Source organism: Typopeltis vanoorti, chromosome 19 (assembly GCF_054136105.1).
Source record: "Typopeltis vanoorti isolate ZY-2024b chromosome 19, IOZ_Tvanoo_1.0, whole genome shotgun sequence".
Lineage (NCBI taxonomy): Eukaryota > Metazoa > Arthropoda > Arachnida > Uropygi > Thelyphonidae > Typopeltis > Typopeltis vanoorti.
In genome coordinates, this window is record NC_143567.1 from 30,498,058 (window position 1) to 30,617,402 (window position 119,345).

The window sequence follows — 119,345 nt, forward strand, 5'->3', positions numbered from 1 at the left end:
CCAGAGTATTCCACTCCAGAAAGAATCATCCATGAAATATATTCCTCATCAGGAATCTGATAAGTGTTACTAACCAGAACGAAAAACAAAAACATATATACAGTAGAATCCTCTTATTGTGATCGCGAATAATATTATCGATCGGCTAATGTTATCAAAATCAGTCGGTCCCAAAATACGCCATTTAAAATGAATTAAAAATAATCCGTCTATTATCATCAAAGTTCCGGTTATTGTTATCAAATGCTCGAATGTTAAGCCTTTTGCTTCTCAGAATTCTAAGAAATATAGTTTAATCAGGAGAAAATTTGACAAAGAGCATTTGTCGAAATCTGACGTTTTTGTTAATCTTCCTTTAATCTTATTCTTCCGTAAATCTTATATCTTCCAGGGAAATGCAGGTGGATAATCTTAATTTTTTTTAATCTTAACCTTCCGTAAATCTTAACTCTTCCAGACAATGCAAGGGAAGGGGGGGGGGTTATATATATAGTCTGTGATTTTTCGAGTTCATTTTCGTGCTCTCTCTTTCAGTAAGTGAATTTGACTTTAAGTGCCCATTAAAACAGCCCTTAATATTATGGGAGAAGCAAATAAAAAATGTAAAGATTCATCTTTTCGAGAAACACAAAGAATTTTGGACTGCTATGATAAGTTGCCTAAAATGAATCAGCGTAGTGGGGCTATACATTTAAAAATTTCACAACCACTCCTGTGTAAGATCTTAAAAAACAGATCAAACATTGAAACTTCAACTTGTAATGCTGAATCAAAATAAAGCTTACAGCATTAAACATACTTTTTAGCTTTCAGTTATTCAGCTACTCGGAAGCCTACGGATTTGGTTCTGGATCTCATTCTCCAACGCTCACTTCATCTTAAAGAAACAAAAGTGGCCATTTTCTGAATAACAGTCTGCTGCTGAGTAAATCATCCTAATTTTTCACAAAATGCCATAACTTTATGACAGCCTATGCTGATGATATTTCCATTAAGAGAAGGATTTCTCCAACATTGAAGCTGTTGTTATGGTGGTGAACGAAGGCATTGGGTCTGTGTATTGTCTGTAAATTGCACTTTCTTATGCCTGTTTACCTCGTTGAATGAAAAACATCCAATCTCATTTCAAACTGTCTAACGCACCTTCGCGAAAAAAAAAAAAGGTTCTTTACTTTCTCCTGTAATTTGAGTTTTAACTTTCTGTTTCAACTAAGATGTCATGTAAAGGATAAATATTTAATTGTTTATGTTCTTTAAAAGTTGCTCATCCTTCATCTTCAGCCTTTCTATTTTCTTAATGGAGAAATTGAAAAATTATCAAAAAAGAAGTTTTGCCTTTAGAAAACTCTGATTGGAAGAGGGGGGATTGAGAAGAAAGATTATCTCATAGTTTTAAAAAGTTGGCGAAACCAAGTTCCTCATCAGATCGAGTAAGAGGCTGAATGAAAGTTCGGAATGAAAACTACATGCAATAATATTTCAGAATTGTTATATTTAGGGTGTATTGGATTATGGCAGCTTAGTGCTATGTATGTAAACATTTCCACAAACCTACACAGACCAGTGTTTGGGATTATCATAAAAATAAAAAATCACAATATCTTCTTGTATAGTGAGCAGCAGAAACACTGTCCAATAGCCTATTCGATGATTTAACCTATTGGTGAAATAAATGAATCCCACTAAGAGAATTTACACTGTCACTCCTGAATTCCAAATGTTTCTTAATGTATTTAAGTTGTAAATTAATTTGAACGCCAGCGTGAGTCCAACCTACCTATGGGATGGAGGTAGTAACTTGAAAAACGTCAGAGTGTAGTCTTAAGAACAGGGTTTCCAGATTGTCCAATCCTTAGTCTAGCTATCGTTCTGATATATGAAAAGTTTACTTTTCATATGTGGGAGTCTCAAAGAACTTAGATAAAAAAAATAATAATATAAAACAAACAATCTTTAAATTTAAATATATTAGGCATCCTCGTATTCTCATATCCTCACTCAAAATCTGTGTAGCTCAGTGGAAGTGGTGCTTGCATCCATTGCACTAGGGCGCCTGAATATCGACTAATAGTTCAAATCCAGTTACCGACTGGAGAAACTTTTTCTAATCCTTTCTTCGTCAGGTTCCCGAGTTAGTTGATCTCTGGCACAGGCAACAGGGGTTTTTCTCCCTGAAACTCATGTTTTTTCCCCGTAAACTCAAGAAAATTTACTCTAGGACCCACATTATTTCATACTGTAACACATTCTGTTGGGGTTAGGTACCAAGAGATGGCTGCACTTGTTTGCTGGTATCTTCATCAGTAGCCGCCTATAATTAGTGATAGCCATGGGCCAGCTATCTCTGACTGGCTACCAGTGGAGATTAAACTGCCCACTACTCTTCAAACGCTAGATAGAGTAAAAGGCCTCGCCTACCTACCCTATAAGGGGAATAAAAGGCGTTAGCTAATTTTTTTCGAAAAAGAAAAGTGAAATTAAAATAATGATAAAATATAAAGTAATTCCATTCCATTACATGCCCTCCATTTATCTCCTCGCAAGCCATCCTTTCATGCATATTCTCAGAATGTTATTATTTTATTTTATTATTTCGTGACATCTCCAAGGAGTCCATAGACTCATCGAGGGTGGGCACCAGCTCTACAAATCTCAGTCTCCACCACTTAACTCACCAACTACACCAACCGACCGCTACTACCATCACCTCCACTAGTATTTTTTTGTCTGTAAATTGCGTGTGTTGTGAAGGGTGATTTGTCTGTATGAAGATTGGAAAACCCGAGTTTCCGGAAAAAAAAAAATGCTACCTCCCTATGAATTAGGTTACCCCACATTCAATTAAAGAAGAAAAAACATATAAAGATTCCTCCCGTCACTACGAAATGAAGCTTATTAGCTCTTTATATTTAAGTAACTTAATGGTTGCACCTGTTTGGAAACTCGTATAGCACAGTATATAAGTTCTTTTCGCTATACTCTTTGTTTGGTATTAATTGGTCTAGCTACTCACTGATGAAGCCTCAAAAAAGGCTGAAACCGATCTGGGTAGTGACCTTCCACCATAATGTAATAACAGCATACATTTCCTAGGAAATGTGTTTTTACATTATAGGAAATACATAAGAATAGCGCTCAGAACTTCACCACCTTTGCTACGAGTTGTCCGGTATTGTACTACGTACTAGGGTCACTTGCATTAGCTCACGCTAGTGGTCGCCGATACTTTATAGTTTACTATATTCGGCAAGAAACTCTCTGATTCCAATCTTTGAGTTTCTATTCGGTTTTAAAACAATGTGGGATTTAATATCCCCTTAATTTAAATAATGTTTATATCGCCGAAATGAAGCTTATTAGCTCTTTATATTTAAGGAACTTTGTCCTTTTACAATCTAATGGTGCAACGTACCGTGGTTGCGTTATGGAGGCGCTTAAGTTAATTAGGATAATTTAGACACTTATTTAATTAGAATTTGATTGTAATTTTGTTATTAATTTAAGGTTTTCTTAAAGTTATATAATGATTTATATGACCGCACATTCCTATTATTATCGTTTTTTTAAATTAATTAATTGAATTTTATTTATTAATTTATTTTTGTCACTACAGTGATTTGGAGCAGAAAATGCGGATTTTTAAGATTATGTATTAAATCCAAGGTATAACTGATAATTGCTATAGTTACCTCGTTTGATTTTGCGTGTTGCATTTACTTTCTCACGTGCTTTGCAATCAGTTACTTGCTAAGGGCGCCTTGTAAGCCGGGAACCTGTTCAGTGTTTACGTTGAGGAAATCATATAAAATTAGCGAGAGAATACTCTATTGCAGCATTATAAATTTTCTCATAAAAAGTACAATTTGATTATTCTTAAGTAATTAATTAAAACGGTTAGAAAATGGCAGTTATCAGAGCTTTATATTTTATATATATGCGCTTCATGATGAAGGTGTTTGATTTTTGTACTGGTATGGTACTAAGTTGTTGGTATGGAGAATCAAAGGCGGTTTCTCCAGTTAATGATCCTCTTCTCTTAGTATCTGCTGAGCAGTTGGCTGCAAAAATTAGAAAAGGACAGGTAGGAGCTTATTTTAACAACTTTTAATTGTATGTGAATTGCATTACTAGTTTACACAATAATGAAACTTGCTATTCTCCGTAATTAAAATTAGTTAAAATTTTAAAATTAGTTAAAATTATACACACCTCTGCGATGACCTCCCAGGACTCATCGCGGAGAACCCAGTTCACATACAGGCCCACCACACCACACCACACCACATCACATCACTAATATGCTTCATATGGCAACTCCATGTGAAGGGAGCTTGTGCAGTAGTGTTGTATTAAAAGTTAGAAAACTTGTGTGAATATATGGTCCTATCCTACCATGTCAAGTGTCTTCATGCACGAGAATAGGGAGTGTTATGGATCTTTATATATGGAGACCTTCATAGTTTTGAACCATGTATATCGCTTTCTTTTGCTTTCCCACTAATAAATCTTTTTGAAGACTTTCATGACGTAAAAATTATCACTAAAAACACGCATACTAACCAGAGTGATAAGTTTTAATACGCAAATATTTCATCCCAAGTATCTTGGGACATCCTCAGTACAGTAATTCAAACAATACTAGAATAACATACAGTTAGGGTGCATGATTACTGAGGATGTCCCAAAATACTTGGGATGAAATATTTACATATTAAAACTTATCACTGTGGTTAGTATGTGTTAGTAGTGTCCAACTTCATTTCTCATCATTTAGAGCCAGGAAATCTTCAGTTCTCTTCTATATGTCCATATCTCAAAAGTGTCAATACTGCTATCTTTTTTTTTTTTTTATTGTCCATGTTTCTGTTGCATAGAAGTAGACAGAATAAAGCATATAATCATTCTTAATCTATTTTTTTCTTTTTTATTTCTCTTGATGCAAGTATGGTTATCATTCTGTTAAAGGCTGATTTTATTTGTTGTTCTTGTAATCTGTGTTTTGTATTTTCCATCCTTTGTAATTGAATACCCTTAAATAAGTGTGACATTTGGCTTGTTCTATAATTTCGTTTTCTGCTTTGATTTTTAACTTTGGGATATATTTTTTCTCTGTTTATTATCATAACTTTAGTTTTTTTGGAATTTAATGTAAGGCCAATATTTTTTCCTCTTTATATTTGTTTGCTCTATTAATTTGCAGGTCCCTCCCTCAGCAATCAAACAGTATATCATTTGCGTAATAAAAATTATATTTCTTCTTCATATTTCTCCTCCTTCCATGCTCTCAAAAATTTCTTTACTATAGAAATTGAACAGAAGTTGAGAAAGAAGCATGCAACCATCTATGAAAAGTTTGCAACATTTCCTTTTGTTTTTATGTTTGCAGTTTAGTTCTAATATATGGGATATTAGTCTTATGTTATTGATGCCTTTACTTTTCTTTACTAATGCTACCATTGATTTTTTATAGTGAACACTATCAAATGCTTCATTATAATATCTAAAACAAAGATTTTTTCATATCCAAATTTCTTTCTGGTATCATTTTTATATTGAAGATGCCCTCTCTTGCTCCTCTGTTTCTCATAAATCCACTTTGGATGTTCTTTATTTCATTTGCTATATATATATATATATATATATATATATATATATATTTTTTTTTTTTTTTCAGTATAATTGATGATAGCAATTTTATTACGTGGTTCATTAGGCTTAATGTTAAGTAATCTTTATAGTTAGCTGTCCCAGCCCTTTTCAGGATGTTTATAAAGATAGAATTCCTGAGTTCATCATGAACAGATTCACTTTCATATACAGGGTGTTCGGGATAAATTTGACAGTTTCGTAAGGAAAAAGAAAATCTTCTTTGTATCTATTAAATTTAATGAATTGACAAAAAAACATTACAGGCAGAGTTAATTACAATACTATCAACAAGATTTACTCAAAATAACCACCATTAGCATCGATCACAGCTTCAATTCTGCTTCGGAACCTCGAACAAGCTGATGCTACAGTCTCCCTGGGAAGGGCCGCAAAAACTGTTTTAATTTTATCCATTAACTGGGCTTTTGTATTACTGGAAGTGTGATTGGTGTCTTTTTCAACTGTGCCCCATACAAAATAATCCATGGGGTTAAGGTCTGGGGAGTTTGGAGGCCAAACATTTGGACTGGTGAAGTCGTAGAAATTTTCAGACAACCATTTTTGACTTTTCCCAGAGGTGTGGCAAGGGGCCGAATCCTGCTGCCATACATACGGCCTACCATTGGCTACCCTTGTTATCCAGGGCTTGACTACAGTTAGCAACTCCACGAACAAAGCCCGAATTCCAATGCCAGGGTTCTTCAACACCTGTTCCTGCAGATTTGCGAGGAATTCTGCTGTACGAACGCAATCAGATCGTCTTCTAGGGATCTTTCTTCTTGCTACATCCTCGTAGTCACCATTGCAAGTCTCTAGTTCATGCCTGATTGTTTTTACTGTATTCAGGGAGCATTGGGCAGCAGTCGTGATATCCTTATTTTGATGGCGGGCACGAATCATCATGATACAAGTTATTCTCTTCCATGATTCAGGTGGGTTCCAGCTATCCATCCTTTCTGACATCTTGTATATGAATGAAGAACGGTCCAAACTTTTAAATGAAGAGAAGTGTGTGTTAATACATGTAACTTACGGAAAAATATAATTAATTATAAATATGTCAAATTTATCCCGAACACCCTGTATATATTGTTAAATAATTTCCTTAACTTTTCTATTCCACTTTCTTCATAGGCTTTTGGCCTATGAAGCATACTTGCTTCATAGGCTATGAATGTCATCTTGACCTGGTTTCCAGTCTTCATTTGCTTTATAGTTTTTAATATTTCTTCTTTTAGTATTAGAGGACCATCTGTGAGATTTTTAAACTTTGGTATTACTTTTCTCTCCCTTCCTCTCTTCAGGTATGAAAGCATTTGAAATGTACTGAACCCACCGATTCTTCATTTCTTCAGTTTCAAATAACATTTCACCATCATTGTCTTGATTGAAAAGTTCTCTAGATTTGATTTTTTTTTTTTTTTTTTTTTGTACCTTTCAAGTTTGTTGTTTTATTTTTAGGTTTTCTATTTCCTTACACTTGTTATTAAGCCATGTTTCTTTAGTCTCTCAGCATGCTTTCCTTATTGAATATTGTTTAAAGATTTTATATTTTGGTTTCTTTTTTTGCTTGTCTTTTGTTGGCAAACTTATTATACTTTCATTCATTCGTTCATGGTTTTCTTCTATTTTGAGTCTCTTTTGGGAATACAGTCATAGTCAGCATTTTTAACAATTTCCTTGAAAATTTTCCTATTCTTTTTTCATCTTCAGTTTATCCATTTCATGTTTAAATGAAACTTTCTAATGTGTTCAAAACAATATTTGAGTTTTGTTGCATATTTAGTTTTAATTGAGTCATTCTTTGTAATTGAAATCCAGACAAGGTTCTTTATTTCTGCAGTTAGTCTTCTTTAGTCTTAATTTTGAAATAGTTGGAATGTGGTCTGAGTATATATCTGCTTCTGGATATGTTTTTGTTTGAATTATTTCAAAATCTTTTTTCTAATGATTTGATAATCAGTTTGGTTTCTGATTTTACTATCTGGGCTTGTCCAGGTATATAATCATCTTTTTGGTTGTTGGAAGAGGGTATTTGTTATTTTCAGATTATTAATTTGCTTACAAAACTCAGTTAACCTTACACTTCTGTCATTCATATTACCAAGTCTTCCTGTGGTCCAACTTTTTGCATTTACGTCTCCCATAATGGTTGTGGTGCAATCTCTCGCTGTTTGTTTTATAAACATTTGTACCTCCTCATAGAACTCTTTATCACAGTGGCTGTCAGTAGGAGCTTATACCTGAAGGATACCATTGGCAAAAGGGTTTCCTTCAATTTTGATTAATATAATTTTCGCACTTACAGGCTACTGTCCAAAAATACTTTTGGAAATTCCTTTTTTTCATCATGAGTCCAGCACCTCTTTTGGCTGTTTACTTCCTGCATAGATATAGTTACCTCTTCATCTTGTTTTGCTAACTCACATTAATCTCTATGTTCATATTTGTACTGTACAAAGGCTTAATAAAGGAGCAGCTTGCAACGTGATTTATGACTCCCCAGGACTCATCACAGAGATCACCTCCACATCTGCACTATTCCCACCATACTAGAGGATAAACATAGGTCAGTTGAGCATATATATATATATATATATATGCACGCATGCACACAGAGAGAGAGAGAGAAAGAGAGAGAGTGCCAGCAATATCAGCTCATATAAAGATTTCCTCACGATGAGAAGCAAACAGTTCTTTTCCATTCAAAGGACACAATGTTATATGGTTTTCTTCCACCTGTGCTATGTAGATACTTATTTCTAACGGTTATATGTGATATTATGTTCCTGTCCAGGTGTCTTCTCTCTCCAGAAGATCAAGTATCATGTGTCTCCTCCATGTCCTATTCTGCACCTCTCTGCTGCATTCTTCATATGAGAGATAGGTCCAGGTATATTTTTCATCCACTCCAGTCTTTGTCTTCTTCTCCTTCTCTTTCCCTCAACAGCTCCTTTGAGAAATGTCCATTGCAGGCAGTTATGGCTAAGAATATGTCCAAAATAGCTGACTTTTCTCTTTTTTAATTTCTTTTATCAGGCTTGTTTTCGCCTACCATTTGCACCTGTTCTAATTTATTTTTGGTATTTCTTTTTCTCTTGAAATTATCACGATTTTTGTCTTTTTAAAGTTGAAACTGAGGCCATACAGTTTGCTGCACTTGAGGATTGCATCTATAAAAATCTTGAGGTCATATTTGTTTCCAGCTAGAAGAATTGGAGAAGACAACACACAGCCTTGTCTCACACCTTTCTGAACTGGGAATTCTTCTGCGTCTGCATTTATTCTCAAAGATGCAGTCTGTTCCCAGTAAAGATTAGTTATTAGTCTGCCTTTTCTTTCCATGCCTATTTTTGAAAGTATTTTAATTAATTGCTCATGTTGAACATTGTCGAATGCCTTTTTGTAATCTATGAAGCAGAAGTACCTTGAAGCCACTTTGTGTATCATTTATTTCTGTGTTTATTTTTCTTTTATTTCTTTCAAGAATATAAGAGGACTTTTGATACTTGACTGATGAGGCTAATTGTACTGAACTCTTCACATCTTGTAGCTTTTGTTTTTTGGGGGGAGAATTGGAACAAAAATTGAGTGATTAATATCTAATATATGTGATATATGTTAGCAGTGGCGGCCGGGGAAATTTTAAGTGAGGGTGCTGCCTATACAAAATTTAAAAAAAAAATTATTTTTTATTTAATTATTTTTATTTAATTTTATATTTTATTTAATTATTAACTGAGAAGAGACCTCCACATAGCCTATAAAGGAATGTGGAGAACCGACCAGGGCTTCTGACCTAATGTTCAATCCTCACCTTCTCGTGGTGCACCCTGTTAGGTATCTACCCGAATACTGAACGAACGAGGATGGGCTGGCAATTTGGGATTTAGCCGACCAAATTGTCTTCTTTTTGGCTTAAACCACAATCTTAAATGATGGTACAACATGAATGAATTTCATGCTGGCTAGGGCATTGCCCGTTTAAACAAGACCCCCCTCCCCATTGTTTTCACCAGGGTGAACAGCGAAAAGTCAGCTACTGGAACAAATCCTAAAACACACCCCAACTAAATATCACCAGAATTGAAGATCGGTACTGTCAACACAAGAAGCCTGAATGGCAAAGAAATGGAGCTAGCTAAGGAATTAGATAAGTACCAGATCAACATAATAGGGGTGACTGAAACAAAAAAGACAAAAACTGGTGAGATCTTTCTGAGCAATAAATACAAAATGTTATATTCAGGCAATGACAATCAACGAAAAGAAGGGGTAGCCATAGTATTCAGCTCAAAATACGAGGCTAATCTTGAATGGCAGGCAATTTCAAGTAGAGTGAAGTGGGCAAATATCAGAATGGGGACTCTGGACAACGAGACTTATTTTTTCCTATGGTCCCACAGACGGTTCTCCTAAGGTAGAAGCGGAGGAATTTTTTGAGGCTTTAGAAAAAGCAACTGACACAATGAAAAATGAAACATTGGTCCTTGCTGGGGATCTAAATAGCGGAGTAGGAAATGACTGTCAGATATACAAAAATATTTTGGGAAAATTTGGAAAAAAGAGCAAACCTAATAATAATGGCAAATACTTGTTGGATTTCTGCTCAGGACGTGGACTGGTTATTACTACCACCACTTTCCAACATAAAAATGTGCACAAATTCACATGGAGAGAAGAGGCAATGAATAAGAAAAGTCTCATTGACTATATTATTGTTGATTGTGATGTTTTCTCTCTGGTGCAGGACACTAGAGTGTACAGAGGATTTGAAATTGGAATTAATCACCATTTAGTGTTGAGCAGGATAAAATTGAATTTCATATTGAAAAGAAGAACATGTAAGAAAGTTTTAAAGCAAATAAAAGTTGAGAAGCTCTCAGATGCGAACTGTAGACTAAAATACACAAAGCTTATTGAAGAAAAAATGAAAGAGTTTGAGAACAGGAACAACCCTTGGAGATTCAGTGGCAAGCTCTGAAGAAAACATTGATTCTGCCTGAGAGGCATGTGGTCAGGTTGTCTGCAAGGAAAGAAAAATCAGAACTCCCTGGTGGACACAGGAAGTTAAAGAGGCAGTGAAGGAAAAGAAGAAAGCATATCAAAAGTTCCTGGCAAATAAGTCAGCTTGTGCTCTTAGAGAATACAGAGACAAATGTAAGAAAGCTAAATACTGTGTAAAACTAGCTAAACAAAAGTCATGGGAAGACTTTGGTAAGAACATAGAAAATAAATATCAAGAAGGTGGCAAGATATTCTGGAGGTTGTTGAAGATGCTCAAAAATGGAGGAAAGAGTGCTGTAAAAGGAATTAGAGATGATAAAGTGATATGAAAACTGGAGAAAAAGATATCCTTGAAGTATGGAGTAATTACTTCGAAAAATTGCTAAATGAAACTAGCAGTGATGACAGCACAGTGATAAAAAACACTGACCAGGCATGCAATCAGGAATACATATCCATGCCTAAAGTAGAAAAAGCCATCAAAGGCTTGAAATGTGGAAAGGCAGCAGGAGTAGATGATATTTGATCAGAAATGCTGAAGCATGGTGGTATTAAAGTCTTACAGTGGCTGCACTGCATAGTTCTGAGGTCTTGGACAGAAGGACGAATTCCAGATGATTGGAGTAGAGCTCTCATAGTACCCATATATAAAAAGGGAAATAAAACTGAATGTGAGAATTACAGAGGTATTTCTGAGTGTTCCTGGTAAGATTAATGCCAGTATACTTCAGAAACTGTTGAGAAGGATTGTGGAAGAGAAGCTTGGTGAAGAACAAGCTGGATTCAGGCCAAATTGAGGCTGTAATGATCAGATATTCACTTTACTACAAATAACTGAAACGTCATGGGAATATAACAAAGATCTCTGTTTGAGTTTTGTAGATCTGGAAAAGGCATATGATAAGGTGCTAAGAGAGAAGGTATTGAATACGCTACAGTTATATGGTGTCAATGGGTCATTATATCAAGCAATACTTAGTCTTTATTTGAGATGTAAGTCAGCAGTTAGAATTGAAGGAAGTACAGGGAGATGGTTTAATGTTAAATCTGGTGTCAGACAAGGATGTACATTTTCATTATCTATATGGATTACATTATGAAGGAAAGTAGTATTAAACCTGATATCAAAATTAGAGATGTTAATGTCAGCTCCTTGCTTTATGCAGATGATGTTATACTTCTAAATAAATCCGCTACAAGTCTGCAAGATTCCCTGACTAAATTGAATAACTGTTGTGATAGATATGGTATGAAGGTCAGCAATAACAAGACAAAGATAATGAAAATAGGCAGAATCGTTGAACATGTCAACTGCTTTGTGAACGGAGAACCTGTACAACAAGTAAAGCATTTCAGCTACTTAGGCACGATTTTTTAGTGAAGATGGTAAATTAAATATGGAAATAGACAACAGAATCAATAAAGCTGGTATAGTAGGAAGTCAATTGAATAAATTCATATGGAATAAGAGAGAAATTAGTCGGAACACTAAATTAGCTATATACAAGACAGTGCTCAAACCAGTTTTAACTTATGGATCTGAGAGCTGGGTCAGAAGTAAAACACTTGACCAAAGACTAGAGACTGCAGATATGAGACTCCTGGGAAATATTAGGGGCGTGAACAGATGGCATCAATGGCAATATCATATTAAAAATGAGGATATTAGGAAAGAACTTGACATTGTCAGTATCCAGGAATGCGTTAGCAGAGCTAATCTCAGGTGGTATGGTCACTTAACAGAATGGGCGAGGAAAGATTAGCCAAACAAGTGTTCTCTGCCATGTTGGCAGGAAAAAGACCCAGAGGAAGACCAAGATATAGTGGATTGATACACTAAAAAGTGCCTTAGAAGATTGATATATAAATATAAGATCTGACAATGTTGTAGCTTTGACAGGTAACAGATTGATTTGGCAGAATATTGTAGGTAGGAAGTTAGTAATGATGTGAATTTTTCATGTAGTACTATCATATCCTGTACACCCACTTGAGGGTAAATGTCAGGAATTTGATGATGATAATTATTTTTTTTCTAATTAGTAACCAATTTATTAATAAATAAATTTGTAGGTTTATTTATTAATAAATTGGTTACTGATTGGTAAAAAAATAATTTTTTTATTTTGTATAGGTAGCATCCCCCACTTAAAATTTCACTGGCTGCCACTGTATGTTAGTCAATCTCCAAATTTCTATGAAATGACTAGTTTCTTTATCTATAAAAATTTTACCCTCTGAATTATTTTTATTACAATGTCAAAAATTTGATCTGTAGAGCCCTGTGAAGTACAGAGTATAGTAGACAGATCTCCTTAATAAAATAGGAAATAAAATTTGAAATTTGAAGTATATTAAAACAGGTATTGAATGAAAATCAGAATACAATTTACTGAATTTTTTACCTGTGAAGTGGGATATTTATTAAAATTACTTATTTTATGATTTCGAAGTCATCAAAGTTATATTGCAGCGTGTATTTAAAGCCTTGAGACTGCAATTCCTTTGACTGCAATTCCTTTGAATATTGAGAGAGCCAATCTTGTTTATTTTATGTATCTTTTACTGACTACTACATTATATATAAATAGCAAGAGATCATCATCATCAGTCCTTCATGAAGTCCTAAAATTCATTGTAGGAGATCCTATCTATTACAGGTACATCATACCATGCCTTGAACTCATCCACTGTTTCTTCATTCAAGCTATTCTAGTGGCAACCCACCCCATGTTCTACTCTCCAAGCAAGAACCTCCCATGATGAGTCTTTTGACTCCATGGAGGCCTGAATAATAATAATATAATAAATGAAGCCTTGGAGATTCACTGGCAAATCCTGATGAAAACATTGATTGATTCAGCCAGAGAGGAATGTGGTGAGATTGTAAGTATAGAAAAATCAGAACCCCATGGTGGACTCAGGAAGTTAAAGAGGCAGTCAAGGAAAAGAAGAAAGTGTATTGAAAGTTCTTATGAAATCATTTAGCTTGTGCTCTTAATACAGAGTAAAATGTAAGAAAGTGAAGCACCGTGTAAAACTAGCTAAACAAAAATCATGGGAATACTATGGTAAGAACATAGAAAATAAGTATCAGGAAGGTGGCAAAATATTCTGAAGGCTATTGAATAAGCTTAGAATTGAAGGTATGAGTACTGTAAACAAATCAGAGATGATAAAGGTGACATGAAAACTGAAGATAAAAATATCTAGATGTCTGGAGTAATTACTTTGAAAAATTGCTAAATGAAACAAGCAGAATCAGCATGGTGGTAGAAACTCCAAACAGGAAAGTTTTCATATCCCATACTTGAAGTAGAAAAAGTCATCAAAAACCTGAAATGTGGAAAGGCATCTGGAGTAGTTGAAATTGACCAGAAATGCTCAAATATAGAGGTATCAAAGTTTTACAGTGACTGCACTGCATAATTCAGAAGGCCTGGTCAGAGGGTCGAATTCCAGATGATTGGAGCTCTCATAGTACACTTATGTAAAAACGGAACTAGCATTGTATGTGAGAATTATTGACTGTCTTGATAAGATTTATGCAAGTATACTTGAAAAATGGCTAAGAAAAATTATGGAAGAGAAATTTTATGAAGAACAAGTTAAATTCAGGCCTAATAGAGGTTGTCAGGATCAGATCTTCACTTTAAGACAAATTGTTGAGAAATCTTGGGAATATAACAAGGATTTGCTGATCTAGAAAAGTCATATGACAAGATTCCAAGAGGAAAGCTCTTCAAAAAACTCCAGTTATATGGTGTAAATGGGACATTATATTGAACAATACATAATTTCTATTTAAGCTGTAAGTCAGCAGTTAGAATTAAAGGCGGTACAGGCAGATGGTTTGATGTTAAATCAGCTGTGTGACAAAGGTGCACATTATCGCGATTGTTATTCAGTATCTATATGGATCACATTATATGTTAATCTTAACTCTTTACTTTATGCAGATGATGTTATACTGCTGAATAAATGCAGTAGAAGTATGCAAGATTCCCTGACTAAATTGAATAACTGTTGTAATAAATTTGGTATGAAAATCAGCAATGACAAAGACAATGAAAATAAACATTGAAAACATCGCACTGTATTCCAAATGAACTTATAGAACAAGTAAAACATTTCAACTATTTAGGTACACTTTTTTTTAGCAAAGATGGCAAATTAAATGTGGAAATAGACAACAGGAAGTCAGCAGAATAAAACATTAAATTAGCTGTATACAAGACCGTGTCCAAACAAATTTGAACTTACGGATCTGAGAGCCTAGTTAGAAATAAAACACTGATCAAAGACTGAAGACTACATATATGAGAGATCTCAGAATGATTAGGAATGTGAAATTCCCATTGGTGTACCATAGGACATCAATGGGAATATATTAAAAATGAGGATATTAGGAAATCACTTGACATTATTAGCATTCAGGACTGTGTTAACAGTGCTTACCTCAGGTAGAATGGTCATCTAGACAGGATGGGAGAGGAAAGAATAGCAAAATAACTGTTCTTTGCCAGGTTGGCAGGAAAAAAACCAGATGTAGGTTGACTGATCCAGTGAAAAGCACCTTAGAAGACAGAAATGTAAGATCTGATAATTCTGGAGTCTTGACAGATAACAGGCTAATTTTAAGGAAAATTGTCAATTGGAAGTTAGCAATGATATAACTTTTTCATATGTTACTATCATAATATGAACAGCTACTGCAGAGGATATAGTTGAGATATTTAATGAGCAGTTCATAATGGTCTTTTATTATTGTGCATGTGACATCATGGAGAGAGTTTGAGAGCAGTGGATGATGAGGTCCTCCTCATCATCTGCTGATTGTAAGCAAGATGTATATGGGGAATTGAGCAAACTTGATGTTAAGAAGGCTGTGGGACTTGATAATATATCACCATGTATTTTGAAGGAATGTGCCACGGAGTTGACATCTGCCTTGATATATTTATTTAGTATAAATCTTACATTAGGTCAAGTTCGAAAGGAGTGGAAGGAAGGCAAGATTGTGCTGCTTCACAAGGGAGATGACAGAAACTCACGCATCAAATCATAAGCCTATGTGTCAGTTATTTTGGTTAAGGTATTGGAGAAGCTGGTGGGAACTAGGATCCAGAATTGGGTTGACAACAATGATATTACCTTTGATGGACAGCATGGATTTTCTAAAGGGAGGTAATGTTTTAGTGAACTACTTATTACAATAAGGTGATGGCTTCATTGGACAAAATAGATGGATACATAGTAGTATGCTTAGATTTTGCAAAGGCCTTTGATAGATTACCACATGATAAATTGATAATCAAACTAGAGCAGATGGGATTGAATATTAAATTAGTGCATTGGATGAGACTGGCTATCTGATAGGTATGGATGAGCAATATCCCAGAAGAGGAAAGTCACTAGTAGTGTGTTTCATGGGTCTGTTTTAGAGCCACTGCTGTTTAACCTGTATATGTTAATGATATTAGGGAAGATTTGAGGAGGAGAGCAGATGTTGTCACCTTACAAGAAGACTTGAACAGATTGAGTGAATGGACACAGGAGTAGGGATGCCAGTTCGGTGTTGCAAAATGTAAGGTTTAAAATTTGGGAAACAAAGATGGAATGTAAAATTTACACTCGGCAGCAATATATTGTTGTAGGTGAAGGAAATAAGAAATCTTAGAGTGATGGTGAATGTTGTTATGTGCATCCAATCATTTTCGACGCTTGGTGATCTTGTGAACAAAGGCTCTCCATCCTACTTGGCCTCTTATCCTTTCTTTCAGTAATTGTAAGTTCAAGTTGGTAAGTTCTTTTATGTTGTCCACCCAACTCGTGTGTGGTCTTCCTCTTCTCATTCCCTCAATCTTCCCCAACATAACTGCCTTTTCCAATGATTCATCAGCTCGCATAATATGTCCAAAGTACCAGGTGATTATAAAATAATGTCAAGTATTCAGAGCCCTCTAGCGAGTATTGTATTGGATGAAACACGCCAATATTCGGTAGATGTACACAGGGGAACATTGGGATTCGATTTAACAAAAAAAAAAGTACCAAAAGTCACCAACAGGGGAAATTTTGGCACTGTTTACCGAGTAAAATGCATTAATTTGCATTATCGCGTTCTTGTGAGCGATCATGCAATAAAAGGAAAGCCTGTGAGATTTCTTATAATTCGTAGACGAACTGCTTTTTGATGCCTCTTACCTTACATGAGCGTGCTTTGTTAGTCAAACTCTATTATCAGCGGAACAATAATGCCAGTGCTTGTCCTCGTGATTTTCGGCATATGAAAAATTTACGAAAAGGACCGATTAGCGTAACAAACTTACGAAAAAACTGATTCGGCGATTTGAAACTACTGGAATTCTAGCAGTGCAGGTAGGCAGGGGACGCAAACCAATCAATCACCAACAAGTTGAACAAGTTGCAACTGCTATTGTGGAACAGGAGATGACGAATGTGCAGGGTACCAGCAGTGCATGAGAGAATATCCTGGCAAACGATATCGCATACACAATGTTGTGGAAAATCCTACATCAGATGTTGAAGTTTTACCCCTATAAAATCAGTCATGTTCAAGAATTGCGACCTGGTGATGTGACCACACAAATCGACTTATCTTTGAGATTCTTAGTGCGCATGGAAGTGGATGATGCATGGCCGTGGCAGATTTTATGGAGTGACGAAGCGCACTTTTATTTGAACAGCGATATTAACACACGCAACTGTCGCATTTGGCCTGTAACTAATTCGCACATGTGCGCAGATGCCTATCCACTTGCCCAAAGTCACAGTGTGGTGCGGATTTACGGCATCTTTTATCATCGGTCCATACTTTTACGAGGAAAATCGCCAAAATGGACCAGTGACCTGTTCCGTCAATGCTAACAGGTATGCCAATATGCTACAGAACTTTGTGGTTCCACAACTGCAGCAAAGAGGATGTCTCGATTCGACCATCTTTATGCAGGATGGTGCACGACCCCACATCGGACTTCAGGTACAGCATGTTTTGCAACAACATTTCTCTGACAGAAGAATCATTAGTCATGCATTTCCCATGCCATGGCCACTAAGTTCACCTGATCTCAATCCTTGTGACTTTTGGCTGTGGGGATTTCTTAAAAGCATTGTGTATCAAGGACATGTACCCGATATTCTAACTTTGAAAGATCGAATAATGTTACACGTGAGACAAATCAATTCCGATATGTTGCGAGCCACTGTGGAAAATGTCATGCACCGTATGCAGTTCCTGGAACATCAGTATGGTGGTCATATTGAACCTCATTTGTAATTAACAATTACAAATGAGGTTCAATATGTCTTGTTTTAGCAATCTACTCAACATTTTATGATAAGGCAACAAATGTATTGGATAAGAGAGTTTCATATACAGTGATATTCTTAGACATTGCAAAAGCATGCGACAGATTATCACATAAGAAGTTTTTTTGCATGGAGAGTTGTGAATGATTGGAATGCCTTGCCTGAGAGTGTGGTGTCTACAGAAAATTTGAATGTGTTTAAGGCAGGGTGTGATGAGCTGTGTATAACAAAGGGACCTCCTAGATGAGTCTTTGATTCCATGGAGTCTTAGGATAATAATAATAATATCCTGTATACCCCCCCCCCCCCCAAGGGTATATATCAGGAATTTCATGATAATAAAAAAGAGTAGGGCCCAAGAAAAGAACTTGGAGGATGCCACTGTTCATCTTCGTTTTCTGAGACACTGCTCCATCATGCATAATGTGCTGATATTGTTTATAAAAGTAATCTTCAATCCATCTAACCATCTGTTATCTAATCCCATCATTTGCAGCTTATACATCAACTTCTTATGTGATAATCTGTCGCATGCTTTTGCAATGTCTAAGAATATCACTGTATATGAAACTCTCTTATCCAATACATTTGTTGCCTTATCATAAAATGTTGAGTAGATTGCTAAAACAAGACATACCCTTCACATACTCATGCTGACTATCATAGAGAATCTTATGCCCATAAACCCTGTATTGTATTCCTAACCAATTTTTCCAACACTTTGACCACAATTGCAGATAGAAACCTGCCTATAATTGGAAATTTCTATCCTAGAACCATGGTTGTGGAGAGGTGTTATTTTGCCTCTTTCCACTCTCTACCACTTCACTACTGCAAAACTTTCATTAAATAACCAAGTCAAGGGCATAGCTAACTCTTCTGTACATTCTTTAAAAATATGTGATGATATGTCATCCATTCCCACAGCCTTATTAAGATCTAACCCAATCAATACTTGATACACCTCTGATTCTTTCAGCTTTAATTTTCCTAATCCTTCCTCCCTTCTACATGTTGCACAGCATCATTCACCCCAATATGACATACACTGATGAATTGCTCATTAAATAATTCCACTATATCATTTGCTATGGTTACTCTGCTACCATAACTATCCACCAAGTGTCAACCTGCTATAATTATTTTTCCTCTTTCTTGCTATATAACAAAAAAATTCTCTTGGATTTTCTTTGACCTGACTGGCCAATCTCCTCTAATATATTTTGCTTTTGCTTTTTTAACCATGCTTGTCATTTTTTTAGCCTGCAGTTTATATTCTTCATGCATCTGTTTATTACAAACTGTCTTGTACCTCCTCTATTACAACTTATTTTGTGACATTGCTTGCATGATTTCACTGTTCATCCATCTCACTCCCACTCTGTTTATTTGTTAACTCTTGATATGCAATTGTGCATTGCTTGTGTTACATATTGCCTTAATTTCCCATATGCTGTCAGCAATCTTTTCTGCACAATTTATGAGCCCAATATATTGATATGGAACTTCTCACAATCACCTATTTTATAGTTCCACACATAGACTTTCTTGATCACTTTTTCTTGTTTGACTACCTTCACGACCAACACCTCATGATCACTCTCACCAAAAGGTGGCAGTGTTAATATCTCATTCACAACCACATCCTAGTGAGGATATCACCAAATTCCAACACCGATAAACCTCATGTTGTTTCCATCACATGCAGTTTTAGATAGTTATCCTGCAAAAACTCAACAAATTCACTCCATGTTCCCATACACTAACTCCTCCTTCTAGTGCACATTCAAAATCTCCCATTAGGATCACCTTCCTTTTACATGACCAGCTAATTTTTCTAACATTTCACAATCAGTGCTCTCCATATTCCCTGGTATATAACAACATCCTATTAGATATACTATTCTATTGATCTTGATCTCAATATCACACCAAATAGCTTCAAAATCTTCACACATATTACTGTTATCCTCTACCACTCTTGAAGGACACAATTTTTCTGGTATCATTAACAGTACTCCCCTCCTCTCTTCACTTTCCTATCCTTTTGGAAAATTCTATAGCCTACTATTTCTAGTCATGACAGTATATCATCCTCAGTCAATGACATTTCACTTGTACCAATTATCTTTGGGCATACTAACTCAATTAATGCTACAAATTCAGCCCCTTTATTTCTGATACTCTGTGCATTAGTAGTATACATCATCACTCTACTCTCTCTGCTACTGTACCTCTCTCTTCTTTCTGACCATCCCCATTTCCCTGATCCTAACTTACTTTCATTCATAGACTTTTCATCCACACCTGTGACTTTTTTTTCCCCCTCAGAACTCTTTTCAAGATATCATTGCTCTGCAAATTTGGTGACTAAAGCTGCAGTAGTTTAAATGGAGCTGGATTGTGACCTTACAGGAAAACACTGTCTTTATTTCTGTTTGTCAGTGTTTCCTCATTGTTATATCCTTTTTATTGTGCTCTCTAAATTTTGGCATCTTGTTTACCATCATCCCTAGGTACTGTATTTTCTCCATCATTCCTAGGTACTGTATCTCCTCCATTTTCTTCTGTACGTTCCCATTAATTTAATGGGAATGTAATGCAACATTTCAATTTGTTTTCCAAATTGTACAACATCCTTCACAATGGATTGAAAACCTCATCTCAATTTTTTTCTCTTTTCTAGAGCATTCATTTCAAGTAATATTGCTATGCAACATTTTCAGCTTCTAATATCAACTGTAAGTATCTGGGAAAAAATTCCTACAGTGTGAATTTTTGTTGGTGGCATGCTTTGAAGCTATAGTTATTTGGCTATTCCAGTCTCCCATGAAGTGAAGAGATCAGTATATGTCTCAGATTGAGACATAGGTAAGTGATAACAAATACTGCAAGAGTTGAGTGTATTTGGCTGCAATTTAATAATTTTGTATTCAGTCCACTCATATCCATAACAAATATTCTTGTTCACCCTACTCATACATAGTCTGATTTCCTACAAAACTCCTATCATGTGGATATCAAATTCTATGAGTATCAGAATACTTAATCAGTGTTCATGAAGCAGATTAAATATTATTATCATTATTGCAGTAACCTCTGTGAAGTCAGCAGACTCATTGTGGGAGCCCTTAATTCATTTATAGTTCAACCACAGATGAGAGAACCCTCGACACTTCTGTGAATGACAGAAGAAGGTGAATCCATTTTGATAATGAATAATCAACCCATTTTGTGGGATGAGTGTTTATTATTGCACATCGGAAAATTAGCTTTTCTTTTATGAACATTCTAGTTTTTAAAGTGGTAACTATTTTGCTTGTATAACAGTTGGAAAATTTTACACATAGAGCACATGATTTCGCATCTTGGTTATGAATTCTTATATCCCATATTCTTTTTTTCCCTTCAACATGAATTGACTCTTCTCGGCACTCTGCCAGCTACTGTTCTCTCAAATGTGGGCAGACTATACTCTGGCAATGCATTCCACTCACCTATCCCTCTTCATGTAAAACTACTCCTCATACTCTTCTTCACCACACCTTTACACAACATTCAGGGATGGCCTCTCATTCTTCCCCTCTCACCCTCCATTCTTTTTATAATACTTTCTGTATTAATCTGGTAAAAGCCCGTCACCATCTTGATTGTCTTTATCATATCACCTCTTTTGCACCTATCTGCCAAACTTTGCAAATTACTCTGCATAACAACATTCCAGAGTCCTGATATTCATCTCTGGAGTCTCTCTAGTGTTCCACATCAGAAGGGAAACTGGGTGATCAAATTTGGAACTACCACTACTTATCTCTCCTTGTCACTGTACTTTTTATTACAGTAGCAATATGATGTGCAGTCTTTGCAACACCTGCAGTGTTTCCTTGAAATGTTAGTCTGCTGTCAACCATAAAACAAAGATCCCAAATCTCATCCACTTCCTGGAGCACAGTACAGTATAGTACACAGTCTTATATCTCTACACCCCAGAGTGCAGCATCTTGCATTTATTAATATTAAAACTATAATCCCCTACTCATTTGCTAAGCTAAAAGTCTATTCAAATCATCTTATAGAAAATTAACATCCATAATACTTTAAATTAAAGATCCCAAGAAATTATATACTTGGTTTAATCCTTTATCCAAGTGTAAGCAAACAAAGTTTGCTCCTGAAGTATTTTCAAGACTGGGGAAACTTGTGGTAAAGGTGGTATGACTTCATATCACTTACCTTAGTATCCCATAATGCAAAGCACATCTCCTTGTGGACATGTATAATGCTATGCATTATGGGAAGGGGGGGGGGTCACTACCCAGACCGGTTTCCCTGTTTAAGTGTGCAGGTTACCTCTCCAAAAACTCATGTGATCACTCTGATCACCCAACAGTGAGTGACCATTTAACTCAGCGGTGGCTCTGTTCAGTGACAGCTTCCCCTACCACCAAGCAAAACCGCTCATATTCCAGGAAAAACATCAACCAAGGAAGCCCTAATACAGGCCACCCCAAATGATCCAAATCCCTGAATGCTCAAAAGCTCCCTAAGGCAAAAACCTTAAGGGAGCAAAATCTCTGTTCCCCTGGAATCAAACCACCATGTCCCCAGCAGGATTTGAATCCACACTTATAGAAAATTAACATCCATAATACTTTAAATTAAAGATACCAAGAAATTATATACTTGGTTTAATTCTTTATCCAAGTGTAAGCAAACAAAGTTTGCTCCTGAAGTATTTTCAAGACTGGGGAAACTTGTGGTAAAGACAGCACTCTAGAGACCAAATATGGAAGTTTTTCAAGCCATTTCAAGAGTTCTGCTAAACAGAGTAATGGTCTCACATGGGGATAATGAAATTCATCTCCCAAATAAAGACAATCACAAACCCCCATGTCCCCAGCAGGATTTAAATCCACAGCCTATTGGTTAGAGAGTGGATATGCTTATCTCTCAGCCAACCAGGCCAGCGAGTTATCTATTTGTTCCTATAATGGAATGTTCAAATATTTTACTCTTTAGTTAGCTATCTCTTTCACTCTTTTCATCATTTGTTTTCATAGAGCATATTTCATTTCATTTCAGTGACTGATTAAAATCTAAATGAGATGGTTTCTTTCTTATTGATTTATCTCTTTTATTGTATTATCTTGTGAAGTATTCAGAATTTTGATCTTCTAGCTAAAGAGCAAAGACCTAGTTGAAGCTTATATTGCTAGAATTAAGGAAGTTCAGCCAGTTATAAATGCTGTAGTTGATGAAAGATTTAATGATGCCATTGAAGAAGCAAAGAAAGTTGATGAATTAGTCTTATCCCATGTGAAAACCGAAGATGAATTGGCAAGAGAAAAACCATTCCTTGGGTTGCCTTTTACTTGTAAAGAATCTGTATCTGTTAAAGGTAAAGTATCTTGCATACTCAGTTTTAATGCTTACACATGTAAATAAAATACAGTAGAGTCTTTTTTTCATATTTGTCTAGACCCAGGATGTTTTCAGTAAATGATAATTCAGTATAATCAGTGTGACTTCCCAATCATTACTGGATATAATTATAACCCAAATTTTTAAAACACTTATTATTCAGCAATTTAAATTATTTTTGAATACATATGGGTGAAATGTTGAGGGAATGTAAATTACAGAATATGGTGGATAGGTGGAAATGGGGTGTTATTGATAGATACATTTAAGTTAGTGAAGGGATTTTACTAGATTAATACAGAAAGTATTAAATACAGGTGTCCCTTGCTTAACGCAGGATTTGATTAACACGGCGAAATTAATTGCGGCAATCCCTTGATATGCGCTGCAAGAGTTTTGATTAATGTGCCTTTAACCCTGCGGAGCTCACAGCTGATCTGACAGATACATGCAAAATGTTGAATATAAATATTCTTACACAATTCAGTGTATAGCTTGGAGGTCATGAGTAGCTGTGCATTCATATGCTACGAGTGATATTCCGCACTGTTTTTTGTTGTCGGTTTGGTTTAACAGATGTTATGTAAAGGTTTCTGATATTTGACAATAAATCGTATCTGAGAGATACCGCACCCTCTAATGTCAGTATAGTATGGTTTAGTTTTTTTTTTTTTATTCTTTGTTCAATAATTTCTAGATTGTAACTGAAAATAAATAAACCATCATGTATTACTGAAATAGAGAGCCAAAGGCTTATTTATCATACATGTCCTCTAGGAGATGTGCTTTACATTGTGGAAAATACTAAGGAAAGTGATCTGGAGCTTACTCCACCTTTACTACGAGTTGCCCATAAGGTTGCTTATGCTTGCATCCACCGAAACTTTTAGTTTCTATATGTTCAGCACAAAACTCTTGTAGTTTTTATATTCGGCTATGAAATAATGTTGGATTCAATATTTACCATCATGTCCTCTTACATTATGGAAAATACTAAGACAAGTGATCTGGAGCTTACTCCACCTTTACTACGAGTTGCCCTTAAGGTTGCTTTATGCTTGCATCTGCCGAAACTTTTAGTTTCTAATATTTAGCATGAAACTCTTGTAGTTTCTATGTTTGGCTATGAAATAATGTTGGATTCAATATTAACTTAATTTGTACCATCATGTATTATATTTGCAGTGTTTTTTCTTTATGTTTCATTGCTTGTTTGCCAAGGTCTGGAGAGTCATTTTGCTTGTTATTGTAGGATTTATGCCGATAAGAAAAAAACTAAAACTGTGCAAACTGTGATAACTTCTTTTGATAAAAAAATTGCAGTAAATAATGTAGGTACAAGTATTTATTAAACATTTACTTTGCATTCATTTTTTATCTTTCCTAAAAGATACCAAATAAAACGAATTATTAATACAGTAATCGATCATGGACGAATTGTAATTTTTATCATTGATTATTAGATTTGATTAACGCGATTTTGATATACATGGTAACATCGAGGGATTAATTAACCGCGTTAATTGAGAGATACCTGTATATAGTTGAGAGGAGGACAATCAAGCTATCCCTGAAAGTCATGTAAAAGTGTCGAGTCATTTGTTCAAATTTGTCTAGACCCAAGATGTTTTGAGTAAATGATGATTCAGTATAGTCAGTGTGATTTCCCAGTCACACTGAATATAATTATAATCCAAATTGTTGGTTATAATAGGAGTGAGGAGTACATTTTTTATGTGCCATATGGAGGAGCAACAGGCAAGTGAAATTATTATTGTGATGATAATTCAGGCCTCCATGGAATCACAAGACTCATCAGGAGGCCCACCCCAGAAAACACAAAATCTGTCATACCACTCTTTGACTGTTCACGCTCTCACCACTCTATTAGGCAATGCATTCCATGGTTCAACCATCCTCCACGTAAAGAGACCACTCCTTACCCTCTTGCTCACAACTTCCTTTCATAACTTCCAGGGATGGCTCCCTTGAAATGCATTACAGGAATGTGTTGTGAATACTAGCCACATGAATTAGTTTAATTTTAAGCATGATAGATTGTTGCTTGAGTCTCTTGATTTCATGGAGGTTTGTTATAATATTATAAATTCAAAAATCACAAAGACACTTTGATATCAGATCACTTGGGGGACAGGGGGAGGATATTAGACAGAATTAGTATCGATCAGATGCAGTGATTCAAACTGTGCACGAATGAGTGCGTGCGTGCATGCATGTATGTTATAGGTAACTGCTAACACTATAACTTACTGCTTTCTTGGCAAGTTCTACAAGTGCAGTTTGGTTTATTTTATAAGGATGGCAATATTTGCCCTTCACTGGAGATCTAGGATGTGAGGAACCTTTATGAGTGCTTTTCAGTTTAAGGTGAGTCACAGTGTTATATAGAGGTGACAGAATTTTTTTTCTTGAAACTTTTCCATGTGGAGCAGTAGAGAAGGACATCTGTTTGATGATCCTTTTCATTAGATATCTTTTATTCTATTCTTTTTTTTCTATATTCTTTACTCCACTTCTCTTGAGTCTTTTTTTTACTTTCCTCTTCTTCAGGCTACTATCACTTGCTTTCATTGCTAGCAATACAACCTGTGGACATGCAAGTGAAGGATCCTGATGCTTGCACTATTTTTGGCCCTCTACTTTAGCAAGATGAGCAGGTTTAGATTGCTCACCCCCAAATGAGCTGGTTGGGTTTGTGAGCAATGGTCAGTGACATCGCAGTAAGTATCCTGCCTAGTGGTCCAAAGATATAGGCTTGTTGTGGTGTCAGTATGCATCCCATTTCCATGTACACTGATTGCTTTCCAGATAGGGAGCATTCATGTGTGCCTCTATGGTGGGTAGGGTGCTGTTGCTGAATTCTTTCTTTGAGCATGAATTCTTCATCTTCAAAAGAAAAAACATCAGATTGTCTTCTTGAACGTTCCACAGCTCTATAACAAGCTGTTCAAGAAACTACTGAAAACTGCTCTGTACCTATGTCAGTTAAGTACTGTATGACTAGATGACATCCCTTTTGAAATAATTTAACATTTATCACTCTTCTGTGGATCAGCTACTATATCTCTACAGCAGAATTTTTTGTGAAGATGAATTTCCATATACCTGGCCAAGGACAATTTTTATTGCCTTTCAACAGTGAGTTAAAGATCCAGGAATCCCAACCAGTTATTATACAGTGGACTTTACTAACTGTTTGTGTAAGATCTTGGGAAAAAAAAAAAAAAAAGGTTAATTCTCATCTTTTGTGGTTTCTGGAGTGCAGCAACTTTTGCATGAAGACTTTAAAGACCAAATGTGATCTACGAGGTTTATCCAAGAAATTCTTGAACTTTTTAAATAAAAATTTTCCTGTGTAACTTGAGGATTTTGGATGCAGTTGTTTTTCCAACAGCGACTTATGGATGTGAGACTTGGAACTTAAAGGTCAAATAAGAAATGGATATCTGCTTTTGAGATGTGGTGTTACAGAAGGCTATTGAAGATATCATATACTGAAAGGCATACAAATGAATGGGTGTTAGAAAAGATCAGTAGAACTTTAAGGCTCTTTTAAGGATATTGACAGTAGAAAATTAAAATATTTAGAACACATAGAAAGGATGGAGGGGTGCTTAAGGGTCAAAGCTGTATAACTGAGAGGAGACCTCCACATAGCCTTTAAAGGAATGCGGAGAACCGACCAGGACTTTTGACCCAATGTCCAATCCTCACCTTCTCATGGTGCACTCTGTTGGGTATCTACCTAGATACTGAACAAAAGAGGATGAGCTGGCAATTTGGGATTTAGCTGACCAAATTGTAATTCTTATTGGCTTAAACCAAATTACAAAATGATGGTACAACATGACAAAATTTCATGCCGGCTGGGTGATGCCCCAGCCGGCATGAAACAAGGCCCCCGTTGTTTTCACCAGGGAACCAGGTGAACAGCGACATGTCAGCTACTGGAACAAATCTGAAAAAACACCCCAACTCAACATCACCAGAGTTAAAGATCGGTACTATCAACATAGGAAGCCTGAATGGCAAAGAAATGGAGCTGGCTGAGGAATTAGATAAGTACCAGATCAACATAATAGGGGTGACTGAAACAAAAAAGACAAAAACTGGTGAGATCTTTCTGAGCAATAAATACATAATGTTATATTCAGGCAATAACAATCAAGGAAAAGAAGGAGTAGCCATAGTATTTAACACAAAATACGAGGCTAATCTTCTTGAATGACAGCAGTCTCAAGTAGAGTGATGTGGGCAAATATCAGAATCGTGAATTGTACAATCAGACTTATTTGTGCCTATGGTCCCACATAAGGTTCTACTAAGGTAGAAGTGGAGGATTTTTTTGAGGATTTAGAGAAAGCATCTGACACAATGAAAAAGGAAAAGTTGGTCCTTGTTGGGGATCTAAATAGCAGAGTAGGAAATGAATTGTCAGACATACAAAAATATATTGGGAAAATTTGGAGAAAAGAGCAAATCTAATAATAATGGCAAATATTTCTTGGATTTCTGCTCATGACATGGACTGGTTGTTACTAACATCATGTTCCAACATAAAAATGTACACAAATTCACATGGAGAGAAGAGGCAAGAAGTAAGAAAAGTCTCATTGACTATGTTATTGTTGATAGTGATGTTTTCTCCCTTGTGCAGGACATCAGAGTGTACAGAGGATTTGAAATTGGAAGTGATCACTATTTAGTGTTGAGCCGGATAAGATTGAATTTCATATTGAAAAGAATAACATGTAAGAAAGTTTTAAAGCGAATAAAAGTTGAGCATCTCTCAGATGTGAACTGTAGACTAAAATACACAAAGATTATTGATGAAAAAATGAAAGAGTTTCAGAACAGGAACCAGACTTTAGAGATTCAGTGCAAGCCTTGAAGAAAACCTTGATTGATTCAGCCAGAGAGTCATGTGGTGAGGTTGTCTGCAAGGATACAAAAATCAGAACTCCATGGTGGACACAGGAAGTTATAGAGGCAGTGAAGGAAAAGAAGAAAGCATATCAAAAGTTCCTGGCAAATAAGTCAGCTTGTGCTCTTAGAGAATACAGAGACAAATGTAAGAAAGCTAAACACTGTGTAAAACTAGCTAAACAAAAGTCATGGGAGGACTTTCGCAAGAACATAGAAAATAAATATCAAGAAGGTGGCAAAATATTTTGGAGGTTGTTGAAGAAGCTTAGAAATCGAGGAAAGAGTACTGTAAAAGGAGTTAGAGATGATAAAGGTGATGAAAACGGGAGATAAAGATATCCTTGAAGTATGGAGTAATTAATTTGAAAATTTGCTAAATGAAACAAGCAGTGATAGCACAGTGATAAAAACGCTGACCAGGCATACAGTCAGGAATACATATCTATACTTGAAGTAGAAAAGCCATCAAAGGCTTGAAATGTGGAAAGGCAGCAGGAGTAGATGATATTCGACCAGAAATGCTGGAATATAGTGGTATAAAAGTCTTGCAGTGGCTGCACTGCACTGCATAGTTCAGAAGGCCTGGACAGAGGGACGAATTCCCGATGATTGGAGTAGAGCTCTCATAATACCCATATATAGAAAGAGAAATAAAACTGAATGTGAGAATTACAGAGGTATTTCCCTACTAAGTGTTCCTGGTAAGATATATGCAAGTATACTTGAGAAAAGGGTGAGAAGAATTGTGAAAGAAAAGCTTGGTGAAGACAAAGCTGGATTCAGGCCAGATAGAGGCTGTCAGGATCAGATCTTCACTTTACGACAAATAGTGGAGAAATCATCGGAATATAACAAAGATCTCTATTTGAGTTTTGTAGATCTGGAAAAGGCATGTGATATGGTGCCAAGAGAGAAGCTATTCAATATGCTACAGTTGTATGGTGTCAGTGGGGCATTATATCAAGCAATACTTAGTCTTTATTTGGGTTGTAAGTCAGCAGTTAGAATTGAAGAAAGTACAGTATGGTTTAATGTTAAATCTGGTGTGAGACAAGGATGTACATTATCCCCTCTGTTATTCATTATCTATATTGATCACATTATGAAGGAAAGTGGTATTAAACATGATATCAAAATTGGAGATGTTAATGTCAGCTCTTTGCTTTATGCGGAAGATGTTATACTTATCAATAAATCTGCTACGAGTCTGCAACATTCCTTGACTGAATTGAATAACTGTTGTAATAGATATGGTATGAAGGTCAGCAATAAAAAGACAAAGACAATGAAAATAGGCAGAATAATCATTGAAATATCAGCTGCATTGTGAATGGAGAACCTGTGGAACAAGTAAAACATTTCAACTACTTTGGCATGATTTTTAGTGAAGATGGTAAATTAAATATGGAAATAGACAACAGAATCAATAAAGCTGGTATAGTAGGAAGTCAACTGAATAAATTCATATGGAATAAGAGAGAATTTAGTCGGAACACTAAATTTGCTGTATACAAGACAGTGTTCAAACCAGTTTTAACTTATGGATCTGAGAGCTGGGTCAAAAGTAAAACACTTGACCAAAGACTAGAGACCACAGATATGAGAATCCTGAGAAAAATTAGAGGCATGAACAGATGGCATCAATGGCAATATCATATTAAAAACGAGGATATTAGGAAAGAACTTGACATTGTCAGTATCCAGGAATGCGTTAGCAGTGCTAATCTCATGTGGTATGGACATTTAAACAGAATGTGTGAGGAAAGATTGGCAAAACAAGTGTTCTCTGCCAGTTTGGCAGGAAAACGACCCAGAGGAAGCCCGAGATATAGATGGATTGATACGGTACAAAGTGCCTTAGAAGACAGAAATATAAGATCTGATAATATTGGAGTCTTGACAAGTAACAGACTGATCTGGAGGAAAATTGTAGATAGTAAGTTAGTAATGATGTAAATTTTTCATGTAGCACTATCATATCCTGTACACCCCTTTAGGGTACATGGCAGGAATTTGATGATGATGATGTGAAAGGATGGAAGGAGGACTTCTCAGAACAGTAATTGAAGGTAAAGTTCCTGGAAAAAGAGGCAGGGGTAGACCATCAATGAGATGGATGGATGGTTGGCATGTGTGGAGTGACTGATCTTCATAGAGTTGAGGCTGCTAGAAAAGCAAACAACAGGACTACATGGCGAGGCCTGGTGTTGAACATCACGAGCATCGGAGTGACCATACGGCATCTGTAGTTGTCCAGTGAACAGAGTAGTAGTGTGTAACTTAGAAGCTATATGGCCTTGTCACTGTCAAAGTACTTTCCTGCACTTTGTATACACCACTGCCAACATTTCTAGAATGCTTCTTTTGGAATACTGCGTGGTTCTGCTAGCAATCTTTTTTCTTTATCGAGTCAGTCAACTCAAAACATCGACCTTTCAACGTTTCAATTTAGGAGAGTAGTAGTGTGTAACTTAGAAGCTATATGGCCTTGTCACTGTCAAAGTACTTTCCTGCACTTTGTATACACCACTGCCAACATTTCTAGAATGCTTCTTTTGGAATACTGCGTGGTTCTGCTAGCAATCTTTTTTCTTTATCGAGTCAGTCAACTCAAAACATTGACCTTTCAACGTTTCAATTTAGGAAATAAAAAAAAATGTCTGCTGGTGCAAAGTCAGGCTGTGAAACATCCATTGTTTGATATTTCGCCAAAAATTGATGGATTAGTAATGGTGTGTGTGCATATTATCATGATGAAATATCCATCGATTTTTCCCTCCAAACAGCTTTTTTTCTGATAACCTCAAAAAGACATTGCATTAGCTCAAGATAATACTCCTTGTTCACTGTCTTGCCTTGTGGAAGAAACAGAATAAAAAAAACTGTCATCATCACTTTGACGTTTAACCTTGCTTGTCTCACTTTTTTTGGGTCGTGGTGACCCTTTTGACACCCACAGTGACAATTGAGCTTTTTTTTGACATCATAGCCATAAACCTGTCTCATTCCAGGTAATGATGTTTTTTAAAACATTTTCATTCTCATATGCTTGACTGAAAAGCTCTTGGCTCACATCAACTCAAATTTGTTTTTGATCATTAGTGAAAAGGCGAGGCAACAAATTTGACTGTAATGCAATGCATGTCTAAATTTCGCATAAGAATCCATGATAGACAGTTTTTGAAATGTTTACTTTTTCACCTACCTCACGAACATTTAAGTGGGAGTTAGAATGAATGACCACATGAACTTTTGCAACATTTTTGTCAATTTTCGATGTTGATGGCTTTCCTTAAGTGGGATCATCATCGACTGAAGTTCAGCCGAAACGTTTCTACCATTTTGGACATTTGAGTCCAGCCTAAAGCTTCATTCCCAAATGCTGTTTTTAGCATTTCAGATGTCTCCATGTAAGATTTTTCCAGTTTGATGCAAAACTTCATCATTGATAATGAAAATCGCTAATTCTAAACACAGCAAAAAATCACTAGATGCACCAAACACATGTTGACATGAACAGATGTAATACAATAACTAAGCAAAATATCACATTGCAGTTTTCACTAGGCTATTTCCCAATGTTGTTGCTAGATTGGCATATGAAGCATGCAACTAGTAGTTGGTGTGATGATATTTGAAAAGTTCAGGAATTTCCTGGAAAATCTCATACTCCCTTTCTTGACCCATTTTCCAAAGCAAGGAGAATTATTATTATTATTATTTTACAGAATTTCCATGGAGTCTGGAGATTCATTGTGGAAGACCCAAATCAACCATCATATCCTCAATGGGTCAAGAAATTTTCTACACATGATTCCTCAAGATTCTATGTCGATGACTTGATTATCTCTTCTCATTCTTATAGTATGAAAGACAAGGTCATAGAAAGACAATTACAGCAACCCATTTACCATCTTTCTTTCTGAGAACTTGCAAATATGTTTAGTCTAGTCTTTCACAATACCTGTGGTATAACTTATAAAACAACCAAAAGTACACAGTAACCACAGTAATAAACTTTAATGAAAAATACAAATATTTCAGACTGAAAATAACAATACATCATCAATGTATAAAAGTAATCAAAGAATAAGTATACAAGGTACATCAGTCTATTTACCAATTAAAAATGGTTGCTGTGTGCTAGAAATTAATATTAAAACTATTTTTGATATTTACATGAGATAAGAAGCTCCCAAACTTTCTGGGTTGAGAGAGAGAAAGAAATACAATCATTCATTTCGGTCTCTTGCCAAAGCAATTGGTTGTTGTAACTTCGACCCAACACTATTCCCGCCTCTATCTATTGCATCATCATTACTCACAGAAAAAGCTAATCTCCTCGAGGCTTCACACTTTGCCTCCATTGCACGCATAACTGACAATGGCAAATGCCCCCCCCCCCCATCATTCCAACTGCCCAACATACAATGCCCCCTATATCCTTCTGCCAGAAAGAGATCAGAAACCTGTTATCTAAATTAGACACAAAAAAATCTCCTAGTCCTGATGGCATTCCTCCAATTGTCCTGAAAGTCTGTGTGCCAAAACTGACTCCTATCCTGTGTCATGCCATCTGTACATACTCTCATACCCCACTCTCCACTGGTATATGTCCCAAAGCCTGGAAATTATCCTATATTCAACCCATTCCTAAGAAGGGTGACAAATCACTGCCATCTGACTTCTGCCCTATTTCACTCACCTCAGTCCTATCTAAAGTGATGGAGAAAACTATCAAGTACTCAACTCCTACGCTACCTTGAAGGCATCCAACTATTAAACGACTACCACTACAGATTCTGCCACTGCCAATCAACAGCAGATCTGCTCACATATGTCACCCATCTCTGGACAAATGCCATGGAGAAATTTGACCCGTCTCAAGTGGTTGCACTTGATATCGCTAAAGCTTTTGACTGGGTCTGACACAAAGGCTTACTAAGCAAACTCCTATCATTTGGACTTTCTCAGGACTTCTGCAGTTGAATTGCCAGCTTTCTGTCTGGACACACACTATGTATGATAGACTGTTCCTTATCCTTTCACCATCCAACTAATGCTGGACTTTCCACAAGGTTCTGTTCTCTCACCAATCCTCTTTCTTCTGTATATCAATGACCTACTTCAGTTGACTTCCAACTAATACAGTTTTGCAGTGGCAGCACATTGCACCTCCTCTGTTTCATTTGATAAACCTTACTCTACACAACTCACCTCAACCTACAGAACATCAACCATCACTACCCTCAACTCTGACCTCCAAGCCATCCTCCAATGGTGCTCAGATAACCTCGTCAACTTCATTGCTAGTAAAACCCAGTTCTGTCTTATTTCTCACAAAAAAGAACCATTTTCCTCCAGAATTATTTTTGTTAACACTCAAATTTCCAGACAAGATGAGATTTTCTCTTCTTGGAATTACCCTGACATCGGGCTCTCCTTGCATAAACATATCACAACCATTTCATCCTCAGCTTCCAAAAAACTAAGATTTCTCTTTCGCTCAAGACGTTACTTCACCTCTAAACAGCTGTTAATCTTATACAAATCACAAATCCACCCAGCTATCGAATACTGCTCTCACATTTGGAGTGAGGCTCCCAAAAGCTCCCTCAAAATGCTTGACTCAATACAGAGGAAAGCAATTAGATTGATAAATGACCCATCTCCTACCAACTCACTCCTTTCACTTTCCCACATGTTTGGTCTCTGCAATTTGTGTATTCTATAAATATTTCCATGGCAAATGTTCATCTGAAATAGCATTGATAATTCCTCCACTCATTACTAAGCCTGTTGAAGCACGTACAGCCGTCGGCCAACAGCCTTTCACAGTACACCTTGAAACCCTTAGAACAAGTTTCTTTTCCTCCTTCTTCATCCCTGCTACTGCTGTACTGACAGTCCCGATGTATTTCCCGAGGAATACAATATACAGGCTTTTAAATCAAATGTAAACAAGTTTTTTTCTCTCTCAACCAACTACCCATATATGGTACTAACATACTATAGGTTGATCGATCAACCTCTCATGTATGGGCCCAACATTAATAAATAAAATAAAAAAATTTCAGTTCAATTTAGGCTGATGTAAAAGGGCTTTACAACTTTCTTTGAAAAGGCATTCATATTTAAAATTGTTTCTATGGAGAAGATGATTTATTTATTTGATTTTTATGGTGCAAAGACTTCAGGGGTCATTCTGCACCAGGACACAGGTGACAGCATTACATATGGTAATTGTTAGTAAGACAATCATAAATATCCATGCCCTTGGTGGGATTCAAGCCCATAGCCTCTTGACTGGAGAGTGGATATGCTAACCACTAGCCAACCAGGCCAGCATGGAGAAGATGAGCTTCATCCCAAAAGATATTGTGTTCAGTATCAATACTATGTTGTGCCAGACCAGATTTTTGAGGTTTCAAGTTTTCAATGTAGTACTGATGTTCATTAACTCTTTTTCCACAGCATAAAAAAATCATTGTAGTGTTGATGTTTGTTAACTGTTTTTTTTTTCTTCAGAGCATGTCAAATTACACTCACATGGGATCTGGTAAATACCAGCTAAAGATAGAGGTGACATTCTGTCTTTTGTAGATGGTAACAGATGAGAAATTTTGTTGAGGGAAAAATATGTGGAATTAAAGCGAACCCTCTTTGAAATTCTGTCAATAGGTTCAGAGATACCAGAAATGTAAGTGATTGGAACCCTGTTGAAGAATCTTAGGTGTTGGAATGTATGAGTCAATTATCTGTTGGATTTGATGAGAGTTGAAACGATTTAATTCCATTAAAGTTTTGATAGTGAGAAGTTGTTGTAAGCCTGAGGGAGTGGAGCAAACATTATGCACTCTATTAATTAATGACTTGACAACATATTTTTTTTTGGGATGTGTGATGAGCAAACTTTTGATGAATGTATCAGCCACTAAGGTGGGTTTCTGATAAACACTAGTTGATAAAGTACCAGAGGCTGTTCAAGTAAGGACTTTCAAGAATGATAAACAACCAGCATTTTTTTTTCTCATGGTGAATTGAATGTGTAGATGAAGGCTGTTGATCTAATGTAGGAAGATGGTAAGTTTGTTTTCAAAATGAGGCCAAACAACAAAATTGTCATCTACATAACAAAACCAAAGAGAGGGTTCAGGATGAATGGATGAAAACAAGATATCTTCCAGATGGTTCAAAAAATAGTTCACCAAAGTGTGGAGACAGTGGATCAGGAGTGAAATCATCATATAGTAAATTAATAGCATTAGATAATGGAATGTTGGTAAACAGAGTAACAATGTGAAAAACAACTAAAATATCTGTCTCTTTTATTTCAATATCCTTGATTTTTTTCAATAAAATGTGGAATTCTTGATGAACAAACTGGATTGTCCAATATGGACAGTTAATAAGCGTGAAAGAAACTTAGCAATTCTATATGTGCGAGAGCAATACAGTTCACAATGTGCTTTACTGGAAAACCTTCTTGATGACTTTTTGGTAGATCATCAATTTCTTAATATCTACCCCCAAGTGGTGTTCAGGTTACTATGACAGTGCTACATGATTAAGTTTACATTATTATTAATCTCCTATCAAGAATTTTCCTCCAAATCAGTCTATTAGTTGTGATCATTCCAATATTGTCATATCTAACATTTCTTGTTTCTAAGACACTTCTGACCAATCAATCCACCTAGACCTTGGTCCTCCTCTGGGTCTCTTTCCTGCCATCTTGGCATCAAACACCTGCTTTCTTCACCCATTCTATTAAGGGTCGCTTAAGGGTCAAAGCCAAATAACTGGGAGGAGATTGCCACATTGCCTTTCAGGAATGCGGAGAACTGACTGGGGCTTCTGACCTGATGTCCAATCCTCATCTTCATGTGGTGCACCCTGTTAGTAGATATCTACTGGATACTGAACAAATGAGGATGGGCTGGCAATTTGTAACTTAGCCGAGCAAATTATATTCTCTATTGGCTTAAACCACAAATGCATATGATGGTACAACATGATGAGATTTTTTTTTGGTAGACCATATAGACCAAAATGAGTGTGTAACTTATTACTTATTATATATGGGTGTCTCCATGGAGTCTTCTGACTCATTGCAGAGATTCTATATTGGTACACTAGCCATTATTCACACAATACCTATCATACCTTTCCTTAAACTCATTCACAGACATAGCACTCACAACCACCTCTGGCAGTGCATTCCATCCATTCACTACCCTCTAAGCAAAAAAATCTACGTATACAAAAACTTATACAAAGTATTTTGATCCCAGCTGACAGCTTCATCAAGGAGCTTATTTAATTGTTTAATCTGTGTCTAATTGAAATTGTCTAATTTCTTGATGGGTGGAGGTATCCTGTAAAAAAAAAAAAAAAAAAAAAAAAAAAAAAATTAAATTAAATTAAATTTAAAAAAAAAAAAAAAGTAGTCCTATCTTCCACTCATAATTGGCCTTATCCATTACCACTACAGCTTTTTCCTTTATTCATTTTTATTATCATTAACACCAGACCTCCATGGAGTGAAAAGACTTATTACAGGAAATTAATATACACTGTTACACAAAAAGCCCATCAAACTGTGCTTTAAACTATTTAATATATCTGCATTCACCAAACTATGAGGTGTATTTCACTCACAAACCACTTTCCATGCAAAGAACCTGTTCCTTATAGACATGCTCACGCCCTCCTTATGGAGCTTCCATGAATGTCCTCTTGTTCTGCCCTCCCCCTTCTCCCATTTTATGAAAAATTTCTTCCACGTTAACCTAATAACAATCTTTTACCAACTTAAATGTCTCAGTCATATCTCCTCTCTTCCTCCTATTCACAAAGTTTTGCAAACTGTATTCCCTCAATCTGTCTTCATATCACAAAGACCACCTTAGTCAGTCTTCTCTGGACTCTTTCCAACATATCCTCATCACCATGAAAACCGGGGGACCAAATCTGTGCACAATAATTAATACGAGACCAGATCAAAGCCTTATATAATGGAACTAGAATCTTATTATTTCTGTACAATAAGATCCTGTGCATCATTGCCATAATCTGATGTGATAGCTTCACGATTTGTCAATATGATCTCTGAACTTTAGATCTTGTTCACCACCACTCCAAGGTCTCTTGTCTTCTCAACTTCCAACATTTCCTCACCGAGTGTATACTTTGCATCCCATTGTTGCCTACTAAATTTCAGAACTACCCACTCATACAGTCCATTCAAGTCTTCTTGTAAAGCCACAACATCTGCTTGATTCCTCATCACTCTCCTCAGTTTTGCATCATCTGCAAACAGTTAAACCCATATCAATATCATTAATATACAAATTAAATAACAATGGTCTCAAAACAGACCCCTGTGGCACACTACTAGTGACTTTCATCTTCTGGGATACTGCAAACCCCCCCCCCCCCCACACGACTTGGTAATACCTAGGCTTACCATACATCCCAGTTTGAAGGCATGGTCCCGGCCAGTTTGTCATTTTGTCCCGGTTATTTGGTAAAAATTTAAAAGTGCAGAAATACACGCAGTACAAAAAGTGCAGCCTCGGAAAACGGCAATTAGGCGACACGAATACCCCACTTTGACTCTGGCCTGTATGCTGCATCGCAGGTCATTTTAAAGCGCAATCTTAGTTGAGTTTAGATTGCAAGTCAGTGTTTCTTTTCAGCGTGTTGTTTGTGATTTTTTTTTACTTCATTAAATTAATTTAACCCCAAAATGCCAAAAAGAAACTGTGTCTTTATGGATGAATTAAAAAAGGATTATCCATTTCTGAAAAAAACGGATAATTTCTGTGGCTCATGGTGGCCGTTCGGACATAAAAAATCACTTGACATGTGCAAAACATAAGGCTAGTCTAGCATCGGCAGGAACTTCCTCAAAGATATTGTCATATTTTAAAGGTGTTGAAAGTTTATTTTTCACTTGGTTAGAGTATAATAAATTTAGTTTAATCCTTTATCCAAGTGTGAGCAAACAAAGTTTGTGCCTGAAAGTATCTTCAGGACTGGGGTAAGGTGGTACAACACCAGGGCACTCCTTGCAAAGGTGGAGCAAGCTACCAAAACTCCTATCTCGGTATCTCCCATAATGCAAAACACATCTCCTTGCGGATATGTCTAACTCCTAGAGGAGTGTTGGGAGCTTGCTCCACCTTTGCAAGGAGTGCCCTGGTGTTATACCACCTTACCCCAGTCCTGAAGATACTTTCAGGCACAAACTTTGTTTGCTCACACTTGGATAAAGGATTAAACTAAATTTATTATACTCTAACCAAGTGAAAAATAAACTTTCAACATCTTTCTCTAAATCCAGAGTAATTTATTAAAAAAGGGTGGCACACCATTTGGCAACTCCTATAGGTAGAGATGACCTGCTAATGCTTCTGCCTGGTATCTCCACTTGGGCCTGGCTCCCACTGAAGGGACCTCAATAAAGGTCGAAACTAATCTGGGTTGTGGCCCTCCCCTTAATTCATAACATTAGATATATCCACAAGGAGATGTGTTTTGCATTATGGGAGATACTGAGATAGGAGTGTTGGTGGCTTGCTCCACCTTTGCAAGGAGTGCCCTGGTGTTGTACCACCTTACCCCAGTCCTGAAGATACTTTCAGGCACAAACTTTGTTTGCTCACACTTGGATAAAGGATTAAACTAAATTTATTATATTTTAAAGGTGCCGATCCAAGTGACAAAGAATATTTAATAGCCGCTAAAGAAGCAACTTTTGCATTTAATGTTGCTATTCACAATCTCAGCTTTAAGTCTGCCGATTGTTCATCTAAATTGATATCAAAACTTTTTGAAACAAAGTTTAGACTGGGTAGAACAAAATGTGAGGCTGTCATTGTTAATGTGATTGAGCCACTGTTGTTTCAGCAACTTTGTGTAGTTTTAAACAAAACAAATTTTGTGACGATATCAATTGATTCTTCCAACAGGAAAGAAATTAAAACTGTGCCATGTGTTGTGCGGTATTTTTCACCAGATCGTGGAGTAAAAGTTAAACTTTTAGACTCTTGATCGGTTCCCGGTGAAACTGCAGAAATACTGACAAACCATTTAATGTCGGTTATGAAAACTCATAATATAACAAAAAAAATTATTGGATTTTGTGGAGATAACTGCAATACCAATTTTAGGGGTGTAAAACGGAGAGGAGAAAACAATATTTACAGTCAATTGAAGAAGGAACTAGGGAAAAATATTGTGGGCATTGGTTGCGGTGCTCACATCGTTTACAACTGTCTTCAAACTGCAGTTGATGTTCTACTTATTGAAATAGAAGCTTTAGTAGTCAAAATTTATAAATATTTCCACATTTATACAGTTCAAATCACTCAACTAAAAGCGTTCTGTGAATTTATAGATATAGAGTATAAAAAAGGTTCTTCAACATGGCAATACCTGTTTTCTTTCTCTACTTCCAGCTATTGACAGAATACTTGAAATCTATGAGGGACTGACATCATATTTTATTTCACAAGAACACTGTCCGGTGATGATAAAACAGTTCTTTGATAATGATTGTGGAGAAATGTATTTGTGGTTTGTGCACGGGCAACTCAAATTGTTTAACAAATCTATCTTGATTATGGAAAGTACAAAAGCGAGTGCAACAGATGTTGTCATTGAACTTGGAAAATTAAAAGCAAATCTTGAGGAAAGGCGTGATCATAAATTTATACCTCATGAAGCAAAAAAACTTTTTAGAATACTGGAAAATAATGGAAGTATTAATTTTAATACAATACTGCAAGAGTTTACAAAATTTTATGACCGATGTCTTTCTTACATTGAGCTTTGGGAAAACAGTTTTGGTGGAGCAGAATCTTTTACTTGGATAAACAACAATGAAAAATTAATGAAACTCTTGCAAATAATGCAATAAACATGGATGAACTGTTTGATGAAGTAGTGATTGCAAAAGCTTTTTGGTCGGCAAACTATGACATTTTGAAAAATACAAGTTGCGAAGAAAAATGGATACAACTATTCAGTCATTTCAAAGAAAAGAGCGTTTCATTGCCCAATCTTGTCCAAATTATAGAATACATTTTCAGCCCACCAGGCATATCTTCACCTGTTGAAATGATATTCTCAATAATGAATAACATATGGTCTGAAGAAAGAGGTAGAATGGCTGAATCAACAGTAAAAGCTGTATTGCGCTGCAAACTTAATAGTGAACTAAATTATAGTGAATTTTTCGACGTGATTAAAAATAACAAAGAATTTTTAAAGAAAGTTCATGCTAGTGATAAATATTAATAACTTTTTAATAATAAGTTATGTTCAGTTAAGAGAAATTAAAAATTATTACTACGAAATGTTTTTTGTTAACCACTCCGTTATTTAGCCTTTTGAATCATAAGTACTTGGCGTAGAAGGCGTTACTTTCTGTTTTGAGCAAACTCTCAAAAATGTCCCGGTTTGATAAAAAAAAAAAAAAAATGTATGGTAAGTCTAGTAATACTTATCTGCAAGCCTATCCAACTCACTAATCTGTCACCCAATCCCATCTGCTCCAGTTTAGTTACCAACTTGTGGTGTGATATGTCAAATTATGCAGAATCGAAGTATATATTGTATGTAGTACATTTCCCTTGTTCAATATATTCATCATCTTGTTAGTACATAAGCAAGTTGGTAAAACACGACCTACCTTTAACAGACCCATACTGAAAAGCACAAAGAATATCACTGTTATTAATCCACATTTGTATTCTAGCTCTCACCAACCTCTCCAATACCTTAACTACAACTTCAAATATACAGATTGGCTTATCACCACCTTTGGGAAGTGCAGTAATTTTATCTTCCTTCTACTCCTTTGAGATTTTGTACTGTTGCAAGTCTTTAATAAGACTCTTGTTAAACACGTAGGCCAAGGCTAATGCTAAACTCCTTGGAGTTTAGCATTAGCCTCTGTGATATGTCATCAAGTCCTATTACCTTAGTGATATTTAGCTTACTTAACTCCTCATCTATCTCCTGCTTGCTCAGTATTAAGTCTTCTCTCATTTCATTCTCTACATTTGAGCTTCTGATTTCACACTGAGGATGAACCATTCTGATGAACTGCTCACTGAATATCTCAACTATGTCCTCTGCAGCAGTTACCAATTTTCCACTTTCATCCATTAACATAATCTTTCAATAACCATTCTTCTTTCTACTTGTTACATATTGAAAAAATAAACTCTCAAGGATTTTTCTTGGCCTGATTTGCTAATTTCTACTTATACTGCGCTTTTTGCTGTCCTTACCAACTGAGTCATTCTCCTAGCCTGCTCTTTGCAATCTTTGTGCACTGATTATTACCATTATTCATCTTGTACTGCCTCTAAAGTACCTTCTTCGTCTTCTTACAGATTTCATGTTTAATTTCCTCATTCATCTATTTGACACCTACCTTATACAGCCTTTTGCCCTTTGGAATACATTCACATGTTGATGCTGTTAAGAATTTCTTTGTCAGTTCCAAAGCAGCATTTATTTCTTTTCCACTCAACTCCTCATTCCATGCTATTGCTCCAAGCTGTCTCTTAAGCTTGTGCTACTATGTAGTATAGTACATTTGTACTACTATGTAGTATAGTACATTTGTACTACTATGTAGTACAAAAATGTAGTATAGGTTTGCAAATTACACAGGCTTGTAGAATTTGAGTCATGAAAAATTGTCTGGAAACTATTTTTTTCACAAAATGGATCTCAATATTACAGTAAAATAGCTTTAAAACGCATTATATTAAGTAAAATAACAATATTTAAAATTTTCCGTAAACATTTTTGGAATGAAAGTATTGGAAAAAAAATTTTAATTAAAGTAATTAAAGATTAATCTTTAGTACATACTTTATATTTCATTGTGGTATCTTTTTCTTTTTCCTTCAAAGCTTCTTTTTGAACTTTTTCTGTGAAATTATTTCCCGGGTCGTCTCTGTGCAACATCCAGCAATAGTCTGCCGTCATGTTGGCATTCCACCTGCCCTGATACCTTCTTTTCATCTCCTTCATGTCTTGGTGGAATCGCTCTCCTTGCTCCTCGCTGACAGTTCCCAGATTCTCAGGAAAGTAGTCTAAATGAGTGTTGAGAAAGTGCACTTTTAAGTTCATGGAGCATCCCAAATACTTGAATTTCTGTAGCATGTCTTCCACAATCATTTTATAGTTGGGGGTCCTTATGAATTCCAAACTATTTGGTCACCACCTCTTTCAAAGCTTTTCAACAGTTGCAATTTTTTCTTCAAACAGCTTATCCTTCATAAGTTTCCTGAGGACCAGAGACCTATAAAAATACCTTCTTTCGACAAAGCCTCGACAAATTGCTTCATCGATCCCAGCTTTATGTGAAGCTGGGATTAAAAGGGGTGAAAGGATTTTTTCCCGAGCAACCAAAGTTTCGTGTAATACATTTTTACTTCCAGGTTCTAATGTGACTCTTTCTGGCCATTCCTTCTTGATCTCAGCTGTCCCACTCGCACAAAAAGCATGGGTATTTGGTGTATCCTCTTTGTTGTCCCAAAATCATAGATATGACTTTAAGATCACTGCAAACTGTCCATCCATGATCATTGTACTTAAGTTTGCTGAGAATGAAGGCTAAATTTTCGTATCATTCTTTCAAATGCACGGAATGTGCTACTGGTACTGAAGCATACTTATTGTAATTATGGAGAAGCACAGCTTTGAGGAATCGATAAACAACCTCCAATCGATGAAATTCATATTTTACGTTGAATTTGTTTATTAGTCCTGGAATATTGCTACAGTAAACTAAATCGCCCTCCTTTGAAAAGTAAGGAAGAAAATCTCTTTCTCTATATCTAAACCATGAGAAAGAAGTGCCAGGGGCTAACAAATTCTTTTCATTTAGTCTCAAGCCCAGCTGTTCTGCAGATTTCTTAGGAACACCCAAATCTCTGACCAAGTCGTTTAAATTGGTCTGTGAGAAAAGTTCAGGTGAAAATTTTCAGAAATATGATAACCTTAGTAGTCAACGACTAAAGTTCAACTAAAGAATCGCACAAGAAAATGTGTCTGTGACAACAGGAAAGTCATCCGTTATCTCGGCGAGTCAGATTCAAAGTAGCCACCTGCACTTTTAACTGCATTCCTCCCTCCCTCTCCTATTTTAAGAATGAGAAGTTTCATGGAAATTTCTTTATTTACCATAAAAAGCACTTATATAATTAATTAGCTGTAAATAAAGGAGAATAAAAATAAATACCAATGCACTGAATTTAAATCCAAATATTACTAATAAAAATAATAAAATTAGAAATTGGATAAAATTGGTGGGTGATGGAATTTTTTTACTATTTTTTTCTGAACTTAGCACCTAAAAATCTATAAGAATCAATTATTACTTCTCAGACAACTTTTCCATCGCAGGCCTGTGTTACCTTTCATGAGTGGGAACCACATAAAAAAAATATATATCCAATCCACCTGTTTGTTGTGATTTCCCTACCATACCTGTCCTTGGCCAATCATTTATCACTGCTTACTCCATATATCTCCTTAGTCTACTATCCCCTCCTTTCACATTCTGATCCATTTCATTCCTATGCTGATCATCCCATACACACATTCACTACTACTTCCAACATCCACTCTCCTTATGCATGTCTACCTGGGCTTCCCCTGTTCCCCTTGCATTACACACTATTATTATTTCCACTGCCAAGCACTTCATTTCCTTCTGTTTGACTCTCCTGCTTTCACTTCACCTCTTGCTTCTTCTGATTCTTGCTTGCATTACACACTGAACTTCCTTCTAGCAACAGTTTCTCCAGTTCATTCACTTCAAAGCCATTCAAGCACAATCCATTACTTTTGTATAATTCCATTCTTCCCTCAAATATGCGATACATCTATGAACTGCACTCTCTTCTCTTCGCACAGCTCTACCAGTATACCAGTAATGATTCTCGCTTTTTATCTCAACTCATAATTGTCATACCTTGGTAACATACTGACAAAATTTCCCACTCTACCGTTATCTTTTACTCTCCTTAATAACCTCCTGATATCCACTTTTGCATTCTCCTTGTGTCCACCTACATCTTTTCTTTCTGCAACCACCACTAACTCTCATGCTCATTTCCTCCTCATATCCAAAGCATGAATTATCTTGTTCATCCTCCCTCCTGAAATGCAGACCTTACAGACGCTTTCATTAGCCAGTTATCTAAATGGAATCTTCATACACTGCTATTCTCGAGTCATTTCTCACCTCTTTTTCTCTTTTTTCTTTCATTCTATTCTTTTGCACACTTTCATTTGTTTCTACATAAACATCTAATATCACTATGCATATTTCTCATTTTGTGTTTCATTTTGAACAACTCTTTCCTCAAATCCAGCATTCCAGCAATTTCACTTTCTGGTATTTCCGTATATCCTCTTACTCCCTCTTGTTCTGAAGCACCTTTTTTCCATTTCCTCATTTCTTCTTCCTTTCACTTCCATATCTCTTACTTTCATTTCTTTATTCTTGTGTACTTTCACTCCCTCACTCTTACCATCTTTCAGTCCATAATTCAGACTGTCTTTTTCATCCACATTTTTTGAAATAAATATATGGTTCTTTTGTTTTAATAAAAGCATTGTGTGTGGAATTCAGTAGTAGGTAAATTACTTAGAGGTAATTTACTTCTAAAGAGTGAAGCAGCAACTTCAAAGCATAGTCTGTTAGCATCTTCACTTGAAAGACCAGACAGATTGCATTCAATATTATGAAGATACAGAATGGATTTAGGTACAACAGCAAAATCATGACTTTTAGCGAACACACTAGTCTCAACATTAAACAGTGGGTGTCCAGAAATGTTAATAACCCATTTATTAGCAGGAGTGTTTTCAGCAGCAAATTTTTGATATGATTTTTATTTCTACATCAGTCTGTATGAATGTCTTTCTGACTATCAAAACTTTAATGGAATTAAATAGTTACAACCTTCATCAATCCAGCAGATAATTGACTCCTATATTCGTTGGAAAATAGGAGCCAATTATCTGCATATTCATTGTCATACCTCGGCAACATGTCTATTTGAACACCTAAGGATTCTTCAACAGACACTGCAGGGTTCAAATCACTTATTTCTGGTTCTGAATCTATTGGTAGAATTTTGAAGATTTACCTTAATCCCACATATTTTCCTATCAGTCAAATTTCTCATTTGTTATCATTTGACATACTTTGAGCAGAGAGGCCATTCTGTGGAGGAGAAAAAAATTAACAAACGTCAGTACTATATTGAATACTTGAAACCTTAGAAATCTGGTTAAAAAAAAGTTTTTAATTGGTAAACAGATTGTTGTATGTACCTTGTATTCCTGTTGTTTTTCCCAATTGTGCTTTTCATTAAAACTTATTAGTGTGTAATTTTTGTTGTATCAAATAGGGTTAGGTTCACCACAGAAAATTTTTATGTTGTTCACTTTTACAACAATCTTCATTCAGAATTGAGATTGGGACAAACAGTCTCATTTGCTACATAGTAAAATTCTTGAACTCATATTCAATTAAAAAAAAAAGTAACAAAATGAAACAAACGAAAAAGTATAAAAAATGTAACATTTCTACCATACTTATGCCTAATGAGAAATTAGTGCCAGAAAACAATGAACATCTTTCACATCCTGCCTTCCCATCTCTTGAGTGGGAGGGACTTATCTAGTGAAGATTTGATTACGAGTTTTATTTCTGTATCACTGACAGAAACAGTGTGCTTCAGTAGTTGAACCCTGTTCTCCATCAGGTACCTGATGTTCAAACATCAGTCTCTAGTCTTTATGCTGAATTAAATGAACCATCAGTGTCATTTCATTGGCAACTGATTGTTTTTGCAATGTACTATCAAAATGAAGTTCCTGTCTCTAGATGATCTATCCATGGACTACATTTTGTCTGCATTTTGAAAACCTGTCTAATGCAGACAGGTTTTCAGAGAGATGTATAGTGGTCTACAGACCACTATACATTTGGTGTGTGTATGAAACTATTACAAATTCTAGACATCACAACAGAAATCAGTTACTACATGCTTAATAGGGATGTGGTATAATATTTTAAATAACAACTTCAGACATTTAAAAGAAAACTAGAATTTATTAAATATGCCTATTTTTCTTTCTTACATATTGTAGCCAATTCTTTTGCTTTGTCTAGCATCATTCATATTATGATGCTTATGATATTGGAGATTATTGGAGTTTGAAGTTATATTGTGAATGGTCAGTGTAATTTGTGCTCTTGTAAAATTGGTGATTTTTATCTGCTTTATTATGTTTTTTCCTTAGAAAATTAGAGTTTTATAGTATATTAGAGTAGATTTTCATGTTTTTAGAGTATTTAGTGTCTTTATAACATTTTTATTGCAATATTTTAATATTAAATGCAGGTTTAAAGTGGTGGCAAAATCACAGAATAAACGAAATACTAACAAGAACAGTGAAGCAGTGATCAAGGTTTTCTCCACTAAAAACATTATTAAAGAGGATATTGAAAATAATTTAACTTCTGAGATTGCTAGGCTAAAGCAGATTATTAGACAGATGACAAGGGAGCTACAGAGTCGTGGCATTAGAGGAACACAGAGAGAATAAAAAAGTTCAGCAGCAAAATGGAAAACAAAGCACAGAACAGTAAGTTAGTGCATAATAACATAAATGTAGTAAGTAAAGTTGGTTATAAAAAGAAGGATGTTATTTGGTATGGTGACTATCATAAAATATGCCATTGATAAGTGGGTTATAATGTCAAGTTTTCCTAGAGCAAAAATTAAAAATATGATGCATGCAATTGAAAAACAGAAAAGCAAAAGAGGTAGTAATTCTGATAACCAATAACTTAAATAGCGATAAATTCAGTATAAAAGAGGAATAAAAAGAGTTGGATGAAGCAAGAGTGAAGAGTGAGAAAGTAAAAATTGTTAGTATATTACCTAGATATGACAGAAATGAATTACAAAAATGGGCTATGATGGCAAATGATTCGATGTGTAGGCTGTGTAGAAAGAATGGATATGTGGAGTGAGTTTGAGGAAAGATTGGATTTGTATAAGAGGGATGCCCACACTTAAATGCATTTGGCATCAGAAGTATGAAAAAATTATTAATTGATAGAGACCCAAAACAGAGAGTCAAGGGGAAATGAATTCTGATAGAAGGAATCATGAGAATCTGTGTGTAAGAGCGACAATGATAGGTAACTGTGTTACTGATGGGAATGGTTATTATTATGGAGATGATTATGAAGAGAGGACGATTCTGTGTTCGTCCAATTTGGACCTATCAAACATTTGTAAAGATGTCTACATAAGTAAGGAAGTAGAAGAGAACAGAAATCTGCAAGTTGTCAAACTGTGTCATGAAGACCACAGACAAGTGTATACAAAAGAACATGTAGGTAACTTATTATGTCTGTACACGAATGCTAGGAGTATCAGAAACAAAGGAGTAGAGTTTGTTGCCTTGGTTAACATATTCTTCTTCTTTGGCACTACAGCCCCATGTAGGGCCTTGGCCTGCCATTTTTGGGTTTCATAACTCACTATGAGGTGGTGTCGTTACCCCCACACTCAACCATGTGTAATTGTCTGTGAAGTGTTGTATTCTTAAGACTAGTTTACCTGCTTTGCAGGAGGAAAAACCCCAAGTAAACTGGGGAGAAAAACCCTGCAGTCCACACCTAATATCGGCTGACTTGGCTATGTCTGAGAAAGATCCTTAGCTCCTCACGTCAGCAATGAGAATAGAACGCAGGACACTCCTTTCCCAGGCTATGCTTGCGGAGCACATAACCGCGTGGACTGGTTAACATATTGGGACCTCATATTATATGCATCAGTGAGATCTGGCTATCAGAAGTAGATGTACTAACTGGTATCGAGTTCAAAGAGTGCAGTATTTTTAGGAAGCATAGACAGGATAGGAAAGGAGGGGGGTGTGCTGCTAATGATAATAAATATATTGAATCCAGTTAGAGTTGAGACCTATGACTGCAATACTAGTAAAAAATTTTCATGTTGAAAGTTTTTTTCACTAGGGTATACTATAAATTAAAGATGCCAAGAAATTATATTCTTGGTTTAATCCTTTATCCAAGTGTAAACAGATAAAGTTTGCTCATGAAGTCACTTCACAACGAGGCTACTTGTATATGGAGGCTGATGACTTCACATCAATTGCCTTACTATCCCATAATGCAATGCACTTATCCTTATGGAGATGTAATATAATGCTGGAACGTATATGGATATTGAATAATGTACATTGTATAATGCATATGGAAATATGACTTCTGCATTATTATGTGACACCTCCAGGGTGTCCAAAGACTCATTGAGGGAGGGCACATACTCTACAACTCTCTGTCTCCACCAGTCAAATCCGCCAACTACACCAACGGCATCTACCCCCAACCAGTATTTCCACAGACAATCACAAACATCCATGCCCACAGCAGGAGGATTCGAACCCGCAGCCTTTTGGCTGGAGAGTGGATGGTTAACCACTCGGCTAGCCATGCTGGTGAAAGGAGATTGGATGAAGCAGCACAGCAAAAAACCTTAGAGAATTCTAGAGTTATGTCATTAGTAGAAGTGAATGTGGAAGACTGAATTTACTTTAGTTGATTGAGATAGGTTACATCTGCAGAAGATGTAGCGGAAGGGGTTCAGTGGGTATTTTGTTTATGAGTAGTGTTGAGGATTGATTATTGGCAGTTCAGGAATGTGAAGTGTTATAATTTTAAGCAAGGTGCATGTTAATAAGGCAGTAGGACTGGATGAGATATTGTCTCAGAACAAAGAGATATATAAGAGATATATCTTATTATTTTATAGGGGATATGGTATTTATTTAAGGGAATGTGCAAAAGAGCCAGCAGGATAGGCTTGTATGTAATATTTCTAGATTTTGATTGAGTACCACATGACTACTGTTGAAATTGAGCAAGATGGGGAATTACATTTTATAATAGTGTAACTAGTGTTCCGGATAGATGGTGTTTTTTCTGGATTTTGATCGAATACCACATGACTGTTGAAATTGAGCAGAAATTGTTGCACTATGAAAGGCACTTATGGGTACTATTCTGAGATTAAATTCTGGGTTAAATGGTATTCTATCATATGCTGCATCATGCTGCTTTTTTTATTATTATTTTATTTTATTTTTTTAAATCACAACATTAGGTTAGCAGTTATTAAATCCAACATTTGTGTCCCTTGTGTTGCCTCCACCACATGTTGTGTAAAGTATTTATTCTTACACATGTAATAATAAATACATTCTACTTACTCATTTCCTATTTCCAGTGTATGATTCTTGAATGTTTCTCAGTGCATTCAAGAATCATAATATTGGTAACATAATTGTGATCAACATATATATACTCACCTTTTTAAGTGAGTTTGCTTTTTTTTTTTTTGATAGTATGTTTTTGATTTTTTTTTTTGATAGGTGATGTTCTTACTGATTGTTATTCATTATTGCTTTATATTTTCAGGATTGCATCTAACAATAGGTTTAGTGCATAGGAAAGACTTTATATCAGAAGAAGATGCTGATATAGTAACAGATATGAGAAAAACTGGGGCTATTCTGTTAGCTGTTACAAATGTACCCGAGGCACTGATGTGGGTGGAAACCAACAATAAAGTATATGGTATAACAAAAAATCCTTATAATACTTCAAGAATAGTTGGTGGTAGCTCAGGTAAGCTCTAATATAACATTTGAATGTAGTTTTATTTAAATGATTTCTTGTTAACTGAGAGCTATAGGCTATAGTGCTTTAGATGATTAAAATCAAATGGAGAATCCAGAGAAAACGAAAAGTTTAAAGGAATTCATATATGAATAAAATTTAATTGCTTGCATTGTGAAATGATTTTTTTTCTTTAAAATATTATATCATCATAATTTTTTAAATTTCTGAAATTGTTCTTTAAGGATAAAAATTATGTACTGAGTACACATGAATGCTGTTGCTGTTTACATTTTTGGATACTCGTTATTGAGTAAAGATCTTGCTTTAATTTGTAAATATTTTGTTTATTAGTAATTAATGACAACAGATTTGTAATCTGTTGTTTATTAGGAATCACTTAAGGAACAAAAGCTATAGATATGAAAAGAACTGACAATTCTCAGTATATCTACTGAGAAATTGTCAGTTTCACCTTTTTTTTTTTTTTTTTTTTCAGGTAGTCCTCTTATTAGTAAGCATTCTTTAAATACTAAATGAATTGTACATGGGCTTACATTTTAGGACTTAGCCATTCAAATTCTATGCTGTTGATCGGAGAATGGAAATGATATGAGAATTTCAAAGAAAAATATGAGAAAGTTAGCTGCTTCATTTTTAATACTGTTCCATTTATCATTAATAGACAAATTAATGATAAATGGAACAGTATTAAAAATGAAGATACTAGAGATGAACTTGAGATTATTCATATTCAAAAAATATAAGGATGTAAAAATCATTGGATGATTTTTATTGCTTAGAAGAGTTCTGAAATTATCTGATCTTTAGTTCACCCATTGTACTAATATTCTATAAGTTATAAGCTTTCATGTATGCCATTGTCATTAAAAAAAAAACATTGTTGTGGTCATTTAAACAGAAGGGGTAATCAGAGATTAGCAACACTCCCATAGCAAGGAGAGGATCCAGAGAAAGTCTAAAACTTTGTGATTGATGATTATGGATGCTTTAGCAGACATCTCTTCTGAACAACTCCAGGTTGATCAATAGATGAGTTCAGATCAGCTTGGATACTTGTGAATAATAGAACAATTTGGATGGAAATTATCAATAGGAAACAAGTGATGAAATCTTAACTGTGCTGAATTATTATAGTATCCTATAACTTTTTGAGATATTTCTAGGAAATGACAGTGTGATGATATTTTCTGATATCATTTTAAAAATAAAATTTACTAATCATGTATGATTTCACTTTATATTCTGGAAGGTTGCTGTTATGAAATTTAGAGTGCAGTTACAAAACTGCATTTGAAATTTACTCAAAGATTAAAAATAATAAATTCATCGATCTTTCTCTGTCTACTAACAGCTTCATCAGAAAGATGAATGTACTAGGGAATATACAAAAAAAAAAAAAAAAAAAATCTGAACACCTTAATATCATCATCATCATCGAATTCCTGACATGTACCCTAAAGGGGTGTACAAGATATGATAGTACTACATGAAAAATTTATATCATTACTAACTTCCCATCTACAATTTTCCTCCAAATCAGTCTGTTACTTGTCAAGACTCCAACATTATCAGATCTTATATTTCGATAGTCTAAGGCACTTTGTACCGTATCAATCCACCTATATCTTGGTCTTCTTCTGGGTCGTTTTCCTGCCAACCTGGCAGAGAACACTGGTTTTGCTAATCTTTCCTCGCCCATTCTGTTTAAGTGACCATACCACTGAGATTAACTCTGCTAATGCATTCCTGGATGCTGACAATGTCAAGTTCTTTCCTAATATCCTCGTTTTTAATATGATATTGCCATTGATGCCATCTGTTCACGCCTCTAATCTTTCTCAGGACTCTCATATCTGCGGTCTCTAGTCTTTGGTCAAGTATTTTACTTCTGACTCAGATCCATAAGTCAAAACTGGTTTGAACACTGTCTTGTATACAGCTAATTCAGTGTTCTGACTAATTTCGCCCTTATTCCATATGAATTTATTCAATTGACCTCCTACCATACCAGCTTTGTTGATTCTGTTGTCTATTTCCATATTTAATTTACCATCTTCACCAAAAATTGTGCCTAAGTAGCTGAAATGTTTTACTTGATCCACAGGTTCTCCGTTCACAACGCAGTTGACATTTTCAACGATTCTACCTATTTTCCTTGTCTTTGTCTTTTTATTGCTGACATTCACAACAGTTATACAATTTAGTCAGGAAATCTTGCAAACTTGTAGCGGATTTATTTAGAAGTATAACATTGTAAGCATAAAGCAAAGAGCTGACATTAACATCTCCAATTCTGATATCACGTTTAACACCACTTTCCTTCATAATGTGATTCATATAGATAATGAATAACTGAGGGGATAATGTACATCCTTGTCTGACACCAGATTTAACATTAAACCACCTTCCTGTACTTCAATTCTAACTACTGACTTACAACTCAAATAAAGACTAAATATTGCTTGATATAATGCTCCATTGACACCATATAACTGTAGCGTATTGAATAGCTTCTCTCTTGGCATCTTGTCATATGCCTTTTTCCAGATCGACAAAACTTAAATACAGATCTTTGTTATATTCCCATGCTTTCTCGACTATTTGTCGTAAAGTGAAGATCTGATCCTGACAGCCTCTATTTGGCCTAAATCCAGCTTGTTCTTCACCAAGCGTTTCTTCCACAATTCTTCTCAAATGTTTCACAAGAATACTTGCATAAATCTTGTCAGGAACACTCAGTAGGGAAATACCTCTGTAATTCTCATATTCAGTTTTATTTCCCTTTTTATATATATATGGGTACTATGAGAGCTCTATTCCAATCATTGGGAATTCGTCCCTCTGTCCCAGTGCAGCCACTGTAAGACTTTAATACCACCATACTTCAGCATTTCTGGTAGAATAGCATCTACTCCTGCTGCCTTTCCACATTTCAAGGCTTTTGGTGGCTTTTTCTACTTCAAGTATAGATATGTATTCCTGACTGTGTGCCTGGTCAGTGTTTTTTACCACTGTGCTATCGCTGCTTGTTTCATTTCGCAATTTTTCGAAGTAATTACTCCATACTTCAAGGATATCTTTTTCTCCCATTTTCATATCACCTTTATCGTCTCTAACTCCTTTTACAGCACTCTTTCCTCCATTTCTAAGCTTCTTCAACAATCTCCAGAATATTTTGACACCTTCTTGATATTTATTTTCTATGTTCTTGTCAAAGTCCTCCCATGACTTTTGTTTAGCTAGTTTTACACAGTGTTTAGCTTTCTTATGTTGTGTCCCAAGTTATGATTTTTATTCTATCTAATAATTTCCACTTATCTATGTTCTACTATTATCTATGCTAGAGATATCGCCAAAATTTTTTCTAATACTTATGTTATTTCTCCCCTTAGTACCCCTAATATTTGTATTATACTGCACCTTTTGGGATATTTAGTTTGAGATATTATATACAAAAACAAGGAGAAAGAACTAAAATATGTCAAAAAGTGTAACTATGTTGCAGTCGTGACACTTTATCTCGTTTCTTAACACATTAATTTCCCGCGTGATTAGATTCGTAATTTTTCAAGTGGTGCATTGGACAGCAATTTCAGACAACTGTTTTATCGTTGGACAAAAGGTTTATTAAATTCCTTAACATGGTACAATTCAAATTTTAGTTATTACTCAATTCAATGCTATACTAAATATTTACAAACTGACATTAGCTTATCATAAATAATTAAGCCATGATCCGATAATGGGTATTACGATCGTGTCGCCATACACGTTCAACAGAAAACTTCATATGACGTGGACATATAAGATTAATTCACACTATTTAACTATCCAAACTTAAGCAGCTTAACTAAATTTACTGCACTAACACATAACTATGACATTTAAACTTTCTTATACAATATAACAGACATGCAAAATTCTCAGGACACTTAATTACTCATATAACATTAACACTAGCCAGCTTACTTTCAATATATTCTGTCAGATACTAAAGTCCTAGTATTGTTTTCTTGGTCACTTCAACAGTTCAGTATTAGAATAATGATAACTAATACAGGCGAATCTTAGTTAACACGAGATATAATTTACGGTACCTTTCTTTCCTGAGTTTTCCATATGGGCCTCTATCTTTTTCTGATTGAAGTATCCTGGTATAACCTCTCCGATAATCTGCTTCTCCTATGTTCCCTTTTGAATTGAACTATGCCTACGCGGTCTTTACCTTTCATTATTCAGGACACACTTTGAATCGTCTAAATAACGGCTGTGCAACTCGCGACGTGGATATCGATTTCTTTACAGCTTTCCCTTTTTCGTGGTTGTCACTGAAGTTGAAACAAAAAGCATATGCTTTCTTTTCTCGACTATATGGCATTCTTCGCTTCTTACATAGGAAATACGGAACCGAAATTCTGCTCACTTTTGTTTCCGTGTTGTGACGACGGAGATATAACTCCAATCTCGCCACTCAGGAAAACACCGTGAAACCCATACGAAGGAGCTCGCGAAGAACTCTCCTGGAACAACCACAAACCAAAAGCCTAAAACTCCGTGTGTGTGTGTGGGGGGGGGGGTTCCAACCCTTTTATAATTGCTCTCCTAATGGCACCTTCTATAACTTCTTTTCTCCGCCCCCTACTTGATTTTACTTCACCGACCAGTTAGGGTGGCGTTTTTCTGATAAAAACGTCCTTTGGTCGGCGAGGCCGTAACGATGTCTTAATCCGGGTATCGGCCCTGAGCGATAGTCTGTTGTTTTTCTTTTGCTAGCCTCTAACTTAATCCCCTTTCCAAAATTTCTCTATGAACTTACTTAATATTTTAATCTCTAGCCTCTCACATACCATCTCTTATGACTAATTCTTTTCTGTCTTATTTAGTAAAATTTTCTCTTTTATATCATATTACAACATTAATATATTCTTTCTTTTTGTTAGTTGGTTCAACAAACCTTTATATTTTATATATTTTATTGGATGCAAGAATATTTCCTTTTCTTTTAAATAATTCACCTATTAGCTTTTATGCAGGGTTCTTAATTTATTTGCTCCTCATGTTACACCATGATAGCTTGGAATTCTACATTCTCAAGGTATCAGGGTGTAACAAAGGTCTCCCCTTTAAACAAAAAATTTTTTGTAAAAAGAAATTTTTCTAATGAAGTGTTTCCCCCTCTCATATACGGCTCTTTCTGGGGATGAACCTTCCATTTTCTCTAGGCCTTAGGTCATATCTAGATTGGACAAACTTTTTTCTTCTGTTACTGGCTGTGCTTCCTTCTCTTATCTCTGTCAAACTTAATATGTATCTCATGTTACTCTGTGCCTTATCCTTCTGATTACATTTGACTACACTGCTATTTTGTAATGTATTGGACCTAATTCCATTTTCATTTGAATTATTCACAAATCTTGCACAATCTGTGAGTATGTGTGCAGCCTTCATAGCAAGAGGTAAATCCCAAACTAATAACTCACTTATTGCCCTTCTAAGCTTGAATATAAAACATAAGAAGTCAGCATAAATAAACTGCCGCTTAGATTGTACATTTACTTCACGTCTCCTGTTCATGTTCCACCTTGAGTATTTAAGGTAACCTCTATATCTTTCAAATCTCTCAATTAAGTTCACAGCAATTGTTCCCTGACTACTTTTCCCTAATTTCCTTTCCTCTATAGTTTGATTATCTACTACTTTGACGTTTGTTATGAGGTAAGTCTCTGTCTGGCTGTTGTCTTCGGATGTTGAAGTTAATGAAGAATCAGTCTGGTTATCAATACATTCTTCATTATCTCTCTTAGACTGTACACTTTGTACGATGTTAGTCTCATTTTTCATCCTGCCTTGATTTGATTTCCTAACCTTCCTTCCCTTATTATTTCTCTCTTTACCTGACCGCTTTCTTCCCATAAGGAACATTTCATTACGAGAGAAGTTGCATGAGAATTTATACTTCTCTAGAAATCTTATTCCCAAGATGATTTGTGAGCTTGGGCAAGATGTCCTAGGGAGGACCAACAACTCCTGCCAAGCATACATATTAAACTCAAGTAAGTATATTTTCACTCTAACCTTCTTGTTTACATAAACATTTGAGGTCGATATCCCCGATAATCTGATCGGTCTCTTTAATTTAGAAATGCCTCGCAATACACGGCATTTTATTCCTTGAAAATAATGTTCCGTTATGACAGAGGCCTGGGAACCCGTATGTAGCAATACATCACAATGCAAACCTCGTATCTTATCCTTAATTATCATTTACGACTTTCTTTGTTGTTCATGATTTCTTTGCCTATCTTCATATTTATGAGCCGTTTGCCCAAACTTCGACTCATTTCTATTATTCTTCATGGAGGGTCTCCTATTACTAAAACAGTTATGAGCTAAGTGCCCTATCTCGTTACAATTAAAGCATCTAGGAGGCTTCCTTCTGTCTCCTTGTTCATCATTTCTCTGTGTTTGGGGTAGAGACACTTTGGGTTTCCTTTCTGTCACTGCCGCCAACTTTTGCATTACATCATCCAGACGGTTCAACATAGGCTGTTGAAATGTTTCTACTTCTAGTCTGATTAATTCATTAGTCTTTTCTGATTGAGGGATAGATGATTTCGAACTCTTATCTGTGACTTAAACGTGTGGACATGTTATGAGCTTTTTTTATGAGTTTTTTTCCAGATAGAGGGCGCCAAAATCAGGACTCTAGTCTTTGTGTTGCTGCTACAATTTTGTTTAAGTACACCATATTGTTTTAGTCTCGCGTATTGTGACAAACAGTGTTTTTGTGCTCTGAAGATGCTGGTTATAACACCAGCGAAATATCAGCATTAAGTTAATAAATTAATTATTTACTTAGTTTCTGTGTTCTATTATACCGTTAAAATAATAAACAACATCTTATCTGTGACTGCCGCCAGCTGTTTCAGTACAGCATCAAGACGGTTCATCATCGGCTGTTGTAATCGTTCGACCTCTTGTCTTACCATCTCATTAGTCCTCTCTGTCTGAGATATATCTGATTTAGAGGACCTTTCCGTTACTGCTGCCAGCTGCTTCAGTGCAGCATCAAGACGGTCTATTAAGGGCTGTTGTAACTGTTCCACTTCTTGTTTTATTATAGAACGTACGTCTATGTTTGTTAGTCCTACTTGTTTATGGATGTTTAATTCATTTTCAGTTACTTGATTAACGTTGACTGATTTTTCTCTTTCTCCCTCACTATCCTTTTGATCATTAGTATTGCTCTCTTTATTATGTTCTTGCCCCTTTTCAGAATTGCCCTTCTCTTCAATTATATTTATTGACCCACGAACATGTGCGGGACAGAGGTGTCCGAGCAATTGTTCGCGTTCCTTTACAGCATCGTAACATTCTCTTAAATTGGATAATCTCTTATCGAATGCTGTTTCCTTCAACTCAGGTTTGACTCCCTGTCTGAATTGTTGGAAAATGGCCCAGTCCAAGTGAGGTTTTTCTTCACTAAGGGCACTTAGGGTACTAGCTATCGTCAGTAACCTGTTATAGAACTCAGCCACACTTTCCTTTTCCTTCTGAGAGCACCTCTGGAGCTTCTATAAGTTAGGTCCCAAGCTTCCCAGTTTTGAGAACTCAGAAATTAGGACTGTCTTAAATCGGGAGTAATCCAGGGTTTCCTTAAGAATGGGGAAAGAATACATGAAAGCTTTAGCCTTTCCCACCAGTTTACTTCGGAGTAGGACTAGCAACTGAACATCAGTCCATCCTCCAACTCTTCTAAGCTCTTCTATATAACTAAAGAAATTTAGGACGTCATCAGTCTCCTCGCCCGAAAATTGTGGGAACACCTGCTGTGGGTTAATGTAACGAAAGAATTCGCTGTTGTCCATGCTTAAATTACTGGAGGGTTCAGTCATACTTGCATCCAATTTACACTAGTTAACTCTCTAAAATTCTCAACAAAACTTAACTAAACTTCTACCTCTCAGTTGTTTGATCTGCTACCAAAACCAACTTGTTGTGAATAGCTTGTAATTAAGATTTAATTAGCTAAACTACATCCTGTCGACTGCGCCATTTATATTGTGTCCCAATTTATGATTTTTATTCTATCTAATAATTTCCACTTATCTATGTTCTACTATTATCTATGCTCGAGATATCACCAAAATTTTTTCTAATACTTATGTTATTTCTCCCCTTAGTACCCCTAATATTTGTATTATACTGCACCTTTTGGGATATTTAGTTTGAGATATTATATACAAAAACAAGGAGAAAGAACTAAAATATGTCAAAAAGTGTAACTATGTTGCAGTCGTGACACTTTATCTCGTTTCTTAACACATTAATTTCCCGCGTGATTAGATTCGTAATTTTTCAAGTGGTGCATTGGACAGCAATTTCAGACAACTGTTTTATCGTTGGACAAAAGGTTTATTAAATTCCTTAACATGGTACAATTCAAATTTTAGTTATTACTCAATTCAATGCTATACTAAATATTTACAAACTGACGTTAGCTTATCATAAATAATTAAGCCATGATCCGATAATGGGTATTACGATCGTGTCGCCATACACGTTCAACAGAAAACTTCATATGACATGGACATATAAGATTAATTCACACTATTTAACTATCCAAACTTAAGCAGCTTAACTAAATTTACTGCACTAACACATAACTATGACATTTAAACTTTCTTATACAATATAACAGACATGCAAAATTCTCAGGACACTTAATTACTCATATAACATTAACACTAGCCAGCTTACTTTCAATATATTCTGTCAGATACTAAAGTCCTAGTATTGTTTTCTTGGTCACTTCAACAGTTCAGTATTAGAATAATGATAACTAATACAGGCGAATCTTAGTTAACACGAGATATAATTTACGGTACCTTTCTTTCCTGAGTTTTCCATATGGGCCTCTATCTTTTTCTGATTGAAGTATCCTGGTATAACCTCTCCGATAATCTGCTTCTCCTATGTTCCCTTTTGAATTGAACTATGCCTACGCGGTCTTTACCGTTCATTATTCAGGACACACTTTGAATCGTCTAAATAACGGCTGTGCAACTCGCGACGTGGATATCGATTTCTTTACAGCTTTCCCTTTTTCGTGGTTGTCACTGAAGTTGAAACAAAAAGCATATGCTTTCTTTTCCTCGACTATATGGCATTCTTCGCTTCTTACATAGGAAATACGGAACCGAAATTCCGCTCACTTTTGTTTCCGTGTTGTGACGACGGAGATATAACGCCAATCTCGCCACTCAGGAAAACACCGTGAAACCCATACGAAGGAGCTCGCAAAGAATTCTCCTGGAACAGAACCAAAAACCAAAAGCCTAAAAGTCCGTGGGGGGGTTTCCAACACTTTTATAATTGCTCTCCTAACGGCACCGTCTATAACTTCTTTTCCCCGCCCCTACTTGATTTTACTTCACCGACCAGTTAGGGTGGCGTTTTTCTGATAAAAACGTCCTTTGGTCGGCGAGCCCGTAACGATGTCTTAATCCGGGAATCGGCCCTGAGCGATAGTCTGTTGTTTTTCTTTTGCTAGCCTCTAACTTAATCCCCTTTCCAAAATTTCTCTATGAACTTACTTAATATTTTAATCTCTAGTCTGTCACATACCATCTCTTATGACTAATCCTTTTCTGTCTTATTTAGTAAAATTTTCTCTTTTATATCATATTACAACATTAATATATTCTTTCTTTTTGTTAGTTAGTTCAACAAACACCTTTATATTTTATATATTTTATTGGATGCAAGAATATTTCCTTTTCTTTTAAATAATTCATCTATTAGCTTTTATGCAGGGTTCTTAATTTATTTGCTCCTCATGTTGCACCATGATAGCTTGGAATTCTACATTCTTAAGGTATCAGGGTGTAACAATTACCTTTGTCTCTGTATTCTCTAAGAGCACATGCTGACTTATTTGCCAGGAACTTTTGATATGCTTTCTTCTTTTTCTTCGCTGCCTCTTTGGCTTCCTGTGTTCACCATGGAGTTCTGATTTTTCTATCCTTGCAGACAACCTCACAACATGCCTCTCTGGCTGAATCATTCAGGGTTTTCTTCAAGGTTTGCCACTGAATCTCCAAGGTTTGGTTCCTGTTCTCAAACTCTTTCATTTTTTCTTCAATAAGCTTTGTGTATTTTAGTCTACAGTTCACATCTGAGAGCTGCTTAACTTTTATTCGCTTTAAAACTTTCTTACGTGCTATTCTTTTCAATAAGTGATCACTTACAATTTCAAATTCTCTGTACACTCTGGTGTCCTGCACGAGGGAGAAACCATCACTATCAACAATAACATAGTCAATGAGACTTTTCTTATTCCTTGCCTCTTCTTTCCATGTGAATTTGTGCAAATTTTTATCTTGGAACATGGTGTTAGTAATAACCAGTCCATGTCCTGAGCAGAAATTTGCCATTATTATTAGCTTTGCTCTTTTCTCCAAATTTTCCCAAAATATTTTTGTATGTCTGACAATCATTTGCTACTCTGCTATTTAGATCCCCAGCAAGGACCAACTTTTCCTTTTTCATTGTGTCAGTTGCTTTTTCTAAAGCATCAAAAAATTCTTCCACTTCTACCTTAGTAGAACCTTCTGTGGGACCATAGCACAAATAAGTCTCATTGTCCAATTCCCCATTCTGATATTTGCCCACATCACTCTACTTGAGAACTGCTGCCATTCAAGAAGATTAGCCTCATATTTTGTGTTAAATACTATGGCTACTCCTTCTTTTCCTTGATGGTTATTGCCTGAATATCACCATTTTGTATTTATTGCTCAGAAAGATCTCTTCAGTTTTTGTCTTTTTTTTTTTTTGTTTCAGTCACCCCTATTATGTTGATCTGGTACTTATTCAATTCCTCAGCTAGCTCCATTTTTTTGCCATTCAGGCTTCTTATGTTGATAGTACTGATTTTTAACTCTGGTGATGTTGAGTTGGGATGTGCTTTTAGATTTGTTCCAGTAGCTGACTTTTCGCTGTTCGCCCTGGTTCCCTGGCGAACAGGGTACTTGTGTAACCGGGTGATGCCCCAGCCGGCTTGAAATTTTGTCATGCTGTACCATCATTTTGTGTATTGGTTTAAGCCAATAAGAATACAATTTAGTTGGCTAAATCCCAAATTGCCAGCCCATCCTTGTTCGTTCAGTATACAGATAGATACCCAACAGGGTGCACCACGAGAAGGTGAGGATTGGACATTAGGTCAGAAGCACTGGTCGGTTCTTCGCATTCCTTTAAAGGCTATGTGGAGGTCTCCTCTCATTTATACAGCTTTGACCCTTCAGTTGTCTTGAAATGCATAATGTTAATAATAATGTAGATCAGTCACACTATTTGACATATCAAGCATGAAACAATAGTTGTTGTGCAAAGTCTGTAGGTAGTTTTTGGCATAATGGAAGTCTGATAGGTTACATAACTGTATAAGAGACTGGCAAATGTATATATGAGGTTCTAGTTCTTGTTTAAGGTGCCATGTGATCATATCAGTTTGGGGTATTCTTTAAGCATCCTTAAAAAAGAGATTATCATCTAGGTATGGGTAAGACATTGAGGTAAAGAATCACTCCTTTTCATGATTTTTTGAGAAAACATGCACAGATATTACTTTTTATCTTTACTTTTAAACTCAGTGTCTCCCAGTTTTTTAATGATTTTCAAAACTTCTTCCAGTCTATCTGTAAACTTTGCTACATATACATGGAACCCACAGAATGTTTTTTAAAAGGAATGCTGTCATTTGGTAAATAGAAAATCTCTAAGGGTGTGAACAGCTTTATGAGCAGTTCTAATATTGTTTTAGTAGTTGCATTATATATATATCTCTAAACTCTGTCATTGTAGGATAAGGAAATGGTACCTTTATAATCTATTTTTGCAATCATACAAGTTCCTTTCTTAGTAACTTTTTTGGGGGTAACCATTTTGAAGAAATTGGTGGAATAGAAGATTAAGTTCATCTTTCTTTTCTCATCATCATCATCATCAAATTCTTGCCATGTACTCTGAAGGGGTGTACAGGATATGATATTACTACATGAAAAATTTACATCATTACTGACTTCCTATCTACAATTTTCCTCCAAATCAGTCTGTTATTACTTGTCAATACTCCAACATTATCATATCTTACATTTCTATCGTCTAAGGCACTTTGTACCATATCAATCCACCTATTTCTTGGTCTTCCTCTGGGTCGTTTTCCTGCCAACCTGGTAGAGAACACTTATTTTGATAATCTTTCCTCGCCCATTCTGTTTAAATGACCATACCACCTGAGATTAGCTCTGCTAACGCATTCCTGGATGCTGACAATGTCAAGTTCTTTCTTAATATCCTCGTTTTTAATATGATATTGCCATTGATTCCATCTGTTCACGCCTCTAATCTTTCTCAGGACTCTCATATCTGTGGTCTCTAGTCTTTGGTCAAGTATTTTACTTCTGACCCAGCTCTCAGATCCATAAGTTAAAACTGGTTTGAACACTGTCTTGTATACAGCTAATTTAGTGTTCCGAGTAATTTCTCTCTTATTCCATATGAATGTATTCAATTGACTTCCTACCATACCAGCTTTGTTGATTTTGTTGTCTATTTCCATATTTAATTTATCATCTCCACTAAAAATCGTGCCTAAGTAGCTGAAATGCTATTTTCATTGTCTTTGTTTTTTTATTGCTGACCTTCATACCATATCTATTACAACAGTTATTCAATTGTCAGTGAATCTTGCAGATTAGTAGCAGATTTATTTAAAAGTATATCATCGTCCGCATAAAGCAAAGAGCTGACATTATCATCTCCAATTTTGATATTATGTTTAATACCACTTTCCTTCATAATGTGATCCATATAGATAATGAATAACAGAGGGGATAATGTACATCCTTGTCTCACACCAGATTTAACATTAACCACCTCACTGGCCATTATGGATCAAATATGCATTTTCATATGCTTCGTATCCATCATATATTTCAATGTAATACCAAAGGTATTATAAATTTAATATGCACTTCGCATCCATGATAACTTTGACGTCTATAGACGTCAAAGTTATCATGGCCGGTAGCGTGGTTAAACCATCTTTCTGTACTTCCTTCAATTCTAACTGCTGACTTACAACTCAAATAAAGACTAAATATTGCTTGATATAATGCCCCATTCACACCATATAACTGTAGTGTATTGAATAGCTTCTCTCTCTTGGCACCTTGTCATATGCCTTTTCCAAATTGACAAAACTTAAATACAGATCTTTGCTATATTCCCATGATTTCTTCACTATTTGTCGTAAAGTGAAGATCTGATCCTGACAGACTCTGTCTGACCTGAATCCAGCTTGTCCTTCACCAAGCTTTTATTCCACAATTCTTCTCAAGCATTTCTCAAATATACTAGCATAAATCTTACCAGGAACACTCAGTAGGAAATACCTCTGTAATTCTCACATTCAATTTTATTTCCCTTTTATATATGGGTACTATGAGAGTTCTACTCCAATCATCGGGAATTCGTCCCTCTGTCCAGGCTTTCTGAACTATGCAGTGCAGCCACTGTAAGACTTTTATACCACCATACTTCAGCATTTCTGGTCGAATATCATCTACTCCTGCTGCCTTTCCACATTTCAAGCCTTTGATGGCTTTTTCTACTTCAAGTATGGATATGTATTCCTGGCTGCATGCCTGGTCAGTATTTTTTATCACTATGCTGTCATCACTGCTTGTTTCATTTAGCAGTTTTTCAAAGTAATTACTCCATACTTCAAGGATATCTTTTTCTCCTGTTTTCATGTCACCTTTATCATCTGTAACTCCTTTTACAGCACTCTTTCCTCCATTCCTAAGCTTCTTCAACAACCTCCAGAATATTTTGCCACCTTCTTGATATTTATTTTCTATATTCTTGCCAAAGTCCTCCTATGACTTTTGTTTAGCTAGTTTTACACAGTGTTTCGCTTTCTTACATTTGTCTCTGTATTCTCTAAGAGCACAAGCTGACTTATTTGCCAGGAACGTTTGATATGCTTTATTCTTTTCCTTCGCCGCCTCATTAACTTCTTGTGTCCACCATGGGGTTCTAATTTTTTTATCCTTGCAGACAACTTTACCACAAGCCTCTCTAGCTGAATCAGTCAGGGTTTTCTTCAAAGCTTGCCACTGAATCTCCACGGTTTGGTTCCTGTTCTCAAACTCTTTCATTTTTTCTTCAATAAGCTTTGTGTATTTTAGTCTACAGTTCACATCTGAGAGCTGCTCAACTTTTATTTGCTTTAAAACTTTCTTACATGTTATTCTTTTCAATATGAAATTCAAGTTTTTCCTGCTCAAGACTAAATAGTGATCACTTCCAATTTCAAATCCTCTGTACACTCTGATGTCCTGCACAATTGAGAAAACATCACTATCAACAATAACATAGTCAATGAGACTTTTCTTACTTCTTGCCTCTTCTCTCCATGTGAATTTGTGCACATTTTTATGTTGGAACATGGTGTTAGTAACAACCAGTCCATGTCCTGAGCAGAAATCCAACAGATATTTGCCATTATTATAAGCTTTGCTCTTTTCTCCAAATTTTCCCAAAATATTTTTGTATGTCTGACAATTATTTCCTACTCTGCTATTTAGATCCCCAACAATGACCAACTTTTCCTTTTTCATTGTGTCAGATGCTTTCTCTAAATCCTCAAAAAAATCCTCCACTTCTACCTTAGTAGAACCTTCTGTGGGACCATAGGCACAAATGAGTCTCATTTTCCAGTTCCCCATTCTCATATTTGCCCACATTACTCTACTTGAGACTGCCTGCCATTCAAGCAGATCAGCTTCGTATTTTGTGTTGAATACTATGGCTACTCCTTCTTTTCCTTGATTGTCATTTCCTGAATATAACATTTTGTATTTATTGATCAGAAGGATCTCACCAGTTTTTGTCTTTTTTGTTTCAGTCACCCCTATTATGTCGTTCTGGTACTTATCTAATTCCTCAGCCAGCTCCATTTCTTTGCCATTCAGGCTTCTTATGTTGATAGTACTGTTCTTTAACTCTGGTGATGTTGAGTTTGGGTGTGTTTTCAGATTTGTTCCAGTAGCTGACATTTCGCTGTTCGCCCTGGTTCTCTGGTGAAAACCCCGGGACCTTGTTTAAACAGGCAACGCCCCAGCCGGCATGAAATTTTTTCATGTTGTACCATCATTTTGTATTTTGGTTTAACCAGTAAGAATACAATTTGGTCAGCTAAATCCCAAATTGCCAGCCCATCCTCTTTCATTCAGTATCCAGGTAGATACCCAACAGGGTGCACCAGGAGAAGGTGACGATTTTACGTTAGGTCAGAAGCCCTTGTCGGTTCTCTGCATTCCTTTAAAGGCTATGTGGAGTTCTCCTCTCATTTATACAGCTTTGACCCTTAAGTACCTCATTCTTTTCTTTTTTTGTTAATTAGAAAATCTAAAAGTGGAAGTTTGTTATCCTTATTTTCAGATTGGACTTAATTTTAAGCTGACAGTTAAAGTTATTAAGGTCTTTTAGAGCGTAAACAATAATATCCACATGTTATTGTAACACCATGAAACACATGTAGAAGTTTAGGTTATTATTTTTACAATAAATCTACAAGTAAATCCTATTATTATAGTTTTTGTTACCTGTTGGTCTCCTAGTATGGTTTCAATGGTTGCTGCTTTTGATTTTTTTTTTTTAAGATGCTTAAGCTAAATCCATTATTGACAACATCAGTCCAAAAATTTATTTATCATAGCTCTTTCAGTTTGCCAATTCTGATTATCAGATTCAAGTGCCATGATTTCTCTCTCTCTCTCTCTCTGATTTTTTTTAAATTTAATTTAATTTTATTTTATGTATACTTTTCAACTGTGCTGAGATCAGAATAATGCTTATAATCTTTATCGTTTCTGTCCTGTTTTGTTTAAATTTATTTTCAGAAAAAGAACTTCATATGGGAATTTCATAGTTTCAAAAATAAACTTAAACTGTTAACTGATTTGTTCATAATGGAAATTAACTTAGGCCAAAAAGATTATATAGAGTGGAGTTACAGAAATTGCTGCATATTATCTTGCCTGAATTTAACTTAGCTTCTGGTTATACTTGTTGCTGCTATACACAGTGAGAAATAATAGAAGGAATATCCTTTGCATTGGCTGACCATTCAATGGAAATACTCCGGTTCCATTTGCTTTCTTACAAAATATTTGGTTTCCTTTAATAACTGTCATAATCAGCTTACCAATTTGATGATGATGAACAGCCTGTTTTTCTACCCAATGCAGGGTGAAGGCCTCTCCTGCTGAGGGAGGTTTCAGGTCTGCTACTCCCATGGTGACTGAGCCCATATTAGGAGAATGTATCTATACTTGGGTGAATGAATGTATGAAGGTGGAAGACAATCACAAACATCCATGTCTGCACGGGATTCGAACTTGCAGCCTCCTTGCTGGAGAGCAGATACGCTAACCACTCGGCCAACCAGGCTGGCACTTATTAATCTACCACACATTAAAGGCAACACATACAAAATATTTGGTTTCTTTTAATAACTGCCATAATCAGCTTACTAGCCACAAGCAGATTTTAGAAGTTTAATCCATTCAGTTTATATCGTACAGTATATGATATAAACTGAATGAGTGAGAGGCCAGCTGATAAAACCTGGCCTCTCACTATACTTTATTCTGTTATACACAATAACTGATGATGATAATTGACCTTTGAGCTTAATGGACAAAGTAATTATTTGATGACTGTTTTCTTTCAAAAATATTGGATGTGCTTCAACTTAAATATTTTCATGCTTACATTGGAAATTCCTAAGTCTTTTGGAATGATTAACAGAAATGCAGAAACTTTCATTATGGGAAATAAAAATATGTTTGCATTTTTTAAAAACCTCCAAATTTTAATCTGATTTAACCTCCCAACCGGCCGGTGTGGATGAAATATTCAACACTCCCTAGCTTTTTTCATGGATCAAAACTTTGTCGGCATTCTATCTTTTATCATGCCATTACCTTCCTCCGCCGTTAATCTCGTTACGGCTATTCTATAGCATTAGTGGATTAACTGTTGCTGAGTGACCTTTGTGTCCCCTCCCCCTGTCTTTACGTCTATTGTGTTGCTTAGAATTTCATTTACTGTCCTAAGTTATTTGACCTTTCTTGCCTCTAAAATGATTTATTGTGTCTCTTCCCAAAAATTGAAACCAATTTTACATATGCGAAAAAAAAATCAATCCTGAAATGCCCACTGATCAGCTTTTGCAATGAATCTATTTAGTGATAGTGAATTTGGTGTATTTTATTCTACAAATCAGTGCACCGGAAGAGATGCACTGATTGTTCTTTCACTTTACCTATAATAATTGAATAATTTTTTTTCGAATTTTAAAATTTTCAAATGTTTGCTTTGAAAATATTATGTCAAATATTGATATTTTTAAATAATATTTATTGAAATAAATATGTCCTTTTTCTTTCGTTTCTAGTGAAATAGCATTATATGGATCATCACATTTCAGATTTAGAAACGATTTTTTGTTATTCATAAAGACAAAATAAAAAAAAATGTTAAAATGCTAAATTGCCTTACTCGGTTTCCGATTGTGTCTTTTTGGTATCAAAAATTTATATCCATTTATAACCAATGATATTTTAGCAGTGATTCTTCCCCTTCGTCATTTATTTATTTATTTGTATTATGCATATTACAATAATATCTAGTGCATAACCTCGTAGATATGTTGAAAATATAATGTGAAAAATATCATATACGGAATGATTCAACATTTTTGCTCATTTTGAAGATTTTCTAATGCTTCCTCCCCTCCTTATTCTCTCCTGGAACTGAATTGCATAACTACTCTAAATTTCTATACAGGTTTGAAAGCTTTTCTAGACAGCATTCAAAATCAATTACTTAATTTTACCATTTTGACAAAAGATATACGGCAATCAGATTGTATCGTGAAGCTTCTAAATCTGTTCTATTTATTTGCAATCTAAAACCAGCTGTTCTACTGCCCGCTGAAATTATGTGAAATTTTAGAAATAATATGCTATATTTTCACCATGCAAAATTGTTTATATGCATACCACACAAAAGAAAGTTCAGTAGTATTATTTGTGTTTGTTTTTCTTTTAAAAAAATCTAAATATTACTTCTTCTGCTGCTGGAAGCTATTTCTGAAATAATCTACGTCTTATAAATACTTGGTAATTCTACAAATCAGTGCACCGGAAGAGTTGCACTGATTGATCTTTCACTTTACGTATAATAATTGAATAATTTTTTTTCGAATTTCAGAATTTTCAAATGCTTGCTTTGAAAATATTATGTCAAATATTTATATTTTTAAACAGTATTTATTGAAATAAATATGTCCTTTTTCTTTCGTTTCTAGCGAAATAGCATTATATGGATCATCACATTTCAGATTTAGAAACGATTTTTTGTTATTTATAAAGACAAAATAAAAAATAATGTTAAAATGCTACATTGCATTACTCGGTTTCCGATTGTGTGTCTTTTTGGTATCAAAAATTTATATCCAATGATATTTTAGCAGTGATTCTTCGCCTTCGTCATTTATTTATTTATTTATTTGTATTATGCATATTACGATAATATCTAGTGCACATCCTCGTAGATATGTTGAAAATATAATGGGAAAAATATCATATACGGAATGATTCAAAATTCTTTTTCATTTTGAAGATTTTCTAATGCTTTCCCCCTCCTTATCCTCTCCTAGAACTCACAAGTTTGAAAGCTTTTCTAGACAGCATTCAAAATCAATTACTTCATTTTACCATTTTGACAAAAGATATACGGCAATCAGATTGTATTGTGAAACTTCTAATTCTGTTCTATTTATTTGCAATCTAAAACCAGCTGTTCTACTGCCTGCTGAAATTATGTGAAATTTTAGAAATAATATGCTATATTTTCACCATGCAAAATTGTTTATATGCATACCACACAAAAGAAAGTTCAGTAGTAGTATTTTTGTTTGTTTTTCTTTAAAAAAATCTAAATATTACTTCTGCTGCTGGAAGCTATTTCTGAAATAATCTACGTCTTCTAAATACTTGGTAATATCCTCTTAGCTGGAGGAAAAGTTGAAGGCTTATTACTCTCAGTGCTATTGAGAAGAAAGGGGAGAACACTAAAGTGCCCCAGGCTGTAGTGCAGAATATGTCAAGAATGTCTTGTTTCCTTTTCGATTGTTGATTACCTATTATATTCTAACAGAAATACTGATATTTCGTTTACATGCTTATACATTATTTATGCCAAAATAATTGCTTAATTTATAATGATCAGTTTCACTTTTATTATCAAAAATTAGAAATTAAATCATACAATTATCTTGAAAAAGAGGATTTGAATTATTTTCAAAGAAAAGGTGCATATGCGTTTCATAATCTTCTTTTTTTTTGGGGGGGGGGATATAGACCTAAGCAATCTGCGGATATTTCAGATAATTTATTTCATAAATCGTTCGCAAGACAGCTGTTACAAACGTAAATCACTTGGGGAACATACCCATTCATTTTAGTGTAAAATAGTAGCAAAGGTTCAGTTACTTTAGATATCCAATCTAGAAGAAAATGTTATGTCTGCTGAGATTAGAATCATACGTGAATAATTTTTCTGACATGATTTCTCTATTCGTTATAATGTAACCAATTTCCAGATTTTTTTCCCTCCTGCAGACTTCATGTTATATGCAGTGATTTCTTCTTTGAACTATAAGAAAAAAAATCAGATAACAGGAGAAAAATATGTAGTATTTTCTTTTCCACTGGCTGAATTTACAATGTTCTTTCTTTGTGTTTTGAAGAGAAACTGCAAATGACTTTTATCTTACTATTTTTGCCATTATAACATCTCATATAATTATAAGAGTGACATTTTACCGTTTTTCTCCCACACGAGAAACAGAAATAAGGTGGTAATAATATTGTTGATTCTGCCAAACTTCATTGTAGCAGAAATTTTTATTACAAAACTTTGTAATATATATATATATATATATATATCTCCGAAACAAGAAATTTGGAACCTATATCACATCAATGTTGAGTGTTGGCAAGGTGAAAATGTTCCCGTTATTATTTATATATTTCATTTATTAACTAGGGGGGCTATGCCCAATCCCCCGTGTTTCGGTATGGTAGACCAGTTCTCCTTCAATTGTGATAACTCGAAAGGGGGTTCAGCCCCTGAATTCTGATGACTCGAATTTTGAAGACTCGACACTCAGGGTAGCCCCTGAGTTTCAAAACGTTTCGATAAACATGACATAAAAAAGCTTATCATTTTATATATATATATAGGGTAGATTTTATTTCATTATTTTTTATTGTTTTGATGAAATACTTTACCTGGAATACTCTTTCCAGTTTCTCTGTGTCATAAAAAGAACTTAAAAATTAGCCTTCAAGATGAAAAGGAAACAGTGCATTCGGGTATCCCTCTATCAATATTTGTTTTGATGGCCTTGAAAACAAACATTTTTTATTTCATACTGTTCAGAATTTAAAATTCTTGAACAGCGTGGAACACCTTGAAGCAAAGGTAAACACACAAAGCAGTTTTACACTCAGGGCACCAGATTTTTGTTTCCTTTCTGATATTTTTTTTATTACATACATAATATTTGCGTGGAGGTTTTTTTTTTATTAGCCGTTGGTGGTAGATTTTTGGGATAATGGTTGGAGTTAGCAGCGTTCAACCTCAGATGTCTGGCGGGATTTCCTGTTTTTCTGCTTGCTGAAGAAGGTGCATGTGCATGCAGCAATGCTTTCGCAATTTCTATTCTGTATTCTAGATATGTTATGTAGACAAACATTTTTTCTTGTACAGGAGGAAACTGTTCCAAATAACAAAATCCAAACACTTCAAAATTCAAATAACATGTCTAAACACTTTTTTGTAATATTTTTTATGCTGTTTCCTCATTACAGAGTAGAATGATAGCTGCTGATCGCACCTGTCGACTCAACCCATAGTGTCGTTGTATGCACACACAGCAATGGGTTTTTCTTTCTTCAAACCATGCTTCTCCACGGATTCCGCTGATGGATTGTGCAGGGAAGATAGCAGAAAAACATCTTTTTTGTCTTTCCAACGTAGTGCAAAGACTTTCCCTCGCTGATAAGTTCGGATTTCCCCCTTCGATAGCTTTCCTGAAGCCAGATCTGGAGGCATATCTCGCCTTTTTGCATTTACAGTACCATAACTATCTGTAAGATGCTGTAAAAGCAAATCAGCGAGTTCAGGACACATATATAGTAATTATCCATTATAATGCAGTAACCTTTCCCCAGTAAAGGGTCTAGTAACTGCATTACTGCACGCATCGACAAGGGGAGATCCGAATATTTATCGTGCTCGATTACAGTTTGCTTTCCCGTATAAGGTTTGAAATCCCAAAGATATCCACTTTCCGATTCGCAAAGCATAAAAAATTTTACTCCATACTTCGCTTTCTTTTTGGGAATATACTGCTTACATTTCAGTCCACCTTTGAATGGCATAAGGCTTTCATCGATACTCAAGTCTCTCTCAGGAATGTAGAGTGATCTACATTTTTGACGGATTTTCATCAGAAAATCATAAATTTTGTTGAGGACTGGGCAAGGATGTGTTGCCTGATCGTATTCTTCATTATTCTGAAAATGCAAATATTTCATGATGAGACTGAATTGTTTTTCAGTCATAACATCACGAAACATTGGCGTGTTCAGAATCCAGTCTGTAGACCAATACATTTCGAGAGCGGGCTTTCGAAATGTATTTCGAAACTTCGGGTTTTTCACTTTCTTTATTCTGATATTGCATTTGAAGGATGACAGTGATTTTAAATATTAATTTCACCTGTATCTGAATATCACATAATTTCATGATTTATAGTAATCAGGAAATATGTATATTGTCTGATTTATAATTTGCTAATTTATAATAATCACCACATAGTTTCAGTATCGAAAAATTTAAGTTATGTGGAACAATTACTAGAGAAAAATAACGAATTAAATAAAAACTGTACCTATGTTTCATAACAGTTTTCGGGTGTGTGATAGTAATGCAACGGGGGGGGGTTTAAACTATCAGAGGCGAAATAAAGTTCAATTCTATTGTAAAAATATGGAAATGAAATTTCACATTTGATATACATATTTTGAATGATAAAAATAAGCAAATGTATCGCTTACTTTAAAAATTGGTGAATAAAATATCGGAATTATGCAGAAAATATAAATTTAAATCATAACTGTTAATTTCATTTTGTAATGACCAATTATACAAGGAAACCAAGAAAGTGAAAGTACAGATTACTATACAACATGAAGAAAAAATTTAGTAATATGATTAAAGAATTTCATGTTATTCTCTATAAAGCAAAGTTGCTCAAGCGTGTCATTAAAGGATATCTGTTAAGTATTATTCGATTTCGATGGTTTTGTACAAAAATAAAATTAATATAACCTGGAACGTAGGCAGCCGGTTTTCTTTTCTTTTTTTAAAAGAATATTCCAAATAATTATCGTGAATTAATTTCTTCGAGAACAAAGAAAAATCTTTTGTCTAGTAGCGATTAGAAAAAAATTAGCGCAAAAAAATAAAAAATTAAATTGGTTAAGTGAAGAAATTATGCAAGACCTTTATTTTGTCCAGAAATTAAAATTGTATTGTACAATAAATAGAGAAAACAAAAATATAAATAATTTCTCTATTTTTAGTCTATCATATATAACTAAAATCCAGTTCACCAGCATGGAACAAGAAAGTCCGTTTCTTGTTATAGGCAACTGAGAGGCAGCTACGAACGGGAGATAATCCGATTAACCTTTCTCTTCAGCGTGAGGGTTTATCACACCTTCTAATGGACATGACAGTCAAATTGCACTTCTTATCCAGGTTCTTTAAACAGGTGGGCTGAATCTTATCCAGATTTAGTTGGACGTCTATAGACGTCCCAGCCGGTAGGAAGGTTAATAATTAAACATGAAGGTGTCTACCTTCATGTTTGATTATTAAATCAGATTCATATTCTGTTCATATTAGCACAAAACAGAATATCAGTAGACTAAACTTATTTTGTTATAGTAAATTATAATATATGGAGCTAACATTTATACGAACATATTGGATCTCAATGCATAATTGTGCTCATGACAATGAAAGTATTAAAGTGAAATATTTTTGATACTTTTATTTTCAATTTAATAGGTGGAGAAGCTGCACTGATAGCGTCAGCTGGCTCATTGTTTGGACTAGGCAGTGATATAGGAGGAAGTATCCGTTTCCCTGCATTCTTCAATGGTATTTTTGGCCACAAGCCAACAACTGGTATGTCATTTGTATATTTATTTCAAATATTATGTAAATGAAAGTAACTTTCAAGTGGTTTTCTTCATTTGTAAAAACTTTTTTTAGACAACTAATATGTAACCTTTGATATTTTTATATTATTATTATTATTATTACAACATACCGACATAGAGTTATAATGATTCATTGTGGGAACTCTGTTCTAAATACCTAATCTGTTATACTAAGTGGGGGATTCCTCTTTCAAAAAATTTGTTTCTACATATGGTTGAGTAGTCTCCATTATTGTTAGAAATAGGAAAACATGCAGGCATTTTATTTATTGTCATTTGTAACATAAGTTTGTTTTGTTTCTCATAATTTTTCCTAAGTTTACAACTAAAAATGATCACATTAAAACCAAAATTGTGGTGCCTCTATGAATTTTAGCACAGATTCCACACACCATTGAACAGAATGCATGCAGCATAGTTGAGGAATAACGTGTATAATGTATGAAGAAACAAAACAAATGCAATAGATGTTTACAAAACACCTAAATATGGCTCTTGGTCAATTTTTCCCAATTTGTAACATATTCTTCCTTATGATCCATTAGGTGGATCATCATCTTTCTTTTTTATTTCAAAACTTCATGTGTGACCTGTGTAAGGTAGACCACAAAAACATGGAATTCTTTAGAGACCCAGATGTTTATAGAAGGAATTACCATCTTTTGCAAGTGGTTCACCATTCATGTTTATGTATAGCGAATATATTTCTACTCTGAATTCCTATATATATCCTAAAGAGAAACTTTTTGCATAAATTTGCTTTTGTAATATGCCCTTTGACGTGTTACTTGCCATGCATGTGTCTATATAATTAGCTAAATCTATGTCTTGTTATGATTCCCAACTATTTCTCCTCACTATATAGCTGTCTGTGAGTTTCATCTTTGTCTGGCTAATTAACCTTCAAGTAACTTTATTTTACATTACAGATGTTATGCTGAATCAGTGGTTATATAATTCATTAAAATGTATTTAGTATGAATCTGAAATAATATTTGTCCTTGTATTTACACAAGATACTTTAGCAAACATCGTCACCTAAAATAATGCTAAATGTACACAGATCGTTCAGTTTTCTGTTACTGACGCATATTAGAAATACTGTTATATTATGATAAACAAAAACTTCAATCACTGTTTGAACACAATTGTTGAATGTGATATTTTTAGTTATTATATGTCCTGATAGCACTAATGGGAATAAAATATGTAATCCCAACTAATTGATTTACAGTAAACATGAGTTATAGTTCATGTCATCTCTATTCTGTATATTTATCTCCATAACAGTGTTTATAATTTCATCAAATACCAATCAATTATTTTAGATTAACATTCCATAGTAATGTTGGAAGGTGGAAGGGCCACTACCCATACTATGGGTAGTGACCTTTCCCTTAATGCATAGCATTGTACATGTCTGCAAGGAGATGTGCTTTGCATTATGGGAGATACTAAGACAAGGAGTGATGAGAGCTTGGTCCATCTTTACGAGTTGCCTCAGTCCTGAAGATACTTCAGGCACAAACTTTGTTTGCTTACACTTGGATAAAGGATTAAACTAAATTTATCATAGTAATGTTTTGTTTCAGATAGTTTAAAAATTATGATTAGAGCAAACAAAATTTAACAAAAAAAAAAAGAAAAAAATACAAGGACTGATTTTAATAGTCATTAATGCTGATCACAGAACAATATGTGCCAGCTAGTTTGCACATTAAGGACCCGTGGCTTCTTCAGAGGGGTAGATTAAGTATGGATTACAAGTTGAAACAAATTAAAAATCACAGATAAACCATTTGAATATTAACAATGAAAGAATGAGGAGCAGGTATGTGTGAAATGTATCACTTGTTTTTTAGGATTGTTTGGAGATGATTTTTTGAAAAGCTACATTTAGATATGTTAGGAGATGTGATTAATGACTTCCAGACATCATTTAAGATGAATCCTTAGTTTTTGTTAAAGGAGCTGCATAAATGAATGACAATAGTGGATTTGATATGAAAGGAAGTTTTCACCGAGATAAGGGCATGGTGGCTTTGTCCCAATAGATGACACGGTTTGTATTGTAAAAATGATGAGTAAGTCCCATTTTTTCTTTTTTTTTGTATGCCAGATCACTGAGGATGTTCTTTCTTTTTTATTTCAAAACTTCATGTGTGACCTGCAAAAACATGGAATTCTTTAGAGACCCAGATGTTTATAGAAGGAATTACCATCTTTTGGAGATTAAAGGTGGCAGTGTGTTGTTTGTATGGGCTTATAGACAACTCTGATATTATGTCTTTTGAGTAGGGTAGCAATTTTCTATTTGATGTATAGGATGGAATTGAGTCTCTATAATGGAGGATTTTGCTGTAGAGAAGGATCAGAAAGTAGTATCTTCTGCATAGTGCTCCTTAAATACCCAGTAAGGATGAACTGGCTTAGCAGAAACTGGAGTTCTTTTCATTGCATATTCTTTTCTTTTAAAATGGAAACTGCTCGTTTTTAAGGTGTGAATTTTTCTTATTTTTATGTTGGATGGTTAAGAAATGTGGTATGAAGATAGCATCTACTGGATGAACTGACTGTAAATGTTCATTGAAATTCTGTTTCCATTTCCACCGATCCTTAGTATGCAAAACTTGTGCAAAATTCTTATTAGAGCTAATTACTAATAAACCTGGTCTTCGTATCATTGAACTCTTTTGAGTCCATTGTTAAATAATAAAAAAAAAAGAAAAGCATATATTATCAAAATTAAACAAAACTTTTGTGTGTTTATTTTTGTTATTATATTTTTATTTGCAATAATACATTTATCACAGATATGACATTCAAATGATTGAAATAAGATTAGTAACAATGTTTCCTTTAAGCAATACACACACTAGTCAAAAAAGGGAGCACACATGCTTAGTATATGTGCATGCAAAATTTTTGCTTTCAGAAATTTTAATTTACAGCCAATAATTTTTGAATGTATTATAAAAACAAATTATATGATAAATCACTTATTTTTATTTAGTAATTTCTCCACTGTCTCCACCATTCTAATATTACTCTAACCTATTCCAACTTAACATACTCTAATTAGTGACTTTTAGCCTGCACTTTTTTGTCTGGGTGAACTAATGTTGATGTCAGCAAGGTGAAGAGCCATATTGTTTCGAGCGTCTACTTTCTAGACCATTTCTTTTCAAACTGCAGGTTGCAACTGTTTAAAGTGAAATATAATAGAAAATCTCAGAAATATGAAATCTATAAGATACAGTGTATCTCATACATTTTGTAGCTTTAAAGCTTTCATGCTCAGCAGTGTCACATTTCACATTTCCTTTCAAAAGGGTACTCACTTGACAATATTATATCCATTCCTCATTGAGCAGGCACATTTTTACAAGGTTTTAAATGTATATTTAAAACCTTGTGAAACCCTTGAACATTCAAACTAACATGCCTATGGTATGTTAGTTTGAATGTTTCAATTAAATTCTAATTATAAAATTAGTATTGTCTTAATGATAATGTATAGTGTCTGTGGGAAGAGAATTGTTTATCAGTGCATTTTCATTACAAATGTCTCCAATTTACAATAATTGGCATTGTATATAGCACCGAGATTCAGATTGTAGTCCTCGTACTGTATTTAGTGATATGATAAAGATACTTGTTTTTCTTTGATCTGCAGTATGGTGTCTATTTATTACTATACAGGAACATTTTCATTCGTCTTCCAAAAGATTAGGCATAGTGAGCAAAACTTTGTTTATTCCATTTTCTGATTTTTCATCTGTCAGATGACTGTTTGAGTCCCCTATGAACAAATCCTTGCCATCTGGTTCTACAGGGTGATCCAAAAGTCACAGATGTCAAAGTTGAAGCTGAGCTGCATCGAAGTGTTTCAGTTCTAATTATTCATTTTTCCTATAGATGGTGCCTTAGGACTATTGGCCACTATTGTGTAATCTATCTGCCACATGCTGGGTATTGAGCATCCATTGTGCAGTTTTATTTATGAAGAGAGCAAAATGGTACTTTCCAAAGAACGAGTTGTGCAAAAGTTGTGGAGGAGTTTCATCAGAAGTATCCTGACTCTGTTGTTCCTCAAAATTCACTAATTACAAAAATAATCACATGCTTTTGGGAAACTGGATCAGTTGCATACAAACAGCAGCATAGAAGACTTTCCATTTTGACTGGGACTAAAGTGACCATAATAGATATGTTGCAATGTTCCCCTTCAAAGAGTCTTAGAAAACTCTGCTATAAAATGCAGTACTTGGAGAGCCACTAAACAATTAAAGCTTTGTCCATACTGTGTTCACTCAGGTCAGGAATTGAAACCACTGGATAAGGAAAAACGTGCTGTGTACTGTAGGTGGTTTCAATCATTTGTTGAAGAAGATGGAGTTCATAAGCTCAACAATGTTTTCTTCAATGATGAAGCATGGTTCCACATAAGTGGATACATCAATAGCCAAAATAACAGAATTTGTTCATCAGAAAATCCTCATGTTTTCCATGAAATGCCCTTGCATTCTCTGAAAATCGGAGTGTGGTGTTGTGCAGTATCATACTGCCACATTGTTGGACCCATTTTCTTTGAGATGACATTGAACAGTGCTCTGTACAAGACATCAGGATGGTGTCACTTGCCATACATCAAATGAAAAAATGTAATTTTTGCAAGAGTTTTTTGGTGACAGATTGATTTCTAAAGGACTTTGGCCCCCAAAGTTGCCAGATGTCACCTCCAGCATTCTTCTTATGGGAGTTACCTGAAAGGTGAGATGTATAGAAATAATCCTCACACAATTGATGAACTGAAGACGAACATCACTGAAGCAATTAGAACAGTCAGTAATTCCATGCTTCGAAGAGTTACCTCCAATTTGGTAAAAAGATCATGTGCCTGCATTCAAGAATGAGGTGGTTATTTTGAACATTTGCTTTAGAAAAGATTATTTATTTTTGCTTTTATAAAGATAGTTATAAGCTTTGTTTGTAGCAATTTAATTCTATAAAGTTTGTCACTAATTTTGAAAAATTCAAGTTTATATTATGATGTGCATGACTTTTGGATCACTCTGTATCTTTGGCCATTCCTGTCATATCTTTAAAGCTCAAATTTGTGACCTTTCCTTCAAAGAGTGTAACCAGTTCATTTTGGTCTGCCTCTCAATCATCTTCCTCCAGTGATTCCATTTAAGACTATATTTGATAATCTTTGAAAGGACATTCTCTGGAGGTATCCAAACCATCTTAATTGCTGTTTAAGAATTATAAGTATGATATCTTTTTTATAGTTTAATTCTTGTTTGACTTGCTCATTTATTTTGTCTTATTCATTTTTCTTAAGCATTTCATTTCAAATGCTCTTATTTTCTGTATTTCTTTCTGATTTCTGTCCATGTCTCAGCTCCATACGTTGCTGTGGGTATAATAATGGTTTTATAGAGTTTTAGTTCGAAGCTTTTCCCATATTTTCCCATATTTTGTTTCATTTATCCATATTAGACCATCTTTGTTAAGTCTATATTTTACTGTTTCTGTGTTGTTGAGGTTGTGGGTAATGAGACTGCCAAGATATGTAAATTGGCTAGATAAACTGCCAAGATTATTATTATTATTCAGGCCTCTATGGAGTCAAGAGACTCATCGCTGGAGGTCCTTCTTGGGAAACACACAGTCTATCATACCACTCCTTGAACTAATTGACCGTTCTTGCTCTCACTCTCTCAGGCAAGGATGATGTGCATTGAGGTATAATGTGCATTGATAACAAAGAAGCAGCAATATGATTGCTTCATGGTAGCCTAGCCCTATACATACACTAATGAATGAATCGTTATAAAATTTTTATTTTATGCTAATTAATTAATTTAACTAATTAAAACTAATTAATAATAAGAGTTAATTTTATGCAGCTATGATTTAATACTTCATTTTTATGTTTGGTTACATTTCTCTTGATTGCGAATGGAATCATGTATGGTCTGTAAGTGTTTGTGTGCATAAGTTTTGATACATTTTAACTTTTTATAATAGATTTGTGTATATTTTATCGTAGTAAATAATAAAATAGACTAGTATCTGCATATATTTTATGCATTCATGACTTACTTAACTCATTCTTAATTTTTTCATATTTCTAGACTACACAGTTTGTCTACGATTTTTTTTTCGAATTTACTGATTGGTTAATAGTTTATTGATATCATCTCTGCTGTCCTTTTTATGTAATAAGATACATAAGGATTTATGCTGCTGCACTGGAATTTGTTCTGCTGTTAAAATATCATTAAACATATCCAGTATGACCTTGTGAAACTGTGAACCTCCTGATTTTATGCTCATGTGCCATCTTCTCCAGGACTTTTATTATTCTTTACTGACTTGAGGGCTTTCCATAATTCTTCCATCACAATGGGTGGTTCTGTATCAGCCTCATCTAAATATAGTAGAGGATTTGTCTGTTTGCTTACTTCTGATACTAAGGAAATTTAATTCCACTGATTGTTTTTAGGAAATTTTGATCCATAGGTTTTTTGATTAAAAGAAAGCTATGCTTTCTTTTTAATGCCTACCACGATGTAAGCATATCAGGGGAAAACTTCTTTTGCATATTCATGCAAAAGAAGTTTTCATGCAAAAGGTAGTCCAATATGATTAATGGAGATCCTAATTAGATGATAGCAATATATTGTAAAAACTAATATGGTTTAATTAACGATTAAAATTTCAGCATATGTTTAAGGTATTTCTTTCTATTTTCATTAAACTTTAGGAATTGTATCTACAAAAGGCCTATTTCCAGTACGCACAGGAGAGCAAAACAGTTATAAATGTGCAGGACCCATGTGTAGATATGCTACTGACCTCTTGCCTATGTTGAAAGTTTTAGCAGGAGATAACTTATCCAAACTGAGACTGGATAGTACAGTCAGTTCCTTTTATTATTATTATTTTTTAAATTTCTGTATATTGTATTATATTTATGCACTGTCCAACTAAAATTTAAAAACTTTATCTAAGTATCTTTACCTTCCATTGCTTTAAGGAATGCAGAGAACTGACTCGGGCTTCTGATCTAATGTCCAATCTAATTTTCACATGTTGAAATTAACGATTAAAATTTCAGCATATGTTTAAGGTATTTCTTTCTATTTTCATTAATAGAATGAAAATAGAAAGAAATACCCCCCCCCACCGCCCTACCTTTAGTAGGTTTCTACTGAGAACAAAAGAAACTTGTTCAAACATGAACAAACAAGGATGGGCTGGCAATTTGGGACTTAGCCAGCCAAACTGTACTCTACTCTCTCTCTCTATTGGCTTAAACCACCAATACACATAATGATACACCATGATGAGATTTTATTCCCACTGTTTTCATCAGGGAACCAGGGCAAACAGTGATAGTCAACTACTGGAACAAACTCCAACTCAACATCTAGAAGAATAAGCTCAACATCAGAAGAACTGAAGATAAGAACTATCGATATAAGGAGTATTAATGTGTTAGATCTTGAATGATGGCTATATCAAGAATAGAACTGCTCCATTCAAGATTTAACAAGAGAACAATATCAAGCAAAAGCACACTTGTACTCTTGGCAAAACAGACATAATATGTGAAGATGCAGATATTAACTTTGCGAAAAAAGGAATTAAAATATAAAAGAAGAGGTTGAATCTTAAATTAAAATGAAATCGAAGAAGGAAATAAATATTAAATTGTACTATGTTTAAAGTTATTGTCTAAAATAGATGGAATCTTAATTTGTCAAAAACATCAATGTTAAAATATGCCATGTATAAAGTCGTGTATCATCGTGCGAACAAAAGTTCAAAGGTTGCAGTTTGACCACCAAAGATGACATAACAAGCAATGAGTAGGCATTCGTGGAAAGCTCAAGAAATTCACTATTCCCCAAAGAAAGTGATGCACGTACAGCAAGGAGGTGACGTCGTTCTGTGACAGCAAATGGGAGAGCGTCGTAGACAAGTTTGGAGTGTGGAAAGAGGGCGCTATAATGGGGTTTAAAATGGATTCACATCGTTGAGAGTAGCTGGTTTTTTTTTTTTTTTTTTTTTTTTTGCTTTCTTTTACGTTTTTCTCCTGGTTCCTGTGGTGTTCTCTGGTTGCGTGTGCCATCCCCGTGGGTCTCCTGATCATGCTGATCCACTCGAGGTTCCCGAGCGGATCAGCATGCCTGATATCCGATAAGACATGTGAAGACGGCAAAGCGGCAGCGTGTTTCCCATTGCTGAGCGACGCGAGTCGAAGAAAGTATAGCACGAGATGATGGCAGTGTTCAAGTTTTAGACCATCGGTGTGGATCTAACTGATGAGAAAGCAGCAAAGGATTCTTTTGAAGGTAAATTGTGTTAGAAGCGGGGACGCAAAAAGTTCGTGAGCCCAGAAGAAAAGAGTGGCGAATTCGGGACGAGCACGTGACTCCCATGTGTCGGCAATCCATCGTACAGAGGAACAATCTATAACAAAGAATAGACGGAAGGATCGAGAAATCATCTAACAAGGTGGTAATGTATAAATCTTCTTTTTTATGTGTTATCTATTGGAGACGAAGCTGTAAAATGGACAGAGATTAGAAAAGAAGAGAGAGAGATTTTGAGACAGTTTCCTGTGTTATGTTAATCGAATTGGACTGGTAGTCTATGTTCATAAGTTGTCTAGACCAAGTTTAATGTATATGGGTCATTAGTAGCAGTAATCTAGTTTAATACCGACATCCATGTTTGTGATATAGATGAACGTAAGATTCTCATGAGTGTATTTGAATAGCCTGTCTGTTTGATTATTATTACCCTGCTTTACTAGTATTTTAGTATTAACCTTGATTTTGCTTGATTATATGTGTTGTTTAAATTGTAACGTTCTTAGATAAATAATAAATGTGTTTACCACTCACGAAAATATCGAACCTATGTTTAGAGGAAAAAAGGGGAATTTAAGATTGTCATGGCCATGACTGTATACTGAGAACTCAATCTACCTAGCTATTTAATCTATATAAGGTATTACTTGAATTCTGGGAAAGTTTCTTTGGATAAGAATTTCTATCCTAGAGTTCTGACTGGCGCAGCATTAACAAATAAATTTCATCAGAGCTCAAAGAGAGAAATGGCCCCAGAAAGTCAGTTTAGAAGCCAGATCTCAGCAGGCACAAGGAGAACAGTAGAGGTAAAATATATAAGAAAACAACAACGTAACAAATGGAAAGGAAATTGAACATGCTGAACAACTGGAAAAATACCACATGGACATAATTGTCATTATTGAGACAAAGAAGACAAAAAACAGGTGAGATCTTATTAAATAATAAGCATAGGATGTTATATTTGAGCAATAATGATCAAGGAAAGGAAGGAGCAGGGATAGCATTCAACACCAAATGTGAAAAGAAACTTCTGAATTGGAAAGCAGTTTCGAGCAGAGTTGTATGTGGGCAAACTTCAAAATGAGGAAATGGGCAATGAAACTTATTTGTGCCTATGACCCCACAGAAGGTTCTACTAAGGTAGAAGAAGAATTTTTCGAATCATTAGAGCAAGCAGCTGACATAAAGAAAATGGAAAAAGTGGTCCTTTGTCCTACTCTAAACAGCAGAGTAGGAAATGAAATGGGGAAATGTTTGGAAAAATTTGGAATAAAGGGCAAAGCCAATAGTGATGATAAGTCTGCTTGATTTCTGATCAGGATATGGATTACTAACACCATGTTCTAACATAAAGATGTACACAAATTTACATGGAGAGAAGACACAAGAAATAAGAAAAGCCTCATTGACTATGTCATTGTTGATAGTGATATCTTCATGCTTGTTCAGGATACAAGAGTGAACATAGGATTTGATATTGGATAAAAATGAATATCACATTGAAAAGGACAGTATGAAGGAAAGAATACTGTAAAAGGAATCAAAGATGATAAAGGTGACATTATTATTATTATTTTCCTGACCTCCATGGAGTCACAACACTCATCGTGGGAGGTCAAAGTCTACCATACCACTCCTTAAACTTATCCACAGTCTGCAAGTTTACTACCATCTTAAGCAATGCATTCTTGTTTCTACCACTCTCTATGCAAGAAACTTACTTCTTACCTTTTTACTTGCCACCTCCTTGTGCAACTTCCAGGAATGGCCCCTTGTCCTATCTCCTTTCCCTCGTTCTACTATAGGAAAAATCTCCTCAGTGTTAATACAATAATGACCGCTTCAACAGTTTAATGTTCTCGATCATATCCCCCACCCCTTTGCTTTCTATCCACCAAGCTCTGCATGCCCTCAGTGTATCCTCATAATCACCATTGTACAGTCCTGATATCATTTTTGTTATTCATCTCACACCCTCCAAGGTTACTTCATATCCTGGTCACCATATCTGAGTACAGAAATCTAGATGTGATTTGATCGAAGCTTTCTACAATGGGACAGCACACTTTTCTATCTCTCATGGTCAATGCTCTCCTCAATGTTGCCACAATTCTCTGAGATGTCTTCACAACTTTACAGTATATCCTCGGAACTTCAAATCTCTATCTACAATCGCTTCCAAGATTCCTTTCTTCTCTACTTCTTCCAGTATAACTCCATCAAGTGAGTATGAAGTATACCATATGTGGATCCCAGATTTCAAAACCTTACATTTAGTTGCATTAAACTGATATCACAATTCGTTTTCCCACCTCATTCAAATCCTCTTGAAGAGCCAAAGCATCAGCATTATTACTAATAACCCTCCCAAGCTTCACGTCATCTGCAAACAACTGAACATCTCCCTGTAGTCCTGTGACAATATCATTGACATAAAGCATCAGTAATGGTCCCTGAACCCTATGGAGCTCCACTTATAATCTTCCTACTTCATGATGCTGCTTCCCCATATACAACTCTCTTATATCTATCAGAAAGCCAATCACCAATCCAATTCACTAACCTGATATCCAAACCCATATGTTGCAACTGAAAAATCATCTTGTCATGTGCCACCCTGTCAAATGCCTTAGAAAAATATGAAAAAATTATGGTATATGTCTTACCCTTATCTACTGCTCTTGTTACTCTATTGTAAAAGGTAACCGGGTTACTAAAACAAGAGCACTCTCTGACAAATCCATGTTGGCCTGCATAAATAATAACACTCTCCTCTGCCCAACAAGTTCTTACCAATTTCTGCAAAATCTTAACAACTACAGAAGAAGAAATACAAAGAGGCCTATAGTTTAATACCTCCATTCTACCACCACCCTTATGCAATTAGTACTATCTTACTCTTCTTCCACTCTCCAGTAACTTGCCCCATTGTAAGACTTTCATTAAACAGCCAATTTAATGGCACAATCAGTTCCATAATCTCTTTTTTCTTCTTCTTCAATTCCCCTGTTATTCCTTCCTTTTATCATTCATTTGACTCTCAATTGCTTTATCTTCTTCACTGATGGTATGTAATCATTGTCATCAACAATTTTTGCTTGTATCATTTATGCACCTATGACTAATCTTCCTTCATATTCTTTTATCCACTGTACTGTTGCAAGCTGGTTTCCATATAAATTCTTTATGTTTTTGATACTTCTACATGCCTGTTCATCCTCCAAGTCAAGACTGCATGATCACTCTCACCAATGGGGGCAAGTATGTCATCTCAGTCACAATCAGATCCTCGGATGCTGTGACCAAATTCAAAACTCTTGATCCTCGTGTTCCCTCCACCACATACTGCCTAAGATAATGTCCCTCAAGAAATCCAAAATTTCAGTTTCCTTAGTATTGCATGCTGTCTCCTCGGCCCACTTTATATCACTATAGTTGAAGTCCACAATAATGATTGCTTGCTTTACACTTGTCAAACTAATTTGACTAAACATTTCCTGCTCATCATCATCTATATCCCCTGGTCTGTAGCAACATCCCACTAAATATTATGTCTTATAAACACCTATCTAACAGCAATAGCTCTCAAAGCCATTGGTATCATTTCCACTGAGATATTTCACCTCGAGAGTACACAATTTATCTCTTATCATGAATAACACTCCACTACCACGTTTATTTTCCTATCCTGCTGAAATATGCATCATCAAATTCCTGACATATATCCTCAAGAGGTGTACTGGATATGATAGTACTACATAAAATATTTACATCATTACTAACTTTCTATCTACATTTTCCTCCAAATCAATCTGTTACCTGTCAATACCCCAACATTATCAGATCTTATATTTCTATCTTCTAAGGCACTTTTTACCATATCAATCCACATTTATCTTGGTCTTCCTCTGGATCTTTTTCCTGCCAACCTGGCAGAGAACACTTGTTTTGCTAATCTTTCCTCTTCCATTCTGTTTAAGTGACCATACCACCTGAGATTAGTTCTGCTAACATATTCTTGGATGCTAACAATGTCCAGTTCTTTCCTAATATCCTCATTTTTAATATGATATTGCTGTTGATGCCATCTGTTCATGCCTCTAATCTTTCTCAGGACTCTCATATCTGCAGTCTCTAGTCTTTGGTCAAGTATTTTATTTCTAACCCAGCTCTCAGATTCATAAGTTAAAATTGGTTTGAACACTGTCTTGTATACAGCTAATTTAGTGTTTTAACTAATTTCTCTATTATTCCATATAAATTTATTCAGTATTCTTCCTACCATACTAGCTTTGTTGATTCTATTATCTGTTTCCATATTTCAGCTACTTAGCCAATAAAAAATCTTGGCTAAGTAGCTGAAATGTTTTACTTGTTCCACAGGTTCTCCATTCACAATGCAGCTGATATTTCAATGATTATTCTGCCTATTTTCATTGTCTTTGTCTTTTTATTGCTGACCTTCATACCATATCTATTACAACAGTTATTCAATTCAGTCAAGGAATCTTGCAGACTCGTAGCAGATTTATTGATAAGTATAACATCTTCCGCATAAAGCAAAGAGCTGACATTAACATCTCCAATTTTGATATCATGTTTAATACCACTTTCCTTCATAATGTGATCAATATAGATAATGAATAACAGAGGGGATAATGTACATCCTTGTCTGACACCAGATTTAACATTGAACAATCTTCATGTACTTCCTTCAATTCTAACTGCTGACTTATAACTCAAATAAAGACTATGTATTGCTTGATATAATGTCCGTTGACACCATACAACTATAGCGTTTTGAATAGCTTCTCTCTTGGCACCTTGTCATATGCCTTTTCCAGATCTGCAAAACTTAAATACAGATCCTTGTTATATTCCCATGATTTCTCAACTATTTCTCGTAAAGTGAAAATCTAATCCCGACAACCTCTATTTGTCGTAAATCCAGCTTGTTCTTCACCAAGCTTCTCTTTCACAATGCTTCTCAACCGTTTCTCAAGTATACTTGCATAAATCTTACCAGGAACACTCAGTAGGGAAATACCTCTGTAATTCTCACATTCAGTTTTATTTCCCTTTTCATATATGGGTACTATGAGAGCTCTACTCCAATCATCGGGAATTCGTCCCTCTGTCCAGTCCTTCTGAAGTATACAGTGCAGCCTCTGTAAGACTTTTATACATCCGTACTTGAGCATTTCTGGTCAAATATCATCTTCTCCAGCTGCCTTTCCACATTTCATGCTTTTGATGGCTTTTTCTACCTTCAAGTATGAATATGTATTCCTGATTGAATGTCTGTTGAGTGTTTTTTACCACTGTGCTGTCATCACTGCTTGTTTCATTTAGCAATTTTTCAAAGTAATTACTCCATACATCAAGGATATCTTTTTTCTCCAGTTTCATGTCACTAATTTATCATCTCTAATTCCTTTTACAGCACCATTTCCTCCATTTCTGAGCTTCTTGAACAACTTCCAGAATATCTTGCCACCTCGATATTTATTTTCTGTATTCTTACCAAAGTCTTCCCATGACTTTTTTTAGCTATATCCCATATATAGTTTTCACAGTGTATTGTCTAAGAACACAAATTAACGTATTTGTCAGGAACTTTTGATATGCTTTCTTTTTTTCCTTCACTGCCTCTTTAACTTCCTGTGTCCACCTGGGAGTTCTGATTTTTTTAATCCTTGCAGACAACCTCACCACATGCCTCTCTGGTAGAATCAATCAATGTTTTCTTCAGAGTTTGCCACTGAATCTCCAAGGTTTGATTCCTGTTCTCAAACTCTTTCATTTTTTCTTCAATAATCTTTGTGTATTTTAGTCTACAGTTCATATCTGAGAGCTGCTCAACTTTTATTCACTTTAAAACTTTCTTACATGTTATTCTTTTCAATATGAAATTCAATTTTATCCTGCTCAAGACTAAATAGTGATCACTTCCAATTTCAAATCCTCTGTTCGCTCTGGTGTCCTGCACCAGGGAGAAAACATCACTATCAACAATAACGTAGTCAATGAGACTTTTCTTATTCCTTGCCTCTTCTCTCCATGTGAATTTGTGGACATTTTTATGTTGGAAAATTGCGTTAGTAATAACCAGTACATGTCTGTCCTGAGCAGAAATTTAACAGGTATTTGCCATTATTATAGATTTGCTCTCTTCTCCAAATTTTCCCAAACACTTCTGTACATCTGACAATCATTTTCCTACTCTGCTATTTAGATCCCCAACAAGGACCAACTTTTCCTTTTTCATTGTGTCAGTTGCTTTCTTAAAGCCTCAAAAAATTCCTCCACTTCTATCTTAGTAGAACCTTATGTGGGACCATAGGCATAAATAAATCTCATTGTCCAGTTCCCTATTCTGATATTTGTCCACATCACTCTACTTGAAATTGCCTGCCATTCAAGAAGATTAGCCTCATTTTTAACATTGAATACTATGTCTAATCCTTCTTTGCCTTGATTGTCATTGCCTGAATATAACATTTTGTATTTATTGCTCAGAAATATCTCACCAGTTTTTGCCTTTTTTTTGTTTCAGTCACCCCTATTATGTCGATCTGGTACTTATCTAATTCCTCAGCTAGCTCCATTTCTTTGCCATTCAGGCTTCTTATGTTGATAGTACCGATCTTAAACTCTGGTTGAAATAAGCTGAAATATGCTATACCCTTTAATTTCTATCCCTGTTATAACATCCTTCTCTTGCTTAACTGAAGCAAGTGAAACTTGCTTCAGTTAAGCAAGTTTCACTGATACCAACAATATTTGGAGAGACTGAGTCAGTCAATGCCACAAACTCATTTTTATTCCTAATACTCTTGGCATATGTATATAGAAAAACGAATGTATTGCCAGTATACTTAAAGCCACATCTCTCCAAATTATTATTTATTTATTTTGTGTGCAAACTACAAAAAATGCAAGAGCATACATATAAATGATTAAACGCATACATTTAAAGAAATAGACATTAAAAGAATATAGATTAAAAGCATACATTAAAAGGCAAAAATGCCACTTGCATGAAATATTAAGTAAAAACATAAAATGTCAAATTTCACTCATCCAGTGACTAATATACTTTAAAGCTGTTTCATTACACTGCATTAAATCTTCTCGGGTACATATATTATTAATGTCTATTAAGCAGCATTGCAGAACATGATTCATGGTTTGTGTTTTGCCACATGCGCAGCTGTCTATTTATCCCACCTGGCCATATTCTGCTTTGATCTGCCCATTCCGGAACAAAGTCTATTCAATATCTTACAACTTTGCCAGTCAAGATGTTAGCCAGAAGGAAGAGATTCGTTTAAGTTAAGAGCCTTTGGAGATTGTTCTCCACATTGTTGACCTTGTAGCTTTTATGGAATCAAACAATGGTTCCACTGAGTGAATAAAACTTTTCCTTGATCTTAGCCTCTTATGTATTGCAACATGTCCATACAAAGGATGCCGTTCATCATTTAGTTGTTGTTTCTACTCATATCTACTCTGTGTAGTCCTGATGTGAGGAGGAGGTGTAATACCAGACAGTGAGTATAGATGGTCAATTTTTGTAGACTTAACACAGCCGGTAATGTGCCGACATGTTTCATTAAGAACCTTATCAATAATTTTGACATGTGATGATCTTTTCCAACAGGGCTAGCATATTCGGCTGTCGAAAAGCAGAGTGCCAATGCAGAGGTGTGCAGTACTTGTGGATTTGTACCCCACCGAGATGATGTTAATCGGTGTAGAATATTATTACGTGTTTGAGTTTTAGCTGCTGTCTTCTCTATGTGTCGCTTATAATTTAGGGTCCTATCTAGTGTAACACCTAGGTAGGTTTGATTTGGACAATTGACCAGTTTCATTCCATTCCATTCTATATTCAGCTCTCTCTCCTTGCCTGCCTATTATTGAGATGGAAAAGACACATTTGGGTTTTACTGGGATTTGGTTTCAGTTGGTTTTCCTTATAGTAAACTGTAAGGGTTTCTAGCTCTTGTGTGAGCTGCTTCTCAATGTCATCAAAGTATTTTGCTTTATAAGCTATTGCCCAGTCATCTGCATATAAGAAGGTTCTTGACCGTGGGTTTATAGGTTGGTCATTAGTATATATATAATGAAGAGGAGGGGAGATTACACACTTCCCTGAGGTAGACCATTTTTCTGGATATGCCATCTGCTCTTTTTTCCTTGAAAATCAACAAAGAATCTCCTGCTGAACAGCAGTGACCTAAATATCTCCACTAACCGATAGCTGTTTGTCATGCTGTAAATTTTGACTATAAGCTTTCTAAGATTTAGTGTGTCATATGCTGCTGTCAAATCTATAAATACAGCTCCTCTCCAAATGCCTCCTTCTACATTCAGATGTAATCCATCTCTTGCATACAACTCTCTTCTGATCTCAGACATACACCACACATCCACATATTCCAGACCTCTTTTCCTGCACATTCTCGCTATCATCTCATTTGTTATCATTGCTCTTCTTCTCCACTCTGTATCTTGCACTACACGACTCACGTTACCTCTCAGGTCATTCGTCCTAACCATTACTGTCATTTCTTCTATACTTTCACCCCTCTTCACTGACCTTGCCATACTCTATATTGTTCCACCAAGCACTCCTCTGGCAGTTTACTCTGCACACTCCTAATCATCAAACCTCCATACATGAAACTCCAAACAGAGTCAGACATCCCTGACTCTTATGGCTACCAATCTCTCTCTCTCGTTTCTCTCCCTCTTCCCTCTCATCTCTGTCTTTTGCTTACACACTCTCCTTGCTTTCTGCAGTTTCCTTTCTTCCTTTTCTCCCATTCTCTTGCCTTCCTCTCTCCCTTGCTCTCTGATGCTGTTCTCTTACCCCTACTCTTGTTCTTCTCACACTAGCCAGTCACTCTATCCTCCAAAGATCTTCACTCATCCTCTTAAACTCAATCTTCATTCCTTCCATCTCCTTTCTCAGTAGTTTTATTTCTCTCTCTCTACACATTCTGCTTTCAATTTTCATTCACAGACACAATCTTTGTCTGATGGCATTGATAGAATTGAACCATCTCCATCTGCTAAACTGGCTAAGGCTAAATCTACATTCTACCTTAAGTCTTTAACATTCTCTCCACTCTCTAGCACACTACTGGAATCCACAAACTGAAAATCACCCATTTCCGAAGCACTGTCTCTGCTGCTGCTAAATCCTGAGATCAAGACATGTCTCCCAGCACTTCCCACTGCCTACATTTCATGCACATATACATTCCTATCTTGCAGTCACCACATTTTTAAACAGTGGGATGCATACATACCACATGCATAGCAAGCTACAAAATCATCAAACAAGTTATGAATAATGCAATCTTTAAATGGCGGGGAGGTAAGTGTAGTAGTAAAACTGGATGTCACCATGTTGAATACAATCAATACATCAATTTGAATAGTGTAAACTGAAAAACCAGTATTTTCATGAAATAAACACAGTATTTTTCCTTACTGCTAATACTTATTTTTTTTAACCACTTGCATCACGCTTTGCACCCATCTTTGTCAGTGGCATATTTAGGTATTCCCCCCCCCTAAGCCTGCAGAAAGTGCCACCCCTCATATTTAATGAACAGGTTGATATGCATGCATAACCTATTTATATCATAAATTCGTAATATATATATATATATATTATGACTCACTCAAAATGTCCTAGAATATTCTACATCTTGCCACTCACTCGGCGAAGGTATTTATCACATCCTCGTAGTCCAGTGCCCTTGTCATATCGCTTTCAATTTGTAGAACTGCCAAGTTGCTGAGCCTTTCTTCTGTCATAGTTGTTCTATGGTAGTCCTTCAATCTTTTTGAGGGTGGAAAACGATTGTTCAGCTGAGCAATTTGTTGCCATATTACACATAAAAATCATAACAGCAGTGTCCAGATTGGGATATATATACATTGTAGGACTTCCTGTTGAATTTTCTGTGAAAGTTGTAGGAATGTATTTATTTCCTCCAAAGATCAGGTGCGCTCTGAAGTACAGACATTCGTTTACAAATTCAGGTTCAATATCAGTCGAAAAGTGTTCTTGAAGTTTTTTTTGCCCTTTTTATGATGTCCTTTTCACATATCACATGCATTGTTGTGAGAAACCAGAACTCCTTCGAAAGGTTTTCACATGACACTTTTTTTCAGTTCATTTCAAATGAGAGACTGTGCAAAATTGTGTCATAAGAATCAGTTTTGAAACTGATTGATGGATTGTACTCATTGTACTCGTTTTCATTTTCGTTACTTTCATCTGTGCCGTCGTCAAAAAACCTGGTGGGCTTTTTCTTCCTCATACAAGTCAATTACATAAATTCCAAGCTCGTTTAGTGAAGTCAAAACTGCCTCTGTTATGCACAGAACTGAAAATGTCAACCTTTCCCCTCAAAGCAAGTCCTCTACTGGCCAATGTTTTTACAATTGCAATCACTCATTTTAACACCACCTTCCAGTACTTAATTTCTTCTTCCATTTGCTGAGTTATTTGTAAGTCAATTCTCCCTGCAAGATTTTCTCTTTGTTTCAGAGATATCAGACAGTTCATATGACTAGTTGCTTTCTCATGATGACTCACTCGAGCTTCTGCATTTTTCCAGTCATTAAATCCACTGACAAAGTGACTATCGTCCGTTCCCCCTACACCAAAAAGGCAACAAGGTGCACAGAAGATCTTTCCGGTACTAGGAGAGTGAACAAGAAAATCTCTTATTATTTTTTTGCCATTAATCAGATTCCTCTCAATGAATTTTTTTAGAAACATGTCTTACTTTGTCAAGATAAGCTCTTTGTGATTTTGAGAGATCACTGTCTAAATTTTGTGGAAACCCATTAACTGCGATATACTCGCATGTTACGTCATTTAGAATCCACTCAGCTGGGTCATTAGTTACTATCACCTGTGCTGCCAAATTGTTGGGATTTGTTGTAGGCACGTCATTTGAAACAGATTCAATTTCTGTCTCCTCAACCACTTCTTGTTCTTTTTCCAAATTACAGTTACTATTAGCAGATACCAATGCAAAAAACTGTCCAGTTTTCTTGTCTTTGATAATACTTAATTAATTTTCTCTTCCTTTTCTTTTCTCCTCTTCTTATATTCACTACTACTAAGTCGCTTTCTACCGGCACTCATGTTTTAAAATTTAAATAGTAATTTAAAACACGTAGGAAGTATCGGAATGATTTACACAATTTTTAACTTTTTAAAAGCAAAACAATAAAACAGTATTATCTCCACTCTAATGACAACATATGACAAGGGCACTGAAAACTTGGAAAATAATTTCAGATTTAGCACGTCTTAACTGCCACAAAGATATCAGGATACTGAACTAAAGAGTTGAAAGAAGGGCATCAATTAACGATCTTAATTTGAATTTGAAATAATAAAGAAGGAAAAGTTGTTACAGTTAGTAAGAATAATACCGACACAAAATTAATTAGCATAATTCTCTCCTGACCACAATCTCTATTACCTTTGTGTCGAGTTACCGACAACAATATAGTAGCTTTCTGTGCATATGTCTTGGTCTGTATAGTTATGCAGAATCTGATTACATGCAATATGCTTGCAGACTGAACGTACAATGAAGAAAAGAAAAATATTTCTCTACTTGAGTAGATGCAGCATATAAGGAACATGTTATAATTACAAAAACGAGAGCTTGGAAGTTTCTGCCGCCCCTCAAAATTTGCCGCTCTAGGCCCGGGCCTATACTTATATGGCCTACAAATAATTCACCGGTCTTTGTGTGCTAGCAGTGCTACCATATGAAAAGTGCATGAAAACTGAAGATAAGGATATTTTAGATGTCTATAGTAATCACTTTGAAAGACTGTTAAACAAAACAAGCAGTGACAGAACAGTAGTAGCAGAAAAATCTTAAAAGGAATACAAACAGGAGTAAATATCAATACTCGAGGTAGAAAAGCCATCAATACTTTGAAAAGCAGAAGGGCAGCTGAGTAGATGATATTCAACCAGAAATGCTTAAACATGGAGGTATAAAGGTTTTGCAGTTGCTATGCTGCATACCTGGTCAGAAAATTGAATTTCAGATGATTGGTGTAGAATTCTGATAGAACCTATCTATAAAAAAGGGAAGTAAAGTTGAAAATGAGAACTAAAGAGGAATTTGTTTACTAAGTGTTTCGGGTAATATTTATGTAGGTATACTTGAGAAGAGGCTGGGAAAAATTATGAAAGAGAAACTTGGAAAAGAACAAGCTAGGCACAGACAAAATAGAAGTTGTCAAGTTCAGATTTTCACTTTATGACAAATAGTTTATAAATCATGGAGATATCACAAGGATCTATACTAAGTTTTGTAGACCTGGAAAAAGCATACAACAAGATGCCCTGAGAAAAGCTATCAAAACACTACAATTATATGGAGTAAATGGAACATTATACAGAGCGATACATAGTCTAAGTCGTAAGTAAGCAGTTAGAATTGAAGGAAATACAGGAAGATTGTTTAATGTAAAATCAGGAATAAGACAAGGATGTACATTTTATCTACTTTTATTCATCATCTATATCAGGGGTGGCCGCAACTGGCTCTTGAGCCGCATGTTGCTCACGTCCACGCATCACGCGGCTCTTCATGCTCTACCAGAAAAAAATAAACAAACTGAGAAGAGGTGTCAACAAAAAAAAGAAACATAAGAAAAAAAAGAGAGAAAAACAGGATTAATAAAAATTTCTGCAATATAAAACTTTAATTCGAAACACATTAAATGATGTTTACTTTGAACAATTAGAAAAATTTTAAAGTCGAAACACAATAATTTTAGTTACTTATTTACTAGTAGAGGCCTTCCTTGTATCTATTTTCTTAGCAAGTTCCTTAAAATTAAGTGTGTAATTAGTCAAAGTAGTTGTTGATGAGTGCCGGAAGTGTAATTAACTTGTTTTGGTAGGAAGACATAGCTTCTGCATACTCATCTCCCACCTCGCCATGCATGCTCACTTACTCCCGTACCATCGCATCGGTCAAAAGTTGTGACTCTTCTAATTCTTACCGGAATTATTTTGGCTCCTAAAGGACACGTAGTTGGCCACCCCTGATCTATATGAATCACATCATGAAAGAAACTGCCATTAAACCTATTGTTAGAATTGGAGGTAGCATACTTAGCTCTTTCCTTTATGCAGATGATATTATTATTATTACACCTTCCATGGAGTCGACAGACTCATCGTGGGAGGTTCATTCAACTGACAACATATTTATCATATAGAATCTTAAAATCTTTGACACTCCTTGCATTAACAACACATTCAGGTAATGCATTCCATTCACTGACAGTTCTCCATCTAAAAAATCTACTCCTCACACCCTTCTTCAGCACTTTTACATAACTTCCAGGAATGACCTCTGGTTCTTCCCCTCTTTTTATAATCCCTCTGGATTAATCTGATAAAATCCTCTCACTAACTTAAATGTCTCTATTATATCACCTCTCTTCCTCCTATCCACCAAACTTTGCAGTCCACATTTCTTCAACTTCTCTCTGTAGCCAGCATTCCAAACTCCTGATATAGTCTTAGTCACTCATCTCTGGATCCTCTCCATTGTCTCCACATCACATCGAAAACCAGGTGACAAGATCTGAGCACACTAGTCCAAGTGTGGTCTGACCAGTACCTTATACAGTGGCACAACCACTTCCTTGTCCTTGCATATTAGAGTACTTCTTATCATAGCCACACTATGATGTGCAACCTTTGCAACACTAGCAATATGTCCTCTAAACTTCAGTCTGCTGTCAACCACCACTCCCAAATCTCTAATCTCACTTCCTGCAGTACAGCACCATCGATGTAGTACACAGCCTTATATTTCTGCACTCCAAAATGCAACACCTTGCGTTTATTGATATTAAAACTACAACCCCCACTCTTTTGTCCAAGTAAAAAGTCTATTCAAATCTTCCTGAAGGGATTCAGCATCAGTAGTGCTACTTATAATTCTTCCCAACTTTGCATCATCAGCAAATAACCGAAGATCCCCAGTTAAACAGCAGGGGCCCAAGAACAGAACCCTGGGGCATACACCACTGGTTACACTTCTTTTTTGAGACACTGCTCCATCATACACAACCTACTGGTATTGTTCAGTGAGCCAACCTCTGATCCATCTAACCGATATACTATCTATTCCCATCTTCTGCAGCTTATACATAAACTTATGGTATGGTAATCAATCAAATGCTTTTGCAAAGTCTAAGAATATCACTATATATGATTCTCTCTCTCTCTTAACTAACGCACTTGTCACCTTATAAAATGCAAGTAAGTTATTAAACAGGACCTACCCTTTACAAATCCGTGCTGACCATCATAAAGAATGCTATGTCCATCAACCCAATTCTGTATTCTATTCCTTACCAATCTCTCCAACACCTTGACCACAATTGCAGTTATACAGAATGGCCTATAGCTGGAGACCTCTGTCTTAGAACCATGCTTGTGGAATGGTACTATTTTGCCTTTTTTCCACTCCTTAGGAACCCTACCCATCGCAAAACTTTCATTAAGTAACCAGGTCAAGGGCATAACCAACTGTGGTGCACATTCCTTAAGAACACATGGTGATACGTCATCCATATTTGCATCTAACCCAACCAACATCTGATACACCTCTGTTTCTTTCACTTCCAGTTCTCCTAATACTTGCCTCTCTTCTATATATTGCACCAGCTCATTTATATCAGTATGATATACACTGATAAAGTGCTCGTTCAATAATTCCACTATATCCATTGCAGCCATTAGTCTGCTGCCATGACTATCCACCAGGTGTTAATCTGCCATAATTATTCTTCCTCTTGCTTGCCATGTAGCAGAAAAATTCCACTGAGTTCACTGTAAAACTTTATCTTATGTGTGTGCTTCGTAATTGGCTGCACCATTGTAATATTTCTCTATATACTTTATTTTCTATTATTAATTAATCTTCTCTATTCTTACTTTTATTAGTTTATCTATACTGCCTTTTTAATGTTTTATCCTTTAATACTTTAACTTCCTATTCTTTATTACTTTAGTATTTTTCCTGTACCAGGAGAACTCTGGAAATTTATTTAGATTAATCGACTGCGCCACCAGTGCTCTCCTTGTGGTATAAGATATAATAATACTTCCAGTAGAGTTCACTCTGAAATTATCCTAAAGCCCTTCTTAACATTAAAAAGTCGTGGCTAACATTAAATTCCTTTGCTCACAGGTTTGTGTTTATTTTGAAACAGTGCATTGCGTAAAGATCAGACGGCACACTTTGTAAACAAAACGCATATTTATTTACACTAAACTGTAATTATACAAAATCATACAATAGAGAAAGATTCTCTCTTAACTCCACTTTAAGCTTAAAACTTCAGCAATTTAACATTTTGAAAATGCACAGAGTCATGCAACATATTATTTCAACATTCAAAAAAAAAAAACTTTCAGCCCATTACAATTCAAGGAATATCATGCTCTGTTACTTGTAACTATTAATTCTAACTATAACTGCAAACAAACTATTCTTAGACCAGTTATATCAACACTTAAAGAAACTTATCAGCCCTTCTCAGACAGTTTCACATATCATAAGCAAACACAATGAAATTAACTCACATATCTTCTTTAACTCTGTTATGCACTTGTTCCTAGTTCCTCTTTAGGTTCCTTGGCTTCTCATCCATTTCAGGTTTTGGCTACCACTCAGAGATTCTGTCATCACACCTGGAATGACTTACAGGGCCTGGAGCACATTTTTCCCGATGTCTATGAATCAGCCGAAGGGAGTCCAGCAATCGAGGTACTTAGCAAATTGTCCTATTGGCAATGCATGCTGGTCCTGCTTCTCTTCACCCTCTGTAGTTTCATGGAGAATCGACTCCTTCTGAAGTTCTCTTTTCTCTTCCTCCCTTCCTTTTTTTTTTTTCCCTTCTTAGATAGCCTTTATACAATTTTCCCAGGTCTCTGGATGAAGGGTCGAGGCCATGAACATTTCCGTGCAAATGGTCTTGACCTTCATGTTAAAGCTCACTTTTGGTTCTCACCAAATATACACACTTAATCCTATTTTCAAAAAGCGGAACTACTTCACAAGTATACCACCCTTTTGCCACTGACCTTGAAGGTGGTATCAGGCTGACTTTGAGCACGTTAAAATTCACTTACACTATATACAATTTCGACATCAATACTATGCCGACTTCTAAGGCATTGTCCTTGAACCTTACAATTTAGATATTTCTCTGTTTTGTACAATTTTGCATGTTAATTCCTTGGGGTTAAAATACATAGTCTTATTTAAAATATTTACATCGTTAATACAAAGTTAGTTTAGCATGTTTACGAGTTGAGACCTCTGTAAAAGTCGATGCAAGAAAAAGGAAAATTTCTACTACATCGAATTTTACATCACCTTGGCCTGACCAGCCAATCTCCTCTCATACTGCACCTTTTCTTTCTTTACAATGCTCGTCACCTTTCTAGCCTGCACTTTATACTCTTCATGGATCTGATCACCACCACCAACTTTCTTGTACCTCCTCCATAACATTTTCTTTTCCAGCACAGCTTGCTTGATTTCACTGTTCATCCATTTCACTCCTACTCTTTTTACTCGCTTAACCCTTGGTATGCAGTCATACATTGCTTTTGCCAGATACTGCCTTGTGAGTGCCCATGCATTTTCAATATCTTTTCCGCTCAGCTCATCTAACCAATGTACTGATGCTAACTGACTACAGAGCTTCCACCTGCATTATACTTCCACATGTATTCATTTTTTTGGCAGTGACCTTGTTTTGTTTCATCACTTCCCAAACAAGTACTTCATGATCACTCTCACCAACTGGCAGTAGTGTGAACACTTCATTAACAACTTTATCTTGTGAAGTTATCACCAAATCCAGAGCATTAAAGCCTGTAGCTGCTTCATTCACATGCTGCTTAAGATATTTATCTCTCAGATATTTACCCCCCCCTCCTCTTTTCACATCTCTATCCTTCTGGAAAATTATATATCCTTCTAATTCTATTCCTGACATCACATCCTCTTCAAATAACCAAGTTTCACTTATTCCAATTACTTTTGGGCATACTGTCTCAATCAATGCAACAAACTCAGCTCTCTTGTTTCGAATACTTCTTGCATTTGTGTATAAACAATCGCTGTGTGTTTGAGGCCATTCTATCACCACCAGTGTTCTCTATTCTAGCTGCTATACTACACCTCTCTCTCTTCGGCTTGACCACTCCTGTTTTCATGATCCTGACTGTGATTTCCATTCCTACATGCCTCATCCTCATATTGTATTCCTAAATATGTCCAGTGCAAGTTTCTAGGGTTCTCTAACTGAATTGCATAACAGCCATAACAAATTTCAAATGAAAATCAGCGAAAAGACCAAAACTATGAAATAAGCAGGAACATAGAAAACTTCAGCTACATTCTCAATGAAGAAACCTATAGAACAACTAAAATATTTCAGCTATTTAGGCACAGTTTTTAGTGAATTATGTGTTTGGTTTTATCCTTTATCCAAGTGTAGGCAAACAAAGGTTGCGCCTGACAGGCTCTCTGCCATGCCTGCTTCACTTATTCTGTTGTGTACTTCTAAATTTAATTTGTCATCTTCACTGAAAACTTTATGGAAGCTTTTTTCACTTGGCTTTGCTATGAATTATGTATTTGGTTTTATGCTTTATCCAAGTATAAGCAAACAAAGTTTGCGCCTGAAGTACTTTCAGGACTGGGACAACTCGTGGTAAAGGTGGTATAAGTTCTCATCACTTGCCTTAGTATCCCATAATGCAAAGCACAGTATAATGCTATGCATTAAGAAAAGGGTCACTACAGGGAGCCAGCCAAATATATTTATATGGAATAAGAGAGAAATTAGCTAAAACACCAAAGCAGTATACAAGACTGTTCAAACCAGTTTTAAGTTGTAGATCTGAGACTTGAGACTACAGGTATGAGAGTTCTTAGAAAAATTAGGGAAGTGAATGTGTGACATCACTGGCAGAATCATATTAAAAATGAAGATATTAGAAAGGAACTTGACATTTTAGCATAGAACATGGGAGAGAACTAAGGCTGTTTGATCACTTAAATAGAATGGATATGGGGTGCTTAAGGGTCTTAAATAGAATGGAATGAGGTGCTTCTGACCTAATGTCCAATCGTCACCTTCTCGTGGTGCATCCTGTTGGGTATCTACCTGGATACTGAACAAATGAGGATGGGCTGGCAATTTGGGATTTAGCCGACCAAATTGTATTCTTATTGGCTTAAACCAAAATACAAAATGATGGTACAACATGAAAAAATTTCATGGCGGCTGGGGCATCGCCTGGTTAAACAAGGCCCCCATTGTTTTCGCCAGGGAACCAGGGTGAACAGCGAAAAGTCAGCTACTGGAACATATCTGAAAACACATCCCAACTCAACATCACCAGAGTTAAAAATCAGTACTATCAACATAAGAAGCTTGAATGGCAAAGAAATGGAGCTAGCTGAGGAATTAGATAAGTACCAGATCGACATAATAGCAGTGACTGAAACAAAAAAGACAACTGGTAAGATCTTTTTGAGCAATAAATACAAAATGTTATATTCAGGCAATGACAATTAAGGAAAAGAAGGAGTAGCCATAGCATTCAACACTAAATACGAGACTAATCTTCTTGAATGGCAGGCAGCCTCAAGTAGAGTGATGTGGGCAAATATCAGAATGGGGAACTGGACAATATGACTTATTTCTGCCTATGGTCCCACAGAAGGTTCCACTTAGGTAGAAGTGGAGGAATTTTTTGAGTCTTTAGAGAAAGCAACTGACACAATGAAAAAGGAAAAGTTGGTCCTTGTTGGGGATCTAAATAGTAGAGTAGGAAATGATTGTCAGACATACAAAAATATTTTGGGAAAATTTGGAGAAAAGAGCAAAGCTAATAATAATGGCAAATACCTGTTGGATTTCTGCTCAGGACATGGACTGGTTGTTATTAACACCATGTTCCAACATAAAAATGTGCACAAATTCACATAGAGAGAAGAGGCAAGAAATAAGAAAAGTCTCATTGACTATGTTATTGTTAATAGTGATGTTTTCTCCCTGGTGCAGGACACCAGAGTGAACAGAGGATTTGAAATTGGAAGTGATCACTATTTGATCTTGAACAGGATAAAATTGAATTTCATATTGAAAAGAATAACATGTAAGAAAGTTTTAAAGCAAATAAAAGTTGAGCATCTCTCAGATGTGAACTGTAGACTAAAATACACAAAGATTATTGAAGAAAAAATGAAAGAGTTTGAGAACAGGAACTAAACCTTGGAGATTCATTGGCAAGCCTTGAAGAAAACCCTGATTGATTCAGCCACAGAGGCATGTGGTGAGGTTGTCTGCAAGGATAGAAAAATCAGTACTCCATGGTGGACACGGGAAGTTAAAGAGGGGGTGAAGGAATAGAAGAAAGCATATCAAAAGTTCCTGGCAAATAAATCAGCTTGTGCTCTTAGAGAATACAGAGACAAATGTAAAAAAGCTAAATACATTGTAAAATTAGCTAAACAAAAGTCATTGGAGGACTTTGGCAAGAACATAGAAAATGAATATCAAGAAGGTGGCAAAATATTCTGGCAGTTGTTGAAGAAGCTTAGAAATGGAGGAAAGAGTACTGTAAAATGAGTTAGAGATGATAAAGGTGATATGAAAACCGGAGAAAAAGATATCCTTGAAGTATGGAGTTATTACTTCGAAAAATTGCTAAATGAAACAAGCAGTGATAGTACAGTGGTAAAAAACACTCAGTAGGCATACAGTCAGGAATACATATCCATACTTGAAGTAGAAAAAGCCATCAAAGGCTTGATATGTGGAAAAGCAGCAGGAGTAAGATATTCGACCAGAAATGCTGAAATATGGTGAGATAAAAGTCTTAACAGTAGCTGCACTGCATAGTTCCAAAGGTCTGAACAGTGGGATGAATTCCAGATTATTGGAGTAGAGCTCTGATAGTACCCATATACAAAAAGGGAAATAAAACTGAATGAGAATTAAAGAGGTATTTCCTTACTGAGTGTTCCTGGTAAGATTTATGCCAGTATACTTGAGAAATGGTTGAGAAGAATTGTTGAAGAAAAGCTTGGTGAAGAACAAGCTGGATTCAGGCCAAATAGAGGCTGTCAGGATCAGATCTTCACTTTATGACAAATAGTGGAGAAATCATGGGAATATAACAAAGATCTATATTTAAGTTTTGTCGATTTGTAAAAGGCATATGACAAGGTTCCAAGAGAGAAGCTATTCAATACGCTACAGTTATATGGTGTCAATGGGGCATTATATCAAGCAATACTTAGTTTGTATTTGATTTGTAAGTCAGCAGTTAAAATTGAAGGAAATACAGAAAGATGGTTTAATGTTAAATCTGGAGTGAGACAAGAATGTACATTAATTGTCAACTCTTTGCTCTGTTATTGCTGTCCTGATTGGCCAAGTGGTTAGCGTATCCGCTCTGCAGCCAAAAGGCTGCAGGTTCGAATCCCGCTATGGGCATGGATGTTTGTGATTGTATGTGAAAATACCGGTGGTTGTCGGCAGTTGATGGCGTTGGTGTAGATGATGAAGGTAGTTGCGGTTGGTGGAGTGGTGTGGAGACAGAGTTGTGGAGTAGGTGCCCTCCCTCGATGAGTCTTTTGACTCCCTGGAAGTGTCACGTAATAATAATAATAATTATTATTATTATTCATTATCTATATGGATCACATTATGAAGGAAAGTGGTATTAAACATGATATCAAAATTGGAGATTTTAATGTCAACTCTTTGCTTTATGCGGACGATGTTATACTTCTAAACAAATCCACTACAAGTCTGGATTTGTATATCATACCATATCTATAACTGTTGTAATAGATATGGTATGAAGGTCAACAATAAAAAGACAAAGACAATGAAAATAGGCAGAATCATTGAAAATGTCAACTGCATTGTGAATGGAGAACTTGTGGAACAAGTAAAACATTTCAGCTACTTAGGCACGATTTTTAGTGAAGGTGATAAATTTAATATGGAAATAGACAACAGAATCAACAAAGCTGATATGGTAGGAAGTCAATTGAATAAATTCATATGGAATAAGAGAGAAATTAGTCAGAACACTAAATTAGCTGTATAGAAGACAGTGTTCAAACCAGTTTTAACTTATGGATCTGAGAGCTGGGTCAGAAGTAAAACATTTGACCAAAGACTAGAGACCGCAGATATGAGAGTCCTGAGAAAGATTAGAGGCGTGAACAGATGGCATCAATGGCAATATCATATTAAATGATAGTACACCCTTTTGCATCATCAGTTTGCATCATCATCAAATAACTGAACAGTTCCTCTCAGATCCTTTCCTATATCATCAATGAACAAATTAAACAGTAGTGATCCAAGAACAGAACAGAACCCTACAGCATGCCACTAGTTGCAGGCCTTCTTTTGGACTCTACTCCTGAATGAACTACTATCTGATATCTGTCCATCAACCACCCTCCTATCCATCTCACCAACCCTCTGTCCCTCCCCATGTGCGGCAGTTTACTGATTAGAATTCCATGTGGTATCCTTTGGCAGGATACCACATGGAATTCTGCAAAGTCCAGCAGTATCGCTGTAAACTCGTTACCTTTATCAAACTCAGCTGTCATTGTATTATAAAGCGTGAGGCAAGTAACTGAGGCATGACCTACTCTTCACAAAACCATGTTGCCCCTCATACAGCATCCCATTTCCATCTATCCATTTCTTTACTTTCTTTACTTTACTTCATTTCTTTACTTCTCCAATACTTTGACAACAACTCCTGATATGCTGATCAGTTGATAATTTGCTACCTCAGTCTTGGAGCCTCTTCTTTTATGCAATGGAACTATTTTCCCCTTAGGACTAATCCAGAGCTGAGACTTAGATTCAGGGCCGTACTGTGGGTAGGAGGTGTCCTTGTGCAAAACTTTTTCAGCGCCCCCATTGTATGACGAAAAGTGCTTGTTCGGGTGTGTTCTATCTCCCCTTAAAGTTTATATATATATATATATATATATATATATATATATATATAAAAACAAAAATTACTTTTATTTTAATATAAAAAGAAATATTATTACATAACAAAGATAATTTGGAGATATGCTTTTAACTATATAACAATTAGGATAAATGTAGATTTATTTTACATATTTATCCGTCTTGCTTTAGCCACCACTAAATTTTTAATAATATCTTTAATGTCTAATGAATCCATAATATTATTTTCAATTGATATAATTGATAAATCTGTTAGATGCTCTCCAGACATTGTTGACCCCAAATAATTTTTATTAGTTTCAGTTTTGAAAAACTTCTTTCCCCCGATGCTATGGATATTGGTAATGTTAAATAAATACACGTTACAATCATAGTATTTGGAAACGTGTCGGTTAATTTATTTTTGTATATATAATTTAAAACATCCTGAGGAGCCGACACTTTTTTGATAAAACATTGCAAAGTTTTGAAATCCCAAATAAAGTCATACTATTAATATCGCGATTGTCAGAATATTGATTGTCGCTCAGTTTTAAGCGCAAACTTTATCTTTACTTTTCATTAAATCTTCAACGCTCCAATCTTTTAATTTGCTAATGTCTCTTATAACTTTAAAGTCCTTGCTATGTTGTTTTAAGAGTACGAATCTTTCCGTGACTGAAGTTATTGTCTTGTCTAAAATCTCGAAGAAAAAATTTATTTTAAAATTTTGTTTAGGATCATGCGTTGTCTCATCTGATGCTTCGTAACCAAATATTTTTGTTTTTGTTATTTTGCAAATGTTTTGAAAAATAGGATCAATATTAAGATTGTTTGCTACTTATTTTGCAGTTCTAATAATATTTTCAAAATATCGGTTCGGCGAGTACTTAATTCTTGTATAACATAATCAAGATTTTCTGTAATTTTTTCTATATCAAATGTCGGATTCTGCATTATTTTGCTTGCAACATTTACGAGCTTTAAGATTTCCTACCAAACATGAACATAGCAAATAAATTTAAACGAATAAATCTTTGAGATTAAGTTGTTTGCCTGAACTCTAGAATCGATATCTTTGGTTTCATCTTCTGTAATATCAAAAAGAGACTGGTAAATTTCCTTGATATTATTTTTAAGTGGTAACAAAAATAACAGTAATTTACAATTTATTTTAAAAAAATGTTATAAATGTTTTTCGTGCAAACTAGAGGTTCAATTAAAATCAAAATTTATTTTGGCTGGTCAATTTTACCGCCCTTTTTATTTTAAAGTTTCGCCGAATGCTTGCAGTCGAAAAAAAAAATCAATTATGTTATAGTTTCTTACCTTCCAAATTTGCAGAACAATGTCACTGTTTCAGTCACAATCACACATCCTCAAAGGGCAAAGCACAGTGTAAGAATGAATTCACGGTCTGTTTTAAACTAATAATTTCTACTAAACTGGTGATATATTAAGTTAAAAATATTGTTAGATTATTAAGAAATCATAATAATTTGACTGATTTTAAATTTCATTTTTATTGCATTAACTATAATTTGTAATTGCGATATTTATATAGTACAATATAATTCAAGAATAAGAAAATTTATATATATATATTTTTTTATTTGCCGTGGTGAAATGGCGCCCCTCATCTTCAAGTGCCCTTGAGCTGGGCACAATCTGCACAACCGCATGGCGTGGCCCTGCTTAGATTAAACAATGTGGTCAAGGGTACTGACAATTCCCTTGCCACTTCACGTAAAACTCAACCTAGTATTCCATTCAATCCCACAGCTGTATTCACGTTAAGGTTCTGCAATATGCTATGCACCTCCATTTCATTTACCTCAGTTCCCATATAAGCCTTTGGCTCTCATTCCTGCAAAGTGTTCACTTAGTAATTCTACTATTTCGACTGATGCAGTTACCTCCCTACCATCGGCATTTCTTAAAATCATTCTGTCATGTACATTCTCTCTTTTACTTGCAGCATGTCAAAAGAGCTGTTTGGGATTCTCTTTAGCCTGCATTGTTAACTTCCTTTCATAATCTGCTTTTGTCTTTCTTACCACACTTCTGACCTGTGCCTCGTACTGTTCATGTGCCTGCAGGTTACCTTTCTCCTTAAATTCCCTCCACAACTGTTTCTTTTTTGTAGCTCTTAGTTGATGATGATGATGATATTCATCTATCTAACTCCCACTTGATTTACATTCCTGACTCTTGGTATTGCAGTCTGCCATTACCTCCCTCAAATACTCCTTTACAACTTCCCATGCACTATCAACATCCAGCAGCCCTTGCAGTTTTACATGCCATGGCACCGATCCAAGCAATTTCCTAAGCTTGTCATACTTACCAGCCCTGTAATTCCACATATACCCCATCTTAACTTAAAATTCCACACATTTAGCCATCTCAAAATACCAATTGGTGGCAACGTGGTCATATTTGTTATAGACAAATTCTCAGATGCAGTTACTAGAATGAGCACTCTCGAACCCTTAGTATATTCCATTACATTCTGTCTCAGGTAATTATCCCTTGTAACTGCATAAAATCCATTTCCTTACTCCCATGTGTCCTCTCCTACTTCCAATCTATGTTCTCATAGTTGAACCCCCCCCCCCATAATAATTACCTATCCTCCAGTCATTGAGTCTGTTCGCTGATGCATACTATCGCCATCATCTTTTCCATCCCCTGGTCTATAGCAGCATCCAACTGTATATTTTGTTCTGCTGGCCCCAATCTCACACCAGATAGCCTCAAATGTGCTATTTTCACTGGCCTGCAGTTGAACTACTCTCTTTGGTTGCAGTTCTTCAGCTGTCATCAGTAACACTCCTCCCCCCATTCTTTTTCTCTGTCCTTCACATTCTACCCTGCTAATGAATTAGCATCATCTAAATCTATGTACTTTGTAGATTATATAACCATGTAAACACATAAAAATGTGATATAAATTATAAGAAAACATTCACAAAATTAGAATATTTTTAATGCGGTTCTAATAAAAAAAATTTTCGATTGGTTTTGAGGAGAGCATAGAAATAGTATATATTTCAGTAGCTGTGGGACTGATTTGTGTGAGGAATTGTTGGTGCATGGATTTCAGTTAATCATTTGCTAAGCATGGGTTAAACGAGTGGCATATCGGAAGTTCAGAAGTTTCATACAATGTCTCTACACAAAGAAGGCCAATCTCAACAGTTTATTGAGATTGGTCTTCTTTGTGTTCTCATGCAGGCATGAGTAGAGTATTGAGACAGTATTCTAATAACTAGAGTTTTCAAAATAATTGCTGCAATAGCAGTCGAAAGGTAATAACTACATCAAGAGATGAGAGGAGATTGAAGAATATCGTGAAGAAAAATCGCTTCCAAAGTTTAAGTTATTTTCACAGGAGATGGAAAGAACTAAGACTATGTTCTTTGACATTGAGAAGACTTCACAAATTGGGTTTTAAATCACATGTGCCTTAGACAAAGCTGCTTATGACTTCCAAGCAAAAGGCAACTAGAGTGCAATGGTGTAAGCAGTGACGTATGGAGTCAAGAGGACTAGAAAAAGGTACTTTTTAGCAGTGAAAGTGTGTTTTGTGTGTCCCATGATCATCAAGGGTTATGTGTTTGGCATCTTAAGAAACATTTGATAAAGAATGCATGAAACGTTTGGTGAAATTTTCAACCTCTGTCATGGTATAGGCTTTTATGACTGCAGAAAGTTCAGGTAGACTGTGTACAAAAGAGTTAATTGCAAAGTGTACCAAGAAATTCTTGAGCACTTTATGTTACTGGCATTAGAAGATTTATGTGATAGTGATTTCCTTTTTCAACAAGATTCAGCTTCTTGTCACACTTCCAAGACCATCTAGTAGTGATCTTGGAAGTGTGACAAGAAGCTGAAAGCTCAAAGAAAGGCAAATCAATGTAATTCCTTAGCTGGCCAAACTCACCAGATTTAAACCCCATTGAGAATTTATGGAGAGTTATGAAGAAATGTCATCAAGAAGTTGCCCCAAGGGGCAAAAATGAACTTGTTCTTAGTCTCAGGCCATATGAGCATGTTTTGATAAAAAAAAAGACTGTGAACTGCTAGTAATTGTTGTTTCTCTTTGACTAATTTTTGTGCATTTATTTTCGCATTATTCTAATATTTTTAACCATATTAAAAAATTATTCTAATTTTGTGAATGTTTTTGAATAACTTTTCTTATAATTTATATTACATTTTTATGTGTTTATGTGGTTATATAATCTACAAAGTGTATAGATTTAGATGATTCTAATTCATATTTGGTAATAATTATTTTCTATGCAATAAATTAGAATTGCAAATCAATCAACACATTTTCTTTTATTATTCTAATTTTTTTGGTTTGGAGATGTAGAGTAGGGCTATCCAACCTTAGGTAATCCGAGGGCTGCATTAGAAAAAAAATTTATCCGAGGGCCACAGCAACAAAACCTCGAAAGCTGAACAAACGAACAACACTAATTGCGTGCTCATGTTCCCCATGAGCGAACGGAGCATGTGCGTTGGAACAAAACAGTGTAAGAACGCTTCTTTGACACATCTAATATTTGAAAAACACGTGCGTATATAGTGATGTAAAAACACCAAATAAAATTATCAACATCGAGATTGATTAGTGATAGAATTAAAATATCTAAGACTCATTCGATTCAAACTGTTATTTTATTTTTTCGCTTGTGAAAATCAAAACCCACAGGTGGGCCCCACAAAATTGCACCACGGATCGCTTGTGGCCTGCAGGCAGTGCTTTGGATAGCCCTGGTGTAGATGATTACATCAGTTACTACATTATAAGGCAGTAATTCTTCTGGGACAATTACCTGAGTTCCTTACCTTACTCAAATCCTCAGATAAGTTTAGATTTCTGCAGATATGGGTGCAACAGAGAATTCATTTTAAAAATGAATTTCCCTTATATATTCAGTACCACCTCCAGAAATCGAGTTTAAAAGGATATCATTAAAAAGAAAAAAAAATCTTGCATTTCAAATATCACTTTTAAATTTTTTTTGTCTGTCATAAATTTTAGTTTTATTTCTGACTATAACTAACCATCTTAACATTCCACTTTTTTTTTTTATTTGTCCCATTTCATTCTAGATTTCGAACAAACTCTTTGTTCTTAATAACTCATGAATGCACAAAGACAGCATTCACTTGTTTGCATAAATCCAACCAAAGTTTCTTATAACAATCGAGTTAAACATTTTAATCACTAATGATTTCCTCTGCCATTCACAAATGGCACTAATCTATAAAAAGAGGCAAAGTCTATATTTATTGTACAAAACATAATGTAAGCCTTCCTAGCTCAGTAAGTATAGAGGAAGCCCTTTGGTTGGAAAGACCTGGATTCGATTCCCGTCCGTCAGTGATGTGAGGAACCTTTATATGGTCTCTTTCGACTAAAGGTGAGTTAGCCGGTTTCATACGGAAGTAGGGTTTTTTTCACCCAGAAACTCGGGTTTTTCGTCCCTCGGAATAGGCAAACCAGCCCTGTGATCACACATGGATTTAGTCATGAATACATCCCAGCTATATGCTGGTCCCAAGCCCAAATAAAACTGGGGGGTTAGGGAAAGCAATAGTGAACTACCCTGTAAAAATCTCACCAGGGAATACCTACAAAGTCACCTACGGTTGGAAAACGACAAAAGGAAAATCAGAAAACACAATGTAAAACAGTGAACCATCTAGCAATCAGGTCATGGAACTTTTCAATATGACTTTGTATAATTATAGAATAATGGTTAAGAATACCCCTCCCCCATTCCCAAATTAGTTGCATATATTGTCATTTTGCTAATTTTTTTTCTTACTTGCATTTCTTAATCTAAATAAAGATCTTTATTTAGATTAAGAAATAGATTAGATAATGTAAATATTTCAAAATAAGGTTGTTTTTTTATTGAGTAAAATTAATATTATCAAACTGCATGAGATTGAAACAGAGAGAGAGAGAGAAGTGACAAACTAGTGCAATTATTTTTGTATTCTTATGTTAGGTTGACTTAAAAAATCTGAAAATATATTATATGGATGAAAATGATGGATATGCTTTTGCAAATTCTGTGCATCCGGAAATAAAACAAGCCATGAAAAAAGTATGTCTGAAGTTGGTTTCTTTGTTTTATTTGTTTAGTATTTAATGTACTGTTAAATGACTAATTAAAATGTATCAGAATTTTGTTTATTGAAAGATAAATATCCAAGTTGTAGTATGATTTAAGATTATTCCTGAGACAGCCTCAGGAATCATCTCAAATGAAATGACATTAAATTAAATGTTAATTCAATAGCAGTAATTTCATACTATGAGAGCTCTACTCTAATCATTGGTTATTTGACATTTTGACCAGACCTATAGGCAAGAGGGTAAAAAAAAAAAAAAAATCTGTTGACATGTTTTTTGAATAGCTAAAGGTTATAGTCTCTAGGGAAGACAAAGAGGAAGGCTGTTACAAAAAGCAGATGTAAGAGGAGAAAGAGTTGTTTGTTTCATAAGTTTGGAGCTGGACTGCAAATAGGTATTAGCCAGCAGTTGCTCTTGTTCTTATAGTTTTGGAAAAAAGTGGAAGAATAGTAGTGACCAGTTCAACAGAAGAGGCATACATCAGAAACTGAATCTGTGGGAGAGGGATTGGAGTGGATTTATGAGAGAGAGAGAGAGAGAGAGAGAGGTCATCATTTCACCAGAATTGCCCTCTTCTGAATAGAGAATTGGGATACACCATATGTGAGCAGTATTCCATGCTTGGATGGATTTAGCCTTTATATTCTTTCTTTTAAGGTTATACAGTGGTCAGCATTCATATTGAGGAATTTATGGAGACATAACACACATGTTAGAATAATTACTTTACTTAACATTAAGCAAGTAACAATCAACATTTCGACCTCTGTATTGAGGTCATCATCAGGAAAACATACACATGTACAATATACAAACTACATGCTGCTGCTGCATTATACAAAAGTAAAATGAATCTAAATGTTTGTTAATCGTTTATCCTAGCCTGACCTCTGTTGAGAAAGAAAAAAAAAATAGCATTTATATGGTGTTAGCAGTTATATTAATAATCATCCTTATTTTTGGAATGGGCTGAATAGAAGCTTGTTTCCATACAGTAGAGTAGATTCCAATTAAATAGGAAAGATTGAAGAAGCTAAAGAATATGGGTGTTAGTTCTGGAACACGTTTTTAGCACAAAGGAAGGATACTGTCAGGACCAGATGTTTTGTTTATGTCCAAATTATTCAGGATTCTTCTGATATCTTTCCAGAGGAGGACTAGGATAGCATGAAGTTGAAAAAACTTTTTCCTGATCATCAGTGCAGAAATTGGAAGAGAAGAGTGATGTCAATAGGTCACAGTGAATGATGCTACTATTGAGGAAAGTTTTTTCTCTCAGAAACTCGGATTTTTCATCCTGCATACAAATAAATCAATCTTGAGAGCACATGCAATTTACAGACACCACTACTGTTTACAAAAAAATAGTAGTGGTGGGGACAGTAGATGGCATTGGTGTATGTAATGATGATAGTGGCAGTTCACTGTAGTTGGTGGATTAAGTCGTGGAGTAGAGTAGATGCCCTCCCCTTGATAAGTCTTTGGACTCCTTGGAGATGTCATGTAATAATAATAATAAATAGTACCATCTGGATGTCGGACTTGTGGAAACACAAAAGTTATGCACAGCAGCCTTAGCAAGAGACCAGAAGACTTTGCTGCCATTTGAACAGGAGACAAGTTTATAGCATTTGGTCCTTCAAAAATCTGATTTTGAATCTGTTGATGAATTTTTTTTTTTTTTTTTTTTTTTTTTTTTTTTTTTTTTTTTTTTCCCTCAGTCTGTATTGGTATATACCTGTTGGTGAACCAAGGCTTGGGTAGTGGTCAGAAATTTTAGGTAAAATGAGGGATGAAAGCATTCATTCCAGTGAGGATTATTCCAGACATTAAGAACATTCTTTCTCACTTTTGCCATTCTGCTTCCTTCAATACTCTTTCCTCTATTTCTAACCTCAGAGAAATTTTTATTTTACCTTAATTATATTCTGTATTATTCCTAAAGTCTTCCTGTGACTATTTCAATACTTTTACACCTGATATAGCTTTCTTACATTTTTCTCTGTATTCTCAAGAGCACTTGCTAATGTACTTGGAGAAACTTTTGATATTTTTCATTTCTTTTTTTCTGGAAAAGAAAAAAAATGTTTTATTCTTTTCCAAAACCATTTTAACTTCTCAATTCGATCATGGATTTCTTATTTTTCCTCTTGTTACACACAATTTCATCACATGCTTATCTGATTGAATTACATGATTATCTACTTCAGATTTTCATTCTGTCTCAAAGGTATGGTTCTTGTTTTCAAACTCTTTCACTCTTTTTGTTACACAAGCTTCTGTGGAGATAGGACATACTAGAAATATTTTATCTAGTATTGAACCACAAACAAAGATGCCAAATTGAACTATTTTTTATTTTGACTAATTTCATGAAAGGCTTTGTTGGTCTTCATCAGAAATAACACAAACTAAAAAACTGGAAAGCAAGTAAAAATCAGTTAACATCTCTAGTAAAAATATTTGAACTCATTTAAACAATAGAAGCACATGCATTGGCTGTTACATTTGCTGCTAGTTTGTGGGTTGCTGTACACTACTGGTAGATATAAGTGTGTTGTGAGAATGAAGACCAGACTTGATGCTTCATCATTTCAGCTGATTCTTTGAATGCTCTTGAGTAAAAATGGTAATTTATGTGGATCATTTTAGTTTATTGCCATTCTAATTGATGTTTTGTTTGTATTGTATGCGCTTCCAACCCTTGATTTGTACGTTCTTTCATTTTCAACATCCTTGAAGTGTTCCAGTTGGTGTATCTTTCCAGATCTATCTGACTGTCCTATGCAGTGTGGATCACAGTTGCAACTGATCTTCTATCATGTGTTTTAAGTGACAGATGTGAAAGTTTTTAGGAGGTTTAAGGTGATTAGATATTTTGTTGATTGGATAGAAGGTGACCTTCAAATTTTGCTGGCAAAACAGATTTCTTTGGATTAGCCAGAATATTAAATTAGCTGTATACAAGATAACTAATAATTAAGTAATTGACAGCATACACTAGAAATATAACTTAAATAAACTTTAATATACACTTTCCAATATTTCGGCAAACGTCACGTTGCATCTTCTTGGGAACTTAATACAAAGACAAGTGCACACAAGTACTACATAACAGCAAATGAGAACCGAAGCTAGGAAGCTACCGTTTTCCTAAAGTCCTGATGGTGCCCCCTGGTGGGCTATATTGGTAGTTCTTGGACTTTGGGCTGAAGTTCTTCTGATAAATGTTTCCCAAATTTGGGGCAGTCTCATGCATCCAAATTTGTTGAGGTTTGGCATGTTCCTAAGGGCTGAGGCTGATTCCATGAATAGTCTTTCATATTTGAACTTGCTGCGGTGTATTACTGTGGCTTTCTTCCATCTTATTCTGTAGCGAGTATCCAGAGCATGGTCTGCAAGCCCAGAGTGGCTGTACTGGTGAAATCGGATGTAATCCTTGTGTTCTGAGATTCTGATATTTGCTGTCCTGCCTGTTTGGCCAAAGCAGGACAACTTACAGCTGCAAGGGACCTGGTATACACCAGGTAGGTCTAGGGGAAGTGGTTGGTCTTTAGTGGAGCGGATAAGGGATGCCAATTTTCTATATGGTCTGTAACAAGTGGTCAGGTCATGTTTTTTTAAGATTTTGTTGATTTTTTTCCAAGGTGCCTCGGATGTAGGGAATGGTGATGGATTTAGAGTAATATTTTTTGTGAAAGGGGGGGGGAAGGTGGGTTGTGGATAACTGGTTTAAGTAATTTTTGGATTCTTTTTTTTGGGGGGGGGGTAGCCATTGGCTGAGAAAGTGTCATGGATGTGATTCAGTTCAGTGGTTAGGGCTTGATCATTTGAACAGATTATTTTTGCCCTGTTGAATAATGTCTTAATAACTCCATATTGTTGTGAGGGGGGGGGGGTGATGGGATTGTTGGTGAATGTATCTGCCTGTATGGGTGGGTTTTCTATAAACTGAGAAAACCAAGGTTCCATCAGGTTGGCAGGTGTCTAGGAAGGGGAGGTTATTGTTTTTCTCTTTTTCCAGGGTGAACTTGATTCTAGGGTGTTGGTTGTTTAAGTGTGTTAGGAAAGAGAGGAGTGAATCTGGGCCATGTGGCCAAATAGCGAACACATCAAACTCAGCCCCACAAAAACCTACCATATAGCGAAGCCATATGGTAGGTTTTTGTGGAGCTGAGTTTAAGGCTTTCTCTTCAAAAGTCTCTATAAAAAAGTTGGCTAAGGGTGGTGCAAGTGGTGAACCCATGGCTGTCCCCTCTATCTGTTTGTAGAATTTTTCCTGCCAAACGAAATAGCCTGAGTTCATTGTAAACTGAAATAGGGCTGAGATATCGGGAGGAAATTTAGCTTGGATTAGCTCTAAGTTTCTTTGAGGGGGACAATCATGAATAAGGAGGAGATGTCAAAACTGACCATTATGTCATTGTGTTGGAGTGTAAGGTTTTCTGTACTGGCTTTGAAGTGGGCTGAGTTTTTTATGTGTGATGGTGTGTTGCCAGTATAGTGTGAGAGCACTTTGGCTAAATGCTTGGCTAGTTTGTAAGTGGGGGAATCAATGCCATCTGCTATGGGATGTAATGGCACATTTTCTTTATGTATTTTTGGGAGCCCATGTATGCAGGGGGGGGGGGTCTAGAGTTATATGGTTTTAGTCTGTTGGTAATCTCCACAGGCCAAGAAGTGACCTTCTTAAGGAGCCTATGGAGTTTTCTAATTTGAGAGTTGGTGGTGGGATTGTATTCAATAGGGAGATAAGTGGCTCGATCTAATAGTAAAGCCTTAAGCTTACCTGTGTAGTCATTAAGATTGAGTAAGAATCCACGGAGATTCCTTCGCACACAAGTCCCGCCATTACGGCAAACTGAAGCTGAAGTTATCCAGACAACTTAACCGTCTGGCATTCCTAAAATGCTGCCGGGATAATGAAGTCATCCCTAACTGTGTAAAATTTAAACACCGCTTCGTTTCACAGAAAGCTTGCTGTATCTACAACCGGGCCATCAGGCATTTACTTCGGGAGCAAATTACACGCTACACGCGGTTCCCCTAGCTGACATAAACAGAGATATTTTAGTGCTAGAAAATTAGCTTTCAAATACGCTTAATCACGAGCTTTGGTCAGTCCTACATGACGTCTCGTGTACGGCGGCTAATAAAGAATTCAAACGAATTACGGAGCCGACATATCATCAAGTTTGATAAGTTAATGAAGAACTCGCTGTCCTAACCTAAACTACAAACCAACACTGTAGTTAACCTTTCTTCAGTTATCTTGAAGCCTGAAGCACTCAACGCTCTATCACGTGGTCACAACTTCGGCATTGCTCCTAAGAAATTACCGGACGAGGAATTAATGATCCAAATTGAATGCGGGGATTCGCCACCTTCCACAACCACATCGCTCGCCAACAATATTAGATTGGATATAGCCTGTGTTCTCACAAAAGCCAAACCTCCAAAAACCAACATATCCATTAGTGAATACAAGTCACTACAAGAATTGAAGAAAAACAAAGAAATAGTGATCACCAAAGCGGATAAGGGGAACGTCACTGTCGGTACTCAATCTTAATGACCTACACAGGTAAGCTTAAGGCTTTACTATTAGATCGAGCCTCTTACCTCCCTATTGAATACAATCCCACCAACTCTCAAATTAGAAAACTCCATAGGCTCCTTAAGAAGGTCACTTCTTGGCCTGTGGAGATTACCAACAGACTAAAACCATATAACTCTAGACCCCCCCCCCCCCCGCATATATGGACTCCCAAATATACATAAAGAAAATGTGCCATTATGTCCCATAGTGGATGGCATTGATTCCCCCCACTTACAAACTAGCCAAGCATTTAGCCAAAGCGCTCTCATGCTATACTGGCAACACACCATCACACATAAAAAACTCAGCCCACTTCAAAGCCAGTATAGAAAACTTTACACTCCAACACAATGACATAATGGTCAGTTTTGACGTCTCCTCCTTATTCACGAATGTCCCCCTCAAAGAAACCTTAGAGCTAATCCAAGCTAAATTTCCTCCCGATATCTCAGCCCTATTTCAGTTTACAATGAACTTAGGCTATTTCGTTTGGCAGGAAAAATTCTACAAACAGATAAGAGGGGACAGCCATGGGTTCACCACTTGCCCCACCCTTGGCCAACTTTTTTATGGAGACTTTTGAAGAGAAAGCCTTAAGCTCAGCCCCACAAAAACCTACCATATGGCTTCGCTATATAGTAGGTTTTTGTGGGGCTGAGTTTGATGTGTTCACTATTTGGCCACATGGCCCCAGATTCACTCCTCTCTTTCCTAACACACTTAAACAACCAACACCCTAGAATCAAGTTCACCCTGGAAAAAGAGAAAAACAATAACCTCCCCTTCCTAGACACCCGCCAACCTGATGGAACCTTGGTTTTCTCAGTTTATAGAAAACCCACCCATACAGGCAGATACATTCACCAACAATCCCATCACCCCCCCCCTCACAACAATATGGAGTTATTAAGACACTATTCAACAGGGCAAAAATAATCTGTTCAAATGATCAAGCACCTTACCACTGAACTAAATCACATCCGTGACACTTTCTCAGCCCAATGGCTATCCCCCCCCCAAAAAAAAAGAATCCAAAAATTACTTAAACTAGTTATCCACAACCCACCTTCCCCCCCCCCCCCTTTCACAAAAAATATTACTCTAAATCCATCACCATTCCCTACATCCAAGGCACCTTGGAAAAAAATCAACAAAATCTTAAAAAAACATGACCTGACCACTTGTTACAGACCATATAGAAAATTGGCATCCCTTATCCGCTCCACTAAAGACCAACCACTTCCCCTAGACCTACCTGGTGTATACCAGGTCCCTTGCAGCTGTAAATTGTCCTACTTTGGCCAAACAGGCAGGACAGCAAATATCAGAATCTCAGAACACAAGGATTACATCCGATTTCACTAGTACAGCCACTCTGGGCTTGCAAACCACGCTTTGGATACTCGCCACAGAATAAGATGGAAGAAAGCCACAGTAATACACTGCAGCAAGTTCAAATATGAAAGACTATTCATGGAATCAGCCTCAGCCCTTAGGAACATGCCAAAACCTCAACAATTTGGATGCATGAGACTGTCCCAAATTTGGGAAACATTTATCAGAAGAACTTCAGCTCAAAGGCCAAGAACTACCAATATAGCCCACCAGGGGGCACCATCAGGACTTTAGGAAAACAGTAGCTTCCTAGCTTCGGTTCTCATTTGCTGTTATGTAGTACTTGCGTGCACTTGTCTTTGTATTAAGTTCCCAAGAAGATGCAACGTGACGTTTGCCGAAATATCGGAAAGTATATATTAAAGTTTATTTAATTTATATTTCTAGTGTATGCTGTCAATTCCTTAATTATTAGTTATCATGTTTAACCAGTGTATAAGCCTCTCTACAAGAAAAGCTGTATACGAGGCTGTGTTGAAACAAATTTTAACTTATGGATCAGAGACTGAGGTAGAAATAAAAACAGTTGATTACATATAGATAACACAGATATAATAAAAATTAGGGTAGTGCACAGATAGAATCATTGGCAGCATCGTATTATAAATTAAGATATTTCGGTTGAACATGATGTTAGCATTCAGGAATGTGTGAGCAGAGCTAATCTCAGATGGTATGGTCATTTAAACAGACTGGCAGAGGAAAGGTTAGCAAAACAGGTGTTTAAATGCCAGGATAGCAGAAAAATACCCAGTGGAAGATCAAGATCTAGGTGGATTATTTCAGTTAAGAGTTGAAGACTGGAATATAAGTTCTGACAGTGTTGAAGGTTCATGTCATGAATCTATGAAGATGAGTTGACTAAGTGCAAATGAGTTCTTTACCATGATACTGCTTGTTCAGTTGGTTTATCACGTGGGTTCTGCATGTATGTATTTACATAAATAAAAATTGAACACTTAACCATGCTACCAGCCAAGACGTCAAGGTTATCATGGATGTGAAGTGCATATTAAAATTGTGATATCATTGATATTACATTGAAATATATGATGGATACGAAGCGTATGAGGATGCGTATTTGATCCATAATGGCCGGTAAGGTAGTTAATAGGATAAAAATAATAATAAATAACCTTTGTGACCGAGAAAACAATTGCTGCTTTAAATAATTATAATTTTATTTTGCAGGGTTTTGGATCATTTAATACCACTTATGGATGCCAAACTCAGAAATTATTTCTTGAGCAAATGAGAATTGCTTCAGAAATTTATACGTGCAAACTCAATTCAGGAGATTCACCATCCTTTGATCTAATCCTCACAGGCGGAAAAGAAATGTCACTCCTGAAGGAACTACTGAAATATATTGTTGGGTATTCTGAGCATACGTTTTTTGCATTATTGGTTGCTACTATCTCAAATCATTCAAAATCATTAAATGCTAAAAAGCGTGCTAAATTAATTGAATCTTATAACTGTTTTAAGATAAAATTCAGTGAATTACTTGGCAATGATGGCATTTTTCTTTTACCTACCTATCCCACACCTGCCATCTATCACCATCAAAGTCTCTACAAACTTTACAATTGTTCATACCCATTTCTCTTTAGTTTATTAGGTTCACCAGTGACTCAGTGTCCATTAGGTCTAACTAGTGATGGTTTGCCTATTGGTATACAAGTAGTTGGTAATTTAAATAATGATCATCTGACGTTAGCTGTGGGGAGTAGAATTAGAAAAAAATATTTGGAGGATGGGTTAGCCCAGGTGTAACAACTGATACTAAAAAACAAATATAAACATATTTTTTATCAGTTAAAGGTGATACACATCAAACTTGAATTTTCCTTGATTATATAGGTTGCTCTGTTTATCAAGTGTTTGCATGACAATCTGTTCAGTTTTGTTTTTCTGACAGAAGTTTCATGTAAAAATCCCTTCTCCATAGTGTTCAAAATATTTTCATAGATATTTTCATTGTATTGATTTTATTTCAAATTGATGTGAAAGTGTATCTTATAATTCCTTTTAAGAAGTTGTCAGTGAATTTGATGTACTGTCTTGTCAGTTAGGAGAATTAGATTTACTGAAATATCTGTTCATG

At 35.6% G+C, this 119,345-nt stretch overlaps 1 protein-coding gene across 1 annotated transcript; it reads left to right on the forward strand.

Annotated features, from left to right (window-relative positions):
• The first annotated feature begins 3,901 nt into the window (after positions 1-3,901).
• Positions 3,902-119,040, forward strand: LOC150095961 (fatty-acid amide hydrolase 2-like). The gene is given in 8 exon segments (XM_090409575.1): positions 3,902-4,081; positions 23,167-23,386; positions 49,919-50,128; positions 73,430-73,549; positions 80,360-80,514; positions 110,117-110,215; positions 118,430-118,984; positions 118,987-119,040. Coding segments are annotated over 8 exon segments (1,593 nt in total).
• Positions 119,041-119,345: the final 305 nt, after the last annotated feature.